Source organism: Pinus tabuliformis, chromosome 2_2 (genome assembly GCF_031772625.1).
Source record: "Pinus tabuliformis cultivar Carrire ecotype Pingquan chromosome 2_2, CPIR1, whole genome shotgun sequence".
Classification (NCBI taxonomy): domain Eukaryota; kingdom Viridiplantae; phylum Streptophyta; class Pinopsida; order Pinales; family Pinaceae; genus Pinus; species Pinus tabuliformis.
Window position 1 is genome coordinate 857,259,038 of NC_142300.1, and position 144,179 is coordinate 857,403,216.

Here is a 144,179-nt window from a genome sequence, read left to right on the forward strand (position 1 = left end):
AGCAACAATTACCGACTTTCAGAAGATGTTTGATTCATTGATTTGCCTTAGCATAATACAGATTTGCAACACTATCCAATCAATGTAAACTTTCAATTGCAATGATTGCGGGGACTGCCTCTGGGGCTGAGACGAGTGTACATAAAGTTTAACGGAACTTTTAGGTTAAGGTATTTGAAAGAAATTACAGTACCCGTAATGAATTGGATGTTACGCTTTATTTCAATAAAAAGCATGAATACGAGAGTTTGATTTTGTTGTACAATTTCTTTACTGTAGGGTGAATTTTGACAATGGGCACATTATCAGATGCACCAGTAACCTGGTGTTAAGATAATTTAATTCAAGTTCAAAAATCATCAATAAAGTTTTCCACAATGCAGTTCAATTTAATTCAAGTCACAAATCACCAGTAAAGTTTTTAATTATATCTGTGTTTATGAATGAAATTGACCAATGCACCAGTAACCTGATGTTAAGATAATTTAATTCAAGTTCAGAATCGTCAATAAAGTTTTCCATAATGCAGCTCAATTTAATTCAAAGTCACAAATCACCAGTAAAGGTTTTAATTTTATCTGTGTTTATGAATGAAATTGAGTAGCATAGCATTTTAATTTTATCTGTGTTTCTGAATGAAATTGAGTAGCAGAGCATTTTATGTGCATTTTATGTTTAAATGCTTCTGTATTTGTTTTGGGTGTTAAAATAGTTGTTTTATTACTAGGTATTTAACAATTTTACTGTGTTGATTGTGAGCTAATATATACTCTTTGTTTAAAAAATATATATATATTTAATAGCTGTTCTTCCTTTCTAAAGTTGATTGTGAGCTATATATAAGCTACTTGTCTATGAAAGAAATATATGCAATAGATTTCCTTCTTGTTCATGGATTCTTCAAAAGCAGTTGTTAGCCACAAATAGGATTTATGGCAGAAAAAACAAAAAACAAAAATACCCTTCATCAATACTCTTAAATCAATATAATGGTACACTAAGGTTACTATTCAATGATCTATGTGAAGATTGTCTTCATCAATACTCTTAAATCAATATAATGATACACTTAATGCTGCTATTCAATGATCTATGTGAAGATTGTTAATTGATCTAAAATACATGTTGTTGGTATTCACTCCACTTTGTGATTCATGAACCTTAGATTACATATCATACACTTCTCTGATTCATTTTTTGATTCATGAACTTTAGAGTACATATCACACATGCATTTTATGACAATAGCTAACCACTTTGAAAACATATCTATTCCTTATTGGTATTGGTTTTTCCAGAATATTGTGAAACGGTATTTACTTCTCCAATTCCCTCTCCAATTCATGAACCTTAGAGTACATATCAAACATGCATTTTATGACAATAGCTAACAACTGTCAAAACATATCGATTCCCTATTGGTTCTTCCAGAATATTGTGAAATTTTTGGTGGTTGGTCTAACCATCTTAGATGTGATTCACAACCACCGTTTAGACCTAATGGAAGTTTGTGTTCAATCTGTTATTTACCATGAATGCCCCATTTATTGTATAAGCATCTTAGAGTTCCCCAACCACTATATAAAGATTTACCATGAATGCCCCATTTATTGTATAAGCAACTTAGAGTTCCCCAACCACTATATAAATTTTCTTCTGAAGTGCTTAGATTTCCTTAACCACATAAGCAATTGTTTCTTGTAATATTAAAGACGACTGTGAAAACATATCTATTCCCTATTGGTATTGATTTTTCCATAATATTGTGAAATGGTATTTTCTCCGATTCATGAACCTCAGAGTACATATCACACATGCATTTTATGACAATAGCTAAAAATTGTCAAAACATATCAATTCCCTCTTGGTTCTTCCAAAATATTGTGAAATTTTTGGTGGTTGGTCTGACCATCTTAGATGTGATTCACAGCCACCGTTTAGACCTAAGGGAAGTTTGTGTTCAATCTGTTATTTACCATGAATGCCCCATTTATTATATAAGCATCTTAGAGTTCCCCAACTATATAAACTTTCTTGTAAAGTGCTTAGATTTCCTTAACCACATAAGCAATTGCTTCTTGTAATATTAAAGACGACCATACTTATTATTAATGGCACATAGAAAACTCAATCTTGACTCTGCAAAGGAAAAGTAAACTACAAAGGCAAAGAAAGCTATTGAGAGTTGAGAAATTTTCTTACTGTTAATGGCACTTAGAAAAATCAATCTTGACTCTGCAAAGAAAAAGTAAACTACACAGGCAAACAAAGCTATTGAGGGTTGAGAAATTGTCTTACTGTTAATGGCACTTAGAAAATTCAATCTTGACTCTGCAAAGGAAAAGTAAACTACAATTAGAAAATTCAATCTTGACTCTGCAAAGGAAAAGTAAACTACAAAGGCAAAGAAAGCTATTGAGAGTTGAGAAATTTTGTTAATGGCACTTAGAAAAATCAATCTTGACTCTGCAAAGAAAAAGTGAACTACAAAGGCAAAGAAAGCTATTGAGGGTTGAGAAATTTTCTTACTGTTAATGGCACTTAGAAAAATCAATCATGACTCTGCAAAGGAAAAGTAAACTACAAAGGCAAAGAAAGTTATTGAGGGTTGAAATTTTTTGTTAATGGCACTTAGAAAAATCAATCTTGACTTTGCAAAGAAAAAGTAAACTACAAAGGCAAAGAAAGTTGTTGAGGGTTGAAAATTTTTCTTATGTAACGTAAGTTTTTTAGGATATATTTGGGCACCAAAGCTGCATAGTTTTTTAGGATATATTTGGGCACCAAATTCGAATACAAGATCAGTAACACAATAACTATTTTTTTTGGTGCATTGGACACTTCTTTTGGACATTGTAAATCGGAATCATATGACAGTAACTATGATGTTCATATAAAATATGAGGAAGACAATCACAATTACTCTCATGCTATATGATTGGTCTAAAATGTATCCTTTTTGTTGACAACATTTTGGGTAGATGGGCCAGCAAATTACTTTTGAGATTTTTAATAAGTGATGGACCTTTAATCTGTTTATATGTGCATGGATTAGTTCATTTTTAATATAAATTTTTAGGGCATAACCATATATTAACTATTCCTTCAAAGTGTTTTTAAAAAGTCCAAGTAGTTGAAGATCATTTTAAGGGTGGTACCCTACACAAGTATTTCAATGTTGGCTATAAATAAAATATTTCAATGTCCTAGGTTGCATACAAGATCGTTTAACATGCAATAATTATTTTTTGTTTTTGTATTAGGGTGATGTATTGGACACTTATTTTCCTTCACATATTGTAAATCAAAATTATGTAATCATAAGGATGATGTTCGTATAAAATATAAATGAGGAACCCAACCACTAGTTAACTCTTCTATCAATATACTCATCTCGGTGAAAACTTGATCAATCTAAAACATCGACTCAAAAATTGGCTAATATTTTGTCTTCTTGATATCCAACAACAATCCTCTTACATGTATAAATAAAATTAAATTTATTATAAAGTTTTTATAATTGGCCAATGGTTGAAAAGTTTATGATAAAACAATGCTATGGTGGATTTGATTTTTTTTGTTGACAACATTTTGGGTAGATGAGTTAGCAAATTGAGGTAACTTTTTGGACCTTTAATAAGTAATGGCTCTTTAATCCACTTATACGTGCATGGATCAGATTATTTTTAACATAATTTTTACAGGCATAATCATTGACCATTCTTTTAAGTGTTCTTATGACTCAAGACAATGTCCAAGTAGTTGAAGATAATTTTGAGGGTAGTACCCTACATAGGTGTGTCAATGTCAACCACATTGAAATATTTCATTTGTTATTAATATAGTACTTTAAATGCCACATGTCCACTCCATTTTGAGCATGAAAGGAATTGCATCTCCCTCATGCTAGACTATAGAAAGTTGTTTTCAGCGAATGATACATCCTTAACCTTTTGTCTAAGCATTCCATTGATCTACCCGTTCTCTTTCAAACCCTAGCCCTAGAGCCCCTTGGTATTAGAGATCTTTAGAGTGAGGGTCCCCATTTCATTGAGTGTGGAAACATGTCTATCTTAAAAAATTCCATTCATTCCTTTTTCATAGCCCCAAGATATAATTAGTATCAATTCTTACATTCCTATGACTATCCACTTTCCGTCAATTGATTCCCAATTACTGGAAAGAACAAACTAGAGCTTTCCATTTAATTGAAACATATTTTATACATTTCCTTGTGCTTCTGATGTAGTCCTGTAATCCTTAAAGGACCTATGGCTTATACTTATGTTCTATGATTTTTCTCCATAGTGCTACTTTTGTGGGGACCTTGCAAAGGATTTGTGTTGCCAAATATGTGCCAAATAAGTGAATATACTTTAGACACACTCACCTTCATAAAGCTTTGGCCTTTCTATAAATTGCAACTTTACTAGTGGGGTTCTTTGATTCTCGCTTCTTGAGCAAATGATTTTAAGGCAACGATTTCTATTTTTCCTAGAATGTCTTTTGGGATGTAAGTTAAAGATTGCCAAAACATAGGAATGGATTCTAGAATAGACTTCGCCAAGGTCAACCTCCCCACTATAAACTATCATCAATTGCACCAACTACTTATTTCGCCTTCAAGTTTTTCTAACCATGGTCTCCAATCTTCCTTCATAGCCTAAAACCATTTCGATTTAGGAGAAAACCCAAATATTTAAGACAATCATGAAAATCTAAAAAATTAAATGCAAATATCCACATTAGCATCTATTCTACCTATTGGGCCAAAGAATTACATTGATAAACATTTAATGCTTGACCACACTTTAATTATCAACTTGGGGTTAATGTAAACTTATGAGATGTTTTGCACCATGTATGTAACTACATAGGTCTAATTGGAGACTAACATTATAAGAACTACAGAAATATGACGTTCAAATTTCACAAGTCATTACTCTATTACTTTATACCATCAAGTTCATGATTTTCCACCCTTAGTAATGTGGAAGGGTGGTCTTTATACCATCAAGTTCATGATTTTCCACCCTCTGTAATGTGGAAGGGTGGTCAAATGTCTAGAACCACTTGTGCTAAGATGAGGAACTTAGTTAACACATTGATATAACTTGGATCTTAGGGCTGATAACCACTAGTAATCATATGGTCACCATCAAACTGCTTCAAAGTATGAACCTAAAAAGGAAGCATGGTAACAAAGTATATGAAATAAGATATTGTATGTGCTATTTTGAAGTAGAAAACAAAACACAAAATGTTATAAATGACATCAATTAACTAGTGTTGTGTGCAATAATATGAAAATAGAATTGAAGGGAAATAAAGGAAAGCATGTAGGGTTTCTAGTCTTTTGATTGAGTGGGCCCTACTTAAGGATACTCCCGGAATTCTTGTTACGCAGTAAAATAATCTCTTCTTTATTCAAAATCTATCGTGAACATTAGGGTAGTAGCCTACCTTGTGCTACAATTCGAACACCGACAATACTGGAGAAATAATATGATGGGAAATAATCCTAACTAATCTAGCAAACTATTCTCCTCCTATTTATGCTTGAAGAGGAACATAATAAGCTTCCAATCAACCCCTTGATTAACGGGAATTATCTAATAATTCCCTAAAAATATCTATATTGTTATATAGGATCCTAAGCCTCCCTTCTACAACTCAAATTCTCTAGATCAACTAATTCAAATTATTGGAGGTCATTATACTACTCAAGTGATGGAATCTCTTGTAGATATAGAGACCAGAGATGGGATACACTAGGTTAGCCTTCATTCTTGGATGAATAGGATCGAAGAATTGTCTTGGTGGTGATATAGAGAACGAATCTCAGAGAGCTTACAGACCATCATAAGAAAAGCGAATTATTGTCACTAAATGATGTCATACGAACTTGAGATATTATATGGTGTGCCTCTATATGAAGATTATATAGCAATAATTCCTGGGATGCAAACCATCGATACAGACCATCAAAACCATCATATGATGCGAACCAAATTTTGCTAGTCGCTATATATCAAGGTTTCATAAAGTAGAAACTATGTTACTATGTGAAGGTATCTCATAATTGCGTGTCATTGTACATATATGAGCCAAAATCATAACTGAGCTTCAGAAGATTTAATTTAATTCCAAAGTTTATTGATGTTGGATTATCACACTATTCTAGAAAATGAACCACATGGGACCATGAGGGATAGGCTTTGAATTTCAGAATAAAATATTTCTTACATAGAATCTTCACATAAATTTGTCTTAATTATTCTCAGAAATCATCACAAAGGATCAACAAGCTTGTAATAATGTGAATCTTTGCTAGTATGAGTGGAAGAATGTGAATCTTTGTTAGTATGAGTGATCTTCCAGCCTCCTCTCCACAAACCTTAGCTCTGATACCATGTTGGAAAATCTGGAGACCTATGGTTTAATGTCATTTTCTTTTTCTTTGATAATTGCTTGTGAAATTAGTTGGATTCTTATTAATATGTGTTATGATATTTTCATCAAACAATTACCAAAATGTAAACATGAAGATCACAGAAGAAAAATGAACACAAGATATAGGCTTCAAGCCACGGAAAAACTTCTCCAATGGGAAAACCTAGAAAATTCTCTTCTTATAGAATCCGATCAAAGTGAGATATCCACGACACATGACTAATCCTCTAGAATTCAAGTCAAACCCTCCTAGGCTTGTAGCAATTCATCAACAACAAGAGACCAGCAACATGTACGGCATCAGAAATAATCTCCCAAAAAAAATGTATCAAGGCAAAACTTCCATAAGTCAAGCTTCAAGAAAAAGCCTTCTCTTCAATTTCAAATTCCAGTGCTCTTCTTCTTCTACGAAATTTCATATCAAACCCAATGAATTGTATTTTCAAATGAGTTCCATATTGCGCAGAAAGCGGAAACCCTAGGAGAGCGATGCGATGGAGAATGTGGGTTTCGAAGCCGGGACTAACTGCAGTAGTCGAGAGAGGGTCTCGAGATCCAAGAGATCACAACTTTTTTGTCTGGGGTGCTCATAGTTAAAGTAACGCTCTGCAGGGGTTTATTCTTTCCACAGTTTGCGGTATTAGTGACAATCGTTATTTGAAGGGTGTAGTCTACAATCCATTCTTCTTGGTTTCCTCTTGCCTCATACACTAACTACAGTTTCCACATTGCAACCAAGGGTGGACCCTGAGGTCACGCATTTTATGCTGAAAGCTTCGGGACTGTGGGTCAGTCTGGCAGGGGCATTAAAATATTTCTGTGGTTTTTTTTGTGTCGACAAAATATGTTTCCCGTAAGAAGGTTTGAAGCTAACCACAAGGGTGTTTTGCAAGGAACGACGGTCTCGGGCAAGTGTAACCCCAACAGAAAGATGCGGGGAGCGACGCACTATTTTTTTCTTGGGCAGCTGGTTCCCGAATGGATGAACAACTACTTGACAACACTTCTGACTCTCTAGCTGCTGACGATATTTGGGTCAACTTCTCCCGACCAGTTCCAACATTGACTATGCCGGTGATACCCAGTTCTCCGGTCACAGGGGTTGAGGCAGTTATAACTCAAATGGAAGATATGGAGGTCTCTTCTTAGACTCTAGAATTGACTCCACCCCCAATAGTCCTACCCATTCCTTCCCCGTCGGACCTGAACACATGGTCGCAGGACTTTTTGGCAGCAGCAAATACCCAAGGTGGTGTGAGTTTATCAGGAGAAGGACCAAGTAACTTGGGACTGCCCCATTCTATATAGCTTTCCAACCAGTGGGCTCTGCCCCTCCTTCAGGCTGCTTCATAGGCATCCCCGGATAGGACCAGGTTTCGGAAGGAAATAGTTATGATTCAGAAGACATTGGCTTAGAGGAAGGAGAGCAAGCAACTAAAGGGCGGCCAAAACAGCCAAAAAAAATCAAGGAATTTAAAAATCAAAGAAAGGGACAGGCGGTTAATCTTTGGAGAAGGAATCTCTATGGCACAAGCGGCCCTCACGGAGAGCACGGTGCTGGTTGGAAGGGTGACAGGCCGAAATTACTCTGATGCGCCTATGAAAATGGATAACGGAAATTTGGGGGAATATCCTCATTCATCTCCCAGGTATCCTTTCGCTTTCCAGGGGTTGGTTTGCTTTGATTTTCACACATCCGAACCAGGTAGACTGGGTCCTCACGTAGTATTGGCACATCGAGATGACACCAGTGCTATTGAAGCGATGGTCGCCAATGTTTGATCCAGAAAAGGAAAATCATGGAGCGGGGCCAATTTGGGTCTGATTGCCTGCTCTCCCGTTAAAATTTTGGGCAGACGAGATCTTAAAGGTAATAGGAGATGATTTGGGTGTCTACGTGGATCATGATAGAACCTACCAAGACACAGGCAGCCTAGCTTGCCACGTATTCTAGTGCAGCTAGATACCAAAGAAGGGCTGGTAGAGAGCTACTTGCTTCAAATGAGCGACATCACTCGAAGACAAATTCTAGATTATGAAGGCATTCCCTTCCGTTGCCGCAAATGTCACGAAGTGGGGCATTTATACAAAGACTATCCAAGAATTTCAGGGTAGATTCAGAACCCGATCAAAGTCTTGGTCTCAGCCTCTACACAAACTCTGGATTCAGATCTCAGTTCACAAGTGGACCTCCAAGGAAGTACTTTGCCCTCTATTCAGACTCCGCAGTAGGCCGTAGCTCACCAATATGCAAGGGCATCGGATCGACCCCCTGAAAAATCAAGAGCCCGGGACACGGCATTCACGGGTACTCCCTTCTCCACTCCTCTTTTTTCTCTTTCTATTGAAGATTCAGTAAATTTATCATCTTCATTGAACTGTGTAGTCCCTCAAGCAAAAGTAAATAAATTATGCTCATTGGTTTGTCATATTCCCGTTGTGCCTCCCTCACTGGCCTCCCCCATACCCCAACCCTCTATGGATAGGACCACATCCCTGCTCGATGAATGCCCGCTATCAAGTGGGCCTCACTGATATTTGCTTAGATCCCTTCCTGTTGCTCCCTCTTCAGTCTTAGGCTTGGACCAAGACCCCCTCCTTCAATTACTCTCAAACCTCTGCAAGGCCATCAATCAAAAATTTCTAAGGCTATTAAAAGGGCTTGTGCTGAAGTAGCCTCCGGGGTCAAACCCCCAATCAACTGGGTTCTTAGAGAAAAGAGAAACCCTTGCTCCTCTCCCCCATGATCTGTCTTTCCTTTAATTCTAGGGACCTAGCCAACCTTGACAAAAAGCTGGCTCTCAAGAGGATCTATTTGTCTGAAAATCTAGATGTTATTTTCCTTCAAGAAACCTTGGGGGAAGGTCATTAGATAAACAAATTCCTCTTAAGTTTTCTCCCATCCTGGGATTTTCATTTTTTGGATGTGAAAGGATGCTCTGGTGGCTGCGCCTTGGGGTTTAACACTTGTTCTACAAAAATCCTCAACATTTGGGGAGGAGAAGGTTTTCTTGGTGCAGATATCTTATCTATGGAGCTTGGCAGACCATTTAGGATTATCAACATCTATGGCCGTTGCCAGAACAGAGAATTCTTCTAGAACATAATCATGGAGGCTAATTTTATGAATCAAGTTAATATAAATATAGGTGGAGATTTAAATTTCTCCCTCGGTGTAGTGGAATCCTGGGGCTTCAGGGGTCAAAGTGATCATCTCACAGCATTTTTTGAAAATTTGTTGGATTCCCATAATTTTCTAAATATTGACCCTGTCAAACTCAAGCCAACTTGGAGGAATCGCAGATTAGGGGTAGATTCCCTTGCTAGAAGATTGGACCGATTCTTGATCAAAGCCCCTCTTATGGCAAGTCTAAATCTCTTCCATCAATGGGTGGGGAGTGGTGGGATCTCTGATCACTCTCCTATATTTCTGGAGCTCAAGGATAATCTTTCTAAACCCTCTTCACCTTTTAAATTTAACTCCTCTTGGTTGCTGGAGCCGAGTTTCAAGAATATGGTCTCGGCCTCTTGGATCCATTGCTCCTAGAATGAAACCTCCTCGCCAGGGGAGATCTTTGCAAAAAAATATAAGATTTCTAAATGGAAAAATAATAACCTGGGCCAAATTAAAACAAATTAAAGAAGATGAAGATCTTTAAAGAATTGAAAAGGCCCTATTTGCCTTCAAAGAACAAACTCCCATAGGATCAAACTCGGCAAAACAAAAACTGCAACGGATTCAGCTGGAAACTGACAGAATAAAGCTTCTTCACTTAAAAGAAGAAACCTGGAGGCTCAAGAGTAGAGAAATCTGGCTCAAGGCGGGTGATGAAAATTCAAAGTTCTTTCAACATTATGCAAGGGGCCGAAAATCCATTAACACAATCTGGGAATTACAAGACTCGAAAGGAAGGAAAGCAAGCAATTTTGAACAACTCGCTGACATGAGGAATAGAAATTACTCTAATATCTACAAAGCCCTCATTGGAATAACCCTTCCAAGCATCATTCGCATTGTTGAAGCTTTGCCCAGATTCGTCGAGTTGGACAAAATTGAAGATTTAAACACTCAGGTTACTAGAGAAGAGCCTGAAGCTGTGTTGAAGTGTTTTCATAAGGACAAGAGCTCGGGTCTTGATGGGTGGCTGGTTGAATTCTTCAATTCCTTTTTAGATTTAATTGGAGATGATCTCATCCAGACCATTGAAGAAAGCCGAAAGTCTGGAAGAATTTTGGAGGCCTTCAACTCAACTTTCCTGGCCCTTATCCCTAAAACTGATAACCCTTCATCCTTTGAAGATTACAGACTCATATCCCTCTGCAGTAGCATTTACAAAATCATATCCAAAACAATAGCCCTCCGTATTAAACCCTTTCTCTCCCAAATGATATCTAAGGAACAATTTGCCTTTCTCAGCCATCGCCGAATGCATGAAGCAATTGGTACTGCTCAGGAAGCTCTTCACTCGATTAAGAAGCTCCATAAAAAGTATGTCATCCTAAAAATTGATCTCTCCAAAGCCTTTGATCGTACCTGTTGGTCCCATCCCAGGATGACTCTCACTCACATCGGCTTCCCCTTTTCTTTCATCAATTGGATCATGGGTTGTCTGACTTCAGTCTCCTATGGTGTTCTCATCAATAGAGCGGCTTTTGGTTTCTTTCATGTAGAACGAGGCCTCCAGCAGGGATTCCCTCTCTCCCCACTGCTCTTTCTCCTCATCATGGAAGGTTTTAGTAGACTGATAACAAAAGGCAGATAGGAAGGCTCCTTGGCTGGAGTCAGGCTCTCGGATATGTCCTCTATAACCCACCTTCTATTTGTTGATGATGTTCTGATTTTTTTAAATGGATCTTTTCAAGACTTATATGCTTTTAAGGCTATTCTAGATCTTTTTTGTACAGCTACAGGCATGTAGCCAAATATTGCAAAATCAACAATTATCATAGTTTATTGTCAATTGAATCAAGCAAGATTAGCTAGCCAATTCTTTGAATATGAGCGTCAAGATCTGGATGATGGTCTTAAATATTTAGGTTTCAGATTGAAACCAAATGGTTATCGCATAGCAGATTGGACTTGGCTTATCGCCAAGATTGAAAGAAGAATCAATATTTAGCAACAGAGATGGCTTTCTAGAGCAGGCAGGCTAACCCTCCTCAAGTCGATCCTCCAAGCTATTTCGGTTTACTGGATGTCACTGGCCTAGATTCCCAAAGGCATTTTAAAAAGAATACAACAATTATGTTGTCGCTTCCTTTAGCGCGGACAAACTCTAGGGAGAACTTTTTCTTGGGTCCGTTGGGATAGCATTGTCAAACCCAAAAAACTGGGGGGTTGGGGCATAAAAAATTTGCATTTTTCTCTGAGGCTTTGGCTGCAAAAATGGGATGGCAACTTATAAATTCCATAAGTCTTTGGCAGGAAATCACTTATCATAAGTACATATATCCACTTTCAGTTCTGGAATGGTTCTGTATACCTTCATTTCCTATGGTTGGATCCTCTATAATATGGAAAGCTTTATCTCAATCTATCTCTCTGATCAAGCGTGGTCTGGCTTGGAAAGTTGGCAATGGAGTTCAAGTAAGGATTGGTTTAGATGCATGGAGTGGATGTGGGAATGGGCACATTATCCCCCGTCCTCTTTGCAACTTCCTTCAAAACTCAGGCATCACCCACTTATCACATATAGCAGATGATATTCAGGACAAGTGGCAAAATCAGACCTGGAAGGATCACAAGACGCTCAACATTCCAGAAATTTGGGTCGATGACTGCCAGAGATTCATAGGCTCTTTAGAGGAGGCCAATGTGCGTATAAACGACAATCAAGATGTTCTTATCTAGGCACTGGATCCCCAAGGAAGATACTCCCCTAAATCAAGCTATGATTATACAATGGCTGCTAGACACACTGGGGAATTCTCTTGATGATGGAGTCATATCTATAAATTAAAGGCCCCTCCCAAATCTAGACTTTTCTTGTGGTTCATTTTAACAGACAAGGTTCCCACTGAATTAATGTTGAGGTTTCGTGCAAACTATGGGCCTTGTAGATGTTATCAATGTAGGATGCATGAGGAAGACACTACTCATCTCTTCCTCACCTGTTCTGTCTTGAAAGCCTTCTGGCAAAGGATTCTCACTTCTCTAAAACTACATATTTATTGGTCGGGACGAGATATTGAAGAGGCTTGGCAAAGATGGTGGATAAAAACCAACTCACAAAAAATTCGATGCCTTCCACTGCTAATTTGCTGGGGAATCTAGCTTAACAGGAACAAATCCATTTTCATGAATGCCAAAATAGATTGGGAATCCTCCAGTACTTCGTTGTTGGCTTTAAGCAATTCACTACCGAAAGAACAGGACACCCGACCCCCTTGGATTATTACCCAGGAATCCATAAACATAAACTCCCCCTGGGGTTATTTTGATGGCTCGGCACAAGTTGAAGGTTGTGGTGGAGGGGCGGTGCTGCATATGGATAATATAGTGTCTTATAGAATCAAGGTCGGCCTTGGTAGAGGCACCAACAACTATGCTGAATTGAGAAGTCTTAAATATCTTCTCCTTTTTGCAAAAGAACAAAATTGTCAACAACTTTAGATATTCGGAGACTCGCAGCTCATAATTAACTGGACAAATGAAGTTAATCATCGTCACTTGCACACACTTAGAGATATTCTCACTGATATCCTTTCTCTAAAGACTCAATTTGATTCATTTGCATGCTCACATATATACAGGGAAAGGAATGAGACCGTTTATCATTTATCCAAAGAGGCAGCACAGCTGATCAGAGATTATTGGCAAATACAAGAATACAGTGGCGGAAGTTTCTATAGTTACTATCACCATCCTTTTATGGACATGTTTGGTTTCTATCAGAATCATCGCTAGATCATTCAGCAGATTTTCTTTTACTTTCCCCTTCTATGTATATATCTTACCAGTTTTCAGTATATTTTTTGACAAAACTCATATTTTCATAAACTTACTGGACTTCTCAGAAGTTTATTATCAGTAAGCATTATATTAGTTATTGTAAAGTTTTAATAGCTCAAAACAGTACTCCCTTTTTGCTGACAGCAGTACAAACTGCAGTATCATACATCATGTAATTTTATTATCTTCTTAATGAAAATTACACTTTTTCCAAGGAAAAAAATGAGTTCCATATTCCTTTTATTTATATTTGTGATGCAAGAGCATCCTACTCAGAAAACCATTGTATTTTAGTAAGCATAGGATCTTGTGTTTCAAAGGACCTAATTCCCTAAAGAGTGATTAATTATTTATTTTCCTATGTTTTTATGAGGGTTGTATAATAGTGAGGATATTGTAATGAAATCTTCTCATTAACAGAGATTTCAAGAATATTGTGTGAGTTAGAGGAACTAGGATTCAGTTCATGATTTTGTGGATTAGAGAGGATCCTTAGAGATAAGGAAGAGATTTTAGGATTTTGTTGATAAGGTTATGGATCTAAACCAGAAATTGGTTATAGACTCCTTTTCTATAAATGTAAGCCAAAAAGGCAGAAAAGGAGTTAGTCAAGATAGTTAGGTGGTTAGTCAGTCAGGTGTGAGTTAGAGGTTTGTTGTAAGCCTACGGGCAGTAGGAAAACAGAGGCCACTGATTAGAATATCAGGCTAGAGAGAGAGATAGAGAGACAGGGAGACTCTTATGTAAATATTTGTTTATTAATACGAACAACTCAAATTGAATTCATGTGTGTGTATTGAGTAATTGAGATATAGATTGTGTGATCTTGAGTTATTCTCTGTAACATAGGTTGCAGGTGTAGAATCAGAGGTGTAATATAGAGAAGAGTAACAGAGAGAGGTGTTATGGCTTTATACACACAGACAGTACAGGAGGAAGCCTTTAAGTTACAGTGAGGTGAAGGAGGCATAAAGGTGTGAGTGGTGTTAAGCTCAGGAGGAAGTTGTGATGCAGAACAACGAAAGTCCAGAAACTTGAAAAAACCTGAAACCACAATAAAACACTGAAGAAACGACGTAAAAATGAAGCAAGGATAAGAAACAAAAGAGAGTGTAGCAACGCATAGGAGCCATTGGATCTTGGAGATCAATGGACGAGATTGAAGGAGATAAGCGGCCAGGATTAAATTGTACAGCGTAAAGTCAAAGAAATGAATGGCAAAGATCAATTTAAGAGTTAGCAGATGAGGAATCCGGAGGAGCCGTCACAACCGTTGATGGTAGAAGATCTACGATCATCAACGTTAAATAGCTTGGGAGTTAATCAAAAAAGAAAAGTGGGTTTAGAAGCGAAAGCGAGTTATCGAACGGAGAATAAGTGGTAAGTGGTAATAGGGGGGAGTCACCCAATTCCACTTAGAAACTGAAAAATAGCACGTCGGAGGAGAGAGGAAACCGCTTTATCGGGCGGGTAATCCTCGTGTAAGTTGTCCGGTCGATATCGTTGTGAAGCATTGGATCAAATGAGGTTTTGATCTACGATGCAGGATCAGTGATTAGTTTCATTGATCAGGTGTAACATCAATCGTCGGATCGCATGGTAAGATCTACGGCAGAGATTGAAGCCGATAAGACTTGGGAAAGAGCGGACCCGAAATATTTATGGATGTGAGTTAATTGTATTTGAGTTCCGCAGGATGTATGGATATCACGTGACAGCCATTCATCTGATGAAGTGAAATCAATGGTGGAGAATTGATCTGATAAAGGTAAGCATCGGTAAATGTGCAAAGGCCAAGGATTGGTGAAAAGGTAAGTTCACGTGTGTTTGTGGTGTATTTCTATTATATAGGAGTTATAATAGAAATAAAGTAGATAAAGGTATTTTGGGTTTAAGTCGGGTTTTAAACCAAAGTCGGAGACCATGGTATGGGTTTGGTTATCATGTACGGGATTAATGAATTAAAAAACTAAAAAGCGGGGTATAGATTAATCAAAGAGTAATGAAGGTGGAGTTATAAAGTCCCGATGGAAAGGTTAATGAAGGTTTAGACTTTGGGTTAGTCAATTAAAATGTTTCTGCATGAGATTAAGTGAAGGGGCCTTAAACCTTAATTTATGAAGGTTTGACTAGGCAGGGTAATTGAAATTCCTGGGGAAAATGAGATTATGCATTTTATATGCATAATGTGGGTAAAGTCGGCTTAGGCTAGCATCAATTTGTCCATAGGGTTGTGAATAGACATTTCCATTGGGCAGGGCCTACATGACAAGTAGGGATGACTTGGCATCTAGAAGAGTTTTTACCCAAATTACATATTAATAATTATTGTTCCTTCTTCTTTACAATAGGTCCAAATAAGACTTTGACTCTTTGACTCAACAAAAACCTAGAAGCATGAAGAACATGCTTATCTAAATAAAATAATAATTCTTGAGCATGAAACCCATGCTTAAAAAATGATATTTGTTTTTCTTCTTTTTCATTTTACATAAAATATATAATGACATAAATATGATGACGATTAAGAAGACTAAACCTAGATATATTATCCAACAGAGATAATATGCATGGGAGAAACAAGCATAGAAATATCAAATGGGGGAATTTGGAAGATGACAATGAATGAAATGTTCTTGAATAGTCCCACACTAACATTCGAAGGGTACGAACATGTATCACCAAAAAATGGCATAGTAATTCTTGTAGCAATTGTCTTAGTCCTTGTGTAAAAGCAAGTTGATCAATTGTAACTATCTTTCCTTCATGAGAAATGTGAAGAATGTGAAAGACCAATGATATGAAAATTGTCATGGCATAAAACCAACTGCTTCCAAGGATCGGGTTATACTTGAGTAAGGCATTGATAACTTCAACATCAACAATGATAGTTTTTCCACAAATCTTAATGGACAATGTTGGGAGAACTCTCTCTAGTTGAAAATTATGGTCATCAAAGTCCTGAAGAGTAATGTTTAATTGTATGAGTGCTAGAGAACCTAAAGCTCTCCAAAATGCTTTGGCAATTATGCGAGAGGGCCCCTCATCCACATATCTCGGCCAAGCATGTGAACTTGGATATATAATGCAATCTGATGGGATAACAAATACCAACTTGCATCAACATCAAATATTAAAATTTGACTATGAGGGATCAAACGCTTTTATCGTAGTCAACAAGTCTTTACATTACAAGGGGTAGCTTTACAAACCCTATAAAGCATATATAACACACGATGCATAGTATAAATCCTCCACAATAAATTTTGGGAAGCTTGTGCAATGGATTATGCATTAATTGAGGGGAATACTTTTAGTTGGACGTGTCATAGTATCCAAACGTTTATCTATCAAGAGAGGTCCATTGGATGGAATGGGGAACATAGGTTCCTTAGAAGAAGAAACACTCTTAGGAGTCTCATGTTTTTTCACTTTCATGGTCAAATTCACTGCGTCATTTCACATGATAAAACTCACATGCAATGGACCTCCTTATTGATTTTGTCATGCCATGCCCCCCGATGGAGGAGTAGCATAATTTGCAACATTTTTTGTTCTTGTTGATCCAAGTGGATATTGGTGACCATCCGCCTATTCCAGTCGGACCCCCACCATTGTTTCTTTCATTTTTTTAGTTTCCTTAATTGTGGCACAGTTTTCTATTTTTGGAAATTTTTCAAGTCCTGAACTTTCGGAGCCATTTTGAGGCCTAAACGAAGTTTTTTTGGAAAATAGGAAAACATAATTGTTTGATAGATGTTTGCAGTTGAAAGTTGTAGTCCTCATATAGATATTTCTAACAAGGTATTGTGAGCATCAAACGGAGATTGTATGCCAAAATTACGACCCCAGGAAGTTGATGTACCAATTTATCCAAACAAGGCCCACAGTTTTGGCACTTCATCTCCTAGGGTTAGGTTTTTGGATGTTTAGGATTTTCCGTTGTTTCTCAATAATAAATAGGCCTTTGAGCCTAATTTTAACACAGTTCAGAGGCGTGTATCTGCCACATATCTTCTCATAGATAAGCTACCATCGCTTGAGCTAGTTTATTTCCATTATGTTTGTAAGCATATTTGAGTTCTTTAATATTAATGAAATGAAGGGTTATTTCTGTTGCATATTTTCATTTTTGTCTATATCTGTATTTTGTTGCATTCATGTTTAAGTTCGTAACAGTGGTATCAGAGCGGTCTTCTCTTTCTCTGTTTTTCTTTGCATGCCACCAACGAGGTCGGGGTATAAGGAGTTAGGGCTCGAACTAGTTGAACCCTTGCAATACCAACCTCATAAACCCGGACAACCTCATATGGTGAAAGAAAATAAATATGAGGGAACAGGATATCCTTTCGAAATATTGCTTGAAGAGCCCTCAAGTGACAAAGGAATGTGATGATGGACAAATTTGCCCAAATCCTTCGACGGCTACCCACAGACGACGCATCTTCTTCTGGCAGCCAATCTAGGAGCGCCACTCCCTTTAAGGTACAAGTTAAATTTGACATCCCCATATTTGAAGTTCAAATAAATGTGGATGTCATAGATATATGGATAAATCTGCTAGAAGGATATTTTTCAGTTCATGACCTTTCCAACCGGGAAAAGATTACTTTTGCACTCCTCAAAGCCACCCCCACGTCAAGAACCGGTGGGAAACCTACTACAAGAAGGGAGACGAGAGTGAACACTTACTATTCTCAACGTACCCACTTGGAATTATTTTTGAGACACCATCAAGTAGCAGTATTACCCTATCATGAGATATGAAGATAAATACATAAAGTGGACCACATTGCGGCAGGGGAGAGACCAAGATATGCCATAATTCACAAATATTTTTCATACCCTTTGCACAAAGTAGGGTATCAAGGATTCTAAGTGACATTTGGTACTCATGTTTCGCAATTGTCTACACAAGTACATCCAAGACAAGATGGAACTCTCATACATATCCTCGGTCGGTGTTGCCTATTGATACATTGTCAAGATTGAGTAGAAATTTAAACAGAAGAAGCGAGACTTTGGATCAGTGAATCTAAAGCAAGGGAAAGATGCCCCCAAGCCGCAGAATAAAGGAAAAATCCAAGGTGGGTGACCCAGGACAACCTGTTGAATCAACAAGGAAAGAAAAACACCATGAAGACAAAGAAGGACACGGGGAAATGGTGTGAGCTCCATAAGAGCCCCACTGACAACACAAGTGAGTTTCGATCCAAGCAGTCACTTGTGGCCGAGATGAAGACTTCTGAATCATATGCATGTTCTAAATCTAAGTCAGAACCCGATAAGGGGAATGAAAAAGGGAAGCATATTATTTACGTGGAACCCAGTGCCATCGTTGTCACCACCAAGATCCAAAAGAATGAGCCTGAAGATCCAGAGGAGGGGGAGCACCTATTCCACTCCCATATGTGAGTGAAGGGTTCTCCGTTGCATTCCATTATTGACAGTGGGAGCCAAAAGAACCTCATTTCAGAAGAGGTCATGAAGCGGTTGGGCCTATCGACCATAACACACCCACAATTGTACACCATCGAGTGGCTTCACTAAGGGCTTCACCAAGGGCAAACTCTCCGCGTCAACCAGCATTGTTGCTTCCCTACAACATCAAGCCCTTCGCAGATGAGGTATTGCGTGATGTTTCTCTTCTTGAATTTTGTGATGTATTATTGGGACAACCATACTTGTGGAAGAGACATGATATGTATGAGTCTAAGCTTCGCACTGTTATTATTATTTTGAGCAATAAGTTGTAGAGCATACCGGAGAAAGTGTCGCCTACCACCATCTCTTTGGTCACTGCAAAGCAATGCAGTAAGATCATTTCCCAGACTAGGAAATTTGTTTACCTTATGATTCGCCCTCAAGGTAAGAAGAAGATTGTGTCCACGGCCTTCAGATAGGGATCCTTCGCACGACAGTAGCAGAAGGACAAGGTCCTGGAGGAGTATAGGGACATCTTCACCTCACCCAAGGGGCACCTCTACCTTGTTAGCTCAAGTACTCCATTGATCTAACCCCACGTGCATTGCTACCCAATGGACCGATCTATCGACACTTTGTTCTGGAGAACGATGAAATCAAGAGGCAGATTCAAGAGTTGTTGCAAAAAGGGCATATCAGGCCAAGCACATCACCCCATTGGAGCTCAATGGTTTTGGTACAGAAGAAGGATGGGACATGGATACTTTTTATTTACTATCAGGCACTAAACAAGATCATTATCTGGAATAGGTATTGAATCCCACAGATTGATGACCTTCTAGCTCATCTCAAGGGGGGAAAATATTTCAGCAAGAATGACTTGAAGTCTGGGTATCACCAGGGACCAATCGAACCATCTGATATGTGGAAGATTGCCTTCAAATCCAAGAAGGGCCTTTTCAAATGGTTTTTCATGCCTTTCAGGTTGAAAAATGCCCCCATAACCTTCATGAGGTTGATGGACGACATATTGGGACCCTTCACCAACTCATTTGCGGTGGTGTATTTGGAATAAATCTTGATATTCAACCAAATATGGGAAGAGCACCTCCGCCATATTCGACAGGTCCTCCAAACTCTATGACAACACAAGTTGTGTGCCAATTTGGAGAAATGAACTTTTGGTATGACCCAGGTTCAATATCTGGGGTACATCAATGATGAGCGAGGTGTGCATGTGGACCCATTCAAGATATAATTCATTTGGGATTGGCCAGCTCCAACCACTCTTAATGGAGCTTTGCAGCTTCCTAGGTCTCTCCATTTTCTATTGTGTGTTTGTGTTGGGGTTATCTCATATCACTTATCCCTTGAGTCAAGTCACCAAGGGTGTAGCGAAAGAAAATTTCTTTTGGTTTGAATCCCAATAGAAGGTGTTTCTTTTCTTCACTAGTGCTCACATTACCAGACTTGCAACAATCATTTGAGATTGAGACAAATGCCTTTGAGTATGCCATTGGTGCAGTTCTTACTCAACAAGGCAATGCAGTGGCATATCACAGTAAGACACTTTCAGACATAGACTAAAAGTATCGCACCTATGACAAAGAGATGTATTCCATTGTGCAGGTTTGTGGATAATGGAAGCATTACTTTCTGGGGAAAGAAACGGTCATCCACACATAACACCAACCCTTGCAGTTCATACAAACACAAGGGAAGTTGCACAATAATCGCCATCAGAAATGGTCCACATACCTACAACAGTTCCATTTGAACATTAAGTACAAGAAGGGAATCACCAATAATGTTGTAGATTGCCTTAGCCAACCTCTAGTCATGGCGTTGACCACTGTTCTCGACTCTTTTGGGCACAAGACTTCGGGGTGGCTGCATATGTACAAGAGCAATCCATAATTCTTTAACACATACCAGACGTTCCTAGAAGGAAATCAAGATCCAAATTTTCAACTCCAGGATACATTGTTATGTCACCTGGGACACATATGTGTTCCTTCAAGTGAGTGTTCCAAGATGATTTGGGGGGAACACTATAGTCGAGTCGCAAGACACTTCAGCGTAGAGAAAATAGTGGCAGTGTTGTAGAAGTATTTTTATTGGTTGAACCTTTGACAGGATTTTGGTAAGTACATCATATCCTGCACTACCTGCACCATTTCCAAACCGACCATCAAGAAGAAAGACATATATACTCCTCTACCTACTCCTAGTCCACCTTGGGAGTCCATCTCCATGGATTACATGTTGGGCCCCCTTTCTACTAAGCATGGCAATGATTGTGTTTTCGTGGTCATCGATAAATTCTCTAAGATGGCCATTCTAGCAGCCTACAAGAAGAGTACCACAATAGAAGCCACTACTAAGCTCTTCTTTGAATGAGTATGGGTACACTTTGGTATCCCACAATCCACTATCTCAAATCGAGACAGCAAGTTCCTAAGTACATTTTGGTCAAGTCTCTGGTCGATGCTAGATACCAAGCTCACTAAGTCCATGACTTTCCACCCTAAAACTAATGGCCAAACATAGGTTGTCAACAGGATGATCGTACACATTATGCACATGTAAAACTCGAATCATCCACGCACATGGGACGAAAGCCTCCCCTATGTCCAGCACAGCTACAACAGAACTCTCCATAGCTCAACTAACCACAACCCCTTTCAAGTGGGGTTGGGATTCAAGCCACTATGTCCCATTGATGTGGCCATACCATTGCAACTACTTAGTCAGCTTCGGCCCATGTCCATTCTAAAGCTGACAGGGCTAAAAACTTCATTGAGCACATCAAACACATCTTCCAACAATTCCATGATATATTGGAGCAAGCCAATGCTCAGTACAAGTGGCATCATGATCAGCGTCGAGTGCCACACAAGTTCTAGGTGGGTGACAAAGTTTGGCTACATTTGTAGAAGGAGCGCCTTGCTGGGCCCCACCACAAGCTTCACCCACTCCGATATGGGCCTTACACCATCACTAAGTTTATAGGTGAAAATGCTTTCGAGCTCATTATTCTACCATTCCTAGACCTACACCCAGTGTGTACCGCCTTCGACCATACTTTCCACTATTACTGGACACATCAGACATTGCAGGATAGTTCACACCAACAGAGTTAAACCCAAACCGCATGGAACAGGCCAAAACTGAATGGATCATCGACACACAGATCAAGAATGCTCATCAGCACGGGTTGTCAAGGCTGTCCAACTCTTGCACAAGGGCAAGTGGCTCACCAAGGACCAAGTTCAGCAGAAGTTTCCCCATCTCATGGAAGCACTCAACGCAATGGGGATAATTTCTTCCTAAGGGGGGAGGGATGATACAGGTGGATATCGATGGCCACCCTCCTATTCCACTTGGACTCCCACCACTATTTCTTTTAGTTTTTCAGTTTCCTTAATTGTAGCATGGTTTACTGTTTTTGGCAGTTTTTCGGGTCCTAAATTTTCGAAGTCGTTTTGAGGCCCTAAACAATGCTTTTTGGGAAACAGAAAAACATGAGACTTTTTTTGTTTTCAATTTAAAGTTGTAATCCTCGGATAGATATTTCTAACGAGGTATTGTGCGCGTCAAACGGAGATGGCATGCCAAAGTTATGACCCCGGGAAGTTGATGTACCAATTTATCCAAATGGGGCCCACAATTTGGTGCTTCATCTCCTAGGGTTAGGTTTTTGGATGCTTAGGGTTTTTCCTTGTTTCTAAATAATAAATAGGATTTTCAGCCTCATTGTAACACAATTCAGAGGCATGTAGCCACCACATCTCTTCTCATATATAAGCTACCATTTCTCGAGCTAGTTTATTTCCATTTTGTTTGTAAGCATATTTCAGTTCTTTGATATTAATTAAATGAAGCGGTGTTTTTGCTGCATCTCTGCATTTGTGGTTATATATTTATTTTGTTTTGTTCCTATTTAAGTTCGGATCAGTTGCTCGGTGGGTAATGGATTTGTCAATGTAGTAGGTTTCAAGCTAGTTTATTACCATGCAAAGTAGTGATGGATCACATTCATCCATGGACACTCATGGGTAACATGGTCTCCTTGACAAATATTGCATGGAAACTTATTCTTCTATTTCTTTTCTATGGTACCCCCACCCATGGTAGTTTGGGTTTTGCATCTCGTTGAGAAATTTTGAAGTGATATTCTGTTTGCTTTTATTCTTTTTCCCACCAAGTACTAAGGATTCTTCAAATTCATGGATTGCATCGAATGCAACTCGTTAGTATGCTAAGGGGCCAAATATTTTTTAAAGCTAGGCATAGTAGTCAGGGTTTGCGATGAAACAATCTCGTGGCCCAATTGTGCAGCTAACTAGCTCATGATATTAGTGGATATGGACCGACCATGCCATTAGGAATAGACCCCCTTGGAATATTCCCTACAGATAATTGTTGCAAGCTCCAAAATGGTAGTTTAACTATGGGTATAATAGATCTAGGAAATAAGTACTCAACTCCAGGTTGTGAGCTTTATTATTTCCCTGCACCAAATACAAAGCTAGTGGGGGGAGGGGCACTAAGAGAATAGGAAGAGTAACCAGCGTTATTGACACAATCAATGGTATGGCCCAAAGAGAAAATGGTGATAAACTAGAAGTGGAAGGAGTTGTAACCATCACACTTATCAATAGTAATGAAGACATTATAGTATACATCCTTGAGACACTCGATGAAAAGGATATGATCTCCCCCATTGTTGAGGATCTACTCTCATCATCTATTTGATGACAAATGGTGAAAAAGGATTCATAAAGTTATCATCCACCCTAATGAGTAAAATTTCAAGAGGATTAATCAAAGGATGATTCACATTGGTTGGTGGATTTTCCTCTCTTCCTAGCAAGTGATATATACGATAGTGGACTTTCTCCACTCTTTAGTAATATTTAGCTTCATATTTTGATGCAATTGCAGAGTTGACTCTCCAATCATATTCCAAGGCCCTACACCCTAGTCTATTTTTGGTTTTCTATAAATGTAAAGATGTCTAGATTGACATTATTTAGTGCTTATTTTTATTAAATGGTTACTGTTACAAAAGGGTCTGGAGTGAAACTTTTATGGTGTTTGAGATTACTCTTAACCAATCCAAAATAGGGAAGAAAGTTCTCAAATCAATTAGCACTATGTAAGGAACTCAAAGAGAGGTATATTCCCTTTTATAAGAAATTTAGAGACCTCACACTGTCTGAATGATCACTATAATTCATTGAAGTATTTTCAGACAAATTTGATCTACAATTTGTTCGTTTAATCCAAGATTCCTAATGAATTTTAAAAGAAATGCACTCAAAAGAAAGAAACAAGATTTATATAAATGCAATGTGATGTTTTACCTATCTAACAAGGAAAATAAATACATGTAACTAACCAATAAATAAAGTTCAAGTTTGAAAAACAAAAAAAAAAAGTAGACAAGAAGTTATCGACCAATGTTACAATAAAGGAACACACCCAAACTAGAAACACAAGATCTAGCACAAAGACTTAATTTTTCAAATAATTTCTTGAATAAATAAGAAAAATGTACTAATCAGCAACTAGATCAAACTTCAAACCCTCAAGACCTTTTTTGGATCACCTATCACCAAACAACACATTCAAGCATCCAAAACAAATATGTAATTCAAGCAAGGTAAGGGAGACCCAAATCCAACAAAATTGACTATATTTGATGATGACAAGTGTTTATGAGTCTAATCCTAGAGAGATCAAGCCCTCCAAAACCTAGCAAATATAGAAAAGAAATCAAGTAGGAAAACAAACACCCAAATCTCACTCAAAAAGGCCTCCTACATGCATCATCATTTTATCACATGGCACATTGGGTGATGACAAAGGTATTATCACTCCATTTTAGAGATTTGGGTTTATGAAGGCGGGATTATTGCTTTGTCAACAAGGAGGCAAAGCGATAAAAAATTTTGAGAAATATTTCCCAAGAATCAAGCTTAGACCTTAAGTATTAAGAGTGGATATGACCCAAAAATGACATGAATGGCATGGCTAACACCATATAACACTCAAGAAACAATAAAAACCAAGAATAGTTAAGGGATTAAGGATAAATCAAGGGGATCTCACGCCAATGGAGTTTCCATTTATGTTTTCACAAAATTTCCCTATGGAAAACAACTTATGCTATGTCGATCTCACCCTTAAATCTATACATATTGAAAATGGTGAACCATTTGCAAGATCTTCCTAGATATACAATCTAATGTACTTTGCATAATGAATAGAGGAGAGTCATGATCCAACTCCTAGACATCCTGCTTGCATAGCTATCACATGTATCCTACATATATTTATACCAAATAGCTCGGATATACCCTTCCAAACAAATATTTATTAGAATATTTAGTACATCTAAAGATAATTCTCCAAATATATTCAAATTCAAAAGAAATTGTTTAACGCATGACAAGATTTGGGTAAAACATTATTGAAATCCACATGAAACAAATGAAACACTTATAATAATTTTACCTTGGATGTGCGATCTCCTTCTCAGTTATCCTGACCTTGTCTCCTCCTTGGCTTACATACTATGATTAGGTTCACAATGGTATGCAAAGAGGTCTCCATGAGAAATTTCATGAACATGTACTTACTATGTTCTTCTCCCTATGTCTCTTCCCAATAATGGTCTGCTTGTTGAGCACACTGTTATATTTAGGTTGGACAAGGAAGTAGAATCAACATAAATCAATTTTTAGAAATTTAAACAATCATGAACCATAAGAAAACAATCACATATGATATTTATTAGTTGAGGAACATGGAATACAATATTAACATGGAAACTTTTTCAGGATAAAACCACAAAACTTATTTTTATAATTATTTGTAGGAACCAACCTATTATTATAAATATTTGTAGCCACCAACTTACTAGAGACATGAATTACCACTAGTACAAACAAAAGTAGGAACTAACCTACTCTTCTAGATCTTTGTAGGAAATAATCTACTAGAGAGAACAATCCCCACTACTACAAATATTCATAGGCACCAACTTACTAACGACACCAATCACCACCACTACAAATATTTGTATGCACCGACCTACTTCACTTAGTTTTCTTACTACTTATACCTTCTCTAGGTCTACTATGTGCTTCTGCCTTCACAAGGTTTGTGTTGGAATATTCAGCAATAGTAAGAGGGGGGTGAATCAGTATTAACAATTTTTAACTTCAAAAACTTGTAAATCCATCCACATATATAAACAAACCACATAAAAAATAAAGAACACAAATAATTTTACGTGGAATCCAGAAGTGAGAGAAAAGTACATAATTCTTTTGTGAATATATATAAAGAGTACATTCAAATTTATCAGCACCAACTCCCTATTTTATCAGCATCAACTGAAAGGAAGCACCAACTCCCTGATTTATCAGTGCCAAAGCTTGTACAAGAGTCAATATTAGTTAAATAAATGTTTCCCTCTTGTCAACTGCTCCTCTATCCTTCACAGAAGCACTCAGTTTCCCAAACACATCCTTATTAGAAATAGAACTTCCTGTAGCAAATGATCCTTGAACTCAGCCTCCTTATCAGCATAAATTAGCCTCAATAGTGCCAAAATCAAGACTAAAACCTTCAAAAAGTGTTTCAAGGTTCCTTTCAAAATAAGCCTAAAATATTTCCAAAATAAGCCAAAACCCCTTCAAAAAATGCACCAAAGAACCTACCACACAAATTCGGTCCAAATCATCTCCTCTTCACTTTTGGTTCATGAGGTATGAACCTTATAATTCCTTCGTTTCTTCGTTTGATTGAACATATCTGAATCTGCTTGAGCGAATAACTTGAAATGATCCTTTTCGCGCCTATTTCTAGATCATTCTGTTGAAATTTGTAACTAGGTTTAGTCTTCATAATGTTTATTGTAATGATGATTTTATATATTCTATATTAAATAGAAAATAAATTTGTTATTGTCATTCTTGATGTATGGGTTTCATGCTAAATATAAATTTATTTATAGGTCAAGCACCTATTGAGTTCTTCTAGGTTTTTCATAGAGTTATGAAATCAAAAAAGTCATTATCATACATGTAAGACCCCTTTGGGAATGTTGTATCTTGTAAAGAATTTTTTTTGTAATGTCAAAAGTGTCATAAAGACCCTCTAAGACCTTGTCAAACAAGTTGGCCTACAAGAAAGATCAATTCGGCCTCATGGGCAGAAATTCGACCTCCTAAGAAGCCTATATATAAGGTAACCTCAACTTCACTTGGAGAGACATTATTTCAATCAAGAAAGTAGTTTGATCTCCTCAAGAAAGAAGTTGAAATACAAGGAAAAAGGATGAAATTCAAGGAAAAGAAGAACAGAAGCAAGATCGAAGTTTTGGACCTCTCTCTCTCATGTTAGAGTTTCTAGAGTAGTTGTTAGGCCGAAATTACAAAAGGAACTATTGGAAGTCAAACTTGTCGAAGAAATTGTTCGAAGTCAAAGTTTCTGAAGAAACTGTTGGCATTCAAAGTTGTCGAAGAAACTATTAAAAGTTGAAGTTGTAGAAGAAATTGTTGGGGAAGTCGAACTTGCAAAATAAACTGCTAGGAAAGTTGAAGTTGCAGAATAACTTATTGGGAAGGTCGAAGTTGCTAGGTCAAAGTTGTTGCAAGTTTCAAGGTCGAAGTTGTTGCAAGTTGTTAGGTTGAAGTTGCTAGAAATTTCTAGGTCGAAGTTGTTGGAAGCTACTAGGTCAAAGTTGTTGAAAGCTGCTAGGACGAAACTGCTTGAAAGGTTCATCAAGAAGGAGAAGTTTGACTTGGTCTTGGAGGGGAATTTATTAATGGTCCTAGGTCTTGGGATTCTTCATTGAACATTCTATAAGAAGAGAAGAATTCTTGTGGATTTTCCTCTCAAGAGGAGAGGCTTCGGCCCTAACTTGCAGCCTATATTTCGTGTCATATTTTCTCAATGACCTTTATTATTTGGTAGTTGTTTGATGATATAAAACACAATAATAATCAAGAGAAAGAATAAGTTAATCAATTTAAGTAAAAATACATCACAAGCAGTTATCAAAGTAAGAGAAATCACCTAATCTAGTTGCCCCTAGATTTCTCAACATGGTATCAGAGCTAAGGTGACATCAAAAAGGAAATCCAACTTGAAGATCATCAATTGAAGAAGGATACATAAGGTTTGAGCACTAGGAGATCATCAAGAAGGAATAATCCACACATCATCTTGAAGGAAGGAACTAAGGAACGTCAAAGAGGACTACCCATCTCATCACAAGGATCATACCATCTAGAAGAATAAACATTTTGTAAAATAAGAAGACTTCAAATACCCTACCTCATTCAAAGAAGGACTCTACACCTGAAGTATTCTTTGGAATCTTACACATTCTATAATCATATAACAAGGAATAAATAAAGAGAACTTCATCATCAAAGGTATCTCCCTATACTGAAGAAAGGATCAGATATCAATCATCTTTATAGAAGACATCAAGTCATCATCGTAAAGAACGCATCATCAATAATCAACATCATCAAGAAGGCATCAAGTTAATATCATCATCAAGGATAATCTTCACTTGACAAGTAAGTATCTTTATAATTTTGTAAGTATCTATCAACATGACTTCACTCTTCAAGGAACGCAACAAACTGGTTGGGTCATCAAATTTTCTTGCATGGAAAAAGAGGATACACATGATCCTCATAGAGAATGAAGTTATTGAATATGTTAAGGGTTCAATCTTTGAACCATCTCAAGGGAAATCTCAAGCTCTATCAAAGTACATGAAAGGGGAAGTAAGGGCTCAAAGAATCCTCATAGAATCAATCAAGGATTCATTCATCCCTTATGTAGCAAAGATGGAGACATCAAAATAAATCAATGAAAACTTGGTAGAATCGTTTTCTATAAGCACTAAATGAGCAGTTATATCATTGAGAACTAAACTATACAAGATGTGTTAAAAAATGTAGCAAGAAAAGCTCAATTTGACTTTATCCTTAGTCAAATTGAGTAAATCAATTTTTCACATCAACGGGACAACTTGGAGGCAGTTAACTAGTATGACGTACCTCTTGTCACTTAGTTAGCTCAGTAAATTCGAGTTAGTGGTCTTGGAGTTCAATCATGCATGTGTGATTCCTAAATTTTAGCAATCTAGTTCAAATATTTTCATTGTTATTCAGTTAACTAACCTCTAACTATTGATAGAGTCAATTTAAGATCAGTCGAGCAGTGGGATAATAGTCTAACTCAAATATTTTTCAGTTAACTAATCAATTAGCCCGAAATAGCTAGTGCATGAATGGAATTCAAATTTCTCAATTGGAGTGGAGGAGACAAGGCCAATGTAACATGAGTTGTATATTAGTTGAGTGTACAGTTGTTGCATGCAGTCAAGAGATCAATTCCTTGGGAATTGTGCAAGTAAATAGGGACTTCCCTATTTCTTAGGAGCTCGAATTTTCTCATATTTGTGCAAGGAAATAAGAAGATGGAGGAGCAGATAATTGGCTAAGTGTTGGCTATATTTTCTCATTCAGCAGAGAGAACAGTTATTCTTTTGCAAGTTGTGCTCAAAGTTGGAGCAATCAATTGTAATATTTTCTCTATTCAATTAATTAATGCAAAGAGGCTTCGGGGGTCTTTCCTAGTTGGGTTCCCCTAGAAATCATTGTGTACTTGTGGTTTTTCTTGTTGCATTTCTATGCATGTTGTTCTAAATTTTGATTTCCATTCTGCAAATTAGTAGAGTAGAATTGTATCTCTAGTTTTTCAATTTTAAATCTTGAGCAGTTGCAATTTCTATCAAATTTCTACATGGTATCAAAGCCATGAAATCACATTAGAGCTAGTATTTCAAATTTATCCCTTAGGAATTTCGAATTTTCATCTTCAGTGTAGCATTTTTTCCTCAAATTTTGGAGGATGTCTTTCAACGAACTGAGATTAGAGTATTCCCTGGAGGGTAGCTCGAATTTCATAGCTTGGAAGGATCGAATGGAAGTAGTGAATGATGATAATGGTTTGTTAGAATATGTTAAAACTGACATTGCAAAACCCCAGTGGTCTGATGCATAGCAATTATCCCAATGGAAAAAGGGCGTTGCAAAGGCCAAGAGAATTCTTTTCGAAGGTGTGAGAGACCATGTGGTCCAAAATCTCCATGGAAAAGAGATACAATTTTCTATGTGGAAGACACTGACTAAGCTATTCAAAACTAGAAGTGACCATACAAAATTGGCCTGAAAGACAAAATTCGAAACATTAGGATGTAGAAGAATGATACCATTCCCCAATATCTCTCTAGATTTACTCAAGTTCGTGATGAGATTGGAGGGGTTGGGGTGAATGTTGCATAAGATGACCTGGTGATCCTATCTCTTCTAGGCTTTCCAAAATCCTAGCATAGCTACCAAGACTCTGTGAATGGAAGGGAAAAATTACCGAATTGGGAAAGGTTGTGATATGATTTGGTTCAAGAAGAGTTTAGTAGAAATACCAGAGATGGAACTTCTTCCAGAGCAGAGGATGAAGAGAAATTTTCCTTGGTTTCAAAGAAGAAGGGAAAAGAAAAGAAGACCCAAAGCAAACCTGAATCCAACCAAAATAATTGCAAGAAAAAATACTTGAGCACGATAAAATGTTTCCACTTCCATGAATATGGGCACTATGCAACAAATTTTTTGCATAATAAGTCTAACAAGAAGCCTTCAAGAGCAGCAAGAGGTGAAGCATTAGCTTCAGAATTCAAATTGGACTTCACCCTAATAACATGCATGGCCAAAACTATTGTGGGGAGTGTGTGGTACATTGATTATGGTGCTTAGTTCCATATGGCAAGGTGAAAGGATTTTTTCAGTAGCCTAGAGGAGAAGGATCTCAAAACGCATATCAAAATGGGGGATGATGAGAGGTATAGTGCTACAGGAATTGGTATTGTCACCTTTGAGAGGGAGAAAGGCTCTCCTCTTCGCCTCAAAGATGTTATGTTTGTACTTGGGCTGAAAGAGAACCTGATCTCTGTAGTGGTATTGGAGGATAGAGACTATAATGTTGTTTTCAGTAAATGGAAAGCCTTTCTCAGATACATAGCTACTGGGAAAGTGAAGTAAATTAGAGTTCGAGTGAAGAACCTATACAAACTTCAGGTGGTAGATTGCACTACATTGAGAAACAAAGCTGAAAGGTGTAAATCTAAGATCTTGGAGAACATTGACATAGGAGATTGGGTCATCTACACCATGGTGCCTTAAAACTCATGCAGCAAATTACCACCAGTCTCCCTAAAGGCTCCTTTGACCAGCGGGATGTCTGCAAGGGATGCACATAAGGGAAATATATCAAATCCACTTTCCATGGTCGATATAGTAGAGTAGATGCAATCTTGGAGAGACTCCACTCTAATGTTTGTGGACCCTTTTGTATAGCCTCCATAACAAAACATAAGTATTATGTTATTTTATTAATGATTTCTCTAGAAAATGTTCGATCTTCTTCATGCAAAAGAAGGATGATTTTGCATATGGATAGCCCGGAATCGAAGTATTTTCAAAGAAAAAGCTACCTCGGCACAGGTAATTGCTATACAAAGCTCAGCCATCCTTACTAGCATACCTGAACCGGAAGGTCCTTCCTCCTCAAACCAGCAGAAAGAAATCCGGATTAGAGAAGGCATTCCCTGGGCTTTCTTTGACGGGGCAGCTCAAAACGACTATACCGGAGCCGGAATCATTATCCATCTCAGTCCTTCACATTCGCTTAAAGCCTCGGTGGGACTTGGGATGGGCTCAAATAACTTTGCCGAACTTTCAGCTTTAAAACTTCTCCTTTGCTGGCTCATTCACAGACAGGTCCTCACAGTTCAGATCTTTGGAGATTCCTCAAATGTTGTCAACTGGGTCAATGGAAAATTTAGATGTCGGAATTATATGTTGATGCCTCTGCTAGAAGAAATTCAAAATCTAAAATCTTCTTTCACTGTTTTTTCTCTTGAACATATTTACAGGGATAAAAATGATGAAGCAGACCGGTATTCTAAAGTAGGTCTACAACAGGTTGTGGGTTCGTGGAGGATAAAAGAGCAGCTTCAGGACCAGATCCGTGAGACGGATATGGCCCCTTACACAGTGTTTTTTGTTTTCATGCTGAATATGCTCCAGGATTAAACGGACGCATAGTTTTGTTTTTGGTGGCATATGTTACTGTGATCGATTATCACACGCTTATTTCTTTTTCATAGACTCGGAGAAGTTCATAAAAACTCTGTTTTTTATTTTTGTCAATATGCGGGTTGTTTTCCTGTTAATGGAGACCCGGTTTTTCTTAACAGTCGTTGTATCTTGTTATGGCTGCGACAGGCCGAGTTCAGCTGAACTTGGTGGTTTTGTTTTTCTGCATAAAACCTGCTCGATGACTTCATGGAGAAGGATGGTTTTTACCTCTCTGTCTCAGGCAGTTTCTCTGCTGAATGTTTAATCATCTGCTTGTAGCTTTTTTATACATATCAATAGAAAAGCTCGGTTTTTTTCCTCGAAAAAAAAAAAAAAAGGATGATTTTTTCTCAAAATTTGTTGAATTCAAAGCAATGTTGAGAATTAGATTGGGAAGAAGGTGACGACTCTTAGGAGAAAAAATGGAGGTGAATTTGTTTCGAATACATTCAATGATTTATGTGCCAAACAAGGTATTCGAATAGAACTGATAGTATCCCATAACCCACAGTAGAATGGGTAGCTGAAAGGAAGAATAGAAGCATAGTGGGACTAGCAAGAGCCATGTTGTTGTTAGAAAAATATTACATATGACAGAGAAGTGCAAGACATATAATATGCGGAAAAACACAAACACATAAAACCAGAGAGACACAGATACAGGTGGTTCACCTAGTTTGGGCTACGTCCACCCCGAACAGCCAGTCCTTCCTTTCTATTATCCAGCAAAATGAAGAGACACAACCTACAACAAATCTGTTGTAATATCCTTTGTTTTCTCTCACAGTCTCACCTCTATGTTTCTCGCTCTGAGAATACACATATATTCCACAGCCTCAATACAATACCCTCATACAAAGAGAGGGGTTGCCTTATAGGGAAAAAAACCCTAAACTAAACATAAATTCTACTGTCAGATCATCTGCCTAATAAACAGACCAGATTGACTAGAAATTTCTATACTTTTACAAAGCAATTTTACATCTGTTTTTACCTTCGGGGGCGCTGCCCCTGAAAGCCCCGTCGGGGGACCGCTGGCCCCCGGACCCCCCAACCGGGGGGGATGGGCCCCCAAACCCCCGCCGGGGGGACCAGTCCCCCTCGTACCCCTCCGCATGGAGGGGTGTACAATCTTCCTAGGCTATACATCCGGCTAAAACAAAGACCTCTAAATTAGGATGATAATCATGCTCCACACCCAATAATTGCAATATCAGGGGTTTCCATTACATCTACGGGCGGAAGAATTCAACACTGTAGTCTACTTGCAAAACTGGAGTCCTCATAGAATACTTGGTATGATCACACTGGAGAAATATTTCTCTGGGAGGAAGCCTGATGTGTCTCATTTCATAATTTTTGGAGCTTCAATTTATTGTCACATCTCCAAGGATTTGAGGAAGAAACTTGAGCCTACAATAGAGTTGGGAGTTTTTGTAGGATACATCGGAACTCCACATGATTACCAGGTGTATTTACCTTCACTAAGTGTAGAAATTATGATGTATATTTGCAATTTCTCATGAAGTTTTAATCTAAATCACAAGACACAAACCTACTCTACTACTCCGCAGAATTCAATCACAATTTAGAACATCAATCACAAACATGCAATGAGAAATAACACACATGCACACAATATTTTTCCAGCGGAAAGCAATCTGCTAAAAACCCCTTTGCTTTCTTTCATTAATATGATGAATAGATATGTATTACAATTGCTTTGCTCAACTCGGCACAACCTACAAGTGAATAACCTCTCTCTCTACTCACTTAGAATGTTTGACCCAAACTTAGTCAATTTCTGCCTCTGATTGAGCCCCTATTTCCTTGCGCAATTCATGAGGAAATTAGGCCCCTATTATTTAGGAATTTCCTCCAAAATTCTCACACAATTCCCAAGGTTGATCATCGGAATGCATGCAACACTTGTACACTCGAGACTAGTCTACAACTCATGTTACATTGCCTTGGAATCTCCACCACAAATGGGGAACTCGAATTCTCTACATGCACTAGATATTTTTGGTTGATTGATCAGTTAATTGGGTAATCAGTGAGTTAGATTGAATTCCCACTATACATCTGACCTTCCACTAGTTCCTCCAAGAGTTAAAACCAGTTTAACTGAAAACAACTTGAAATAACTGACCTTGATTGCTACAAATTAGAAATCACACATTCTCAACTAAAATCTAACAATTCTAACTTGAATTTATTGAGGTAAATGAGTGAAAAGAGCCATGTCACCTGAGTTAACTGCATACAAGTTGTTTGTTGATATGGAAATTCATTTTTTCTCAATTTGACCAAGGCAAAGTCAAATTGAGACTTTCTTGCTATAGTTTTCAACACTCCCTCTCAGTATGAAAGGGATTATCAACCACCCCTATCCTGCACCTATGGAATGTATTGTAGAAATGCTTCTCATTGTTATTGTTTCTGTTGCAACATATGCAACTGAGAAGTGTCCAAAAAAAACATTGAATCTATTGTGTGTGCAACTATCTACTAGGAAAATTGTGTTGTTGTTGACTTTGCTACTGAGCCTCCTGATCTGTTTTCAATACTCCTCTGTACTTCTTAGTATCTAACTAACATTGATCCTCCTGCTACTGAATATTGTGGGCCCCTGTAGCAAGGTAGTGATCCATGAGGAGAACACCTCAATGGACCCTACCCAAATCTCTGCAATTATGGGTTTAGGGATCTACATCTCTCCACCTCACTCCTGGAGGTATAGTTGCAATTGCTCCCTCTACCCACTTGGCTCGAACTCTCCCCTTAATGGAGGTTTCTTCTTTAGTAGATGTCTCCGCTTTTCTTCTTCTCTGCCTCTCCATTTTTGGTTGCTCCACAACTTCCTAAGGTTCCTCCTGAGTCTCCATTTTGAGAGGTCTATCCAGCTCCCTCTCAACCACCATATCTCTAATCTCTTTATTTCTCCTCAAGGTTGTACATACATCTTCTACCTCAAGTGAATATAGGTTCTTCACATGAACCCTGATCTGCTTCACATATCTAGTTGCTATGGGTCTCAGGAATGCTTTCCCTTTGCTGAATATCACACCATAACCACAATCTTCCAAAACTGCTACATAGATGATATTTTTCTTTAGGCCTAGAACAAACATGGCATCTTTGAGTCGAAGATGGGATCCTAACTCCATCTGAAAGGTGATTGGACCAATCCTGATCACGGTGTACCTTTTGTCACCCCCAAAATCAATATTCATCTGGAGATCTTTCTCCTCCATGTCACTAAAAAACTCTCTACACCCAGTCATTTGGAACGAGGCACCAGAGTCCAAGTACCACACGCTCCCCATCATTGTGTTGTCCATGCATGTGATAATGGTGAATTCAAGCTCAAACTGTTAAGCAAATGCTTCACTTGTTGCTCCTACTATAGGCTCCTTCTTGCTAGACTTTTTGTGTGGACACTTTGTAGCATAGTGGGTGAATTCATGACAATTGAAGTTTTTTATTTTGGACAAGTCTTTCTTCTTTCCCCTTGGATGGATTCGACCTCACCTTGGTACTTATTTCCCTTTGCCTTCAATCATTTTCTAACTAGAGGAAAGTCCTCTTCCACTATTGTGGATGTTACTCCATCTCTAGTACTTCCCCTGATTTCTTCTTATAGTAAATCGGACCATAAGTGTTCCCAATTCGATAATTTCTCCCTCTTGTTCACTGAGTCCTCATAGTTATGCCATCTTTTGGGAAGGCCTAGAAGATCTATTCTTACCAAACCATCTTCTGCAACATTTACACAAAGCTCATCACGAACTTGTGTAAATTTGCTCAGATACTGCAGAATAGTGTCATTCTTCTGCATCTTGATATTTCAAAGTTTATCCTTGAGCGCCAACTTCTTATGGTCACTACTATTCTCGAACAATTTTTTAAATGCTTTCCACATTGTGAAAGGATTTTCTTTCCCATGGAAATTTGAGACAATGTGGTCTCGTACTCCCTCCAAGATTATTCTCCTCGCCTTGGCTAATTTTTTCTTCCACTTAACTAGGTTCTTGGCATCAGCTAATCCTAGTTTTGGAATGTTTGTCTTGACATATTCCAACAATCCATTTTCATCCATGGCAGCCTCCATGTGATCCTTCCATACAATGAAATTAGAGTTTCCTTCCAAGGCATACTCTAGTCTTAGTTCGTTGAAACTCACATTCCTAACTCTGAAGAGATCTTGCTACACTTAACTGCAAGTTCGATCCTCCTGAGAAACAACTTTGAAATTTATGTTCTAATGTGAATCCTGCTCTAATACCATGTAGAAATTATGATGTATATTTGCAACTGCTTGTGAAATTTTAACTTAAATCACAAGATACTAACCTACTCTATTTCTCTGTGGAATTCAATTCATAATTTAGAACATCAATCACAAACATGCAATGAGAAATAACACACATGCACATAGTATTTTTTTAGGGGAAATAAATCTGCTAAAACCCCCTTTGTCTGCTTGCATTAATTTGATTATTAGATATGTATTACAATTTCTTTGCTCAATTGAGCACAACCTACAAGCAAATAACATATCTCTCTTCTCACTAAGAAGCTTTGACCTTGACTTAGTCAATTTACACCTCTGCTTGAGCCCCTACCTCCTTACACAATTCCTGAGAAAATTAAGCCACTATTATTTAGGAATTTCCTCCAAAATGCTTGCGCAATTCCCAAGGTTGATCATCTGACTGCATGCAACATTTGTACACTCAAGATTAGTCTACAAGTGATGTTACACTGCCTTGGAATATCCACCATGGGTAGGGAACTTGAATTCTCTGCATGCACTAGATATTTTTTGTTGATTGATTAGTTAACTATATTATCACTGAGTTAGACTAAAGCCCCACTACATAACTGACCTTCGACTAGTTCCTCCAACAGTTAGAACTAGTTTAACTGAAAACAACTTGAAATAACTGACCTTGATTGCTACAAATTAGCAATCACACATGCTCAACTGAAATCTAACTCCTCTAACTTGAATTTACTGAGCTAACTGAGTGACAAGAGCCATGTCACCTCAGTTAACTACATAAAAGTTGTCTGTTGATTTGGAAATTCAAATTTTCTCAATTTGACCAAGGCAAAGTCAAATTGAGACTTTCTTATTGCATTTTTCAACACTAAGGATGAAAATTGTGAGGAGAGATGTCAAGTTTGATTAGGAGAAGGCTATGACATGCTCTCTAGAATGAGATTTGAGTATCCCACCAGAGCAGGAGCTTCTAGCTCCAAAGTTGGAGCCTCAGGATGAGCTTCAAGAGTTTGTGGAGAAGCCACATGCAGTGGAGTAGACAGGAGGCAGAGTGGAGGCACACACTCAACCAAAATCTTCCAGAAAAGGGATAAAGAGAACCAGAGAAGTTGATATATTGTTGCAGGATTCTAGGGAGAATGTAAGAGCCCCTACATCAATACGCAGGCAAAGAGGGTTACATGAGAGTTACATTGGTTATATGGTTCTCAAGACATAGCTCATTGAGACAGAGCCTTCTTCTTTTGAGGAAGTAGTTTCTCAACTTGTTTGGTTTGATGTCATGGTGGAAGAATATGAATCCATCATGAAGAACGGTGTATGGGAGGTGGAGCCGAGACCATAAGGTAAATCAGTGGTTGGTTCCATATGGATCTACAAAGTGAAGCATGCAGCTGATGGGAGCATCGAGAAGTACAAGGCCAGATTTGTGACCAAGGGATTTTTTCAAGTCGAGGGATTGGACTATGAGGAAAATTTTGCACCAGTTGCAAGATATTCCTTAATCAAATCCATTCTAGCATTGGCTATGCAGATGGGGTGGAAAATCCACCAGATGGATGTGAAGACCGCCTTTCTCAATGGTGTTTTTGAGGAGGAAATTTACATAGAGCATCCAAAATAATTTGAGACTTATGATCAGGAGTCACATGTGTGCATACTCAAGAGAACATTGTATGGTCTCAAACAGGCGCCCTGAGCATGGTACACTTAGATCAACAGTTATCTCAGTGGATTGGGCTTCATCAAAAGTGAAGTAGATGTGAACCTCTATCACATTGTGGTATATGGTAAGTTGTTTATTCTTGTTTTATGTATGTTGATGATTTAATTTTTATAGGTGATGAGTAGATGATCCACTCTTGTAAAGAGGATCTTGCAAGGGAATTTCATATAAGGACATGGGCTTAATGCATTACTTCCCCATGCAGGAAGTATGGAAAGGTGATGGTGACTTTTTTGTGTTTTACGAGGAGTATGCCTCTAAAATACTTCAGAGATTTCACATGGAAATTTTTAATCCTATGGACACACCTCTAGCTACAAACTGGAGGAAGGAGAATGACACTTAGGGTGAGGAGGTTAATTCTACCATTTACAGGCAACTTGTGGGGTCTTTGATGTATCTTGTGAAAACAAGACCCGACATATGCTAAACCAGCTTAGTAAAGCTATGGTGAGGCCTACCAAGTTGTATTGGAAGGAAGCAAAGCATGTGTTACAGTACCTCAGAGGCACTACTAAGTATGGATTATGGTACAAAAGGATAGAGGGAGTGAAGCTCCAAGGCTTCACCAATGCAGATTGGGCAAGGTGTCCATCAGACAAGAAAAGTACTTCATTAGAGGAAATTACAACTTAAAAGTGCCCATGAAATTTTCATGTAATTTCCATGTCATAATATGTAAACTAATCAAAATTGTTTAAATTTAAAAAGATGTATATGTAAATATATTGGAGGGAAAAGGAGAAAATATGCTTTTTTAAATTGTATTTATGACTTATCTCCTTATATGTTTACTTAAATTTCAAGTGTAGAGACTCATTGTATGTGGAATTAAATTCCACATCCAACAAGTACCCATTATGCATACTTTTCAGAAGACCCACATTGATAAAAATTGAAGATACATTAAAAAGATGTGTTTCAACATTTTTTTAATGTATCTTACATTTTTATCAGTTTGGGTCTTCTCAAAAGTATGCATAATGGGTACTCATTGGATGTGGAATTTAATTCTGCATCCAACGAGTGTCTACACTTGAAATTTGAGTAAACCTATAAGGAGATAAGCCAAAAATACAATTAAAACAAAAAATAGTTTTCTTCCTTTCCCTCCAAAATTCATAACTCTTATTTTATTATTTTCAGTATTATTTTATTAATTTCCTTAGGGGGGCACTTTTAGGCTGAAATTTCCTCTAATGCAAATGTTATCTTCAGCGTTGGGTTTGTAGCTATTTCCTGGTATAGCAGGAAGCAGAGGTTTGTGGCACTCAGCTCAGCAGAGGTTGAATACATGGTTGCAAGTCAAGCAGCATGTGAGGCCATATGGATGAGGAAAATACTTGTGGGTCTTTTCAGTCAGGAGATGGATCCGATAGTGATATATTGTGATCATCAAAGTTGCATTGAGCTCTCTAAGAATCTGATATTTCATGACAGTTCCAAGCACATTGATATCTGGTATCATCATTTGCGGGACTATGTGCGGAGGAGAATTATGTTGCTACAGTACATTCTAACTAAGAAGCAATATGTTGACATCTTGACAAAGGCATTTTCAAGAGTTAAATTGAATTCCAAAGTTCTAGGATAGGGGTGGTGAAAAATCCCTTTTTGGCTAAGAGGGAGTGTTAAAAAATGTAGCAAGAAATCCTCAATTTGACTTTAGCCTTAATCAAATTGAGTAAATAGAAGTTCCACATCAGCATGATAACTTGGAGTTTTTTTAACTAGTGTGACATGGCTCTTGACATTTTGTTAGCTTAGTAAATTCAATTTAGTGGGCTTGGAGTTCATTCATGCATGTGTGATTACTAAATTTTAGAAATCGAGTTCAATTATTTTCAGTTGTATTCAGTAAATTGACCTCTAGCTATTGATAGAGCCAGTTGAGCAATGGGCCAACAATCTAACTCAGGGATATATTATTTAAATGATCAAACATCACAAAATAGATAATGCATGTATGGAATTCGAATTGCTCAGCTGGAGTGGAGACAAGGTCGGTGTAACATGAGTTGTATTCTAGTTGGGTGTACAATTGTTGCATGTAGTCAGGGGATCAATTCCTTGGGAGTTACTCATGGAAATATGGACTTTCCTATTGTTTAGGAGCTCGAATTTGATCATATTTGCATAAGGAAATAGGAGGCTAGATGAGCAGATAATTCGCTAAGTGTTGGCCAAAGTTTCGCATTCAACAGAGAGAACAATTATTCTTTTGCGGGTTGTGCGCAGAGCTAGAGCAAGAAATCATAATAGTTTATTTATTCAATTGATTAATGAAAATAGGCTTGAGGGGTTTTTCCCAGATGGGTTCCCCTAGAAATCAATGTGTACTTGTGGTTTTGTTTGTTGCATTTCTATGCATGTTGTTCTAAATTGTGATTTCTATTCCGCAGATCAGTAGAGTAGAATTATGTCTCTAGTTTTTCAGTTTGAAATCTTGAGCAGTTGCAATTTCTACAAGACGAAGGTATCAAAGGAAGAAGGGGTAGTCTCATACCTTATGAGGGTATCTCAAATAAGATATCAACTACAAGAACTAGGAGAAATAATGTCTGATAAAGAAATGACCATTGTTGTGCTCAATGCACTACCTGGTGAATGGGACAACTTTGTATCAAGTATTTATGGAAAGAAGGAAGCCACTCCATTCAGTGAACTATAGTCATTATGCAAGGTTGAAGAAACCAGAATAAAGGCAAAGAGCGATGTTGGATCAAGTGAACAAACTCACGCATGTGCATCCATGGCTAGAAAGAAAGGGAAATTTGGAAAGTTTGATCCTCAGAAAAAGGAGAAACTTGACATGTCAAAGATCCAATGTTATGAATGTAATGAATATGGGCACTTTAAAAGGAATTGTCCTAAACTCAAGAAGGACAACAAGAAAATAAAAGATAGAAATGAAGCTCGTGTCACCGAAGAAGTAGAACCCAACAAGAAGAAATCAAAGAAGGAGGAAGTGATAGACCTCCACTATTAGAAGGTCTATCACACATTTTCATGTACATAGAAGTTGACAAGTAAATGTAGGGATCATCAAGTATGATAGATGCATTAGAGCTGAAATAGAGATGACATCATCATAGAAGCATGGAAGGATAGTTGAAGTAGAAAGTTTGCATGGTTGTAGCAGTCATCATGATAGAAAGGAAGTAGCTCATGGCATCTCCCTTGGAAGCATATAAGGACAACTGAAGTAGTAGTATATATGGTTGAAATAAAGTCTTCTAGCAAGATAATAAATCATTGTACATCATCATATTTAAAAAGGAGCATTTGTAGAATGAAGATCATTAAGATCCTCCATTGGAATATTTGTTAGAATATTCACCTTTACTTAAGAAGAAGCAAGTGTCTCGCAAATTATCTACATTCCACCTTATGTGGGATCTATAGGTTAAAAGGATGATGGTATGATGACAAAGATATGCATCATGACGAGTTGGTTGAAGTACTTTCATCTTCAACAAGGAAAGTTAGTTGCCCAAAGGAAGTCTAGATGGCCACTTGAAGGAAGAGGTATGTATATATTTGATAGATAGATAAATTCATGTCATCATATGGTTGTAGATAGAATGGGTAGAATGCTTTATCTCATGAGCATGATAAAAGAAGAAGAAACTCTTCCTTTAGAAAGATACATGAAGGCATGTAGATAATATGACTTGAACTCTTCTACATATTGACATAATATGACCTCATGGAGAATATGAGGTGGTTGGAATTCATGGTTCCTATGATGAAGGAACTATGTATAGACAAACTTGTGGAAGAAATATGTGAAGAGGTGGTGGAACTTGAAGAGTTTGTGAAAGATGTATCTATAGTCACGTAAGATAAGACAAGTGATCAACACCCGATAAAAAGAAGGATTATCTATGACATCTCCATGAAGAAGGTATGAAGACCATGATATGTATGATGGAAAAGGAAAACATTGGTAATATGTGTCTTGGAGATGGATTCATACATATACAGGTTGTTGATGTTGCAAGAAGTTGATGTCATGATGAAAGGCCATCATAAAGAGGTAACTTTAATTTATTGTTCATTTTGATTTTTGAAAACATCTAGTTGGGTTGTTACAGGGCTACCAAAAGAAGGTTGTAAAATTCACCTACAACTAATACTCATGTGATTGGATGGAAGATCCTGAAAGAAACATGACTTGGAAGAGGTAGTTGTATGAAGAAAATATGGATGTGGACTAGAAGATCACTTTCCGATGAAGAGAATGATGCCATGACTATTAGTTCAACACTATGGTTCATTGAAAGGAAAGTGATGGAGAAGATGGTCAATGCCCTACGTAAAGTGATGATGAAGAATATGAAGTTCATGACAAGAGCCCTACAAGTAGTTGACAGTACCATGATCTCCACCAAAGAGCAGATAGTTGTTGTTGGAAACAAATCCCTAGTTGAGAGGGATCTTGGGCAAGTCCCTTGTTAAAAGGGAGCTTGGGAGTATTCCTTTTATAGGAATGTGTAGATCCTCCCTAGTTGAGAGGGAGAGATAGACACATCGTTCTTGTCTTCATGTTATGAAGAAATAATGGAGGATTAGGTAAGCATCTGAGATTGATTTCAATACTCTTTAAGGATGCAGTAGGGCATCCCATAGGCAAGAGTGATCGAAGAGGAAATTCCTTGAGGATGTGTTATTCCGAGACGAGAATGGTCTTGAAAGGACATACCTTGTGAACATACAGATGGGGTATCTACCTTGCGAGACAATGATGAAGGTGTCTATGAATCATTTGTATCCCTAGCATTATGCTCTAATCTTAAGGAGAAATAGATTTGTTAGTCAAGACCTTGCTATGTAACAATGTTGGTTGATATGTTTGAGATGCACTTATATAAGTTGAGAAGATAGCTTATGTGATGGCTTGCTAATCTGACTCTTCCTATGAGAATTATTCAGTATGAGAATCTCCAAGTACCATGTATGGATTATGAATACCTCCTTAGTTAAGAGGGAGTATTGAAATGTGTAACTAGGTTCGGTCTTCATAATGTCCATTGTAATCATGATTTTATATATTTGATAATAAAGAGAATAAATGTATTATTGACATTATTGATGCATGGGTTTCATGCTCAAGATAAATTTATTTATAGTTCAAGCACCCATTGAGTGATTTTAGGTTTTTCATAGAGTTATGAAGTCAAAAGATTCATTGTCATACATGTAAGACCCCTTTGGGAATGTTGTATCTTGTAAAGAAAAAATTTTGTAAAGTCAAAAGTGTCATAAAGACCTTCTCAAACAAATCAACCTACAAGAAGGATCAAGCCAACCTCATGGGCAACAATTCGACCTCCTAAGAAACCTATATATAAGGAAACCTCGATTTCACTTGGAGAGACATTCATTCAAGCAAGAAAGAAGTTAGGTCTCAAGAAAGAAGTTGGAAGACAAGGAAAAAGGACGAAATTCAAGGAAAAGAAGAAGAGGATCAAGATCAAAGTTTTGGACCCCTCTCTCTCTCGTGTTAGGGTTTCTAATGTAGCTGCTAGACCAAAATTACAGAAGAAACTATTGGATATCGAAGTTGCAGAAGAAATTGTTTGAGGTCAAAGTTGCAGAAGAAACAACTGGGGAATTTGAAGTTGTAGAAGAAATTGTTGGGAAATTCGAAGTTGCAAAAGAAGTTGTTGGGGAGGTCGAAGTTGTTGGAAGTTGCTAGGTCGAAGTTGTTTGAAATTGCTAGGTTCAAGTTGTTGAAAGATGCTAGATTGAAATTGTTGGAAAGGTTCATCAAGGAGAAGCTTGACTTGGTCTTGGAGGGGTCCTTGTCAAGGGTCTTAGGTCTTGGAATTCATCATATAAACATTCTATAAGAAGAGAAGAATTCTTTTGGTTTTTCCTCTCAAGAGGAGAGCTTTTGTGTAGGTTTTAACCCTGTACAGAAATTACCTGCAATGAATTCTAAAAACAAAAATAAACAACGAAGAGAATATAAAAGAAACTACACAAAAAATTTCCCCTGGATCCCAAAATCGAGACTACCAGATTGATTTTTCATTATGTTCCTTTCAATGTTACGATATATATGTATATATATACATGCCAAAGCATTCATAAACCCCAATCCATTAACCCTGGATTAGAACATAATTGTAGTTCCCTTGACCAATTCTACAAATTACCATGGGCAGAAAACCATCATGCACAAAACCATGTGCAAAACCCACCTAATATAGGGTTCAAAAAAAAAAATCTTTGGGTGTTGCCCTGGATTCCATGTAGGGGGGCTATCCCCCCCTAAAAACCCCCCTATTGCACTTGTCGCAACAAACAAGGCAGGCATGGACAGAATATAACACACACCCAACATTTCTTTCCCTAGCTTGCAGCCTATATTTTGTGTCCTCTCACTGATCTTCATTGTTTGGTAGTTGCTTGAAAGAAGAAGTTAATCAAGTTAAGTAAAAATACATCACAAACAGTTATAAAAGTAAGAGAAATCACCTAATCTAGTTTCCCTTATATTTCTCAACACATTCGGGGTCTAGACTGAACTGATTTGTCCACCAGTTGGGCCAACTAGTCCATTGGCTAGACTAGCTTGTGCAATTGGCAGAATGTATAGTGAATATTTGAAAAATTATTCTCCTAAACCATAAGGGGTTAGAAGGAATGCCATATATCAATGGAGATATATCATAATAAGATTTCCAACCATATATGTTATGCTTCCATTTGAGCTAGGTAAATGGAATAAAAATGCATTCAAAGATAGGGTATCCAAATGGGACATCAAAAATCCAAAAGATCATTTCTCCTCAACTGTGAGGAGTTAGAGTGTGTGTCATATACCATTAGAAAGGTCTCGAAATGAGCTTCCAACCATATATGTTATTCTTCCATTTGAGATATGTAAATGGAGTAAAAATGCATTCACATATAGCGTAGTCAAATGGGGCATCAAAAATCCAAAAACAATATTTCGAAATGTGTTATTTGAATATGTGACTTTCTCTTTCATATAGACAGACTTTGACATCAATGACAAGTTCTTTCAACAATATCCCTATTGAAGGTTGTATTATAGACTTGTTGGAGTTTGAGTTGTAGTCCCAGTTAGAGGTTGAGTTGTAGACCTTTTGGAGGCCAAGTCCTAGTTGGAGGCCACATCCTAGAGTAAGTTGTGAACAAGCCAGGGAAAATTTTAGCGGCTAAAATCCACAAGTGGGCTAATTTTCCATGCTTTTTCCAAAAAACAAGATTTTCCATTTTCCATTTTTTCTAAGAATTATTCACCCAAATTTATAGTATAAAATTATTTTACCCTAAAAAATGCCAAAAAAAAATTAGAGACTATATAAACTAATTAGAAATTTGAATATTTTTACAAAAACATCGCCAAACATTTTACAACTTGCATATTAATGACTAGTAAGATTCGCCAAGGTTTCTAAACTTTAAAATAAATTTTCATCCTTAAAATTCTTCGTGGTACATGTTGCCAAGAGGGTAGAGTTTCTTTGAACAAATTCCAAGCCTAGATGTTGTCTCTTGAACCATTGTAAGTTGTTGCTTATTGAGGATTGGTGTCCTCATCTTCTTAACAGCTTGGAGCTTGCAATTTTTGTATGTTGGTGCTTACAAAGGATTGGTGTCCTTACAAGTGATTGTAATAAGTTGAAGACTAGCTGACAAACATGCAAGTGTTTCTTCTTTCAAATTTAGATTTGCACTTTAATATCTATGATCATGCTTAGTGTTGATGATTGATTATGTGATGAGATTTCAAACTAACAAAAGTGAAAAATTGTTAAAAGTAACGATATATTGATTCACCCCCCTCTCAGTATTTCCAACAAATGAATGTTTGATTTCCCTAGTAACAACATAATTAATAGTAAATGTGAAAATTTTATGAATTTGAATGTTGAGAGTGTGCTAATAATGCACACATGAGATAAATTGTGTTTTTCATTATGTTGTTGTAAATGATAGTGTAAGAAGTTTTGAGGTTATATGTAGGCCACTAACAATGATGCAATAAAAAAAGTATATGTTGAATATCAACAAGTGCAACCATATAAATTAAATGGCTAGTAAACAATGATAGGCATCAAAACACTTACCTCATGATGTGTCTCATATTGCCAAGAATAAATTATTATGATTACCATTAATTATATGGGTGCGTGAGACTTAAACATATATGCATTAAAAGAAAATTATGTAACGGGATTCTTAACCATAGAGATTCACCCCCCACTTTACCATGGAAATTCTTAACTTCTAAATAGTATGTGTTACAATACCATGGCTTAGTAATACCACATGCCCAAAAAACCATAAGTCATGTTCATATAACATTTCTTTTAATAACCAACTTAATTAAAAGGGCAGAAATGGCTTAACCACTTTTGAGACAAATATCAACCTTTGATCTGTGACTATTACTAGGAATATTCTAGTATCCCGTGAATGTTAAATCCCTACCATCCACCTAATAATTATTGATTAAATAAAATTTTGGAAGCTCTATTATAAAATAGGCGCACCTATCAGTGTAACAACTGTTTGGTTTACTGTAGTGTCATATATTGTTCCAAGTGAACTAGTTTTAGCTATGGCAATGCTTTAGGACCAAAAGGAAGACCAACACCTACAATAGCAAAGGCAAAAATGTTGTAAAAGGGGAACCTCATGATGAGAAATCTAGGTCCCTTGATAAAATGTAGTGAAACATAAAATATGTATGATGGAAGTGTGTTAGTGATGCATGAATCGGTTGATGCATAATGCATAATTGCCATCAACACCCAATGGGTATGACAAAAGCAAGAAGTCATTGTCATTGATAGTAGGGTATTGACATTAATACCCAGTGAGATAGATTAGAACCCTTGTGATTCATTTGTGAGTTATTGTAGCAAGATTAAGTAATGACACCCATAATATGAGTTATAATGATGTGCAGGTTCAATGCATTGAATGGGTGGATACTTGCATGGGACAAGCATATGCATGATTTCATGTCATGAAAGGAAACAACTTCTAGAACTAAGAAACTATAAATCATTGAAATGAGTGGTGTGAATCCTACATCCCACAATACAAAGTGAAATTGATGATAGATGTAACCAGTTAAAAGAAAACCATTTGCCATTATTAATTTTGGCCTTCTGATTATTAGAATAAATGTTTGAATGGTATTTTGAGAAATGTGGAATGGTAGTAATGCATACAACTAATGCAATGATATTTCCTTCCAAGATATGTGATATGCAGTGAAAAATGATTGAATTGCTAATATGTGACAATCCTGAGATAATTTTAGGAACTATTGTAGATGATTATAATGAAAGGACTTGATGCATGTATGATAACAATTGTTTTGTTGATTGAAAGTTCAAATTGCATATGGAATGGCCTTGGATATGGAAATGAACATAATTCCAAAAAAGAAGGTTGGGTACTACCACCTACATGAGCCAAACATCATGATAAGGATCTCATGGTTAATAATAATATTTCTATATGAAGTGGGTTTGAGATAAAGGATTTATAATTGGAGTTATTATGACGATTTTGTTATGATTCTATGATATAGATGAGATGACATGTTGTCTAGAAAAATAGGTGATGGTTGTTGATCTAGAAAGCACATAAAAGAGGATATTGTTAGGACACGAGAACCTTATGATATGCCTGGGCTATAAGACTCCACATGTCTCCATAATATTTTTGTGCAAGGAAACATTGGCAAATTATGAATTGCCCAAGGGATTGTTTAACAAAAAAGGGGATGCCTAACCTTGGAGGGAAAGTGATTGTAAGGAAGAGGAGACGAGTAAATAACAAACTAGTTGGGATCATGAGCACATTGGGTATGATGTGGGTGTCAATCCACAATCATACAAATCAGTATCATGTTTGAATAAATATCATATCCTAATTGGGAAATGTTTATGCATGGAAAATGATTTTAATATACTTATTCACTAATAAACATTGTAGGCCTTTTTTGGAATGTTAGAAGTCTAAAGGTAGCCAAACAATGAAAGCAAAATGACAAAGGAAGAATAACTAAGAGGACCATGTTGTGTTGTTGGTGTAGCTAAAGAAGTATTGAGGAATGCTACAACCATAAAAGAGAACATTAATGATTGTGTTGTTGCAATCAAAAGAACACCAATGGTTGTTGTGAATATCGAGGGTAGTATTCCTTTGTGGGGGAGGGTATTGTAACACCCCATATTGACCCTTGGGTTAAATTATAATTAATTGGAAATGAATATGTTAGTGGTATTGTATCGCATATATTGGCATTTAAATGCCATCATTGCGACAAACCAAATTGAACAGTTAAAAATGATATGTATGTAAATATTTATCAAATAGTTAAAAATGTTGAGCAGCCAATTGGGAATGCAAGCGCTGATGTGAACTATGATACCACAATGTGGGGAATTGGCGAGGACTTACAGGAATTGCCTTGCCAAGAAATTTGAATTCAAATCTAAAACTTGTCCCTCTTTCCCATGATGTCATTAGTTGTGCATTACTTGGTAGTTGGAAATGTCACACTCATAAATATGGAAGTTTGAGTGGAAGCTAAAATAGTGCTCCAGAATTCAATGGAAGGAATGGACTGAGTACATTCCTTGGATTTCGAAGTTGACCACGGGTTGCCTAGAAACTAAGGCATCAGCATGTAGAACAACGAATTGCATTGATGATGGCAAATTTTGGAAGGGGGCATAAACCCACAAATTAGAAAAGGGTGTGAACACTCATTCATGCAGAGGGAGAAATCTAGATATTGTGAGTAGAGGTGTATGAATGCCTAGGAAACAAATTCATGAGTAGAATGTTGTCATTTCCAAGTGGTAAGATTGTTGGATTGTTCTGAGAGATTATACAGAGTTTTGGATGCACAGATATGCCTAGAAAAGTGATAATCATAGATTGGACCATTGCTAATGTATTTTGGGCTCTCTAAAAACGAATTTTGCATGCCCATTATTCACCAGAGAGTTATGGAACTTAGCTAAATAGTGGGGGTCACAAATTGATGTGTGTCAAGCCAATCATCAGAAGAGTTGGCTTCACCCACCTCAATTTTCTAATTGTTGACAGTTTCCCCTTGTGGTATGATGCCCAAGCTTGGGGTTGGCCAGTTGTAGACAACACAAGTATAATTAAGCCTATAGTTGAGTGAAAATGGCTCCTTCCAAGATCAGTTGCTAGCTAGAAACTTCAAACAAGTGTTGTCCATGTTCATAGATTATTGTTCTTTTGCTCCTTTAGTGATGTTAGTAAAGTAAAAAAATGTCTTCTATTGTATGGAACTTGAACTATGGTACATATGTTAAATGGTCATATATATCTTCGATTATTAAATTGATCGTTATGCTCAAGAACATTATCATGTTGAGGATTTTGACTCTATATATTGGGGTCCATTTGTGTGTGCATGTTAAAAGGATTGGCTTGTAGTCATGAGGTTGCATAATTATTATATTAGTTAAGTGTCAAGTAATTTTAAGATCATTTTAATCGTGACTATAGTGGTTGGATACAATTCCCTTAAGTGGGAGCTAACCTTAAGGTTCAATTTTTTCTAAACCATAGTTCTTACATGATTGAATCCTTAAACTTATGAGAAAGATGAAGTGTTCTAAGGCTTCCCAAAAGCATCGAAAGGCAAGAGATTATAGTCTTTGTTAATGAATGGTTGTTCTTGAAACATTAATATGTGCAAATCAACTTTGGACCCTTAGCTAATCTAACTATTATACAATATTTTGAGACCTTCCTAGCTGTAAATTCAAAGCTATTACATAATGGCATAATCAAATCCAATTGGTCTCAAAATATTGTCATATTTATATGGCATTGCAAGTCTCTTTGTTGAAAAAAAATTGGGCCAAGACTTGGGTTTTGAGTTTTAATTTGTAATGGGATTCCATGAAGCCTTAAGTTACCATATTGGGGTTAGAGTAATGAATCTCGCTTATAATGTGTAAACTAAGGATAAAGCTAACCTTATACCTTAACTAAATTCACTCATTGCAACCCTATTGTGGTGTTTTAAAGGTGTACAAGTATGTCACCTAATGCCTCTCTTTGTGTTGTTATAGGGGTAAGATCTAGGTCCAATCTAGCCAGGACCATTGAACTTGTATGAGTAAGCCCCATTGCTCATAAATATCAACAAAACCCATACAAGTATAAGTACATAGACAGAGTAAAGATATAATAATACATGATCCAAATATCTACTCATATACGAAGGTTGCTATAATTAATGGAAACATAGTAAATCTGAGAAATTTTGGTTATTACGAGGGGACGATGAAAGTTTGTAGCATTTTTTATATATATATATATGCTTGAGCTTAATATATCTCAGTAAGAATTTATAGTCATATTGTCAGAAGAAGATTTATTGGTCCAACGTTTTGGGTGGACACTCCACCCATCATTAGGGACCAAAAAGTAAACATATGGTAAGCATGAGAGTTGATCAAACCTATAAGTAATGAGAGGACAGAGACTTGAATAACGGTCACAAGGATAAAATATTAAATTAAGAACATCAACAGTTAAAAGATGAGGAAATTTTATAAAGAAAATGATTAAAATAAATAGTCAAAAATTTAATGAGTTAAAATGTAATTGAAGAAGTCAAAAAATAAAATGGAATATAATATTGAGTTTTTTATTTTATATAATAATATTAACATTTGATATCATTTTTGGAATTTAACTGCATTAAGTAAGTCGAATGAAAGGTAGTCGTAACTAACTAATTTCTCATGATTTTTGAATAGTCCACTTAGCACTCAGTGCATCAGGTGATGCTCACATGGGTGAAGAAGTGGGATTGAAACTAGTGAAATGAATCACATAGTGTCAATCATCACTTTCGAGGCTTGCACCCTGTAAACAAGACTTCCCAAGAGGTCACCCATCCCAAGTCGCCTATGGCTCAAACGCGCTTAAATGTGGAATTTTCCCCACAATCAATCCCACTTAGCTTGCTACCCCCATTTGCAAAACCTTAGCAAGTATTGTGCCCCATGAACCATTCAAGTAGAGCTTCCTTCACTCTTTTGTATTCAAGTTTTGAGGGGTTTCAACAATGCATTATATTAGATATCATTTTTTGGGACTTAACTGCGTTACGTAAGTCCCAAAAAATGATATCTAATATAATGCATTGTCAAAACCCCTCAATACTTAAATATTAATATTATTAAATAATTAATAATTTACAATTATTAAATTTTATTTTAAATTATATAAATGGAATTTGTATTATTATTATTAATTGGTTAATAATTTAGGATTGAAAATTTTAATCAAAGCTCAAGAATAATAATATATTTAATTGTTAATATATAATGTTATCTTTAATTGGTTAAAATTAATATTAATAAATGTTAATATTAATTGGTTATATTTTATATAGAATTAATATTAATATTATTAAATAGTTAATAATTTAGAGTTTTATATTTTAAAATTTTAATTTATAATTTATAAAAATAGAATTTGTATTATTCTTATTAAATGGTTAAACGTTTAGGATTATTAATCTGAGAGTTTTTTTGGGAGTAATCTTCTTGTGTATTCAATCGCAATGAATTGCATAAATTTTGGTGGATAGTGATCCCTAGTAAATATGATGATAGAGATTATCTAAAGTTAAATCTAAAGTTGTCTTGTGTTCATATATATATCAAGTAAAGGTTACTTAAACTAATCAATTTTTTAAACTTAATCAAATGTGTGGAAATTTACATAATGCATGAAGTATATGAGAATATTTATATACATATAATTACTTACATTCACGAATACATGAATAAGAGAATTTAGAAAAGAATTCCATCCAAATTGTGATCATTTAGAGCTCGATGCAAAGAATGTCCTTCATAATTTGATTAATTATCTCAATAGAGATAATTCTCTCTAATTTTTAATGCAAATTATCTTAGGTTTGATGCAGCACGTGCAAAACCTTCACTATCAGCAAATGTCCAAAGTTTTGAAAGGAAAACTCCTTGATTTTACCAACCATCAGCAATTAGTAATTAAGTCAAATATTTCACAATTAGGCAACTAGATGAATTTCACAGATGGCTAATGGAGTCAGTGACCAACAATTGACTCAAAGGTTGCACAATTGGGAACTTGATGAATTTTATCAATAACCAATGGGAACCATGGGCAAACAGCGGAAGGGTTAGTGGTTCTCAAATGGGCGAACAGCGGAAGGGCCAGTGGTTCTCAAATGACAACCTTTCTTATTTCAGCCAACCATCAACACACATGTGAATTCTATTCAAAGAGGTAAATTATAACTTATTATTAGTGTTAAATGTATTTACATTAACATGATTACATTAAGTTATTTAATTAATTTAATTAATCATAAAGTAATTAACCTTGGGCCAATGGAGGACATCAAAGGAACAAAGGGGCACAAAGGGGCCTTGTGCTAACATGTCACCACCCCAAAGTGACACCACCACCCCAAAGTGACGCATGGACTTAGGGTGCCACATCATTAGCCACATGGCAATTGCACAATGATGTTGACATACTACCAAGAGTAAAATTCTTCAATGTGACCCATCTCGACCATGTAGACTTGGATTTCAATAAAATTTATATGGTTGGGAAGCTCCTGATGAGCAAAAGGTGATGGCAAATTCACAAAAGTGTTTTGAGATGAGCAAAAAGTGATGACAAATTCACAAAAATGTTTTGAGTTGAATAAGAAAAGCAAAAATTTGGTATCCATATCCTTAATTAGGCATTAAGGGACTAGGTAGTGTTACATCCCCATCCTTGAAACTTGGTAGAACATAGAATATAGCCCTCACCAAGGTTCTCCTGTCATAGTAATATTTGCGCTTGCACTTGTGGATACAAGTTGAATGCATATAGACACGTGCAAAAGTAACTGAGACCAAGTGCAAGCCCCAAGCGATGACTTCAGTAGAATAGATACCCCGAACTTGTTGCTTCAGCGAAAAAACGGCCAGATTGAATTGACCTAATAATTCCCCGTAATACTAAATATAGGCATTCAATCACAATAAGAAAAAGTTTGTTCCAACCACTAAAAGACATTACTGTTGAAAAAACATACATAATTCAACCTCACTAATGTTGTTAGTGCAATAAAGAACATTACATCTATACCATTAAACTACATTTTAGTGAGTTCATAATTTTTGCGGCCTAGAAAAGAGCAACTCATAAGAAAATGTCGTTAATGTCGCTCTTATTTTCAGGAAGACAAGAACCCTGAAAAAAAGAGTGGCATAACCGGCAATATTATCTTTGAAATGAAAAACGAACGACGTTCACGTGATGCTAAAGCATTCATCATATCAATATTTCAACAAAACAAGTTCACTAAATTAACTTAAGAGCCTTGCTATAATCTAAGGTGCTGTAAACTAATAGCCATTTTGCACTAATTAAACAGATGGCAATGAAGTAGATCTGTCCCCATGAAATGAAATATAATCAGACTAGAAAAGAAAAGGAAAGTAACCAAAGCGCACAACGGAGATCCTCTTGAAAAAATAATATAAATTCATGGCTTTACTCTGAAAATTCATGGCTTTACAACAGTAAAACACATCTAGAATTCATACTATTGATAACAATAATTTGCAGATGACGTTTCAAGGAGTGTGGAATTTGAACAACACTCCATATACTAAAACTTTTTTAATCTAAATCAAACAACAGCCTGCGTGTTATTCTATATGTTTTGAAAATTAAGATTTTGATTTAATAAACAAAAAACAAACTAGTAGGACTTGGTAATAACAGCAACAGAACAAATGACTGCTGCAAAATGCAAACCTACTAGTAAATGTGCATTTAATACAAATTTGCAGTACTAAATCCCAGCAAGTGAACTACAAAATGCGTCCAGTAGCTCAACCTCCAATACATCTTTACTTGGATAGAAACGGTTGGAAGAAGTTAACTGTACCTGTAGCAAGAAGTTCTCATTCATTATACCACACCGGAAAAAGACTTCTATTATTGAACTTAAATAATATAAAGTTCAAATCTGGAATTTAAAAATAAAAATAAAAATATGAGAGCAAATCTGCACACGTTAGATAATGTGGTAAGAAGATTATGATATTTTACATTTCAAAGGACGAAAAGTACCAGTACAGAGTAGTTTTTTCCTAAGAAGTAGTTTTGTTTGTATTATTTAGGAGATTTCAAATGAATTTGGAAATTTATTTTTTAAAATATTTAAAAATTTAAGCATCAAAATACTTCATTATATATTTCACATTGCTAAAATTAAATATTAATAATAATAATAATAACCAACTAAATTATAACTTATTTTAGATTATTATTAATTTAAAAAAATGATATTTAAGTTAAACATGTATACATTAAAAAAACACAAAAAGATTCCAAACCATTGAAATTTACCCCTATTTTACCATGGAGCTTCTTAATCTGTAATTAGGCTTTGTTATAATATCATGGATTATCAATACCTCATGCCCAAAAACCGTCACTCACTTCACTTCAGATGACACTCATTCATATGATATTTTTTTAATTAATCAATTTAATTAAAAGAAAAGAAAAAGCATAACTGTGTTGAAGATAAATCTCAACCTTTAATTTGTGTATACTTTTATGAATATTCTAAAATATTCCAAAATATTCCATGAAAATTAAATCTCTGTCATCCACCTCAAATTATTGATAATTAAATTAAAATTCTAAAAACCTTATTCCAAAATAAAATACATCTCAACATAATTAATAAAAATTTTATTTTAATACCATTAATTAAAGCAACTGAAACATAATCGCTAATACCATTAAAGGCTGTAGTAGAAGTCATGACTACAGCACAGAATTGTATGAAATTTTTTGTTCCATAAACAATATATGTGCAGTGTAATACATATATAAATAGACATAAAGAAATAAATGTCATAATGGGCAAATATCTGTTGTGGTCACCATAAATGAACAGTTAAGAGCTTTGACTAATGTAGTCAGGACTCAGAATAGGTTGAGTCAAACCAACTTGGCCGATTCCAAGTCAGATTTGCCTAAAAACAAGTAGAGTTGGCAGCAAACTATCTGACGTGGCCAATTCCCAATCTGACTCGGCCAAGTCAGACAAGTTGTATAAGTAACAACATCCTTGTTAGGTATTAGACTCTAGATACATGAGCCATTTTCTGTGTTGCGGGAGTTTTTGGAGTGAGAGAATGTTGGAAGCGCAAGTATCGGTGTTAAGCGGGAGTTTTCGAAGCGAGAGAATGTTGGAAGCCCAAGTATGGTTGTTAAGCACAGCTAGAAGCATTGCCCAAAATTGCAAAACATAGCAGATTAGGAGTGAAAATAATACATATTAACCTTGACATGTACGTTTAAAAAATATTATTAAAAAAAATTATTAATTTAATACCATTCAGGCAACTAAGACATACTTGCAAATGGAGTAGTCTACCCAGGCGGAGGAATGGCCCGGTTTCCGTCGCTGCCCGGAAAAACCTCCAGCTCCGGCCGCCGGCAATTCCTCTTCCCTCCGCCACCCTCCGCGAGCTCCGCCCAGCTCCGCCACCCTCCGCATTAATGTCCACGACTGACAGATATCTGACAAACATTCCCATTTCCATCGCGTTTTGCCGCCAGGGAGTTAATTCACCATGGAATTTGAATTTCTCCGCCTGGGATTAACTTCAACTTCTCAGGTTAAGGTTCTTCAGAGATTCAAATGGAGAAACCATGTTGCAGGTCCTCTATCTTATGTCTTCTTACTATGTTTTTGATGCAATGTTCCGGGTTCGAATCCCGCTGCGCTCAGGAGATAACAGCTCCTGCTCCAATGCTTGAATCAGAAAAAGAAGCCCTGTTTTCAGTATTGGGTTCTCTGGTAGGAAGTGACTCGAATGTGAATGATGCCGCATTACTGCATCTTTTTTTTCAAAGCAGGGTTTTATTGAAGTACAGTCACCTTATTTAAGTGAGTGCAAGTATCTAGATCATAGAATTCAAGTAGGTAGGTAGATAATCTGAACGTTTTTGGGCCAGAGAGGCACTCCTTGTGTATGATATTAGGGATTCATTCTGTGATCGTCCTTGTATATAGTCTTAGCAATTTAATAAGAGCTCTTGTCAGATTCTGTTTGGGGCCAATACATTACCAAATAGCACATGCAAAAGCCTCACAATTTCATATAAATTGACCCTGCAGTTTGTAACAAGAACATGACTTCCTGAACCTTGCAAGGGAAGTAGGTAAGAGATCTCATCTTCTAATGTAACAGAACAGGATAATTGATGATTGTACAGGTTACATAGTGTTGAATTGTAAGTAGTACATGTGACAGTGACAACACAAAGTACAGTGTTCAACTATTTCCTAAAAGAAAATTGCTTTAACTTCATATACGAAGATTCTCATGTTTTTCATAAACATTTGTCACCACCATAGATCTGTTCGAGCCTTATATCTATTAAGTACCTGTGAATTAGAATTTGTAGTGTCATGAAATCCCCCATTTGTAAAATCTAATTAAAAATACATTTCTACGGTCTACCTACAGAATTTATGCACTCATCTCAACTCACTGTCACATGAAATCCCCCATCTGTAAAATCTAAATAAAAATACATTTGCAAAGTTTGTACATTGGACTCTTCCAACAAGTTGTTTCCATTATCTCATACGATGGAGAGCTTAATCTCCATTCAATTGGTTGCATTTGCTTCTTCCTTCTCAGAAAACATTTGAAGAAATGGTGCACTCATTAATCATCTTTGTCACAAATTTTTCAAAGTTTTCCAGACTTTCTTTCTCTTGGTGTAGGCCTTGTTTGATATCTTTCAAAGCCTCTTATCCAGACATAGACTGCTCTCTTTAAAAATTTGTATCCAGTAGAGTAGTGCACTGATTGTAGAGATTAGCAATGTCAATACTAGCAGGGGAAACACCCAAAAGTCCAAACATTTTATCCCACACTCGGAGAGCAATGGTCCAGTCGTTTGCTCACCTGCAAACTTTTGCTGGTTTGCAATCATATCTGTAATATGAAAACTTAGTACTGGTATCTCGATTGTCCTCTCCACCAATTCTATGAATCTGATTAGTATCGTTTCTGGGAACGTTTGCAGTTGTTGCACAGAACAAAACACTTCGTGCTTCTGTTAAATGGAAAACAAACCCATGATATCACAAATTCTCAGGCTGGTGAAACATGGGAATTATTAGACTATATATATGGGAAGAAGAAGTACCTTTCGGAATATATTTCCCCTAATGTGCCCCTTGGAAGAAACTAGTAGTAATATATATTTCTGGAATCTGAACCCTAAAGCCTTGGATATTGTTGGTCATAATGACCCACAACACAAAAAAACTCTCTTGGATGTGCAAGAATAAAGCCAGGTCTACTTTCTCAAAGTGTGCTCCATGAAAATATAAAAGCAGAGTTTGAATTATTTTGCAAGTCTGAAAAAAAATTCATTTGTAAATTAATCTGTCATTTGTAAAAAGATGATAGGCATACCAGTTAGCCTGTGCTTTCCTTGATGGCTCTACATGTTGACTTAGTCCTTCAGGTACCTTGAACAATATAATGGCCAAATATCAATGGCATGCATATTTTATATTGCAAAACTCGCTAATAAAATAAGCCAAAAAGAAAAAAGAGCCATGTTTACCATTATACTCTGTTTTTAGGCTTTTATGCAATAAACCATAAACAAATATGGAGTGAATTTGAAAACAAAAACCCACCAAATCAGAAAGCTCAAAAAGGAAAAATACCGAATTTTAAAACTCAATTAATTTTTGAAGAAAATTCCCAACTAACAAATCACAAATGTAGAATGCAAAATACCTCAAAAACAAAACAAAAAAATATAGCGAGGGACAAAAATTTACTACCTCAATCACAGAATCCAAGGAAAAGATGCCATGTACTCTCTTACCAGGGAGTAAAATTATCAATGAAACCAGCCAAACAGATTCACAAAATTAAAATGCAAATGTTATCTATGTAGTCCTTTATTGGGGAATAAGATTATGAACAAATCACAGACAAGCATAAAAGAAAATGCCAAGAATAGCATATCCTTGCCTCTGTGTTTACTGCAATAAAATTATGAATAGAAACTGACTCCCATTTGAGCCTCTTATCCAGATATAGACTGCTCTCTTGAAAAATTTGTATCCAGTAGAGTAGTGGACTGATTGTAGATGTCAATACTATCAGGGGAAACACCCAAAAGTCCAGTCGTTTGCTCACCTGCAAACTTTTGCTAGTTTGCAATCATATCTGTAATATGAAAACTTAGTACTGGTATCTCGATTGTTAAGGTACCAATGCAGACCCAGAGAATGTCTTCAGCATAATGGCCTGGGATAAGAGGGCTGAGCTGGGTTATCCTGGGGAAGCTTTCGTAACATCCAAGGCCAATGAATCCCTAGTACAGGCAAGAAACTGATGAATCACAATTGTTTCTTTCAAATTCTAACAATTTCAAATCCCATTGTGGCCGTTGGAAAGGTGACTGTATCATGAGGACACCATTACTCCCCCCTAGTTCAATCAAGAAATAATCAATGCCCCAAGTGTTGATTGGCAGATACTCCTCCCTCAACTTAATTCCCAGCTTTTGGACTCAATTAAGAGTTTCTTTAGAAGTCATAACTTTCACTTGCTCTCAAACAGTTCAGACCTAATACCAGAAGTCTTCAATCTTTCTACTTTGTCTGTTGTCCTGGGTTTCTTTATGCATTACTAATTGAAAAGGAAGACATTAAAATTGAAAAGGAAGGCACCTGGCCTCATTCCTTTTGACATGTCATTAGAATGGGGCAGACCACAGAAAGAATGGAGCTCGGTGGATGGCTCAATATTGTCAACCACACCAGTGAACCAAGGCCCTGCTAGAGTTTCTTTGACTTAGATGCCAAAATCTAGTCTGCCAAACTCACCTAGGAACTGCACCAGGCCTCATCTTATAAGAAGTCAATGCATACAATCCACTTCGAGGATAGAAACTCCTTTTACAATAAATACAATACAAGACAAGATATGATGGCCCTGAGACTAGGTACCCTTGGTATATATATTGGAGACAAAGGGTAGAGTAATAGCACTCAACCAATCTAGGGTAGACTCTGCAGCTATCTCTGGGTGATAAATGATAAATGTTTATGAAAGACATGAGGATCTTTCTATATGTCAGAATTACTGAGGTTGAAGAATTTTTCTTTTATGTGATAGCTGAACATAGCTCATTTATGTTGTCACCTGTACTGCTTACAATTCTACATTATGCAACCTGTACAATCATCTACTATACTGTTCAGAAATGGAATTTCTATTACATTAAAGGATGAGATCTCTTACCTACTTCCCGGGCATGATCTGGGAAGTCAAGTTCATGTTACAAATTGCAGTGCCAATTTATATGAAATCTTGAGGCTTTTGCATGTTAGGTTTGGTAATATATTGCCCCCAAACAAAATATGGCAAGAGCTCTCATTAAATTGCTATCACTATATGCATAAACTTGCTTCAAGGACAATCATAGAAGAAAATGTTCATAAACTTGCTTCTGGATTTTCATAAACTTGTTAATGGCATCTTCTATGTTATTGGTGGGCTTAAGTTTGGCAATATGAATGGACTCTATACACCCTTATGCTTATGTGAGTTCTATGGATTCTTTCGACCCAAAGACGAATACTTGGCTTAAGACCAAGGCGTTGCCTATGGGGGGTTGTGTGATTGCTTGTACAGTGGTTGGATCCTGTATCTATATGTTGTCGAGTCATGCAGTCAAGTTATCATTCTGGAAATATGTTACAGATACTGATTCTTGGACTAGGATTAAGCAGCCTCCCATTCCATCTCCTCTAAGGATGGACAATGTATTGAAATTCAGCTGTGTTACCATGGGGAGTTTGGTTTATATTATTCAAGTTGGAGGGTCTATTGATGATCTGTTGAGGAGTGGGAGGAATGCACGAGGATTGAAAGAGGGGTTGGTTCTCATTTATGATACCAAATTGCAGGAATGGCAGCGAGGGCCTGATTTACCTTATGTACAAAATGGAGCAGCTTGTGCTGTTGTAGAGTGCTGAAAGTAAAATTCGAATTGATATGACTATTTAGGTCTGCAGGACAGTGCTCACTGTCTGTTGTGGACCTCTTGAAAGCTTGTTGAGGTTAGCTACTATAATTCATTCTCTGAGCTCATCTATATTTATTAAAAAAGCAGAAAATAGTTTTCTCAATAGGTTCTAGTCTCAAGCATGACACTTTGAAGCAGCATGTCAAAGTTCAAACTGGAACTCAAAACGAGGTTCAGGTAAGTGCTCCTGTTGCTTCCTGCAATATATTACCATTGCAGACATGAACAATCCATTGAATACGTTTTCACTGGCTACAGATTTCAGCTATGAAACCAATTAGTAGAATGTTGCTATCCTTATGGATATTTTCCTTAACTACAGCAGCAAGAGAAGTGCAAAGTAATCAAAATGTATGTATGATTACTGGAATATCGATGTTTAATATCCATCATCTGCAGATCTGTATGCTTCATATGTGACCCATCAGAGGCACTATAAGATACAACTTTTAAGATTGCCATGGAACTTCTGTGTGCTCTTTTATTAAAAAATTATGTAATATTGCTAAGTTTTGCTCCTGTAACATTCTAATCCGGTTTCCATCCAGTCTACATGCAACAAAAGGTAAGTTTCTACTGCCTGTCTGATGATTGCTTGGACATATAAGTGGAGAAGTGGTTTTAATGCGTTGGTTGAATTTAAGAGTATTGTACACATATATGCTCTGATTAGAGATCTCTAATTTCAGCTTTTCATCTTAGTGTAGTTTTCATTAGTTTCTGTCTTGATGATTTGGGGAGAAACTAAACTCCACATGCCACAAATATCAGTCACTGAGCCATACAGAGTTACACGGCAAAAACCTTCTTCAAAATTTATGAGAATAAAAGTGCAAACAATGCCTCTATACACAAATTGGGAGCAAAATTCTGTCTTTGTGTTAATTTCAGAAGATTTGTGAATACAATAAACTTCACAGAAATAATATTCAACTCTGGATTCAATCACTATATTAACTCACACTGCAGAAAGTTCTACAGAATCTTTGCAACACAGAAAGATGTTTCATCAATCTCTCTCAGACCTCAGTGTCTACTCTCTGCTTCTCTGGTCCCCATAGCCTCTCTCAGCTATCTATACTCTGCAGCTATTCTATCACCACCCTTTTCTTCTCTCAGACAGCTAATCGTATCTCCGAAGACTGGACTCTTTAGGCCACAGTTTCGGCCATTTCCTGAATCTGAATTACCGTCCTTCATATGTTCTTCAATCTCCAACTTTTCCTGTTCATCCTTTTCCACTTATGTTGGCTATCATGGTTGTCATGAACCTCCATCTGCCTCTCTGATTTGATATAACAAATTCCTTCCATCTGCTGATTAGCTTTGTGTTTCCAGCAAAATTGTCATCAACCGTTAGGTGTCTCATATGTTAGCACAGACCCGAGTAGGCATTCAACTGGATTCCAATTGACTGAGATTTTACGGTCTCTGACGTAGCTCATCTGGCTTATTAGTGCAGATCAGAGTGCACACAGAGGGTTTGGAAGGGCTGGAATTAGGGCCGAACTCGAAATCCTCCTGGTCCGAACGTCCCGGGTTCGAATCCCACCGCTCTCCCAATCCAATATTGCCCCATTCACATGCTGCTTCTTCTACTCCCTGTGTAATCGGCAGGTCGCAAAAGGAGAGCGCCTCCACCTCCTCATCAGATACAGTGTTCGAATCCACATACTCATCTGTGACGGACCAAATTAGAGATTCTTCGAACCGATCTCCCAATGCCATAGGTATGCCGATTAGATGAAATTTAAGCAATACAAGTAGATATTTAAGACTGTCTACGATATTGCAGCCATGAATGCACGACCAAAGCACTAAAAGGGAAGGCCCTTTGTTATATTTCCTGATCCCATGGGTATTGGAAAACACGGAGATCTTAAAACCCTAAAATTTCTGCAAATAATCGACCTTCATTCCAAGAAAGGACGTTCAAAGAAAACATAAACGTAAAGATATAGACACAAAAGCAGATACTCAGAAAAATCTTTCATCCTAAGCGATCCGCATGAAGATCCCTGAATAGGTGTGGTACCACAAGGATCTGGATAAATCCCATTCACATTCGAGTCACTTCCTACCAGAGAACCCAATACTGAAAACAGGGCTTCTTTTTCTGATTCAAGCATTGGAGCAGGAGCTGTTATCTCCTGAGCGCAGCAGGATTCGAACCCGGAACATTGCATCAAAAACACAGTAAGAAGACACAAGACAGAGGACCTGCAACATGGTTTCTCCATTTGAATCTCTGAAGAACCTTAACCATAGAAGTTGAAGTTAATCCCAGGTGGAGAAATTCAAATTCCATGGTGAATTAACTCCCGGCGGCAAAACGCGATGGAAATGGGAATGTCTGTCAGATATCTATCAGTCGTGGACATTAATGCGGAGGGTGGCGAAGCTGGGCGGAGCTCGCGGAGGGTGGCGGAGGGTGGAGGAATTGCCGACGGCCGGAGCCAGAGGTTTTTCCGGGCGGCGATGGAAACCGGGCCATTCCTCCGCCTAGGTAGACTACTCCCTTGCAAATATCATAAAAGGCTGTAGCAGACGTCATGGTTACTACAGATAATTGTATGAAATTACTTGTTCCATAAACAACATAAACAATATATCTGTAGTATAATAAATATATAAGTAGACACGAAGATGGGCAAATATCTCTTGTTGTCACCACAAATGAACAGTTAAGAGTTTTGACCAATGCAGTCAGAATAGGCTGAGTCAGACCAACTTGGCCAATTCCAGCTCAGATTTCCCTAAATCCAAGTAGAGTTGGCAGCAAACAGTCTGACTTGCCGATTCACAATCTGACTCAGCCGAGTCAGACATCTTGCATACGTAACAACATCCTTATTAGGGATTAGACTTTACATACATGAGTCATTTTCTGTGTTCCAGGAGTTTTTGGAGTGTGAATGTTGGAAGGGCAAGTATGGGTGTGCAGAACAGCTAGAAGCATTGCCCAAATTTGTAAAAAACAGCAGATTAGGAGTGACAATAATATATATGAACCCTGGACATGTACCTTTAAAGGATATTTAAATTAAGGAATGTTGAAGAATGTAACTAGTGTCGGCCTTCATAATAATATTTGAATCATAATGTAATATATTTTTCAAAAGAAAGAAAAACAAATTTTATTGTAAAAGAAATTGACTTATAAAGCATGGGTTGCATATCTTCGTTGGCCCAAACATGAAGCTAGTTGCAGTGCACAGTTCTCTACATCTTGCACATAGGAAGATACCGGAGTATCGGAGGGGACCAGCAACACGATGGGATGTGGATCTAGAGGATAGTGAACAGATAGATGACGAGGATCCACCAGATGAGCTACAACATGGTTTAGTTGGATTTATGTTGGTTACTCACGAGAGTGACTCTGACTCAGATAGCAACATTCCCATTGATGGTCCTGATGACTTCATGCAGCAAATGGATGAAGAGGACCAATCATTGAGATTGAGTCCTTGATGTTGATTTTATTTTCAGTGTTCATTATCCATTTTTACTTTTGAGTTGTGACACTAGATATTGATGACCTCACACTGATTCTTGACTCCTCACTCTTAACAGTCTTAACTATTTTTGAGTAATATAAATTTTGAATTTAGTAATATTAGTATCACTATATACTCTATACTAGAACCCCTCTTAGGAACCCCTTTTAGGTCCCCTGTTGGTTTGAGTGGTAACAGGTCCTAGTTTGCTGGTTGATGCTTCCCCTTCATCCTTATCTAAAGGAATCTCAATGACAGGTTCCTTGTTGCTTCTTGTTTTGTAAGGGACCATGATAGCTCCTGTAATCCACCCATAGTAATAATAAACCATATTAAACCAGTTAGCAGATTCCAATAACAATAAAAGTGTATCATGATATGCCTTGTTAAAATTCTCATCTATGTATTCTTGATAATGTAGACATGGTCGTTAGCTAGCAAAGCGTTTAGGGCTCAAGCCCCAAAATCATTCCAGCAATAAAGCTCTAGCAGCACCAGGTTGATGCTCACTTATTGAACCTATAGGGACATATGCGAGAGAGGGAAAGTTCCTAAGGGAGCAAATATTCAAGCAAATTCTGGCTTGTTTAGTCGTTTCAATGCTAAGGCAATGTGATTACCACATGTTAAGACAAACAACTCCAGAAAAATCCCATGCCTTCTATTATAAGTGTCCTTTAACGCATGGTAAGCCGAGGGCTTATTTAGGCACAAAGGACTATTGAGATTCGAGAATTATCTCAGAAGTCTGTAAAAAATTAAAATTGTTTGCAGTGAAAAACATGGAAGATGAGAATAGACGTCAGAATCAACATAACGACAACTAAGTATAACCATTAGAAATCCTAAGGCTAGTTCAGAATCTCGGATTAGTGAAGCGATCTTGAATGTGGGGCAAGTGCTCTAGTTCAGCCGAGGCAAGTGTATCTATACTCTGATCAAAGGTGGGGTTGTTGATGTTGGCTTGTTCCCCTTCTCTAATACATACAAGCCTCACCACAAGAGTAAGAAAGCTAAACCAACAAGGCCAATGCCACCCACTATTGTAATTGTGGGAAATAAAAGGGGAGTGTCCCATCAAAATTCCTTAAACGAACAAAATTGAACTTGCTAAGATGGTGAAGGGCTTGCTTACCTATCCACAAGTGAGTGGTTGGCACTTGGCAAGTATACAAGTCAATGGTGACATAGCTATCACATGTGAGGTTGACAATTAGGGAACCGTGTGTCGGGCCTATTGGAGTAAGCACTTGCACAACTATGTGCAAATGGTGTTCAAAGAAAGTGAAAATTTGAGTTTATAACTCACGAACTAACTGTTAGCACGCATTTCAAAAGTTAAATGTCACATCACATTGGTGGGAAAATGGAGTGATGTATCAATGGCAAGGACAGATCTTTTCTAAGAAAAATATCTATAGAGCAAAATCTTCCACGGGACACATTATTGAAGAAAGAAGATCCTGCATTGGCATAGGAAAATGATATCCTGCAACACATCAACACAAAAAAGTTTTCCTTAGTGACACATCGGCAAGAGTTCAAGATTTCCAACAATGTGTGGTTGGAGAGAATCTTTCTTGTCACAAAAAGAACATCATTGAATAATGTTTCACTAAGGAAATTCCAGTGTTCCAAGAGGACGCATCCCCCAGGGTAGGGTGCACGCACCCCCCGCACCCGGGATGTCTAGGGGTGCATTTCCACACGCACCTTTTTTGGGGAGTCATGGAGAGACGCAGGAGGATGTGTTTCCCCAGTGTGGGGGGCACAACTTCCCATAAGGGGTGCTTCTAGGCATCCCCCCTCAAAAGGAATAGGCTTTCCTCTAAGAGCGCAGAGAAGCTAGTTGCAGTTCACAATTCTCTACATCTTGCACATAGGCAGACATCGGAGTATCGAAGGGGACCAGCGACACGATGGAATGTGGATCTAGAGGATAGTTGTTAGGTTATGGTATGTTCTATGCGTATAACAGTTTACTTCTTTTTCTTATTATATTCCACAGATTCGCAATGACATGTACATAAAGTATAGTACAGATAGAACATTAAACGATCAACAGAAAACAAGCCATGACAAGAGACACAAGATGTGGCGGCTAGCCAGGGACAAACCCCACAATGTGTGGGGAAACCCTTTGATCAAATCTTCTTTTCTCTTCAATAATTCAGCAGAGAGAAATAGTACAATAAATCTAATTTATATCAGCAGTAGCAAACCCTAGATCAGCAGCATTAGCATTAGCGGCTTCACCATCAAAACTAGGGCAGTCGATATCTCACAAACCGACCGTCGGATCGACTTGATTCCACCACCAAAAGTTGCAGCCTTTAGAGGAGGTTCAGATGAACCTACAGCGCAGTGCAGATGAGATCTTCTGGCCCACGCAGGTCAAACTTCACTTCTGCAGTTGCAGCTTCAGTTTCAGCAGCTTCCTTCAAACTAGGGCAGTGGATATCTCGCAAACCAACCGTCGGATCGGCTTGATTCCACCGCCAGAAGTTGCGGCTTTCAAAGGAGGTTCAGATGAACCTACAGCGCAGTTCAGATGAGGAGATCTTCTGGTCCACACAGGTCAAACTTTACTTCTGCAGTTGCAACTTCAGTTTCAGCAACTTCCTTCAAACTAGGGCAGTTGATATCTCGCAAACTGTCCGTCGGATCGACTTGATTCTATTAGGATATTCCGACACATAAGAAATAGTTAAGTACAACTTGGTCTAGTATAGAGTTAGGTAAAGTGTGTTTCTTTACCTTGTACATTTTGTAACTTACAATCTGACGGTCACGATATGTAGTGATCCGACGGTTCATTCTCTCCTCGGTATTACTGACACTTGATCCGTGGCTTGACACCCGATTGGTCCATGATTTCTATTTAAAGCGCATGGAGGGTCATTTGTAGGGTAATCCGTGCATGAGAGAAGCTTATGTAAATTTTCATTCTTTTATTAATAAATTGCCTGAAGTGGCCGCGTTGGCTCAGGTCGTGGACTGTTTCCCTCTTTGAGGGTTTTAACCACATCAAAAATACTGGTGTATTGATCTGTGATCTGGTTGTGAGTGGTGTCCTTTGGTGTTCTGTCTGAGGAACTTACCCTGTAAATTCCTACATGGTATCAGAGTTATTTGAGGGTCGCGTCTGTTGGTGATCCAAATCTGAAGCCGGTAGAACTGCATCCGACTGCCGTTTCCTAGATCTATTGTTTCTGACTGCTTTCGGGCCGAGAGGACTGCTCTGTTGTGTTGGGAGCATCTGTTCCAGTGAGGAACCCTTTTTGTTTCACGCGAAAAGGTTTCTGGTAGCCCTAGCTGCGTCATTTTTAAGATCTGGAAGTATACAGTGTTTATTTGCAGTTTACAGTTATTTTCTCTCTGTTTATTTCGGTTTCGGTTTATTTAGCTTTTTTTATTACCGGATCTATACCTTTCATTTCTGCGTATGCTCTTTGCCCTGCGACTCTGTGCGATCTGGGCAAATCAGAAACAGAAAGGAAGGATTTTTCTCATGTGTATGCTCTTTTCCCTGCGCCTTAGTGTGATCTCGGAAAATCAGAAACATTGAGGAAAATATTTAGTTTCCGGCTAAAGCTAACTTTGAGCCACAAGGTTCATTTTTGAAAATATTTAGTTTTTCGGCTAAAGCTAACTTCGAGCCGTAAGGTTCGTTTTCTTTGCATGTCTGTGTTGGGTTTTGTGTTTTTTTGTTTTGTAGGGAAAAAGAGCTTTCTCAAAGCAAGCACGCAACCCAAAGCATCACCCCCCTCTCTCTCTCTCTCAAATTTTTTGTATAGCTCAATTGGTTCAAAGCTATTTTAAGAGAGTAGAGGTCTTGGGTTCAAATCTCCATTTTTTGGGGGCGAATTTTTTCATTTCCGCACATTCCCGCACTTCGTCGGCGACTTCAACAACTTTTTTTCAAAAAGCCATAACTTCTTCATCTGGAAGCCGTTTTTAGAGCCGTTTTTTTAAACCAGCCTAATTTTTCGAGATCCATCCATTGGAACACTTAGTTTCAGCATCTTTAGCTTCAGTTTCCGTTGAAATGGAAAGTCAATACCAAGTTACCCTTGACAGCACCAACTACTTCCAATGGTTGTCCTACATTGAGGATTTACTTAGAAGTAAAGGTCTCTACAGAATAGCCTCAAGCCAAGAAAAGAAACCGAAGGATGAAGATAAGGCTGCTAAATGGGAAAATAGGCAAGATCAAGCACGTGGATTGATAGGGATGTCTATTTCTCCAGATCTTAGATTCCAAATTCCAGAACTTGATACTCCTGATGAAGCAATGAAACAAATCAATAAAGTTTTTGGGATTAAAAATGAACTTAGAGCCCATCAACTTGAAAATGAGTTGCTTACATTGGACCCTAATAATTTTTCTTGCATTGAAGATTTCTTGTCCAAGTTCAAGACCCTTAGATATCTCTTGGAAGGTGTTAAGGTTAAGAAAGAAGATAGTAACTTTATCTATTCCATTCTTACTAAGTTGGGACCAGCCTACTCAGTGTTTGTTTCCACCTTCCATTCTACAAGAGAAGCCTTCATTTCTCAAGGAACAGACTACAAGTCCCCTTCCTTTGACTCTTTTTGTGATTCTTTAATAAGAGAACAAGAAAAACTCTTACACCTTGGTCTTCTTAATCTTGGAAACTCTTCCAAGAAAGCGTTAGCCGCCCAGCAGCAACCAAATTCAAAGAATCCTAAGAAGTGATATCCTAAAAAGAATGGTCCTAAACCAAACAAGGGTCCTAAGCAATCTCAGCCTCAAAATGAAAAATCATTTCAACAAAATGATAAGACAAATAAAAACAAATGGAAGAAGACTGATAGACATTGCAACTTTTGTAATCGAGATGGCCACTTAGAATCCAAATGCTTTAAGAAGATGGAAGCCTTGGAAGCAGCGATGAAGAAACATAACATCCATTTGGAGCATTCTTCACCTTCAACTTCATCTTCAGGAATGGCACTTTCTGCATGTGGTTGTCAATCATCTCGGTCTGGTTATGCATTAAATGTATCTTCTTCTTCTCATTCTCATGAGTGGCTCATTGATTCTAGAGCTTCTTATCACATGGCCAAACACAAAGCCATGTTTTCTTCTTTAAATGATTGTAACACCAAAAATATATATGTTGGTGATGATAGATCTCTTAGTGTTGTAGGGACTGGAACTGTTCATCTAGACAATGGTCAGTTTATTGATGTATTATGTGTTCCAACCTTATCCTGCAACCTTCTATCTATATATCAGATAACTCATTCAGGTGAAGGTAAAATCGTTGAATTTTCACCTCATGATGTTGTAATCAAGGACTTAAGAGATCCTAAACAGATTTTGGCTACTGGCATTGCTGATCATTCTACAAGGTTGTATAAGTTTCACAACTTTGGGTCATCAAATCTTCCCTCAGTATTTGTTGCTCATAACGATGAAGTGAGCAAACTTTGGCATGAGCGATTTGGTCACTTAAACTATCGCTCCCTTCAGCATCTATGTAAAGAAAATATGGTGATAGGTCTTCCTATGGTATCTTGCAGAGATGGTGTTTGTTCCGGATGTGTAATCAGAAAACATCATCGGGACAGTTTTGAAAAACGTGCCTCTTGGCACGCCTCAGCCCCTTTACAGCTTGTGCATAGTGATTTATGTGGTCCACTTCCTGTTGTTTCATTCTCTGGCTGCAAGTATTTCTTAACTTTCATTGATGATTTCTCCAGACGCACTTGGGTATACTTCTTAAAACTCAAGAGTGAAGTATTTAACACATTTTTGGCCTTCAAAGCCTTTGTTGAAAAACAATCTGGACATCAAATTCTTAAGCTAAGATCTGATAATGGCGGAGAATATGTTAAAAACACATTCATCAACTTTTGCACTGAGAATGGAATTCAAATGCAACATATTGTTCCATATACTCCACAACAAAATGGTGTAGCTGAAAGGAAGAATCGCACCTTAAAGGAAATGGCTAATTGTATGCTACAATCTAAAGGACATGGTCTTAGTTTTTGGGCAGAAGCAATTAACTGTGCAAATTACATAATAAATCGCACTCCTACTAAGGCTTTAAAGAATATCACTCCAAAGAAGCATGGAGCTCAATCAAACCAGATGTAAGTCACTTTCGTGTTTTTGGAAGTGAAGCGTGGGCCCATATTCCAGATGAAAAGCATAAAGCTTTAGAACCTAAGAGTGAAAAATGTACTTTTGTTGGATATTCTGAAGATGTCAAACGCTATAGACTTATTCCATTTAAGTCCAAAAATGTTATCATTAGAAGAGATGTAAAATTTGATGAAAATATATCGGCATGCGAGCCTAGTCTGGCGGATGTGCCACCTCTCCCTATCTCTTCTACTTTTGAAAACATTTCTTCTTCAGATGATGAAAGTGAGGATGACAATCCTCCCCCACCATCTCAGGATCCTCCTTCAGCTCCTCAGCTTCCAAAATGGGTTCGTGCTACTCGAGATGCAGCAGGTGATCTTGTCGGTGATCCTACAAATCAGCGACGCACACGTTCTCAGTTTGACAGAGCCTCTTCTTTACTGCCTCAAGCTCCAATAAATTATGATCCTGACACCTTTGTAGAAGCTTCAGGCCATCCAGATTGGGAAGCAGCTATGAATGAAGAATATCATTCATTATTGGCAAATGATACATGGGATCTTGTTCCCCTACCAAAGGGACGAAAACTTGTTAGATGCAAATGGGTTTACAGAACCAAGTATGGACTAGATGGGAAAGTTGATAAACATAAAGCTCGACTTGTTGCTAAAGGTTTTTCACAGGTTGAAGGCATTGACTACACTGAAACCTTCTCCCTTGTTGCCAAAATGAACTCTATCCGCCTTGTTCTTTCCCTTGCTGCCTCGTTCAAATGGGAAGTCCATCAGTTGGATGTTAAATCTGCCTTCTTGCATGGGGACTTGCATGAAGAAATCTACATGGAACAACCCATTGGCTTCATAAAAACAGACTCCAGCCTTGTATGTTGACTTAAGAAATCCCTTTATGGTCTCAAGCAAGCTCCTCGAGCTTGGTATGCCAAAATGGATAGCTTTCTTTTAGACTCTGGCTTTTCTAGGTGTCATTCTGACAATATTGTTTACACCAAGAAAGTGGGCAAGTCTCTTATCATTCTTGTTCTTTATGTTGATGATCTTATCCTTACCGGTAGTGATCCCAACCTTATAAACCATGTGAAGTCCAGCCTTAAAAAGAAATTTGAAATGACAGACTTAGGACACTTACATTATTTTCTCGGTCTTCAAGTCTTGCAATCCAAGGAGGGTATTTCCCTTTCCCAGTCCAAGTATGCATGTGATATTCTACGCCATTTTCACATGGAAGATTATAAGCCAACCCCTTCTCCCTTCCAGTCTGGAGTCAAACTTTCAGTCACTTGTACTTCTCCTGAAGTTGATGCTACCTTATACCGTCAACTTGTAGGAAAACTTTTGTATCTAACCCATACTCGTCCTGACCTTTCCTTTGTTTTTGGCCTTGTTGCTCGGTTTATGCAAAACCCACGTGAAAGTCATTAGAAAGCAGCCAAAAGAATACTTCGTTATGTTCGAGGTACAGTTCAGTTTGGGATTCATTACAGTGCTGAAGCATCTCCTCTATTGGTTGGTTTCACTGATTTCGATTGGGCTGGTGACCCTGATGATCGGAAGTCTACTGCAGGTTATGTGTTCACTCTTGGTTCAGGACCTATTACATGGGCTTGCAAGAAACAAGGTGCCATTTCCCTTTCTTCAGCAGAAGCAGAATATCGTGGTGCCGTAGAAGCTAGTAAGGAAGCCTTGTGGCTTCATCAGATCCTGTCAGAGTTTGGCTTTCAGCAGCAGCATTCGACTACACTTTGGTGTGATAATCAAAGTGCCATTCAGCTATGCAAAGATCCATTCCAACATCGGCGCAGCAAACACATTGAATTGCACATGCACTTCATCAGAAAGCTCATTCATGACCATGTTCTTGAAGTGCAATATTGTTCAACAGATGATCAAGTTGCAGACATCTTTACAAAGGCTCTCACAGAGGCGAAGTTCACTAAACTTCGATTTATGGTTGGAGTTCAGGAAGTTGCCACTAAGGGAGGATAGGCTCTAGTGCCTCCTTCCTTCTCCTATTTGTGTCATATTTGTAAATCCTTCAATCCTATCCCAATTTGTTCTTAAGGGGGGATGTTAGGATATTCCGACACATAGGAAATAGTTAAGTACAACTTGGTCTAGTATAGAGTTAGTTATAGAGTTAGTTCAAGTGTGTTTCTTTACCTTGTACATTTTGTAACTTACAATCCGACGGTCACGATATGTAGTGATCCGACGGTTCATTCTCTCCTCGGTATTACAGACACTTGATCCGTGGCTTGACACCCGATTGGTCCATGATTTCTATTTAAAGCGCATGGAGGGTCATTTGTAGGGTAATCCGTGCATGAGAGAAGCTTATGTAAATTTTCATTCTTTTATTAATAAATTGCCTAAAGTGGCCACGTTGGCTCAGGCCGTGGACTGTTTCCCTCTTTGAGGGTTTTAACCACGTCAAAAATACTGGTGTATTGATCTGCGATCTAGTTGTGAGCGGTGTCCTTTGGTGTTCTGTCTGAGGAACTTACCCTGTAAATTCCTATAGATTCCACCACCAAAAGTTGCAGCCTTCAGAGAAGGTTCAGATGAACCTATAGTGCAGATCAGAAGAGGAGGTTTGATGGTCCATGCTAGTCAAAGTTTGGATCTGTAGTTGCAGCTTCAGTGTCAGCAGCTTTCGGCTTCACATGTGTGAGAGAGAGACCATTTTCTATGCAGTAGAGAAGAGACTCTTTTCTGCGCAGTAGAGAGAGAGAGGGATGTGATGAGATGAGTGAGTGAAAATGAGGAAAAGTCCTCCTGTGTTTATACACAACTGTTGATGTTTGAATAGATGCGACTGTTGGGCTTCAGAGCCTACATGAGTTGTAGGTCAGCTTGATAATAATTCCATAATCAAAATAAATTCATATCTCCATGAATACTTATCGGAATCAGATGATCTTTAGATCAATCCTACACCTTTCGATGAAAGGAATCTAATGTACATATTATCAGCCATGAATAAGATGACCCACATGAAGTTTGGCCCTAGTTGCCACTTTTAACACTCCCTCTCAACTAGGGAGAACTTCATCTGCAATCTGTCTGTTGGTCGCTACTATTCATCCATCAAATGCACTGCCCTGTACATCTTGACCCTTGACCTGCTCTGCTCTATTCTGCCTGTTTTGCTTTGTCTTGTTCTACCCTGCACTGATCTGTACGGCTCTGCTTTGTTATGCTCTGCTCTGCTTTGTTCTTTTCTGCTCTGCTTTAGTCTGAATTATGAAGAAGAAGAAATGATCAAGGATGTATCATACTGACTCAAAGTCAATCTCAGAGTATGTACCACTGGTCCCAGACCAGTCTCAACCAACTCGAAGTCAACGTCATAGTGAGTACAACTCCTACCACTGGTCCCAGACCAGTAACATCCTCCACTGACTCAAAATCAGTCTCAGAGTGCGTACCACTGGTCCCAGACCAATAACAACCGACCCAAAGTCGGTGTCATAGAATGTACCACTCCTACCACTGGTCCCAGACCAGTATCATTGATCCCAGACCAATGGAGGTCATCCTAGCGTAGGGAGTACGGTAAATACAACGATGCGTCCATCGGTACTACTATGGTCCCTAATTTCATTTCCCTGTTCATTGATCAGATGAGAGGTACTTGCCATGAGTCCTAGACTGCATGGGTAGGATGTCTCGACAGGAGAACTTAATCAATCCCGTTCTCACAGGAGAACACATCAATCCTGCTACAATCGCCATGGAGAACACATCAATCCAGGCCGCCATGGAGAACACATCAATCCAAGCCTCAGAGGAGAACACATCAATCCTTCTACAATCGCCATGGAGAACACATCAATCCAGGCCTCACGGGAGAACACATCAATCCTGCTACAATCGCCACGGAGAACACATCAATCCAGGCCTCACAGGAGAACTAATCATCCTGCTACACAGGAGAGCGAATCATCTTGTCCCACAAGAGAGCGAATCATCTTGTTCCAGTGCGCACCACTAGGGGAGGGTGAGTTACCTTGTGGTCATATGTTGCTCCAGTAAGAACCGCAAGCCCTTAGAGCTCCCGGAGCTCAATGTATGCAACATGCAGGACCCTTGTACAAGGGTTTCTTGACAACTCCAAGTCGTTTGGGAAAATCACAAATTAGATCTTTCCTCGAGGCTTTGACAAGGTGTATCGACCTGTACATCATCTTAATGCGATGTGAGCCTCCTTGCTCATCGACTTATCATATCACAGATGATGTCTATCTACTGGAGCAATCGATGAATACGATATTCCTCAATAATCAAATCCCACCTCTGCTTGTTACAGAGAATCACAGTGGCATGTGTTCAAACAGCTCACTGAAGAGCTTCCCCAACCAGGCAGCTTCATACGAGATCATACTCGTAGATATGTATCTGGTCTCGGCGGTGCTTATGGCAACCGACTTCTGCTTCTTGCTCATCCATTATATCGACGCAGAATCCAAAGAGAAACAACACTAAAAATGCTCCAGTGATCCTCCACACTACCTGCCTAATCAACATTCGAATAATTATGCAGTTTCATATTTCCAGCAATGTATCTCAATCCATGAGAGATTTTGTCTTGAAGACATCTCAAAAGATTCTTGGCACCAATCTAGTGAGGCTCAACCAAATATGATCTCATAATGCTAACTGCAAAACATATGTTCGGATGGAGTTTCACCAAGAACATTAACGCGAATGAGTTTTTGAAACTCAGAGGCATTTCCCAAATCTAGTCCAACATCACTACCATATAACTTCTGAAAGTTAAGATACTCGAGGTAATCACAGGCTTGCTATCCATCATACCAAATATCTTCAAAATCTTCACCACATATTTTCCTTGAGATAAGAAAATTTCCCTTGGCTTCTGTCACACTTCATGTCCTTGGTTCTTCATTTCAAATTCAGAAGCCAACTCCCTCTTACATTTGTGAATGAGAGGGTATGCACCTGTTAGAAAGAGGTCATCCACATACAACACCAGTATGAGAGGCTTGTCATCTTCAACCTTAAGGTAAAGGTTAGGATCGGCTTCACTCCTAGTGCATCCCAACTTCATCAAGTAGCTATCGATCCTCTCATACCATGCTCGGGATGCTTGCTACAGCCCATAGAGAGCCTTCTTCAACCTGCATACATGAGATTTTCAATCATAAATCTCAAATCCTTCGGGTTGCTCCACATAGACCTCTTCTTTAATCGAACGATGCAAAAACGCGGTCTTGACATCCATCTGATATAGGTTCCATCCTTGTGAAGCCACAAGGGCTATGATCAAGCGGATGGTCGTATATCTAGCAACAGGTGCAAATATCACATCATAGTCTATACCTTCCTTCTGGGAGAAACCACGAGCAACAAAACGAGCCTTATACTATTCCGAACTTCCATCTGCTGCAACTTTATCTTGTAAAGCCATTTGGAAGTAACAACTATCTTGTCCTGGGGTCTGGGAACTACTTCCCAAACATCATTCTCCATAATAAACTCATATTCTTTGGTCATAGCATCCTTCGATACTTGATGCTTGATGGCATCCAAGAATGATAAAGGCTCATTTTGTATGATCGTGCTCATGATGGTCAGGTATCCCTGATACCTATTAGGTTTCTTACTTTCACGGAAGGTTCCTCGGGGTGCAGCATGTCCTTCAACATCATCAAGTATCCCCCTAAGCCATGAAGTCCTCTTCCTAGAAGAGGAAGGCTCAGGTGGATAAATAGGATCCATGGGTTCCTCCACATCAGGCATTGTTATGTCATCTACCCATAGAGACAGCTTCCACAATCGTACGGTTCTTCCTTTCTGCCACACCATTCTGCTCAGGAGTATGTGGTGTAGTAGTCTCCCTCTTAATGCCAGCCTCAGATATGCCTGAGTGAACCAACTGTAATATATCGGAGGTCTTGCTTTGGCTTGAGGGGAATGGTCCCCTTTTGAGCTTTCCTTCGGCACATCCCGAACATACACCTTCTTTCTCTACTCAGAATTTGGGCATCCCTGTCACCATTTGTCTTACATCGGGTAGAGCTTTGTAATGAAGGTGGGCAAACCTCCGATGCCAAAGTTTGGACTGAAGAGTTGTGTCACAAGACATGACACCTAGCGGACTTCCATCGACCTGATATAAAGAATCAACTCGAAACCCAAGAGTGAAAGGCATCTTTAACATTATTTTTCCATATACGTACCTTGCCATTGCTGAAGGTTACATTGTAGCCTTTGTCTTCCATTGCCCAGATGGACACCAGGTTCTTTTTGAGGTCAGGTGCATTTAATACATCTTGGAATTTCTAGCCTTCTTGAATGGTTGTCCTCTTCCTTGATTCCCAGCTCTCCTCTTACCTTTGCTATTGAATTTGTCATTCCTTTGATTGCCATCAGAGGGATTTTGATCATCATCCCGGTGTGAGTCCTTGCTATAAGGGCACTCCCTAGCATAGTGACCTGTTTTATCGCAAATATAACATCATCTTTTTCTTCCACCCTTAGATCCAGCGTTTCTAGCAGGAGGACCTTTAGGTATGGGCATTTCTTGCTCTTCTACCCTTGTTTCTTCTTGAATGCATCTAGCCATTAATTCCTCGAAACCATGAATTATATTATTGTTCAGAAGAGTAGTCCTGAACACGTACCATTCAGATGGTAATCCTCCAAGAGTCGTGAGTGCCATTTCTCTGTCAGTAATAGTTTCCCCAATAGATAGGAGATCGTTCTTGATCTCAGGGATTCTTAAGAAATATGCTTACATGCTCTCATCTTTGCCCTTATGAATTTCCCTCAGTTTATTTCAAAGAGACAAAACTTGATTTGCATCATTAACTTTAAATATACTCACTAGTCTATCGTAGATTTCCTTGGAGGTGTCCAGTTCAGAGATGTAAGCCACCAAGTGCTTGTCGATAGAGTCCCGGATGATCTTCTTTATTTTGACTTCTCCGTTTTTCCATTTGTTCCAGGCAGCAGCCGATGCATTTGATGGAGGCTCAACAATATTGCCTCTTATATGGTTCAGCACTCCTTGATCTTCTAGGGTTAGATCGATAGACATCTTCCATCCGTGATAGTCAGCTTTCTCACAGAGCTTGTCTTCGACAAGAAAGAGTGTTAAGGACCCCATAGTTCTTTTAAGATAGCCTTGCCAATCTTCTCTTCAATGATTGCTCTTGCTCTTGCTCGGGCTTTGTCTTCACCTCAACTCTGATCCCATGTTAAGTTATGGTATGTTCTATGCTTATAACAGTTTACTTCTTTTTCTTATCATATTCCACAGCTTAGCAATCACATTTACATAAAGTAAAGAGCAGATAGAACATTAAACAATCGACAGAAAACAAGCCAAGACAAGAGACATAAGATGTGGCGGCTAGCCAGGGACAAACCCCACAATCTGTGGGGAAACCCTTTGATCAAATCTTCTTTTATCTTCAATAATTCAGCAGAGAGAAATAGTACAATAAATCTGATTTATATCAACAGTAACAAACTCTAGATCAGCAGCATCAGCATTAGCGGCTTCATCATCAAAACTAGGGCAGTCGATATCTCACAAACCGACCGTCGGATCGACTTGATTCCACCACCAAAAGTTGCAGCCTTCAGAGGAGGTTCAGATGAACCTACAGCACAGTGCAGATGAGGAGATTTTCTGGCCACGCAAGTCAAACTTCACTTTTGCAGTTGCAGCTTCAGTTTCAGCAGCTTCCTTCAAACTAGGGCAGTCGATATCTCGTAAACCGACCGTCGGACCGGCTTGATTCCACCACCAAAAGTTGCGGCTTTCAGAGGAGGTTCAGATAAACCTACAACGCAGTTCAGATGAGGAGATCTCCTAGTCAACGCAGGTCAAACTTTACTTCTACAGTTGCAGCTTCAGTTTTAGCAGCTTCCTTCAAACTAAGGCAGTTGATATCTCGCAAACCGTCCATCAGATCGACTTGATTCCACCACCAAAAGTTGCAACCTTCAAAGGAGGTTTAGATGAACCTACAGCGCAGATCAGAAGAAGAGGTTTGATGGTCCACGCTGGTCAAAGTTTGGATTTGTAGTTGCAGCATCAATTTCAGCAACTTTCGGCTTCACATGTGTGAGAGAGAAAACCTTTTCTGTGCAGTAGAGAAGAGACTCTTTTCTGCGCAATAGAGAGAGAGAGATGTGATGAGACGAGTGAGTGAAAATGAGGAAAAGTCCTCCTGTATTTATACACAACTATTGATGTTTGAATAGATGCCACTATTGGGCTTCTGAGCCTATACATGAGTTGTAAGTCGGCTTGATAATAATTCCATAATCAAAATAAATTCATATCTCCATGAATACTTATCGGAATCGGATGATCTTTAGATCAATCCTACACCTCTCGACGAGAGGAATCTAATGAACATATTATCAGCCATGAATAAGATGACCCACATGAAGTTTGGCCCTAGTTGCCAATTTTAACAATAATGAACAAATAGATAATGAGGATGGACCAGATGCGCTAAAACATGGTTTGGTTAGATTTATGTTGGTTACTCACGAGAGTGACTCTGACTTAGATAGTGACATTCCCATTGATGGTCCTAATGACTTCATGCCGCAAATGGATGTAGAGGACCAATCATTGAGATTGAGTCCTTGATGTTGATTTTATTTTCAGTGCTCATTATCCATTTTTACTTTTGAGTTGTGACACTAGATATTGATGACCTCAAACTGATTCTTGACTCCTCAGTGTTAAGTATTTTTGAGTTATATAAATTTTGCATTTAGTAATTTACTATTTTAGTGTTCAAACTTCAATGTCTAGTATATAGTATATAGTGATACTAATGCACTAAAGATAGAATCTCATGGTATGGATGAATGAAGAGTATGTCCTATGAATGATGTATGTATCAAAATGAATGATGAGGATGGATCAATGTATGTCCTTATTTAATTCAATTATGAATTTAAATTTTATGTGTGGATCAAATTTCAATGTATTACTATTAGTCTATTTTTGCTTTCATTATTGAATATGAACTTGAATTATATACCTCGACATTCCCTCGCACCCCAAAAATTTGAGAGTACTCCCACATGTCCCCCATGTGCGTCTCCCCACACTAGAGTCTTGGTGGAACATTGGGAAATTCTATTCTTGGGCGATGTCTCAAACGAGGAGATGAATCTTCAAAGAGATGTTTCGAAAAAGGATGAGATAAGAGAAAATTTAAGATAAATGGGGTGAATGAAAAGACCCTTATGTGAATCTGGAAGCCACACTACTATTGGAGAATAGGCAAGCTGAAAACTAGTAGTCATAATCGACTCTTGACTTCCTAAAACAATCTTGCTTACATAAAATGGAGTAGAGCCATCACATAGAAGTTGGAGGCAGTTGTTTTCCCAAAAATAACAATTGTTTGTATACCAATTCTCACAAACATCTTTTAAATCATAACAGCCATATCGTTCTTGGTTATACTCCTTATTCATAAAAGGATCTATTTTGTTAATGATACAACTCTCCTTAAATTCAAAAAATGTCAATTTAATTATCTCCTTTGTATCTTTTTGTTACTTGGAAAATATATTCATTCGATCCTGTTAATTTTAGGTATGTTCTATGCTGATGGAAAATTTACTTCAATTTTCCATATTTGCTCAATATCAATTCCAAATTAGCAATCACATTTAGCATGACAGTAAAATGCAAATAAAACATAAACATAAATCGCAGAAGACAAGAGGACACAAGATGTGGCGCCAGCTAGGGACAAACCCTGATGTGGGGAAACCCTTGATCAATTCTTCTTATGTTCTTCAATAGTTCAGCAAAGAGAGAGAGATAGTACATATACATCAGATGTCATCACTTTGACTTGTCAAAATAAGAGCAGAGATCTTCTCTAAGAAGATGTCACATGAAGTAGCTGATATGAACACAGGTGATTCCATTACCTTGTTGTACCTATCACTGTGCTGCACCATCATACCATATCCATCATCACTGTGTTGCACCATGTTGCACCATCACCATGTCCATCATCATTGTGTTGCACCATGTTGCACCATCATACCATGTCCATTATCACTGCATTCACCATCACCATGTCCATCATCACCATGTTGCACTGTCATACCATGTCCATCATCACTGTGTTGCACCATGCTGCACCATCACCATGTCCATCATCATTGTGTTGCACCATGCTACGCTATGCATCACTATTGCACTCTACCTCACTATGTTGCACCACTGTCACTATGCACTATGCTACACCATTCACTGTTGTACCCATCATTGTGCACTATGTTGCACTATGACTGATGTACTTCAATACGTTCATGTTGTTGTACACAACATGCTACTCTTCATCATCATGTTGTACACAACATGTTGCTCTTCATCATATCATATTGATGTACCCTATCACTATGTTGTCCCATCATATCATATTGTTGCACCCTATCACTATGATGTCAATGCTAAAGGATCAAGCGTGTAGTTAGTGCAGCTAGGGCTATGTATCTTCAGCAGAGAGTGGACCCCCTTTATAAGTGTCCCTTCTTGCTGCATGTTTTGCAGCTCGGAGACTAGATCCTCCATGACAGCATTTAGCATAAAGATGACAACATATAGTTTAGGCATCCCTTCCATGACAACGTATAGGATTTAGGCTTCCATAACAACGTATAGGAATTAGGCATCCCTTCCATGACAGCGTATAGGATTTAGGCTTCCATAACAGCGTATAGGAATTAGGCTCATTTCATGACAGCATATAGGATTTAGGTTCAATAACAACATATAGGAATTAGGCTCATTTCATGACAGCGTATAGGATTTAGGTTCCATAACTGCGTTTAGGAATTAGGCTCATTTCATGACAGCGTATAGGATTTAGGTTCCATAACAGCGTATAAGAATTAGGCTCATTTCATGACAGCGTATAGGATTCTTTATTAGGGCAGTGTAGATGCTTCTCCATGATCTTCCATAGACTGCGTTAGGGCTTTCATGTTAGGGCAACGTAGATGCTTAGTGCACTCATTCTATGGCAGCATATACTCTTAGTGACTCTTCCTTCCACTAAGACCCAAACGAGTGGAGAGGAAGAAATCACAAGAGAAAATGTAGGTTAATCAAATGACTAACAAGCCACCTTTTATACTAAAACGTTGACCACAAGTGGGGGCAATTTGGTTGTTGGCCGACCTTGACGAATTGTCCCATATCACAAATAAATTCATATCTCCATGAATACTTATTGGAATCGGATGATCTTTAGATCAATCCTACACCTCTCGATGAGAGGAATCCAAGAAAAATACTAGCTGCCATGAATAAAAAGACCCCCATGGAGTTTGGCCCTAGTTTCCAATTTTAACACTCTCTCTCAACTAGGGAGAACTCCATCTGCTAATCAATCTGCCAGATTATACTATCTCTGCCAGCAATGCCCTGCACTGCTCTGCTCTGTTGAACTATGAAGAAGAAGAAGTGATCGAGAATGTATCATACCATCCTCTACTGACCCGAAGTCAGTCCCATATAAAAGAGAGTGTCTCATACCACTCTTACTGACCTGTAGTCAGTTCCAATAAAGAGAGTTTGTCAAAACACTCTTACTGACCCAAAGTCAATTCCAAAAGAGAGTGAGTTATGTCACTCTTACTGATCCGAAATCAGTTCCAAAAGAGAGTGAGTTATATCACTCTTACTAACCCGAAGTCAGTTCCAATTGATCCCAGATCAATATCATCCTAGCATAGGGAGTACGATAGTAACACAATGTGTCCATCGGTACAACTATGGTCCCTATTCTCATTTCCCTACTCATTAGTCAGATGAGAGGTACTTCCCATGAGTCCCAGACTGCATGGGTAGGATGTCTCAGCAGGAGAAGGATGAACCACTCATCTTGCCCACATGTCGCCAAGGGTATCCCAGGGGAAGGCTAAACTACTCACCCTGTACACAACAAATCACTAGGGGAAGGTTGAACCACTCACCCTATGACTATGTCTCGGCAGGAGAAGGATGAACCACTCATCCTGCCAACATAGCAGATCACTAGGGGAAGGCTAAACCACTCACCCTATGGTTGCTCATCGCTCCACGATTTACCCCCAAGGTCCCTGGAGCTCCCAGAGCTCAATGTCCATATCATACAGGACCCTTAGGAGAGAGTCTCTCCACGACTCCTAGTCGTTCATGGAAAGTCAAGAATTTGAACTTTCCCAGGGGCTTCAACAGAATGTCGGCAGCCTGCATATCAGTCCCAATGCGATGAAGCCTTCTTCCTCCTCAATGTACCATATCGCAGATAAAGTGGTACCTGATGTCTATATGTTGGGAGCGATCATAGAACACGAGATTCCTCAACAATCGAATCCCCCTTTGCTTGTCACAGAAGACCACAGTGGTATCCAACATGTGTCCAAACAGCGCAATGAAGAGCTTCCTCAACCAGGCAGCGTCACACAAGGTCATACTCGTAACTATGTATTCGGTCTCAGCAGTCAAAGCAACCGACTTCTGCTTCCTTCTCATCTAAGATATCGAAGCAGAACCCAAAGAGAACTAGCACCTAGAAGTGCTCTTGTGACCCTCCACACTACCTGCCCAATCAGCATCAGAATAATCATGCAACTTCACATTTCCGACAGTGTATCTCAATCCATGAGAGATTTGTGCCCTAAAGATATCTCAAATGATTCTTGGCACCAATCCAGTGAGGCTCAACCATATATGAGTTCAGCATGCTAATTGCAAAACATATATCCATACAGTAGTTCACCAAGAACATCATTGCTAGTATGAGTCTATGAAACTCAGAGGCATTTCCCAAATCATGACTGACATCGCTACCGCATAACTTCTTAAAGTTAGGCTTCATTGAGGTAGTCACAGGATTGTAGTTCATCATTCCAAATCTAGAATCCAATTCCCTCTTACTTTTGCAAATGAAAGGGTTTGCACCTGTCAAAAAGAGGTCATCCACATAAAGTACCAGTATGAGAGGTTTATCATTTTTCAACCTTAAAGTAAAGGTTCAGATCGGCTCACTTCTAGTGAATCTCAGCTTCATCAAATAGCTATCAATCCTCTCGAGTCTCATATCAAGTTCGGGGAGTTTGCTCTAAGACATAGAGAGCTTTCTTCCACCTGCACACTTGAGATTCCCAATCATGAATCTCAAACCCCTCAAGTTGTTCCACATCTGAGGTCTTGCTACATGAGGGGAATGGTCCCCATGTAAGTTTTCTTTCGATACATCTCGGACATGTTCCTTCATGCTCTTCTTGAATTCAGGCATCCCTGTCACCATTTGACTCACATAGGGTAGGGTCTTACAATGAAGATGAGCAGCCCTCTGGTGCCATTGAAGAGATGTGTCACACAACATGGTCCCCAACGGACTTCCTGCAACTTGATACAAATTGCCAATCCCTGAACTCAAAAGCATCTTAAAATTACTTTTTCAAACACGTACCTTTCCATTGATGAATGCCACCTTGAAACCTTTCCATTGCCAAAATGGACACCAGGTTTTTCTTGAGATCAGGTTCATATACCCTGATCCAATTGAAGAGTAACATTCCCTACTCCCTTTACGGGATAGGTGGCATCGTGTCCAAGAATAATCTCCAAGTTGTTTCCTTCTCTCTCAGATTAGAGAGAACTTCCCTGTGTCCTGTGAAGTGCCTTGAAGCACCATTATCAATATACCACTTTTCCAAAGTGTCCGGAGGAGAGGTAGTGAAGAGGGCTGAACTCCTATTACTTATCCAAAACAACATTTGATTCTTCATACCTGGAGATCCTCACTTTCTTGAAGAGTCAGCCATTTCCTAGATGACCTGCATTCCTTTTTCCTTTGCCATTGTACCTGTCATTCCTACGATCATTGAAGATGCCCCTGAAATGATCGTTATCATTATCAAGTGATGTGTCCCTTCTAATTGGACACTCTTTCGCATAATGGCCAAACTTATTGTAAGCGAGGCATCTGCCTTTCCTACCACCCTTAGTGTACTTGTTCTTTGTAGTTGGTGCATTTTCTGAAGGCTCCGGGATTTCACCCTTCACGTAATCCAACTCTTCTTGCTCTTCCAATGTCAGATTCAGAGACATCTTCCATCGATGATAGACTTTTCATGGAGCCTGACTTCAGCCAAGAAGAGGGCTAAGGAACCCATTGAGCCTTTGACCTTGTCCAACTATCTTCGGTGATTGCTCTTTCACTCTTGCTTGGGCTTTGTCTTCGCCTCAGCTCTGATACCATGTTAATTTTAGGTATGTTATATGCTGATAGCAAATTTACTTCAATTTTCCATATTAGCTCAAAAACAATTCCACATTAGCAATCACATTTAGCATGATAGTAAAATGCAGATAGAACATAAACATAAATCACAGAAGACAAGCCAAGACAAGAGGACACAAGATGTGGAGCTAGCCAGGGACAAACCCCAATGTGCGGAAACCCTTGATCAATTCTTCTTATGTTCTTCAATATTTCAACAAAGAGAGAGAGATAGTACATATACATCAGAAATCAACAGTTTGACATGTCAAAATAAGAGCAAAGATCTTCTCTAAGAAGATGTCACATGAGGTAGTTGATCTGAACACAGGTGATTCCATTACCTTGTTGTACCTATCACTGTGCTGCACCATGTTGCACCATCATACCATGTCCATCATCACTGTGCTGCACCATGTTGCACCATCATACCATCATCATCACTGTGTTGTACCATGACCATGTCCATCACTGTGTTGCACCATGACCATGTCCATCATCATTGTGTTGCACCATGCTACACCATCACCATGTCCATCATCATTGTGTTGCATTATGCATCATGCTGCACTATGCATCACTGTGTTGCATAACTATCACTATGCACTATGTTGCACCATTCACTGTTGTACCCATCACTGTGCACTATGATTGTTGTACTTCAATACATTCATGTTGTTGTACCCAACATGTTGCTCTTCATCATCATGTTGTACCCAACATGCTGCTCTTCATCATGTTATATTGTTGCACCCTATCACTATGTTGTCCCATCATATCATGCTGTTGTTGCACCCTATCACTATGTTGTCAATATGTTGTCCCATCATATCATGTTGTTGTTGCACCCTATCACTATGTTGTCAATGCTACCGGATCAGGCATGTAGTTAGTACAGCTAGGGCTACGTATCTTCAGCTAAGAGTGGACATCCTTTATAAGTGTCCCTTCTTGTTGCGTGTACTGTGGCTAGGAGACTAGATCCTCCATGACAGCGTTTAGCATAAGGATGACAGTGTATAGTTTAAGCATCCCTTCCATGACAGCGTATAAGATTTAGGCTTCCATAACAGCGTATAGAAATTAGGCTCATTTCATGACAACATATAGGATTTAGGTTCCATAACAGCGTATAGGAATTAGGCTCATTTCATGACAGCGTATAGGATTTAGGTTCCATAACAATGTATAGGAATTAGGCTCATTTCATGACAGCGTACAGGATTCTCTATTAGGACAACGTAGATGCTTCCCCATGATCTTCCATAGACTGCATTAGGACTTTCATCTTAGGGCAGTGTAGATGCTTAGGGCACTCATTCTATGGCAGTGTATACTCTTAGTGACTCTTCCTTCCACTAAGCCCCAAACGAGTGGAGAGGAAGATTTCAGAAAAGAAAATGTATGTTACTCAAATGACTAACAATCCACCTCTTTTTATACTAAAACGTTGAGCACAAGTGGGGGCAATTTGGTCGTTGGCCGACCTTGAAAAATTGTCCCATAACACAAATAAATTCATATCTCCATGAATACTTATCGGAATCGGATGATCTTTAGATCAATCCTACACCTCTCGATGCGAGGAATCCAAGAAAAATATCAGCTTCCATCAATAAGAAAACCCACATGGAGTTTGGCCCTAGTTGCCAATTTTAACAGATCCTTTAAGATTCTAGCCTTTTCCTCCCATGTCATGTTCCTCAACATCACCATTCTTCAATTTTGTTGGGGTTTGGGGGGAACATGTGCAAGGGCTATAGTCGACTAGATATTGATCAAAAGCGTAACATATAGTATATCAAATCAAATCCCTAAAAACTATCCATCCAATGGTGGCATTAGTTTGGATGCAATCTAAGCACTATGTCAAAAAATATATGTTCTACAAGCCATACTACCATCATGGAAAACCCTAAAACAAATGATTTTAAATCAGCAATATCTTTACTTTCCAAACACAAGTTTCTAAATTAATTATCGTGGAAAGCTAGACCCCCAATCCTGGTCCAACTAAATGCAAGGACTATTAGTTGTCCATCCATCTTATTGGCCATTAATGTGGGTATCTTCCATATCAAATGGTTGACTTCTTAGGCTCATATACTTTGAGTAATCCTTTCTTCAAGTTACTTATTTTATTTGCTTCTACTAATTATTTAGTAACAATTGGACCATTTCACAAATTTCTTGTAATCATTTTTAGTTCTTAATGTTGTTAGCGAGGTGCTTCTTATACTAACCATCAACTAGACCCTCCAATGGTGGTAAAGTCTTAATCCTCTTATGAGAAAATTTATACATATGATATAAACTTGTCTCAAAAAAGCCTCTTATGAGAAAATTTTACTCAATAACTACTCTTAAAAGATTTATCAATAGGGTCCAATCATTCCTTCATGTCACTTATCAACCATGAAGTGCATCTTACATAACACTCTCATCTTTGAATCTCTCATTGTTTCCTATCAACATGAACCCATCCACCCTCAATGAAACTTGCACATCATCAACCAAGCAACACCGAATCAATATCCCATTGCTTGCTCAATAATCATTTTGATCTTTTGGTAGGCACAATAAATGTTTCACTGTAAGAGCACCACTTGAACCATGTAACCACGTACCAATATAATCCATTTCCAAGCTTTAATGATAGAATTCAAACGTATCACAACCAAATTACTTTCAAATCATATGATCCAAAGCTAAAAAAATCCACTGTGGATAGATATTATTTACATTTTATAGTTGAATGATATTTTGGAGAAATTTTTGAGAATCCAACCACCAAGAGATTTACCATATATAGCTTGTGAATTGCATTAGAAAGTACCCATCCTCGCACATTCATCTCATAGCATGTAGCTGCAAAAACGAGACAAGAGGTATCCTAGCAAGGTTAGCGAACCTACAAGAGAAGCAAGATGAGAATCTAGGACAACCTAAGACATACAAGGATAGTCGTATACCAAAACATACATGTGTTAGGTTTGAACACAACCCAATTTTTGTAATTAGGGCCCTTAGTGTTAGTTTTTGTAGCATCGGACAGGTGTTCTAGTCTCGATTTGTATCAAACAGGCTAAGAACACGAGATGTTCAAATGTCAAAAAAGGTTTCGCAAGGTAAGCTTGTGAAATGCCTTAATTAAAATAATTTACTACCATTTAAATTTTTCCTAAGTCTAACTTAGGAAAATTGATTAATTAATAGCAATTAGTTAAGGAAATGTGAGAATGCTCTAGAAACTCACACAGATTGAGTTTGAAATGATCTTAGTCGTTGATGAGGATCTAATCATGGTCATTGGTTCACCAATGAGAGATTATAAGAACAAGACGATGGGGATGGAGAAAGACATATTAAGAGAGTGAGTTCCTTGGCAGATTAAGCTCTCCAACGGCAGAAGTCGAGCAAGGAAGAAGAGGTCGAGCCGGAAGGAAAGCAAAAGTGAGAGGGAGCAAAGACAGTGATTTCCGATGGATGTCCAATGTCGGAGAGTCAACAGCAAGAGGGTCGCGTTATTGCTCAGTGAGGTTGTGCAGGGCCTATGCAGGCAGCATCAAAGGGCAGTTCGATTTAACTGAAGAGAAGGTGGATTCAATTGTTGGTGGCCGAGAAAATTCCAGAAGGCCAAGTGAATCATTTCTGGAGGTTGAGTTGGGCAGAACAACAGCATCAGAGCAGTTCCACAGGCAGTGCGAGTTTGGTTTGCACAAAAGCAATGCAGACTCTGATGCAAGAGCATTCGAGTGGCCCAGTTTGAGCCAGTTTCAGAGCTGGGATCATAGACGGGTGAGACAAATTGTCTCACTATTATTTTTGGCCATATTATTTTGCTGAGGATTGCCAGTTTGGGCATCCAGATATTGTACTTAGATTTTGTTGCTGAATATAATAAAATAAACCCTCATCTGTTTCACCAGCTTTCCTAGTTGGGGTTTTTCGGGGACTATTGTCCAAAAATATTTGTGTCATTTTTATTCTGTGTACATCTATTTTCTCAATTTCCAATTTATTTTCCGCAACGTTTTTATTGAGAAGAAATAGCAGTGTTATTTATTCATTATTTTATAGTAACAATCAATCAGAAGAATAAATTATAATTGTTGCATTTCAAGGAATTTGCACATGGTGTCAAAGCCAGGTTGATGAAATCGGAGGCCCAGTAGCGAGAAGGAAATTTGTGCAAGTCCAGAGGGAGTTTTGAGCACAACTTTCAAGATCTGTGCAGGTCAGCCAGGCAATTTGAATTGTTGGACAAGAAATTCAATTTCCAAAACCAAACAGCGGAAAAGTTCAATTTGCCCAATAGGCTAGTAGATTTCCAGCATGCAGTGGATTTCTCAAACAAAGGGTTCCGGTGAGAAAATCAGTGAGTTCGTAGAGCAGATCCGAGCGCAGATGGTTTGCATCTAGTCTAGCAGTAACAAAACAGCGTTGGGTGGAAGAGAGAAGGCACACAAGAAATATACCCGGGATGTCTTCAGTAGATTTCTCCAATATGGTTGTAGACAGACATGATATTCAGGAGGCAACAGATTTATCTTCTAGATTGGAGGACGAATTTTCTCAGATAGCTTGCCTCTCTAGCTCAACTTTACAGGGAGTCTGGTATATAGACAGTGGAGCGTTAGCTCATATGACAAGAGTTAGAGAGTACTTCTCCAACTACAAGGAGGAGCAAATGGACTTCTAGATCCAAATCGGAAACAAGAGTAAATGTACTCCAGTTGGAATAGGTACCATCGATATGCAAAGGGACTCAGGTGCAAGCACCAACGTTACAAATGTGTTGCATGTGTCAAGCTTGGGTATGAAACTTATTTCAATATCCCAATTGTAGGATAAGGGATATAATGTCCACTTTATAGGGAAGGTGTTCATTAAACACCAAAGTTGGTATAAGGTGAAGCAGAATGGAGTTCGAAGCAACAAGTTGTACAAGTTGTAGCACGATTCTCCAAAGGCACTAGTTGGCAGCAGTAGCAGTGGGACAGACCTAAATAAGCTATGGCACAAGATAATGGGACATCTACATCATGGACAACTTAGGATGCTCAAGGAGACAGTGGCAGGTGTTCCATAATTAGGCATGGAACATGATGACGTGTGCAGGGGGTGCATGCTTGGGAAGTATGCTAAACCAGCATTCCCAAGAAGTTACAGTAGATCAAATGGTGTGGTTCCGCTTATACACTCAGACATTTGTTGTCCTATCTCCACTAGATCTCAAGGAGGGTATGAAGATTTCGTTACCTTCATCGATGACCATCGAAGAAAATTTGGATCTATTTCTTGAAGACCAAGGATGAGGTCTTCAATCACTTCAAGGAGTTTAAGGCTCTAGTAGAGAGTGCGACATGGAAGAAGATTGAGGTATTTAACTCAAATAAAGGAGGAGAGTCTCAAAGTACACAGGTAGTGACTTCATAGGATTTTGTCTGAAAGAAGGCATTAGAAGAGAGTGGACAGCGCCATACAATCCACAAAAGAAAGGGGTAGTTGGGCGAAAAAAACAGGTCAATAGTTGGCGCTGCAAAGGCAATGTTATATGATCAGGATTTGCCCAAGTTTTTATGGGCAGAGGCATGTAACACAACAGTGTATATCCAGAGCAAGGTTCCTCACAGAGCATTGGGGAAGATAACACAAGAAGAAGTCTTCTCATGAATGAAGCTAGAAGTAATTCACTTCAGAACCTATGTCAGCATAGCTTACGGCCATGTCCTAGATGAAAAACACGCAAAGTTGGATCAAACTGCAGAGAAGGGGTTCTTCGTTGGGTATAGCGAAACCTCAAAGACATACAAGATCTACATTCCCAATAGCAAGAAGATTATCATGAGACGGGACGTAAAGTTCATGGAGGACAGAGCCTTTAATAGATCTCATGACTTGCCAACAGATGATCAGAATGAGCCAACGAGGCTCCATTGGTCCACCAACAGGGATAGTCGCACTAACAATCACAAGGATCTAGTACAGTCACCAGTACCATCATGATCTTAGGCACAAGAGATCTAGTGAGTTCACAACATACGAAGCAATAGAAGCAAGATGAGGAGTTCGTCGATCCTCCCACCACTAGTGGACATACCAGCAGAGAAGTTCGTCAAACGTTGAGGGACGCAGAGAAGTTCATAGGAACTCCTAGGACAACCAAGAGAGAACGCAAACAACCTGACAGATACCAAGCATTGGTGGCACGAATTTTAGAACCTTCTAGCTATCAGGAGGTCGCACAGCATCAGGTATGGATAAATGCCATGGCGGAAGAGTATAGCTCCATCATGACAAATGATGTTTGGGAGGTAGTGTCAAGGCCTAAGGGTAAGTTAGTTGTGGGCTCTCGATGGATCTATAAGATCAAGTACGCTACAAACAGCAAGGTGGAGAAGTACAAGGATAGGTTCATGGCAAAGGGGTATGCATAGAAGGAAGGGATATAATATGAGGAGAGCTTTGCCCCAGTTTCCAAATATACTTCTATTCGGTCAGTTATGTCTCTAACAGTGCAGATGGGATGGCAAATTCACCAGATGGATGTCAAGGCAACCTTCTTGGACGAGGTGATAGACGAGGAGGTGTATATAGAACAGCCAAAGGGCTTCGAGACACATGAGAGGGGCACGCAGGTCTGCAGAGTGAAGAAAGCTCTATATCGGCTCAAGCAGGCTCCCAGGGCATTGTATTGTCGGATTGACAACTACTTGTAGCAGATGGGATTTGTCAAGAGTGACACAAATCCTAACCTTTACTATTTGATGGTAGAGGATGAGCCACTCATCCTAGTGTTGTATGTTGATGACCTCTTCTCGGTTGGGTCATCAAGGCTCATAGAGGAATGCAAGAGGAACCTGGCAACAGAATTCGATATGAAGGATTTCGGGTTGATGCATTACTTCCTAGGCTTGGAAGTATAGCAAAAGGACAAGGAGATCTTCCTTGGTCGAGGGAGATATGTTATAGAGATCCTGAAGAGATTCAGGATGCATGATTGTAGACCAATGTCCACACCTATGATTACGAACTGAAGGAAGTGCATTACTTCCTAGGCTTGGAAGTATAGCAAAAGGACAAGGAGATCTTCCTTGGTCGAGGGACATATGTTATAGAGATCCTGAAGAGATTCAGGATGCATGATTGTAGACCAATGTCCACACCTATGATTACGAACTGAAGGAAGATCGATGCATCAGAGGACGAGGACGTTGACCCAACCTTGTATAGACAACTTATTGGTTTCCTCATGTATCTGGTCAATACTAGGCCATATATCTACTTCGTAGTCAACACTCTCAGTCAATTTATGGTGGAACCCAAGAGAGTGCATTGGACAACAGCGATGCACATTCTGAGGTATGTGTGTGGCACAATTATGGGTTGAGGTATACTAGAGGTGATGGTATCAGGTTATGTGGTTTCACAGATGCAAATTAGGCAAGCAGTTCAGTGGATCGAAAGCGCACATCACGATGTTGCTTTAATGTTGGATCAGGGGTTGTGTCTTAGTGCAGCAAGAAGCAAAAGTCTGTGGCATTGAGCTCCACATAAGCAAGGTATATGGCAGCTAGCATAGCCACGTGCAAAGCTATATGGCTTCGAAAATTGTTGGTGAGCTTGTTCAGTTAGAGGTTGGAGACAACCAATATCTACAGTGATAATCAAAATTGCTTTAGGCTCCCTGAAAATCTAATGTTCCATGGTAGGTCAAAACATATACATCAAATATCACTTCATCAGAGATTGTGTGCAATGTGGAGCAGTTTAGCTACAACATGTTCCCACAGAAGAGCAAGTTTCAAAGATACTCCCAAAATCTTTAGGGGGAGCTAAGTTCATCTATTTCATAGAACAGATGGGTATAGTGGAGAACTCGTTTCAATAGCAGCAGGTCTACTATCAGATGGCGCAGTCATATCTTGAGAGACAGTTGCAAAAACTAGTAGTAGTCAGTTATTGCGGGGCGCAAAACCAATCAAGGCGCAAACAGTTACTCAGTAGACATTGCAGATACTAGTTGCATTAAAAGACTAAGGAGACAGTTGTAGAGCCAGTACAGAGACATGGTGGATCCATAGTTTGGTTCTCAGTTGCAGTAGTTGCACCAGCAGCAACAGCATGAGATCATTTGCAGCACAGAGCAGTGTTGGCAACATTGCAAGATGGCACACTGCAGTGTGAGCAACAGTGCAAACGCAGGATGATTCAGCTACAAGGTTGGTAGATGAATCAGAGTATGCACAATAGCTTGGTGGGCAGTGACAAGTCGTCACAGATGTCAGACATCAGCAGCGTGGGGGAAGATGTTACAAGTGAAGACAGTAGAACACTTATTCGCTAAAAGGGAATGTTAGTTTTTATAGCATCGAACAAATGTTCTAGTCTCAATTTGTGTTAAAGAGGCTAAGAACACGAGATCTTCAAAACCCAAAAGAGGTTTCGCGAAATAAGCTTGTGAAACACCTTAATTAAATTAATTAACCATCATTTAAATTTCTCCTAAGTCTAACTAAGGAAAATTGGTTGATTAATAGGAATTAATTAAGGAAAGGTGAGAATGCTCTAAAAACACACACGGATTGAGTTTAAGATGATCTTAGTCGTTAATGAGGATCTAATCATGATCATTGGTTCACCAACGAAATATAATAAGAGCGGGACGATGGGGAAGGAGAAATACACATCAAGAGAGTGAGTTCCTTAATAGATCAAGTTATCCAGCTACAGAAGTCGAGCAAGGAAGAAGAGTTCAATTCAAAAGGAAAGCAAAAGTGAGTGGGTGCGGAGATAGTGATTTTCGGTGGATTTCTAATGTCGAAGAGCCAGCAAGAACAGGGTCGAGTTATTCATTAGTGAAGCTACGCAAGGCCTACGCAGGCAGCGTCAGAGGGCAGTTTGATTTAGTTGAAGAGGAGGTGGATTCAGTTGCTGGTGGTCAGGAAATTTTCTAGAAGGCCAAGCGAATCATTTCCGGAGGTTGAGTTGGGCAGACCGATAGCATCAAAGCAGTTCCATAGGCAGTGCGAGTTTAGCTTGCAGAGAAGCAGTGCAGAGGCTAACGCAAGGGCTTTCGAGTGGCCCAATATGAGCCAGTTTTGGAGCTAGGATTAGAGTTAGGTGAGACAAATTGTCTCACTATTTTTTTTGCCATATTATTTTGCTGAGGATTGCCAATTTGGGCATCCAGATATTGTACTCAGATTCGTTGTTGCATATAATAAAATAAACCTTCATCTGTTGCACTAGTTTACCCAGTTGGGTTTTCCCGGGGACTATTGTCCAAAAATATTGGTGTCATTTTTATTGTGTATGTGCATCTATTTTCTCAATTTCCAATGTATTTTCCACAACGTTTGTATTGTGAAGAAATTGAAGTGTGATTTATTTGATATTTTACCATAACAAAATAAATTGCATAATTGATCAGTTAGAAGAATAAATTCCAATCGTTGCATTAAAGAAATTTCAACCCCCACTCCGGTTATCAGTTTTCCTTATCACTCCATGCATTTAGTTTTAAATCCAAGCATGATAAAAATTCTAAAATCAAGAAATGATAATATTTTCTGAAAACACAAATTTAGTGATTTCACAACTGCTGAAATTGCAGAAATAAAACACAGCAAAATTATGACAGCCACACACAGAAAATAACTCAGTGATTTTTGGTCTATGTGACCCTAGAAAAACCCCCTACAACTCTGGGTTAAACCAGTTTGAGAGCTCTTCTTTATTTCTGAAAATGATTTTACGAAGAAACTGAAATACATAGTAAAAAATTCCAGCAACCACAAATTACAACTTATCTTGATTTCCGTGCTTGAACTCCACCTCGAAAATCGTGCCAACCAGTAAACAACCAAAACAGAAATTTTTATATCGACAAAACAACTTAAATGCTATATGGCTAGCCTCGAAAAATGTGCCCAAAACTTGTTGTCCCTCTTCCTCGATTTTTGTGCCTTTCTCTTGTTGTATGGTTTTTCCTTGAGATGCGAGCCAATAAATGTTGCTACCCAGATTTGCTAAAATGTCTTCTTGTTGCTCTCCTTCACTTCCTCATTGCTCAGAAATTCTCTCCTTGCTCTCTCTTCTCTTTCTCTCAAATGCTCATGAAAGAATGAATTGACCTTTTCCTCTTCTCTTCTCCTTTTATTCTCTAGATGACCTTTTGGGTTACCCTAAGATCTAATGGTTGAGATTCATTTAGATCTAGGGATAAGAATAAATGTGCATTTAATTCTCACTTTCTATTTTTAACTCACCCACTTAGCCGTTTATTTCCATAGTCACTTTTTCACTTTCTAATTCTTCATTCACTTTAATAAAGTCACCTTTAAAGTAGAATGTAACTTTACCACTTATAAAGTCACTTTTAAATTAGAATGTAACTTTACCACTTATAATGTCACTTTTAAATTAAATTGACTTTACCACTTATAAAATCACTTTAGGAGAAAAGTAAAAAATAAATTTGGACACTTTTCCCTAGGCCAAAGATCAAAGCCTTAGGGAACCACTTGTCCTCTGGTACCCAAATTTTAACATGCATTTCAAGGAATTTTCACACTTAGCATATCGAACAATACAATGTAATTAAATAGAGTAGGATCAATTATGACTTTATCAAACAAGCAAATTAAAAGGGGCACCTAGTCAAGGTTGACCTTCTCAAGCAACCCTTGGCAATAAGTATAGCGTGCAAAGTATAGGTTCGCTGCTCTTGACTAGGATCTACAATCACTGGGCGTGATAGGTAATTTATATTCATTTTTTGTGAAGAATATACTAAGCTTTGTTTTCAGCCATAGGTTTCGTCTCAATCACTCAAGTTGTTTTCCATAAATAAGGTGTGAATTTGACATGTGCTACTCATGGATTGGTTTACTGGTTGATTGATCTAAATAGTTCATATGACTTATATTCATGAATGTTGTTAGTTACCATTAATTCTATTTCGAATATATTTCAATATGCCTCTTATTAGAACTTCTATTAGTTTTGTTTAAGCATTCTAACTCACTTGGTTCGAAGGGTATAGTGTTATCGAATTCTACAAGTTAAGTCTATTGAATACCCAATAGCACACCATCTACAATAAAAACTAGTTAAAGAGAAGAACAGTCCTCTTATTGGAGAAAGTCTCCTAGTTCCAGTTGAAGCAATGCTAATTTTAGGCAACAATGGTATGTTCTATACTTTAGAGCAATTTTACTTCAATTTCTTTATTTGCCCAATATCAATATCTAGATTAGCAATCACATCAACATGATAGCAAAATGCAAATAGAACATAAACATAAACAGTAGAAGACAGGCCAAGACAAGAGGACACAAGATGTGGCATTAGCCATGGACAAACCCCAATGTGGGGAAACCCTTGATCAATTCTTCTTATATTCTTCAATAGTTCAGCAGAGAGAGAGATAGTACAATGTACAAATCTGATAATTTATCACAAGAGCAAAAAAAACCCTAACCAGAAAAGTCAACAATAGTCAACACGGCAGATCCCTTCCTCAATTCAACTTGGTCAAACCCAGTCAACTTCGGCCTCCAACAGCGAGTCTAATCAGCCAAAAATAGTCTGAAAAAGTCCAATCAAAATTGGTCAACGAAATTCAACTCTACCCTAGAACAATCAACGATGGTCAAAGGAGAGGTCAAATTGCCTTGATTTTAAGGCCCAGATCTGCGACCTGCTAGGACCGAGATACCTCACCCAAACCGAAGTGAAAACAGGTCAACGCTTCAAGCCAACATAGTCAAAAAACCTCCCTGCAACTTGGTCAACGTTGGTCAACACAGACAGTAGAAATTTGTCCTCCTTTCCTTCACACGTGTGAGAGAGAAGAATGCCCAGAAACATGTACCCAATCACAAGAGGAGAGAGAGATGTGAGATGAGATAATGGTGAAATGACTTGAGGTCTCCTTTTATATGCAACATTGAGGATGAGTTGGGGGTTTGAATCCTTGTTTTGCTTGCTTGCCGACCTTGACAATTTGTCCATAATATAAATAAATTCATATCTTCATTTGTACATGTCAAAATTGGATGATCTTTAGATCAATCCTACACCTCTCGGAGAGAGGAATCCAAGAAAAATACTAGTTGTCATTAATAAGATGACCCATGTGGAGTTTGGCCCTAGTTGCCAATTTTAACACTCCCTCTCAACTAGGGAGAACTCCATCTGCCAATATGTACTATTTCTGCCATCAATGCGCTGCTTTACACTACTCTGCTTTGCTTTGCCAAACTATGAAAAAGAATAAGTGATTGAGAATGTATCATACCATTCTCTACTGACCCGAAGTTAGTTCCAAATAAAAGAGTGCCTCATACCACTCTTATGACCCAAAGTCAGTTCCAATCAAAAGAGTGTCTCATACCACTCATACTGACCCGAAGTTAGTTCCAATTGATCCCAGATCAATATCGGTCATCCTAGCATAGGGAGTACGGTAGTAGACGATGCATCCATTGGTAGTAATATGGTCCTTATCCTCATTTCCCTACTCATTGGCCAGACGAGAGGTACTCCCCATGAGTACTTGTTAATTTATGGTATGTTCTATGTTTAATGCAGTTTACTTCGATTTCTTCTTATTAGCCACTGTTTAGCAATCACATAAACATAAAGTAGAATGTTGATAGAACATTAATAGATCGACAGAAAACAAGCCAAGACAAGAGACACAAGATGTGGTGGTTAGCCAGGGACAAACCCCAATGCGAGCAAACCCTTTGATCAATTCTTCTTTAATCTTCAATAGTTCAGCAGAGAGAAATAGTACAAATTCAGAAATTTGTAATTTTATGATAGCAACAGCAAACCCTAAATCAGCAAAGTCAAATCTAGTTAAACAGCCCCGGATTGACCTCTAGTCAACCTTGAAGAACTCGGTCTTCAACAGCAAACTTCGGTAGCCCAAAACAGCCCTTGGTCAATGGTCAAAACAACAGTCAAAGATCAGCAGTCTACGGTCAGCCCTAACCAGTTAACACTGGTCAACACTTTTGGTCAACGCAGCACCCAAACAGCATGTGCAGGTCAGCCCTTGGTCAACGCTTCATTTAGCAGCCCAGCACTTGGTCAACGCAGCCCTAAAAAAGTCAATTCTGCCCTAAAATCAGTCAACACTGCCCTAAACAGAAAATGTGTCCTTCCTCTTGCACGTGTGAGAGAAGCTGCTCCTTCGTTGGCCCAATTTTGTTGAGGAGAGAGAAGATGAGTGAGATGAGACAAGTGAATAATGACTCAACCTCACTTGTATTTATATGATGTGCTGGGCATGTGTGCCACACATTTAGCTCCTGGCCGACCTTGACAATTTGTCAAGTAAATACAAATAAATTCATATCTCCATAAATACTTGTCAGAATCAGATGATCGTTAGATTAATCCTACACCTCTCAACAAGAGGAATCAAGGAAAAATATCAACTACCATAAATAAGATGACCCACATGAAGTTTGGCCCTAGTTGCCAATTTTAACACTCCCTCTCAATTAGGAAGAACTCCATCTGCGAATCCGTCTGATCGTCCGTACTATCTCTGCCATCAAATGCACTGTCCTGCACCACTCGGCTCTACTCTGCTCTATTTTACTCTGCTCTGCTGAACTATGAAGAAGAAGAAATGATCGAGGATGTGTCATAACATCCTCCACTGACCCGAAGTCAATCTCAAAGAGTGTGTCACACCACTCTCACTGATCCCATATCAGTATCATTGATCCCAGATCAATGGAGGTCATCTTAGCATAGGGAGTGCGGTAGATACAACTATGCGTCCATTGATAGTACTACTATGGTCCCTAACCCCATTTCCCTACTCATTGATCAGATGAGAGGTACTTCCCATGAGTCCCAAACTGCATGGGTAGGATGCCTCGACAAGAGAACTAATCATCCTGTCCCTAAGTCGCCATGGTGTATCACAGGGAAAGGTTGAACCTTTCACCCTGTACATAGCGCACCAGTAAGGGAAGGTGAGTTGCCTAATGGTCGCATGTTGCTCCAAGAAGTACCCCAAGCCCCTCGGAGCTCCCAAAGCTCAATGTATGCATCATACACGACCTTCATAAGAGGGTCTCTCAACGACACCAAGTGGTTCTTGGAAAGTCAAGAATTTGACCTTTCCCAGGGGCTTCGTCAAAATGTCGGCGACCTGCTAATCTGTACCGATATGTTGGAGCCTTATTGCTCCCCACTACACCATATCCCGAATATAGTGGTACCTGATATCGATATGTTGGAGTGTTCATGAAATACGAGATTCCCTGATAAATGAATCCTGCTCTGGTTGTCACACAGGATCACGATAGTATCCAGTGTAAATCCAAACTGCTCACTAAAGAGCTTCCGCAATTAGACTGCCTCACAAGAGGCCATACTCACAGCAATGTACTCTGCCTCAGCGATGCTTAAGGCCACCGAGCTTCTTGCTCATCCAGGATATCGAAGCAAATCCTAAAGAGAGACAACACCCGGAAGTGCTCTTTCAGTCCACCACACTACCCACCCAATCAGCATCTATAAATCCATGTAGTATCACATCTTCGGCAGTGTATCTCAACCCATGAGTGATTGTGCCACGAAGGTATCTCAACGGATTCTTGGCACCAATCCACTGTGTGTGGTGAGGCTCAACCATATGTTGACTCAATGTGTTGACTACAAAGCATATATCCGGACAAGAGTTCACCAAGAACATCAATGCTTCGATGAGTTGACGATACTCGGTAGCATTTTGTAAAACAAGTCAGGCAGCACTACCGCTTGACTTCTTGAAGTCAAGCTCCATCAGGGTAGTCACGAGCTTGCAGTCCACCATACCGAATCTCTCCAATATCTTCACCACACATTTTCCTTGAAATGGGATCTCTGTTGGCTTCTGCTAGACTTCCAGTCCTTGGAAATAGTGCATCAGTCCTAGGTCCTTCATCTCAAACTCGGAAGCCAACTCCCTCTTACATTTGTGAATGAGAGGGTCTACACCTGTCAGAAAGAGGTCGTCAACGTACAGCGCCAATATGAGAGGTTTGTCATCTTCAACCTTAACGTAAAGGTTAGGGTTGGCTTCACTCCTAGTGAATCCCAGCTTCATCAAGTAGCCATCGATCCTCTCATACTACGCTCGGGATGCTTGCTTCAGCCCATAGAGGGCTTTCTTCAACCTGCACATGTGAGATTCCCGATCATGAATCTCAAATCCTTCGGGTTGTTCCACATAGACTTCCTCTTTGATTGAACCATGCAAGAACGCGGTCTTGACATCCATTTGATGTAGGTTCCATCCTTGCGAAGCAGCAAAGGCTATGATCAAGCGGATGGTGGTATATCGGGCAACAGGTGCAAATATCTCGTCATAGTCTATACCTTCCTTCTGAGAGAAGCCACGAGCGACAAAACAAGCCTTATACTTTTCAGCACTTCCATCAGCTCCATGCTTTATCTTGTAAAGCCATTTCGAAGTGAAAACTGCTTTGTCCTGGGGTCTAAAGACCACATCCCAGACATCGTTCTTCACGATGGACTCATATTCCTCAGTCATAGCATCCTTCCATACTTGATGCTTGACAGTTTTTGCGAATAATGAAGGCTCATTTTGAATGATCGTGCTCATGATGGTCAAGTATCCCTGATATCTGGCCGACTTCTTACTTTCCCAGAAAGTCCCTTTGGGTGCAATGTGTCCTTCGGCATCATCAAGTGTCCCCCTCAGCCATGAAAGCCTCTTCCTAGAAGAGGAAGGCTCTTGTGGAGGGGGATAAATAGGATCCATAGGTTCTTCCACATTGGGCATCGTCTCATCTTCATTTTCCTCCGGTTTCCTGGTGTCAGCTTCTCCAGATTTCCCCAGTATAGGAAGATTGTCAATTTTGCTAAGAGCCATATCTTAGTCAAAGGTGACATCATGGCTAATCTCAACTTCCCTTTGACCAGCCACATCGATTCTATAGCCCTTAGTGTTTTCGCTATGGCCCACGAAGATTCCTTTCTTTCCAAATGCACCCAATTTATTCCTTTTCTCTTTTGGCACATGAAAATATACAGGACTTCTAAAAATTCTAAAATGAGATACGCCAGGGTTCTTACTAGTGAAAAATCTCTTCGGGGGTCTTGGAACCCAATGCTTGATGAGGGCATCGATTTTGAACATATACGACGGTATTCGCAGCGTCGGCCCATAGAAACTTCGGAAGCCTTTGATCATGAAGCATAGCATAGACAACTTCCACAATCGTAGGATTCTTCCTTTCCGCCACACCATTTTGCTCAGGAGTATATGGTGTTGTAGTCTCCCTCTTAATGCCAGCCTCTTTGCAAAAGTCATGGAACTCATTGGATTCATACTCAGTCCTTAAGATACTAATCTTCTTTTCGGTTTGATTCTCAAGAAGTATATCCAAGTCTTGCGAAAATAATCATCTGTAAAAGTCAGGTAATATAAATATCCTCCCAAGGAGTTCACAGACATCGTACTAGATATGTCTGAGTGAACTAACTGCAATATATTAGAGGTCTTGCTATGGTGTGAAGGGAATGGTCCCCTTTTGAGCTTTCCTTCGGCACATCCAAGACATACACCTTCTTGCTCTAATTTGAACTCGGGCATCCCAGTCACCATTTGTCTCACATCGGGTAGAGCTTTACAATGAAGGTCGGCAAAACTCTGGTGCCATAGTTCGGACCTAAGTCACCGGATTCGTCCTAAACCCCCTGTGAATCCCGAATCTGGCGAATCCGACACGATTCGGTCCGGATTCGTGTCCAAATCGCAGGACGCGTCGTGTCCGAGGGCATGTCGCAATTTTCAGGGGCGTGTCCGGTTTCCAGGACTCGCTAAGCTCAGCGCGGGAATGAAAAGGGTGTGTTTGTTCACAAAAATTGTCATTTGGCAAGTGATTTGTGCTGTTGGCAAGTGATTTGTGTTGTTGGAGCAAGGAGTAAAGCATTCAGCAAGGAGAATCGACCAGGTAAGTTCTAATCTCACTGTTCAAACTTCAGTGTTTATGGTTTACGTTGAGCAGCTCCATTACCAGTCAAGCCCTTTGACAATCCTCGGTCTCAGTCTCTAGCTCCATTACCACTCCAATCACACTATTATTCAATGGTCAACCACTCCAATCGCAGCAAAGAAGGGTTATAAACTTATAAGTTGTGACTCGTGAGTTATATTGTTATCTATCAGCCGCTCAGCGTCTTCTAACTCATATGATAATAACAGTAGTGTCATGATCTTGATGGTCGAGTAACATTGTCAATAATAGAGACCGGTTATGGCAGTGAAATATTAAATATATGATGGTGTGAAGTGTCTTTATAAGACAAGTAGTAATCTACTTAACAATGAGACTGTTTTGTAACTAGATGACATTGCAGAACAGTGATCCTGATTGACATTCCTCTACAGAAATGGCATAGAGACTAACTTCTAATTTATGAGTTGTCGCCTGTCATGAGACGTATAGAAGTATTTTGGAAGACTTGATAGTATAAAATTTAAATAAAACAGTGAGGTATGGTCCAGCAAATAAAATTTTGTGTCGAACACCTACGGCAAAGTTATAACGAAACTTCCAAAGTTCCAAGTTGTATGATTGCTGTAACTTGAAGGTAATCGACTAAGGTACAGTTCATTACCATCTGATTTAACATTGCTTTTGAATCCCCTATCACAATCTGCGTTTGTATGTGAGAGTTGTTAACTATATTCAAACCATAAAATACAAAGTTTGTTTAATGACTTACCAAATTTCCCATACATAAGATGATTCAATCGTTCTTTTAAGACACACAATAACCCATTCTGCACCTGCCAGCCCATACCTGACTTTTTATTATATATCAAATTTATTTTACTTTTAATTTTATATAATTAAGAATGTCATATTCAATGTACAATACTAAGTTCTAGCCTATGAGATAAATATTACAATCTCACCTGTAAAATACAGCTACCATCTCATAATTATAATTTACAGTGTTGTTCAGTGTTGGATTGATGGAACATTGGAAACCTTGCATTGTAAACATTTTGATCACAGAGCTGAGAGAATCGATGTTTCAAATCTTGAATGTTGTGAGCCTGTGACACTTAAAATTGATTAATGCACAGTCAGTGACCAGATTAACATTGTGTTAGGTGGTGTAATGTCCTGAGGGGATTATTTTTCCCTTAGGGTTTAAGAAAATAAGAGAATATTGCAACAAAATTCCAGCACTTTTTCAACTATCTTTAATGACCATAAAGATACAGTAATAGGCAGATAAATAACATCAACAGTCCCTTAATTTATATTTCTCACAGTCCCTCCATTTTTTTGCATTTTTTACAGCAGTTTGTATATGATTTTCATTTTTTATTTACAAATTTGTGCATGCTTTGTAAGTTTGTTCATTTTTTTTTACAGGTAACAGTGTTCATGGCTCAATCAAAGGCAGCAGCAGTTAGGGGGCAAAGGAAGGGCAAGAATGTCATGGGTAGAGATGCCCTTCCTCCCCCAATATCATCAGAGTCTGCTGCAAGTAATGTTGAGGGAAGAGAACTTAAAGACAATGATAAATATCCATTGTGGAAATATGTCACAAGAGAGGATGGGCCAGACAACAAGGGAAAGGGAGGAGGCAATGTGCAATGGAAATGCAATTTTTGTAACATTTCTTTCAAAAGCACATATTACCGTGTGAAATCACATTTGTTGGCTTTACCTGGTTGTGGGATTGGATCTTGTAGAGCTATTACTTCACAAAAGAGAAAAGAATTGCAAAAGGAGGCCAATGTTGGTATGGAACATGTGGCACTGGCTTCAAAATCAAAAATAGCCAAGAATGAAGACCCCCTTCCATTTTTTAGGAAAGCCAACACCAAATTTCCATTTGAGAGTTCTACTTCTACTGGGGGACAAGCATCAAAAAGATCACTTGGTCCAATGGACAAGATTTTCCAAAAAGAGAGACAGGAAGAGCTTGATCTCACCATTGCCTTCTTCTTCTATCAAAACTTCATATCATTTAATGTTGCACGTTCACCTTTATTTGTTGAGATGTGCCGAGCTCTAACTCAAGGGGCTCCAACAGGGTATGTGCCTCCTGGGTCAGAGGAGTTGAGAACCACATTGTTGACGAAGGCAAAAAAAGAGGTGCAAAAAATGCTTGAGCCTATTGTGGCAACATGGCCAACATCTGGGGTTAGCATTGTTTCTGATGGATGGACAGATCCAGCACGACACCCAATCATCAACTTCATGGTGTCTTCCTTGAATGGTCCAATTTTCATGAAAGCGGTGGATACACTTGGCGAATACAAGGATGCACAATTTATGGTTGAGTTATTTATTGAAGTTGTTGAAGATGTAGGTGTTGAATCTTGTGTGCAAATCATTACAGATAATGCACCTGTTTGCAAGGTCGCTGGCATGATTGTGGAAGCTAAATATCCACAAGTGTTTTGGACAACTTGCATTGTCCATTCATTGAACTTAGCACTGAAATCCATTGCTTCTGATGTGCTTTGGATTGGAAGCATTATTGAGGATGCAAGACATATCCGTAACTTTGTGCAAAATCATACAAATGCCCTCACTATCTACACGGAGTACAGCAATCTATCATTGTTGAAGATTGTTGATACACGGTTTGCATCTTCATTCATGATGTTGAAGAGGTTGAGGGGGGTCAAGACCGCCCTTGGGTACATGGTTATTTCTGAGTTTTGGTCTTTTTGGAGAAAGACAGATCAGGCAGCCTCTAAAAGAGTGAAGGACACAGTGCTAGATGATGCTTGGTGGGAGAGGGTAGATCTAATTATTTGGATCATGGACCCTATCATTTCTTTGCTTCGAGTTGCAGATACAGACAAACCCATCCTAGGAGAGGTTTATGAGGGATGGGATTCCATGATTGAGTCTGTGAGGAGCATTATTCTACAGAGTGAGTGCCCCGAGTATGAGACATCAGCCTCTGCCTTCTGTGATACCATACAGGATATTCTTGTCAGCAGATGGGACAAGAATTGTACACCTTTACATTGTTTGGCTCACTCATTGAACCCCAAATACTACAGCCATGAGTGGTTGAATGGTGGACCTTCCCGCAGATTCCCTCCTCACATGGATGGTGAAATCTCACAGGGGAGGAAAGAGGCATTCAGGCGGATTTATCAGGATAGTGCATTGCTTGCTGAGGTGGAGGATGCCTTTGCAGAGTTTTCCACTGGCAGTGGTCGATTTGGAGGTTATGATGTGATTAGAGACAGGGGGTTAAGAAGCCCTATTCTTGGTGGGCAAATCATGGGGCAACAAGCCCTCCTCTTCAGCAGTTAGCCATGAGGCTCCTCTCTCAGGTGACTTCATCCTCTTGTTGCGAGAGGAATTGGAGCACATATGGGAATTTGCATAATGTGAAGAAGAGCAGGCTTGAGCAGTCCAGGGCAGAGACAATGGTGTATGTGCACACCAACCTTCGTCTTATTTACAGGCAGAGGGAAGAGTGGTTGAGGGGAAAGACAAAGATGTGGGATGTCTTTCCTGATGATATGGGTCTGGACACCACTGTTGAGTTGGCATTGGCCAACATGGATCTCAGTGATCCAGTGCTAGACCCTGTTAGTTTTGATGACTTAGAGGGGTCAACCTCCATACCAGCAAATGCAGAGGCGATTATGGATACACGGGAGGAGGATGCAAAGGAGAGCAGTGGGGACCATGATGATGGGGACAGTGATGCTGATTCTGATGTTGATTGATGCCTTGAGGCTTGTATACCTGTAGGCTGTAGTTGTTTTATATTTTCTATTTCTATTTGTCATTGGCATTGCACCAACACTACCTATGTAACAAATTTTGATTTGATGACTTAATGAGAAAACTACAATTATCAGTGTGTTTATCTTACTATCTTGTAGTTGTAAGTTGTCTTTCAGTTACGAATTATGAATCATGATTTAAATTTTTAATAGATTTATCATTTATGTGACCAGTACCACTGACATTTATTTGAATTTTGTATGTACTATGCATGCTAATAGCTATAGATGAAGATCTATGTTTGAAATCAATAAATTTGTATCATTAATTAAAATTTGTGTAAGAAATATGATAATATCTAATTTTTAATATATATATATATATATATATATATATATATATATATATATATATATATATAGGTATGTATTTTAATAAAATAATATATAATGTGTCCTGTTCCGAGGGGTCAGCGTGTCCGAATCCGACACCACGAATCCCGAATCCTACGTGTCCCGAATCCCCGTGTCAGGTGACTTAGGTTCAGACTGAAGAGATGTGTCACAAGTCATGACACCCAGTGGACTTCCTCCAACCTGATATAGTGAATCAACTCGAAACCCAAGAGAAAAAGCATCTTTAGAATTCTTTTTCCATACACGTACCTTGCTATCGATGAAGACCACTTTGTAGCCTTTGTCTTCCATTGCCGAAATGGATACCAGGTTCTTTTTAAGATCAGGTACATATAGGACTTCTTGCAAATGAATTGTATTGCCCTGATTCAATTGTAGAGTAACATTTCCTACACCTTTCACTAGATATTTGGAGTTGTCCCCAAGAACAATTTCCAGGTTGGTCTCCTTCTCTATCAAATTAGAGAGAGCTCCTTTGTAACCAGTGAAGTGCCTTGAGGCACCACTATCAATAAGCCAATTTCCTAGCGAGTCTGGGGGAGCAGTAGTAGAGAGGGCCGCTGGTAGATAATATTCATCTTGCTTATTGTTAACAACGTTAGATTCATACCTGGAGTTTCTTGCCTTCTTGGAGGGTTGACCACTTCCTTGATTTCCGGCATTCCTCTTTCCTTTGCCATTGAACCTGCCATTCCTTTGATTGCCTCGGGAGTGATTTTGATCGTCGTCATGATGTGTGTCCTTTCTATCAGGGCACTCCCTTGCATAGTGGCCCATTTTGTTGCAACTGTAACATCTTCCTTGTCTTCCACCCTCGATCCGGCCTTTCCTTTAAATTTAGACCCGGAATAGTTTCTCCTTTTAGCATGAGAGGAGAAAGCAGAGGGATTGCCTCTAAGTGCAGGCATTTCCTGCTCATCCATCCTTGTCTCTTTTTGAATGCATCTCGTCATCAATTCCTCAAATCCAGGAATCACATTATTGTTGAGAAGAGTAATTCTGAATATATATCGTTCAGAAGGGAGTCCCCCGAGAGTTGTGATGGTCAGTTCCCTGTCAGGAATGACTTCCCCAATTGATAGGAGATCATTCTTGATCTCGGTGATCCTTAAGAAGTATGCTTGCATACTCTCATATTTGCCCTTTTTAATTTCCTTCAGCTTATTCTTAAGGAACAAAACTTGATTTGCATCATTAACTTTAAATAAGCTTACCAGTTTATCGTAGATTTCCTTGGAGGTGGTCAGCTTGAAAACATAGGCCACTAGACGCTTGTCGATAGAGTCCCGGATAATCTTCTTTGCTTTGACTTCTCCCCTAGTCCACTTGTTCCTAGCAGCAGCAGATGCATTTGATGGAGGCTCAACAATTTTGCCTCGCACATGATCCAACACTTCTTGCTCTTCTAATGTCAGATCGAGAGACATCTTCCATCCATGATAGTCAAACTTCTCACGGAGTTTGTCTTCAGTGGGGAAGTGTGATGAGGACCCCATGAAGTCTTAGAGATTGCTTCAACAGCCTTCGGTGATTGCTCTTGCTCTTGCTCTTGCTTGGGCTTTGTCTTCACCTCAGCTTTGATACCATGTTAATTTATGGTATGTTCTAGGCTTAGTGCAGTTTACTTTTATTAGCCAATGTTTACCAATCACATAAACATAAAGTAAAATGCTGATAGAACATTAATAGATCGACAGAAAACAAGCCAAGACAAGAGACACAAGATGTGGTGACTAGCCAGGGACAAACCCCAATGCGGGGAAACCCTTTGATCAATTCTTCTTTAATCTTCAATAGTTCAACAGAGAGAAACAGTACAAATTCAGATATCTATAATTTTATAACAGCAGTAGCAAACCCTAAATCAGCAAAGTTAAATCTAGTCAGACAGCCCCGGATTGACCTCTAGTCAACCTTGAAGAACTCGTCTTCAGCAGCAAACTTCAGCAGCCCAAAACAGCCCTAGGTCAACACTCAAAACAGCAGTCAAAGATCAGCAGTTTGCAGTCAGCCCTAACCAGTCAACGTTGGTCAACACTTTTGGTCAACGCAACACCCAAACAACATGCGCAGGTCAGCCCTTGGTCAACGCTTCATTTAGCAGCCCAGAACTTGGTCAACGCTACCCTAAAATCAGTCAACGCCACCCTAAACAGAAAATGCGTCCTTCCTCTTGCACGTGTGAGAGAAGTTGCTCCTTTCCTGGCCCAATTTTGTTGAGAGAAAAGATGATTGAGATGAGATGAGTGAATAATGACTCAACCTCACTTGTATATATATGATGTGTTGGGCATGTGTGCCACACATTTAGCTGATGGCCAACCTTGACAATTTGTCAAGTAAATATAAATAAATTCATATCTCCATAAATATTTGTTGGAATCAGATGATTGTTAGATCAATCCTACACCTCTCGATGAGAGGAATCAAGGAAAAATATCAGCTGCCATAAATAAGATGACCCACATGGAGTTTGGCCCTAGTTGCCAATTTTAACAATCCTAGACTGCATGGGCATGATGTCTCAGCAGGAGAAGGATGAACCACTCATCCTGCCTACATGTCGCCACGTGGTATCACAGGGAAGGCTGAACCACTAACCCTGTACACAGCGAACCATTAGGGGAAGCTGAACCACTCACCCTATGGTTGCTCGTCGCTCCAACAAGTACCTCAAGCCCCCCGAAGCTCCAAAATCTCAATGTCCATATCATACAAGACCCTCATAAGTGGGTCTCTCCACGACTCCAAGTCGTTCTCGGAAGGCCAGGAACTTGACTTTCCCCAAGGGCTTTGTCAGAATATCGGCGACCTGCTCATCAGTCCCAATGTGATGGAGCCTTATTACTCCCCGTTGTACCATATCCTGGATAAAGTGGTACCTGATATCTATATGCTTGGAGCCATCATGAAATACGGGATTCTCTGATAATTGAATCCCACTCTAGTTGTCACAAAGGATCACGGTGGTATCCAACACATGTCCAAACAACTCACTAAAGAGCTTTCTCAACCAGATAGCTTCACAGGAGGCCATACTAGCAGCTATGTATTCGGCCTTACCGATGCTCAAGGCAACCGATTTCTGCTTCCTACTCATCCAGGATATCAAAGCAGAACCCAAAGAAAAACAACATCCATAAGTGCTCTTGCGATCCACCACACTGCCAGCCCAATGCAGCCTCACATCTCCAACAGTGTATCTCAGTCCATGAGTGATTATGCCCCGAAGATATCTCAGAAGATACTTGGCACCAATCCCATGTATGTGATGAGGCTCAACCATACACTGGCTCAGTGTGTTAACTGCAAAACATATCTCTGGACGAGAGTTCACCAAGAACATCAGTGCTCCTATGAGTTGACGCTACTCAGAAGCATTTCCCAATTCAGGTCTGGTAGCACTACCACATAAATTTTTAAAGTTAAGTTCCATAGGGGTAGTCACATGCTTGCAGTCTACCATCCCAAATCTTTCCAATATCTTCACAACATATTTTCCTTGAGATAGGAAAATTTCACCTGGCTTTTGCCAGACCTCCAACCCTAGGAAGTAGTGCATCGGTCTTAGGTCCTTCATCTCAAATTCAAAAGCCAACTCCCTCTTACATTTGTGAATGAGAGGGTCTGCACCTATCAGGAAGAGGTCGTCCACATAAAGTACCAGAATGAGAGGTTTATCATTTTCAACCTTAAAGTAAAGGTTAGGATCAACTTCACTTCTAGTGAATCTCAGCTTCATCAGATAGTTATCGATCCTCTTGTACCAAGCCCAGGGTGCTTGCTTCAAACCATAGAGAGCTTTCTTCAACCTGCATACATGAGATTCCCGGTCATGAACCTTAAACCTCAAACCCCTCGAGTTGTTCCACATAGACTTCCTCTCTGATCGAACCATGCAAGAAAGCGATTTTGACATCTATCTGATGTAGGTTCCGTCCTTGCAAGGCAGCAAGGGCTATGATCGAGCGGAGGGTGGTGTATCGGGCAACAGGTGCAAATATCTCATCGTAATCTACACCTTCATTTTGAGAGAAGCCTCGAGCAACAAAGTGAGCCTTGAACTTTTCTGCACTTCCATCAGCGCCATGCTTGATTTTGTAGAGCCACTTAGAGATGACAACCAATTGTCCTGGGGTCTAGGGGCCACATCCCAGAGATCATTTTTCATAATTGACTCGTATTCTTCATTCATAGCATCCTTCCATACTTGTTGCTTCACGACTTCTTCAAATGATGAAGGCTCATTTTGAATGATAGTGCTCATGACGGTCAAGTATCCTTGATACCTGTTCAACTTCTTGCTTTCACGGAAAGTCCCCCTTGGTGCAATATGTCTCTCGGCATCTTCGAGAGTCTCCCTAAGCCATGAGGGTCTCCTCTTGGAGGAGGAGGGCTCTTGAGGAGGAGGATCAATAGGATCCATATGTTCATCAATATCCGACATTTTTCATCTTCTTTTGCACCCTATTTTCCGGTGTCCACTTCTTTGTCCTTCCTTGGGATAGGAAAGTTGTTGATCTTTCTGAGGGCTATATCTTTGTCGATGGTGACATCATGACTTATCTCAACTTCCCTTTGACCAGCCCTAGATAACCGGATTCGTCCTAGAGGCCCCTCGAATCCCGAATCCAGCGTGTCCGACACGATTCTGCCCTGATTCGTGTCCAAATCCAATGACACGTCGTGTCCTATTTTGACACGTTGAATCCGACTGCGTGTCACGATTTTGGCAGCGTGTCCTGTTTTCCAGGACTCGTTAGACAGCAAAAGTGACCTGCGCGGGTATGAAAATGCCGCATTTGTTCATGATAGCCACAAATATTTTCATTTGGCAAGCATTTTGGCAGCTTAATGATCAAGTCTAGGCCCTAGTATTGATATGCTATTCATGGTAATGTTAAATTCTTAAAGTAAAAGTGACATTCTCCTTAATCTTCATTTTCATCCTTTTACTTAAATTTTTAACATTACCATGAAATGACTCAGGATGTTTGAGAGTGGTTCTAGCCTCATTAGATTTCATATGGAGAAAGTAGAATTTTAGATTTCATTCAAAATCCAACAGACTTATCAGTTTTTCAGGATTTTAGGATTGGGGGATTGCAATGTTTCCATTGAATTTTGTCGTGTATTAGGGTATGGAACTCGTATTTAATCAAGAGCACCAAACTAGGAGCTTCTGAAAATGTCGCTCCCGCTCCGTTTTCGCTCCCGCTCCCCGCTTTTGCTCCCGCTCCCAAGTAACACTGTTCCTAATGATATGGGTCTGGACACCAGTGTTGAGTTGGCATTGGCCAACATGGATCTCAATTATCCAGTGCTAGAGCCTATTAGATTTGATGACTTAGAGGGGTCATCCTCCACACCAGCAGATGCAGAGGCGACTATGGATATAGGGGAGGAGGAGGATGTAGAGGAGAGCAGTGGGGACCATGATGATGAGGACATTGATGCTGAATCCTGATTGATACCTTGAGGCTTGTATACCTGTAGTTGTTTTATATTTTCTATTTCTATTTGCCATTGGCATTGCACCAGCACTACCTATGTAACACATTTTGATTTGATGACTTAATGAGAAAACTACAGTTGTCAACCTATGTAACACATTTTAATTTGATGACTTAATGAGAAAACTACAATTGTCAATGTGTTTATCTTACTATCTTGTAATTGTAAGTTGTCTTTCAGTTATGAATTATGAATCATGATTTAAATTTTTAATAGATTTATCATTTGTGTGACCAGTACCACTGACATTTATTTGAATTTTGTATGTACTATGCATGCTAATAGCTATAGATGAAGATCTATGTTTGAAATCAATAAATTTGTATCATTAATTAAAATTTGTGTAAGAAATATCTAATTTTTAATATATATATATATATATATATATATATATATATATATATATATTTATTTATTTAATAAAATAATATATAACGAATCCTAACGTGTCTTGTTCCGGGGGATCAGCGTGTCCGAATCCGACACCACGAATCTCGAATCCTACGTGTCCCGAATCCCCGTGTCAGGTGACTTAGGACCAGCCACATAAATTCTATAACCCTTAGAATTTTCACTATAGCCCACAAAGACTCCTTTATTTCCAGATACACCCAATTTGCTTCTTTTCTCTTTCGGCACGTGAAAATATACAGGACTTCCGAAAATTCTAAAATGAGAAACATCAGGTTTCTTACCAGTGAACATTTCTTCAGGGGTCTTGGAGTCCAATGCTTGATGAGGGCATCGGTTTTGAACATAAACGGTTGTATTTGCAGCTTCAGACCATAGGAACTTTGGAAGCCCTTGATCATAAAGCATGGCACAAACAACTTCTACAATAGTGTAATTCTTCTTTTTAGCCACACCATTTTGCTCGAGGGTGTATGGCGTTATAGTCTCCCTCTTAGTGCCAACCTCTCTGCAATAATCATGGAATTCATTGGATTCGTACTCAATCCCATTATCAGTCCTTAATATCTTGATTCTCTTCTCAGATTGGTTTTCGATCAAAACTTTGAAGTGACAGAACCAAGTGAACACTTCATCCTTCTTTTTCAAGAAGTAGATCCAGGTCTTGCAAGAATAATCATCCGTAAAGGTGAGATAATATAAATATCCTCCCAAAGAGTTTGCGGGCATCATAGCAGATATGTCGGAGTGGATCAATTGCAATATATTTGTGGTCTTGCTATTACTTGAGGAGAATGGTCCCCTTGTAAGCTTTCCTTCGGCACATCCCGGACATACAACTTCATGCTCTACTTTAAACTCGGGCATATTTGTCACCATCTGTCTCACATCAGGTAGGGCCTTATAGTGAAGATGGGCAAACCTCCGGTGACATAGTTCAGATTGTAGAGATGTGTCGCAAGACATGGCTCCCAATGGACTTCCTCCAACTTGATACAAAGTGTCAACCCTGAACCCAAGAGTAAAAGCATCTTTAAAATTTCTTTTCCAAACACGTACCTTTCCATCGATGAATTCCACCTTGTATCCTTTGTCTTCCATTGCTAAAATGGACACCAGGTTCTTCTTGAGATCGGGTACATATAGTACTTCTTGTAAATGAATAGTGTTACCTTGGTTCAATTGAAGGGTAACATTCCCTACTCCCTTCACGAGATAAGTGGAATCGTCTCCAAGGATGATCTCCAAGTTTGTCTCCTTCTCTATCAGATTAGAGAGAGCTTCCTTGTATCCGGTGAAGTGCCTTGAGGCACCACTATCAATTAGCTAATTCCCCAAAGTGTCCGGTGGAGAGGTAGTGGAGAGGGTCGATATAAGATAGTATTCCTTTTGCTTATTGTTAACAACATTTGATTCTTCATACCTGGAGTTCCTTGCTTTCTTGGAGGGTCGACCATTTCCTTGATGTCCCGCATTCCTTTTTCCCTTGCCATTGGACCTGCCATTCCTTTGATCGTTGTTGTTGAAGTTGCCCCTAGAATGATTGTGATCATCATCATGTGATGTGTCCCTTCTATTTGGACACTCCCTTGCATAGTGGCCAAACTTATTGCAAACAAAGCACCTGCCCTTCCTTCCTCCCTTAGATTCAGGCTTTCAATTGAAATGCCCTTTGGACCCTACATTATTTCTCCTATTGGCATGAGTGGAGAATGCAGTGAGGTTGCTTCTATTAGAAGGCATTTCTTGCTCCACCATTCTTGTTTCTTCTTGAATGCATCTAGACATCAATTCTTCAAACCCTGGAATTCAATCATTATTGAAAATAGCGGTTCTAAATATATACCACTCGGGTGAGAGTCCTCCAAGAGTAGTGATAGTAAGTTCCCTGTCAGGAATGACCTCTCCGATCGAAAGTAGATCATTCTTGATCTCAGTGATCCTTAAGAAGTAGGATTGAATATCCTTGTCCTTGCCCTTCTTAATATCCTTCAACTTATTTTTGAAAAATAAAATTTGATTAGCATCACTAACCTTGAACATGTTGATCAACCTGTCGTCGATCTCCTTGGAGGTCTTCCAGAGATGTAGGCCACTAGACGCTTGTCAATGGAATTTTTGCCTTCTTTGCTTTGACTTCAGCCCTATTGTACTTGGTCTTCGCAGCAACCAGTGCATTTGAAAGAGGCTCAGGGATTTTACCCTTCACATAATGCAACACTTCTTGTTCTTCCAAGGTCAAATCAAGAGACATCTTCCATCCATGATAGTCAGATTTTTCACGGAGCTTGTCTTTAGCCGAGAAGTGGGATGAGGAACTCATTGAGCCTTTTGTCCTTGTCCAAGTGTCTTTGGTGATTGCTCTTTCACTCTTGCTTGAGCTTTGTCTTTGCCTCAGCTCTGATACCATGTTAATTTTAGGCAACAATATTATGTTTTATGCTTTAGAGCAATTTTACTTCAATTTCTTTATTAGCCCAAATTCCCAATATCAATATCCAGATTAGCAATCACATCAACATGATAGTAAAATGCAGATAGAACTTAAATATAAACAGTAGAAGACAGGCCAAGACAAGAGGACACAAGATGTGGCACCAACCAGAGACAAACCCCAATGTGGGGAAACCCTTGATCAATTCTTCTTATATTCTTCAATAGTTCAGCAGAGAGAGAGATAATACAATTTAAAAATCTGATCATTTATGACAGCAACAAAAAAAGCCCTAACAAGAAAAGTCAACGTTGGTCAACAAAGCAGATTCATTCCTCAATTCAACTTGGTCAAACCCAATCAACTTCGGCCTCCAACAGCAAGTCTCAACAGCCCAAAACAGTCTGAAAACATCCAGTCAAAATTGATCAATGAAAGTCAACTCTGCCCTAGTACAGTCAACGCTGGTCAAAGGAGAGGTCAGATTGCCTCGGTTTTAGTGCCTAAATCTATGGCCTGCTAGGACAGAGATACCTCACCCAAACCGAAGTCAAAACAGGTCAACGCTTTAAGTCAACACAGTCAACAGAAATCTGTCCTCCTTTCCTTCGCACGTGTGAGAGAGAAGAATGCCCAGAAATGTGTACCAAATCACAAGAGGAGAGAAAGAGAGATGTGAGATGAGACGATGGTGAAAATGACTTCAGGACTCCTTTTATATGCAACATTGAGGATGAGTTGGGGGTTTGAATGCCTGTTTTGCTCGCTGGCCGACCTTGACAATTTGTCCATAATATAAATAAATTCATATCTTCATTTGTACATGTCGGAATCAGATGATGTTTAGATCAATCTTACACCTCTCAGATAAAAGAATCCAAGAAAAATACAGCTGTCATAGATAAGATGACCCATGTGGAGTTTGGCCCTAGTTGCCAATTTTAACAAGAAGAGAGTCTGCCAAATAACAAAAACAAACTCAAAATAACAAGACTTAACAAGTTCACATTTTCATGTCATCCTATGACTCTAGACCTCTGGAGTGATTTTCTCTTTTTGGACAGATCCAATATCTTTCTTGTATAATTGATATCTAGAAAGGAGATGTTCATTCTCTATTTGAAAGCATTAGAAAGCAACTTTGATAAAGGCAGCAAGCAATGCTGAAACTAGAATTTTCTTTGGCATGATTATGCTTTGGGCCAAGAAGACCATCGTTTGCATCTAATCTTTGTTAGTTAACAGTTCAAAATCTGTATACACAATAAATCAGAACAAAACATACTCTGTTCTGTCTGAATTTTTCTTAAATTTCCAAAAGAAGAAGAAAGAAAGAGAAATCACATTCATTGATTGTGTATATATCACTACAAAATTCCATTCTCTTCTTCATCTAATTTTGGTGGTAGGAGGGTGTATCCATCACTTGATCTGTGATCTACACATATCTCACCACTCCACTTTTGTGGGCATCCACCCTAATGCTTTTCTTGCAGATGAACCATCCTCTATCTCAACTCTTGATTAGTGCAACAACCACTATATTGTGGAATCCCTATTCAATCTAGAGGAACAATTGAATAGTAATTGAGTATATAATTCCAATGGATGAAAATCTAGATGCACCAAATCAAGAGGATTCTATGTGCTTTCAATATTGGTGTAAGAAGGAATTTGTCATCAAAGCCAAACCATGAACATCAACAATTGTAAAATCAATCAAAAGGCAAGGAACACAATCCAAACAAGTGTTGATGATATGTTGTTCACCAGTTTTGAATAGTTACCTTAATTAAATAATAAGATACGATATTTTTATTAATGTTCATAAATGACCACAATTAGGTCAATGGGACTAGAGAATATAAACGGTGGACATCAAATCATGGGAGTTTCTAGATCATTCCTAAATGCTAAAGTACTAACAAAATAAAGGATCTAAATGACAACATGCAGAAAGAAATGAGCATGATAAAAGCTGAACCGCAATGAAAAACCCTAGGAGGATGGAAATCACTATTCAGTATCAATGCCACAAATGGAAATAGGTGCAGACGAGGAAGAAGAAGCTTCCCTGTCATTAACTATCATTGTTAAGAAGCCAATGCAAACCCTGATGATGTCCTTAAGAACATCATGAGACAATCTCACACCTGAACAGTTCACAATTGACCATGACTAAACTACGACAACAAATTGTTGTCATCGTCGCATATTTTTATTCCAAGACAATTGCATCACAATAACATATTAAGTCAATTACAACGCAAGTATACTGATTCCTACTATCGACATCCTACACCAGATATGTCCTAATGCCATCACTCCCAAGATAGTCTAGGCCCATAAAGTCAACTCATCATCGCTACTTTTACTCCACTGCTTTATATGTTTTTCTTTTATGGATGCCTTTTGTCAACATGAGCACAAGCATCCAGAAATGTGAAAGCAAACCTTTCGCTAAGTTTCACAATTGGGGATATCTTTTCCACCAAATTCACCTTGGACTTGCATGTAGCCCTAATCATTATTGTGAGTATCAGTATACAACAAACATGAGCACAAACACTACCATATCCTTAATGAAAAATGAACGAGTACAAGCAAGAGCATCTCCTCGGTAAAACTTGAACCCATATGAGGAACTGACAGTGCCCCGCGTTCACAATGCTTTATATGTCGACTTTAAATGCCATATTATCCGATTTTCAATGGATGATATAATATTCTCACCATTTCCGGAGGCAACTAACACACTACAAATGCTTGATATTTTGTTACTGCCAATGCAGTTGCAACTATACTCTGTTCACAAATGGTCTATTGTATGTAGTTTAACATTAGTAATTACATATTTAACAAACTATCATTTCCCCTTTAATATTTTGAGAGTTCTACTGTATAAAAATTTATGCCTTGAACAAAGTTGAAAGAAAATAGATAGACTCAAAGCCATAGATTGCGCCAAACATGGCAGAATAGCAAATTTAGTAAACCTACTTTGCAAATCCAAGGTTCTCCAAAAACCTAATATAATGGACCAAAATACACAAATGACTAAACTTAAAGTCCATCTCTTCCTCCTATAAATTACCATTTGCACGAAATGCATTTGAATGTGTGTGAAGTATTATTATATTAGTTTCAACCAAAAATGTTCTACAGGTTACCTTGGGTCAGAGTCATATATATTAACATAGTTTTGAGAAACAGTGAATCAAAGGAAGTTTTAAAGTTACATGTTATTTCATGAGAACAAGTTTTGTAATTAGATTAAACTCACATATTTAACTGATTCAAACCTTTATTAAACCTAAGTATCAGTGATGTACAAAAGCAGTACAATTTATATGCATCACAACCTCTAGTATATAAATGATGTCGTGTACATACCAGTTCCATCAATAAGATTGTCTCCTGGAACTCTTTGGCTTCTTAACAAAACTCAACCTGAGCCTCTTCAGTCTCAGATTCTTCTTCTTTTTTATCATTGATAATGTCAATCTTTTGGGCTTCTCCTTTTTAACATCCGCGGGCTGTTTAACTTTGCTTTGCTCTAATATATCTTGTCTACTGCTAGGCATCAATCTTTCTGCGACAGCTTGACGAAACAGTCGCTTAGCTTTGCCAGTATGCCCAATTTCACAGAGCTTGGGGACGAGCAGCTCAAAAGTCTCTTTCCCAGGACGGCAACCATGTCTTATCATTGTACTGAAGACCTTATGAGCATGCTCGACTCGTTGAATTCCACATAGAACTTTGATAAAGCTAAAATAAGCTTTTACATTTGCCTCAAAGCCAGCTTTCTTCATCTGATCCAGCATTTCATGGCCATCAGCCACTCTAGCTGCCTGGAACAAACTCCTGATGAGAACAACATAAGTGGTCAAGTTTGGTGAGCACCCATATTGTTCCATTTTCAAGAAGAACTGGTAAGCATCCTCGGTTTTACGGATTTTGCATAAATGGGTAATGAGAATATTAAAGGTCGATTCGTTACGAGGCACACCTGCTGCCTCCATTTCAACAAGGATCTTATTGGCTTCAGGCAAGAGCCGAAACGGGTCCTTCTCTCTGCACAACTTGCAAATGCAATCGAGCAAAGCATTGTAAGCCGTCACCCCCATGGCAATTTGTCCAACTGACATCTCATTCACCATTCTCTTGGCTTCATTCAATTTCCCCGCAACGCACCACCCTTTGACGAGTGTATTACAGATCTCTTCATCTGGATAATACGTATCTGCCAAACTTTTCACTAAATTCTCTGCATAACTTGCAAACCCTCTCTCGCAAAGCCATTGGACGACGATCTTCTGAGCCTCCTCATTCTGCTTAAACCCGTACTCCTCCATTTTATTGAAGAAAACAACAGCCTGCTTCTCTCTGCCTGCCTTGACAAGCCTTTCCACAACAATCTCAAAGGTCTTCAGACCAATTTCTCCACCAACATCGCAGCTGCCAGAGGCCGCATTTTCTTTGAGCAACGTCTCCACTGCCTTGAAATCTTTCCTTCTTCCCAAAAAGTCTATTACAGCATTGAAAATCTCTAAATTGGAATCGCATCCAGGCTGTTCTATTGACCATTTATAGAACCTTGAAACCTTTCTCCCCGCGTCCTTTGAAACCTTCGCCATCACTTGTTTCAACAAAATGGGATTCATTTCAATTCCAGTTTCTTCTAATTTCTCCACCAAATCTTCCAAATTTACATCTCCATTTAGGATTAGGCAAATCTTTTCAGAGTCTGAGAGCTCCAGGGTTTTATCTTTAGCTTTCGCCCTCTTTTCTCTGGCTTCCTTAGCCCCATTGCCCGTCTTTTTTTCAGTTTTCGGTTCATTGGCAACCTTTGTGGAATAATTGCGGTTCCACGGGGCTGTGGGGAACAATGCAGGACTGCTTTGAAACGATTCGTATCCATTTCGTGCATCAGAAGCGGCAAAGGAATGATCGAAATGTTCAGATGAATATTCTGCACCTTGTAAATTAGAGATCGAACCGATATTCCCCGCCCTCGCAGCAGAAATCGTACCGGATCGCAGCAGTTTCGTCGAGGATGCCTCGATAATCTTTCGCGTTGTAAACATGAGAAAAGGTTTCGCCATTGTTACAGCATTCCAAAGTTCAGTGCTTGATTTGTTCAAAGGGCTTTGTGGGGTTTAAGCCATGGCAAAAACTTTGGTTGAATATCCCGATTCCCCACAGGCACACTTAGGAGATATCGAAGTCGAATAAGTGGAAAACCAAATTACGGCATATTATCTTTCTCCTTTTAACCTTTTTAAAATAAAATGGCTCTCTTTTTTAAAATAAAAAAGGCTTTGGAAAAGGGTAATGTTCACTTATAGATATTTCTAACATTATATTATATAATTTTGGTTGATTTTAATTTTAATTTAAAATTTTGATGGGATATTACTCTACATTTATTAAGCAATTATTTTATTTTTGAATTTTTCACGTATCTTTTTTAATTGAATTTATAAAGATTGAGAGGGTCAAATTTCTCAAAGTACTGATAAAAAGATTTTATTTTTTTATAAAAATTTACATTCTTTATAAGTTGATATATTTAACTTAAAATTTTTAATATACACTCTTAAATTATATGATAGTCAATTAGCTTCATGGGTAATTTAGACCACCCTAAAAAGATATTAATTCTTAAACAAAACATTATGATTATTTATAAACAAAACATTATGATTATTTACTTTTAAAGAAAAAAATACAAATTTATTTTAAATTAGTCTTCTTATTCCCAAATCTAGATTGTTAGACCTCCTTTTTAGCAAAGAACAATAAATTTATGCTATTTTTTAGATCATTCTAACGAGCTTCAATCGAATTGATTCCACTTGCATTAGGTCACAAAAACATTCTAGTTCATAACAAAAATTACCCCACTACTTTTGTACTTGATTGGTTAGGCATTTTTTAGATTTACTAGCTCACTAATTCTCGAATTTCTATATTTTCGACTAGTAATGTTTTTTTTTTGTTGCATGGGTTCACAGAGGTTTTTTTTTTTAGTGATTCCACTTGGAATAGGGACCTAAGACATCCTAGTTAATCAAAAAATTTGTCCCATCCAATTTGGATTTGATTTTCTTGGTCATTAAACCCTCACCAATTTCATCATTTCACAAGGAAACTTCTCCAATTTTTTTGAGCAAATCCATCGATCTCCCAACTTTGGTTGAGTTATGAGTGATCCTAGGCATTTTATCGCTCCATTCCACCCATCTACCACCTTCACTAAGCCTTCCATCACCTCCAACACCTCACATTTTTCTCTCGGCTGTATCCAATAGGTTTACTGTAATTCCTACAGGATCATCCTGTAGGTTTCTAGTACATCCTGTAGGTTTTTATGAGATAGTCAGTTTTGAGGCCGAATTGATGGAAAACCTCTAGGAAGTCACCAAAATCCTTTCAAGGGTCTCCCACACCATCCAACCATCTCCTAACCCTTCCATCCAACCTCCAACATCCTTAATTCACTTGCCACATCACCAAAAGAAATTAGTTTGCATACTTGATTTTACATGAAAAGACAAAAAGACAAATAGATTTATTCCATTCCCTTTACTTGCACATTAGTGCTGTTTGATGCTTCTTACTTCCATGTAGCATTTGGTTCATGATAATTTAACATTATTTCAAAGCATAGTTTTTTGGCAGTTAATTAGGAAATGGTGTGATTTAGCATTGAATTTTCATCTCTTTCCTTGTACTTTCTTTCTTGCAATAGGTTAAGGTTCCATTTCGAACATTTCATTTTCTGCAATTAGTTTAGGATTTGACTTCAGTACATGCACTCAATTACATCATGACATCAAAAGAATGACACATTGTATGCCGCACATATAGTGCCGACACCTCTTAAGTTTGTACGAACCTCGGGTTGATAATTAAAATCGGTAGCTTTGGGAGTTGCAGTTTTCTTGTTGCAATACCGAGGATCATCAATTTTTAATCATAGAGATTCACCTCACTCTGCCATTAAATATATATATATATAAAATTTATAATTTAATTATTTTTATGAATATTTAATCTCATCCATGTGAGATATCTCATTTATTATGTTTGGTCATGGATTGATGTCTATAGACATTTATGATCCATTTAATTTATATAACTAAGTTAATACTAAATCTCAAAAACATTAAATTATTAAACTAACTCACTATTCAATGTTAGGATATTCCGACACATAGGAAATAGTTAAGTATAACTTGATCTAGTATAGAGTTAGGTAAAGTGTGTTTCTTTACTATGTACATTTTTGTAACTTACGATCCGACCGTCACGATATGTAGTGATCTGACAGTTCATTCTCTCCTCGATATTACCGACACTTGATCCGTGGCTTAACACCCGATTGGTCCATGATCTCTATTTAAAGAGCATGGAGGGTCATTTGTAGGTTAACCATCCATGAGAGAAGCTTATGTAAATTTTCATTCTTTTATTAATAAATTGTCTGAAGTGGCCGTGTTGGCTCAGGCCGTGGACTGTTTCCCTCTTTGAGGGTTTTAACCACGTCAAAAGTACTGGTGTATTGATCTATGATCTATTTGTGAGCGGTGTCCTTTGGTGTTCTGTTTGAGGAACTTACCTTGTATATTCCTACATGGTATCAGAGCTATTTGAGGGTCGCATTCGTTGGTGATCCAAATTTGAAGCCGGTAGAACTGCATCCGACTACCGTTTCCTAGATCTACTGTTTCTGACTGCTTTCGGGCCGAGAGGACTGCTCTGTCGTGCTGGGAGCATCTGTTCGAGTGAGGAATCCCTTTCGTTTCATGCGAAAAGGTTTCCTGTAGCCCTAGCTATGTCAATTTTAAGATCTGGAGGTATACAGTGTTTATTTGCAGTTTACCGTTATTTTCTCTCTATTTATTTCGGTTTTGGTTTATTTAGCCTTTCTTACCGGATCTATACCTTTCATTTCTGCGTATGCTCTTTGCCCCGCGACTCTGTGCGATCTGGGCAAATCAGAAACAGAAAGGAAGGATTTTTCTCATGCGTATGCTCTTTTCCGCTGCGCCTTAGTGTGATCTCGGAAAATCAGAAACATTGAGGAAAATATTTAGTTTCCGGCTAAAGCTAATTTCGAGCCACAAGGTTCGTTTTTTTTTGTATGTATGTGTTGGGTTTTTTGTTTTTTGTTTTGTAGGGAAAAAGAGCTTTCTCAAAGCAAGCATGCAACCCAAAGCTTCAACCCCCCTCTCTCTCTCTCTCTCAAAATTTTTGTATAGCTCACTTGGTCCAAAGCTAATTTATGAGAGTAGAGGTCTTGAGTTCAAGTCTCCTTTTTGTGGGGGCGGATTTTTCATTTCCACACATTCTCGCACTTTGTCGACATCTTCATCAAATTTTCTTCAAAAAACCATAACTTCTTTATCTGGAAGCCGTTTTCAGAACCGTTTTTTTTTAAACAACCTAATTTTTCGAGATCTTTCCATTGCAACACTTAGTTTCAGTATCTATAGCTTCAGTTTCTGTTAAAATTGAAATTACATGCCAAGTTATTCTTGACAGCACCAACTACTTCCAATGGTGGTCCTACATTGTGGATTTACTTAGAAGTAAAGGTCTCTACAGAATAGCCTCAGGCCAAGAAACCAAACTGAAAGATGAAGATAAGGCAGCTAAATGGGAAAATAGGCAAGATCAAGCATGTGGGTTGATAGGGATGTCTATTTCTCTAGATCTTAGATTCCATATTGCAGAACTTGATACTCCTGATGAAGCATTGAAACAGATTACTAAAGTTTTTGGAATAAAAAATGAACGTAGAGCCCATCAACTTGAAAATGAGTTGCTTACATTGGACCCCAATAATTTTTCTTGCATTGAAGATTTTTTGTCCAAGTTCAAGACCCTTAGACTTCTCTTGGAAGGTGTTAAGGTTAAGAAAGAAGATAGTAACCTTATCTATTCCATTCTTACTAAGTTGGGACCAACCTACTCTGTGTTTGTTTCCACCTTCCATTCTACAAGAGAAGCCTTCATTTCTCAAGGACAAGACTACAAGTCCACTTCCTTTGATTCTTTAATAAGAGAACAAGAAAAACTCTTACACCTTGGTCTTCTTAATCTTGGAAACTCTTCTAAGAAAGCGTTAGCCGCCCAACGGCAAACAAATCCAAAGAATCCTAAGAAGTTGTATCCTAAAAGGAATGGCCCTAAACCAAACAAGGGTCCTAAGCAATTTCAACCTAAAAATGAAAAATCATTTCAACAAAATGATAAGACAAATAAAAACAAAGGGAAGAAGACTGATAGACATTGCAACTTTTGTAATCGAGATGGCCACTTAGAATCCAAATGCTTTAAGAAGATGGAAGCATTGGAAGCAGCAATGAAGAAGCATAACATCCATTTGGAGCACTCTTCAACTTCAACTTCATCTTCAGGAATGGAACTTTCTGCATGTGGTTGTCAAGCATCTCGGTCTGGCTATGCACTAAATGTATCTTCTTCTTCTCATTCTCATGAGTGGCTCATTGATTCTGGAGCTTCTTTTCACATGGCCAAAAACAAAGCCATGTTTTCTTCTTTAAATGATTGTAACACCAAAAATATATATGTTGGTGATGATAGATCTCTTAGTGTTGTAGGGACTGGAACTGTTCATCTAGACAATGGTCAGTTTAATGATGTATTATGTGTTCCAACCTTATCCTGCAACCTTCTATCTGTATATCAGATAACTCATTCAGGTGAAGGTAAAATCGTTGAATTTTCACCTCATGATGTTGTAATTAAGGACCTAAGAGATCTTAGACAGATTTTAGCTACTAGCATTGCTGATGATTCTACAAGGTTTTATAAGTTTCACAACTTTGGGTCATCAAATCTTCCCTCAGTATTTGTTGTTCATAATGATGAAGTGAGCAAACTTTGGCATGAGCGATTTGGTCACTTAAACTATCGCTCTCTTCAAAATCTATGTAAAGAAAATATGGTGAGAGGTCTTCCAATGGTATCTTGCAGAGATGGTGTTTGTTCCGGATGTGTACTCGGAAAACATCATCGGGACAGTTTTGAAAAACGTGCCTCTTGGCACGCCTCAACCCCTTTACAACTCGTGCATAGTGATTTATGTGGTCCAATTCCAGTTGTTTCATTCTCTGGCTACAAGTATTTCTTAACTTTCATTGATGATTTCTCCAGACACACTTGGGTATACTTCTTAAAACTCAAGAGTGAAGTATTTAGCATGTTCTTGGCCTTTAAGGCCTTTGTTGAAAAACAATCTGGACATCAAATTCTTAAGCTAAGATCTGATAATGGCGGAGAATATGTTAACAACAAATTCATCAACTTTTGCACTGAGAATGGAATTCAAATGCAACATACTGTTCCATATACTCCACAACAAAATGGTGTAGCTGAAAGGAAGAATCGCACCTTAAAGGAAATGGCTAATTGTATGCTTCAATCTAAAGGACTTAGTCTTAATTATTGGGCAGAAGCAATTAACTGTGCAAATTACATAATAAATCGCACTCCTACTAAGGTTTTAAATAATATCACTCCAGAAGAAGCATGGAGCTCAATTAAACCAGATGTAAGTCACTTTCGTGTTTTTGGAAGTGAAGCATGGGCCCATATTCCAGATGAGAAACATAAAGCTTTAGAACCTAAGAGTGCAAAATGTATTTTTGTTGGATATTCTGAGGATTTCAAAGGATATAGACTTATTCCACTTAAGTCCAAAAATGTTATCATTAGAAGAGATGTAAAGTTTGCTGAAAATATATCGGCCTACGAGCCTAGTTCGGCGGATGTGCCACCTCTCCCTATCTCTTCTACTTTTGAAAATATTTCTTCTTCAGATGATGAAAGCGAGGATGAAAATCCTCCCACACCTTCTCAGGATCCTCCTTCAGCTCCTTAGCTTCCAAAATGGGTCTGCGCTACTCAGGATGCAGCAGGTGATCTTGCCGGTGATCCTACAGATCAGCGACGTACACGTTCTCAGTTTGATAGAGCCTCTTCTTTATTGGCTCAAGCTTCAGTGAATTATGATCCTGACACCTTTGCAGAAGCTTTAGGCCATCCAGATTGGGAAGCAGCTATGAATGAAGAATATCATTCATTATTGGCAAATGATACATGGGATCTTGTTCCTCTACCAAAGGGGCGAAAACTTGTTAGATGCAAATGGGTTTACAGAACCAAGTATGGACCAGATGGGAAAGTTGATAAACATAAAGCTCCTCTTGTTGCTAAGGGTTTTTCACAAGTTGAAGGCATTGACTATATTGAAACCTTCTCCCCCGTTGCCAAAATGAACTATATCCACCTTGTTCTTTCCCTTGCTGCCTCTTTCAAATGGGAAGTCCATTAGATGGATGTTAAATCCGCCTTCTTGCATGGGGACTTGCATGAAGAAATCTATATGGAACAACATATTGGCTTTATACAAACAGACTCCAGCCTTGTATGTCGGCTTAAGAAATCCCTTTATGGTCTCAAGCAAGCTCCTCGAGCTTGGTATGCCAAAATGGATAACTTTCTTTTAGAAATGGCTTTTCTAGGTGTCATTCTGACAATACTGTCTACACCAAGAAAGTGGGCAAGTCTCTTATCATTCTTGTTCTTTATGTTGATGATCTTATCCTGACTGGTAATGATCCCAACCTTATAAACCATGTGAAGACTAGCCTTAAAAGGAAGTTTGAAATGATAAACTTAGGAAACTTACATTATTTTCTTAGTATTCAAGTCTTGCAATCCAAGGAAGGTATTTCCCTTTCCCAGTCCAAGTATGCCTGTGATATTCTACGCCATTTTCACATGGAAGACTGTAAGCCAGCCCCTTCTCCCTTTCAGTCTGGAGTCAAATTTTCAGCCACTTGTACTTCTCCTGAAGTTGATGCTACCTTATACCGTCAACTTGTAGGAAAACTTTTGTATCTAACCCATACTCGTCCTGACCTTTCCTTTGATGTTGGCCTTGTTGCTCGGTTTATGCAAAACCCACGTGAAAGTCATTAGAAAGCAGCTAAAAGAATACTTCGTTATGTTCGAGGCACAGTTCAGTTTGGGATTCATTATAGTGCCGAAGCATCTCCTCTATTGGTTGGTTTCACTGATTCCGATTGGGCTGGTGACCCTGATGATCGGAAGTCTACTGCAGGTTATGTGTTCACTCTTGGTTCAGGACCTATTACATGGGCTTGCAAGAAACAAGGTGACATTTCTCTTTCTTCAGCAGAAGCAGAGTATCGTGGTGCCGTAGAAGCTAGTAAGGAAGCCTTGTGGCTTCGTCATATCCTGTCAGAGTTTGTCTTTTAGCAGCAACATCCGACTACACTTTGGTGTGATAATCAAAGTGCCATTCAACTATGCAAAGATCCAGTCCAACATCAGCGCAACAAACACATTGAACTGCACATGCACTTCATCGGAAAGCTCATTCACGACCATGTTCTTGAAGTGCAATATTGTTCAACAGATGATCAAGTTGCAGACATCTTTACAAAGGGTCTCACAGAGGCAAAGTTCACTAAACTTCGAATTATGGTTGGAGTTCAGGAAGTTGTCAATAAGGGGGGATAGGCTCTAGTGCCTCCTTCCTTCTCCTATTGTGTCATATTTGTAAATCCTTCAATCCTATCCCAAGTTGTTCTTAAGGGGGGATGTTAGGATATTCAGACACATATGAAATAGTTAAGTATAACTTGGTCTAGTATAGAGTTAGGTAAAGTGTGTTTCTTTACTATGTACATTTTTGTAACTTACAATCCGGCGGTCACGATATGTAGTGATCCGGCGGTTCATTCTCACCTCGGTATTACCGACACTTGATTCGTGGCTTAACACCCGATTGGTCCATGATATCTATTTAAAGAGCATGGAGGGTCATTTGTAGGTTAACCGTCCATGAGAGAAGCTTATGTAAATTTTCATTCTTTTATTAATAAATTGTCTGAAGTGGCCGCGTTGGCTCAGGCCGTGGACTGTTTCCCTCTTTGAGGGTTTTAACCACGTCAAAAGTACTGGTGTATTGATCTGTGATATGTTTGTGAGCGGTGTCCTTTGTTGTTTTGTCTGAGGAACTTACCTTGTATATTCCTACATTAAATTTATTAATTTAAAAAATAAAATAAAATAATTAATTATATTTATTAATAATTTTAAAAAATAAACTAGTAAATTAATTTTTAATTTTAATTTTAATTTTTAAAAAATAACTAATATGGAAAATATTGATAAAATTATAATGTTTTTTTTTACAAGAACGGTTATGGGATTTCATTAACTGATTGGCTAAAAGCCACACATTCGGTTACAAAAGGAGGAACAGATTTCAGCATGCCTTTCCAACAAGAGGAAAATGGCGCCTACTCTTATCAACTTCCTCTTCTTACAATTGTTAAAGTGCACTTCTGCTGCTAATTTTCCGAGCTGAAAGATACAAATGAACTGGTGCAGGAGAATGCAGTAAAACATGACTCTTTAAGGAATTGGTTCCCAAAGAATTTCCTTATCTTTGAGAATGGTACCGACATCTAAGTGGACTGCCTTGTTTGCCTCAATGTCTGCTGCTTTATTATTTGTTCTCAAAACATGAAAATAATTCAGATTTAGGGACTTTGTCATGCTTTTGATCCTTGTGATTAGCCTTGCTAGTTGTAGATCCGCTGGATTGGAGTTGGTCGCCACTGCTTTTATGATTACTTGGGAGTCTCCAAAGACATTTGCCTCCTCAATTCCCAGCTCTTTGAGATATTTGATACCTTGAAAGAGGGCCAACGCCTCAGCTTGTATGCTAGAGGAATGGCCTATTCCCCAAGCAAAGTTGTGCGGGGATGTGTCATCTGGATTAATGATGTGTCCTCCAGCTCCAGCCTTTCCTGGATTCCCTTTTGCTGCCCCATCAAAGAAGAGAGAGGGAAGTGGTTGGTTGGACAGCCAGGCCTGAAAGTCTTCTTCGGTTTTCCTAATTTGCCATTCTTTGTAGGTTGGAGGAGGACTTCTTGATTTTTGAAAATTAAAATTGAGGACAGATCCCAAGTCTCTATCCTGCTGAGTTAGATTTGAGTCATCTCCTTTGTCTTCCAGCCACTCGACTAGCTGGCTTTTCACTGAGTTGGCAACAATTCTGTAGTCCTGTTCCTTGCTCCGGAATATCCTCCTGTTCCTTTCCAACCAGACTTGCCAACTGATGAATTTAGGCAGTGCACTCCACGCTGTCCTGATTGTTTTATTTTTTGGGAGTGTGCCTGGATATCTGGCCATCCAGCCTGCGAACAGATCCGAAACTGAGGTAGGGAAGTTGAACTTATATTTCCAGGAAACAAGAAGCTCCTGCCAAATAGAGGTTGCGAACTTGCACTCGATCATGAGGTGGAGGGCAGATTCTGAGTTTTCTTTGCACAACATGCATCTAGAAGGCCCGTAGATGCCTCTTTTCTGGAGCCTGTCATCTGTGAGAATTTTTTGGTGGCAGAGAAGCCAACAAAAGTGGTCTACTTTAGGAATTGAGGGGAATTTCCATATGCCTACCCAGGGGGCAGGGTTGGGAGGCACGTGGGGTCTTTCAAGACACTTAGTGTATCCCTGAGAAACTGTGTAGCCTATCCGATTTTTGCCCCATCCTCTCACGTCCTGCCTGCGCGCGTGTATAGGAGCCAGCCCGTGCAAATAATCGCTGAGCGTTGCCATCTCTGTCTGCAAGGCGGAAGGAACAGGGAGCTGTTTCCAACCCGCCCATGCATCCTCCTTCCAAGTCGAGAGGTCCCACAGAGTGTTGATGTTTGCTTCAGACATCCAACGCTTTAGCTCAGTGAAGTCCCTCGATTCTGCCAGCGGAGGTCGATCCAGGATTCTGTCGTTCCACAGCTGAATTCGTTTGCCATTCCCTGGAATCCAATAAGAGTGATCTCTTATCAGAGAGCCAATTCTGTTAATGAACATGCTGAAAGGAGTTCTGAGTTGATTTTTGGGCTGGTCCAGGCATCTGAGCCTCATTCCTCTGAAGTATTTCCTCCACAATGCTACCTGTACCCAACTTGGATTAGGAGCAATGATTTTCCAAATTAATTTGGCTCCCATGGCTAGATTTTGAGCTCTGAGTTCTTTGAAGTTCAATCCTCCCTCAAAAATTGGTTTGGTGACTATTTCCCAATTGACTAGGGGAATTCTCTTATCGTTTTGTTTGCCTCCTTTCCAGAAGAACTGCCTGATTAATTCCTCCATCTTTTTGATGATTCCCACAGGTGCCAGGAGGACAGAGAATTTGAATATCGGAAGACTGCTGAGCACTGCCTTAATAAGCACTGATTTGCCGGCAATATTGAGCCAAGAGGATCCCCAGGCTTGCATTTTTGCTTTGAATTTGTCTAGCTGAGGGAACCAGTCTTTGCTCAATGCCCTCTTGTGGAAGATTGGCAGACCAAGATATTTAAAAGAGGACCAAGTAATGGAGGCTGCAAATCCGAGGCATCTGGCTATGGAGTTTGCAGTTGAAGCAGGGATATTCCAACAGTAAATCTGACATTTGCCCTTGTTTAACACGCTGCCTGAAACCTTACAGTAGTCGTCCAGAACTTCTTTGAATTTAAGAGCTGAATGCAGAGAAGCAGCCCCCAACAGTAATGTATCATCAGCGAAGAGGGCGTGGTTGATGCATTTAACCCCTCTTGCAATGCACAGGCCAGCAATGTCTTGTTCTTGCTGCTTTTTGTTTAGATAAAAGCTGAGGACAGAAGCCTGGAGGACGAATAGGAGGGGTGAAAGGGGACACCCCTGCCTCAGTCCTCTAGAGGCTTTGAAGAAATCAGCTGCCCTACCATTCACCAGGGGAGCAATCCAAGGCTCCGAAATGCATGCTTTGATCCACTTTATGTAGTTTTTCCCAAACCCCAGTTTATGCAACACATCAAACAAGAACCTATGTCTAACACGATCAAAGGCATTTGCTAGATCTAATTTAATAACCATACCTTTTTCCTTTCGGTGTAGGCTGGAATGGATCGCCTCTTGAACCAGCACGAAATTGTCCACCAGCTGCCTGCCTTGAATGAATCCACCTTGATTGTCCGGAATGATTTTAGGGAGAATTCTTTTCAACCTGTTAGCTATCACTTTTGTTATCACTTTGTACCCAATATTACATAAGGAAATTGGGCGAAATCTGCTGAAAGAATTTGCACCTTTCTCCTTGGGAATGAGGGCGAGAAATGCTGAGTTTGTGCAGCCTCCAATCTTCTGACAGTCCTGGGATTTCTGGATCATTTTGAGGAGCTCCTTCTCAACTATCTGCCAACAGGTTTGTAGAAATCTAGGCGTGAAACCATCCGGTCCCGGAGCTTTATCAGGATCCATTGCGAAAAGGGCCTCCTTGACTTCCTTTTGCGTGATTTTGCTTTCAAGAACCTGGTTCATCTTGGAGGTGATGAGGCTAGGGACAGCATCCAGTAGGCTGTCATTTTGCTCAGCTTCTAGTTCTTCCCTGTACAGCTTCTCGAAATGATCTGAAGCTGCCTTTTTTATGCTTGCAAAGTCCTTCAGGACGCAGTTTTCTTCTTTTATTTCGGTGATGGAATTACGTCCTTTTCTAGCTTGTGCTTGTTTATGAAAGAAAGAGGAGTTTCTATCACCAGATTTGAGCCAAAGGCTTCTAGACTTGAGCCTCCAATACTCTTCTTCTGCCAGGCAGGCCTTGTGGAGACTTTGCTGGAGCTTGGCCTCCTTTTCCAATTCTTCTTTTGTGATTTCAGCCGTTTCAAGGTGGAGATGCTGGCTTTCTAGATCGCTTTGAATTTTTTTCCTTTCCGCAGCAGGGTTGGGCAGGGTCTTAGCCCAGTTTTTTAGCATGGCTTTAACTCTTCTGAGTTTTTCCTCCCAAACAAAGAAGGCAGATCCCTTGACTGGATCTTTCCAGCAGTCTCTGACCTTATCCATAAAGTCTGTCTCTTTGATCCAGAGAGAGCTGAATCTGAATGGGATAGGCCCCAGATCCTTGGGAGTCAGCAGTTCCAGGCTAATAGGCTTGTGATCTGATATGTTGCTGTGGAGAATGCGCGATCTGGCTTCTAGACCAAGGAGCAGAAAAGAGCTTTGCACCAAGAATCTGTCCAGTCTTGCCGCTATGTGACCCGGGCCAACTCTCTTGTTTGACCACGTGTACTTGCCAATAGTCGGCTTAATGTCTATCAGATCCCAATCTTGCATGAGATCTTCCACTGTTTCTCTTGTCGGATCCCTGACAATACTGCCTCCTCTTTTTTCTGATGAGAGGAGGGTGAGGTTGAGGTCTCCGGCTATGATTATGTTCTCCAAATTTTCTAGATCTGCCAAGTTTTTGATGGAGTCCCAACATAGGTTTTTCTCACCTGCATTGTTAGGAGCATATACATTGACCAGACAAATAATTTCCTTAGATTCTAAGTGCTGCAATTTTAACAAAATCCAATGAGTGTTTAGGGACTCAGAGATTAAAGAAAACTTATTTGGATTCCAGAGCGACCCAAGTCCTCCCGATGCTCCACGGGCAGAGGTTGCTTGCGCTCCGTCTTTCTTCCAAAATTTTCTGCTTGCTTGGAGGAAGGTTGAATCCTCCAATTTAGTCTCCTGGATGAGGAGAATGTCCGGGGCTTCCAGTCTTATTAAACTATTCATTGCTTCTTCCTTGGCTTTGGAGCCCATTCCCCTACAATTCTAGGAGACTATCTTCATCATTTACTTTTGCTGTGATGAGCTCCTTTGGAGCTCTGGGTTTGGATCCTCTTCATCTTCGGGGTTTTTGCTAGGAGTTTCTCTAGCGTTGGTTGGCTACCCTGAAGCTTGTCTTTGTATGTTTCTTGGTCTCTTTTTTCCTTTGTTGACATTCGCCCTCTTGTAGATCTTCTGGGGGTAGACTGTGATTCACCTATTTCCCCTTCTTCTTCCGATTCCTCGGACTCTTGGGTTTCCTCTTCTTCTTCTGACATCTTCCCTTTGGATCTCTCTGGTACGCTTTTGGATTTAGCTGGAGAGATCTCCTTCGGAATTTCTGTCTCCTGCGTATTCATGATTTCAGATCCAAGGATCTCAAATTTATTCCCTTGGCTTTCCATGGGTGGTTTCTGAGCAGATCCCGCTTGGGGAGCTCTAGCATTAGCATTTGCATTCTTCCTAAGTGAAGTTTTGGGTCTTTTTGCCTGATTCCATCCTTCTTCCTTCCCTTTTTCTTCTACCCCTTTGGACGGGCAGTCTCTGGCGAAATGTCCGTAGACGTGACACTTCCGGCATTTGAACGACAACTGTTCATAGTCCAATTTATGAACATGCATCCAAGGACCTACCCTTATTTTGATGGCTTATGGTAGTTTGACCTCCAGATCTACCTCCACACAAATTCTAGTGTAGTCGTATTGATCTTTGTTGTTGGCCTTATCTATGAATTTCCCAAGAGTGTTTCCTATATGTTTCAAGGAGTCCCAATTCCAGCAGTGAACAGGGAGGTTGGGGAGCCTTACCCACACCGGGACCGCTGAAGGCACATCCACCGCCGGATCGAAGTCTGGTGTCCATTTATTTAAATACATCCCTTGAGGGCCCATGAAGTAGGGGCCATTCCTGAAAATGAGATCCTTGTCCTCTTTTTCTGAAAATTCAAATAAGAAGTATCCTCTTCCGAGGAAGTAAGAGGTTACCTTGTTCTTTATCAACGGAGCCCAGTTCCTAGCGACCCAGTTCTCTGTTGTTTTCGGGGAAGGCCAGAGACCTGTAAACTGACTGACCAGAGCACGGTCTGCCAGAGATAATGCTACCTGAATCAGACCTTCAGGAGGAAGGGCGATCTCGGGGATATCTTCTAGCTTTTTCACGAACTTGGCAGCTTCCACAAATTTCTTCTTGGGCAGTGAGGCCAGCAAGGATCTGAAGGCCTCAACGGCGAAAGGCGGAGGAGGGGAGGAAGACCCCTGGGGAGGAGTCGGCTCCTCCATGGAGGGCTAGCAGATCAAACCCTAATCGACCGCAGCTAGAAGCGAAAGCCCTCGGCGGACCCGCCTGCAGGGATCGGTGTTCGCAGAGCGCGGGCGCGTGCGCAGGCTTCAAATCCCGCGGACTGCGGATCTCGCAGGTTGCAGAGCGGGAGCCGAAGCTTCAATCCTCTCATAGATAAAATTATAATGTTACTATTGAAATACGTTTTTTTATATTTAATTTGTTTTACTTATAAATTTTTGATAATTTTCTTTTGTCTCCCTTTATATTTACTAAATTATGATATTGTCACCTCTAATTAATATATATATATATATAGTTACATTTTTTTTTCTAATTTTTTTTTTACAATTTTAATTAAATTATTATTTATTTATTAATTAAATTATAGCATTTAGTGAATCATTTTATTTATTTAATTTATTTATTTATTTTCAGAAGAAAAAGCTGCATATTTTCATATTATGATAATTCATCATGTACAGTATGGAGATATTGACAATATTTCCAGCCTAATTACAAAAAGGGACCATATGCATCTACAGAATCATGACTGCATTTGTTGATAGATCTAATATGTTGACTAATAGAAAGATTAGATTCTAATACAGAGAAATAGAGAGCCAAATACATAATACCTGAGCATAAGACAGTGATTAAAATATGGGATCATGATACATACCATGATAGATAAGATTTCTATATACCCGGCATGGAGAATGGATGAATTTGGTATGTGATGGATCCCACAGTGATGCTCAGATGCCAAACGCCGCATTGAGTCTGCAAGCCCCTCTTCGATAGCGCGTCAGCCATCATATTCTGTGAGCACTTTACATGTGAAATGGAAAAAAGTGAAGACTTCCATATTGATGAAATCCTACGCAACCATCCAGACAGATTGGTGTTTTTTATTGAATGCTTTCCATTCAGATGTTCGATGATGATTTTGGAGTCCCCGAAAATTTGAATTGGGTCAGAATTCAAAAAAGAGCAAAAGATAAGGAGATCGTATAATGCCATGGCCTCTACTTTGTTGTTAGTCCTTGGGCCACCATTCCAGTGGATTGAATAATGCTGGTCTTTGACAATACTGATGAAAATTCCACATGCACATAGAACGTCTTTTGCAGCTCCATCAAAGTGAGCCCACCGGTAAATAAACTGAGGAAGGGCATCTGCATTAGATTGTACTTTCATAGGTTGAGGAATATATGGGAGGATAGAGAGATAATAGGGGATAATCTTGTCATATGTGTTCATGAAATCCTCTTTGCTATTTTGAAAAATCTTTCTATTCCGCCATTTCCAAACAAACCAACACACAATAAGGGGAATAGGCCGCCAAATTATTTTCTGGGAGCCCCACCATTCATAAGCGTCCATAATGGATGAATGTGTTATGACAGTAAAACCAAAGTGTGAAGCCAGCTTCTTCCAAAGGTCCTGTGTGAGGGGGCAGTTAAGAAATATGTGCATATTGTCCTCTGTCTCAGATAGACAGATTGAGCAGATAGCTGGGCCGTGCCAATTCCTTTTTTGTAGATTAGTCCATGTAAGGTTTTTGTTATGAAATACAAGCCACGAGAAAAGTATAATTTTTAATGGGCATCCAGATTTCCAGAAAGTATTTGGAAATATTTTCCGAGAATTATCATGATGTTCTTCAATTAAGGAGAGATATATATCTCTGACCAAAACATTGGTCCTGCCTCTCATACCCTGCCAAACTATGCTGTCTTTATCCTTTGTCCTGATTATCCCACCATTCTTCATATCCCAGATAACCTTATCCCATTGGGCAACCATTTGATCATTAAGGCCCAGATCAATAGCAGATTTCCATCTAGGAATTGCACCCTGCCATTCTTGAATGACCTGTGCCCAGAAAAATATACCTTTTTGCTGTAGGAACAGTAGAAGTTGATGTGGGATAGGGAAACCCACCTCTACACCCATGATAGAATCAAGGCCGATGAGAATGTTGTTGCCAGATTGAAATTTCCAGACCAGATTCTTGAAAAAAAAATGTAGAACCTTTTGGAAGCTCCTCCATATTGCCGATCCATGAGTGGGACCCAATGATCTGTTCCTGTACCAATATGTAAAATCTCTATTCCCCAAATATTTAATCCTAATAGCACAGCTCCATAAGCTATCTCCTAGTACCGCTCTCCATAGTGATTTACATAAAAGGGCCAATCTGAAACAGCGAAGGTTCATAATGCCCCAACCCCCCATCTTTTTAGGGAGGGAAATATTTGTAAATTTAGTAAGATGGAATTTTCTCTTTTCCTTACAGCCCCCCCATATGAAGATTGCCATTAAACTATTTAATTTTTTAATGATGCTTGAAGGAATGTAAAAAAGGTGTGCCCAATAGACAATAAGTTGTGCAAGCACTGATTGAGTGAGAATCATCCTACCAGCCAAAGATAGGCATTTGAATTCCCAACTTGATATCCTTTTGTAAAATCTATTGAGGATCCAAGACCAGTCGGATATGGAATAGCCCGAAGGCTTCAAATGATAGCCCAAATATTTCATGCCCTCTTTGATTGATATTGCTTGAATCTTGAAGAGTTGAGAAATATATTCCATATCTTCCATATTTACCTCTCCATAGTGAAAAGATGATTTGCCTTCATTGATACACAAACCAGTCGCCCTTTGAAAGGATCTTAAAATTTCATGCAAAATTTGCCAAGACTGTCTACAGAGCATAGCAAAAAGTAATATGTCATCTACGAAAAGATTATGCGAGAAGTTGTTACCCCTGTTTATGGAAAGTGGACAGAAATTTCCCATAGAAACAACTCTTTTTATATGTAGGCTGAGAGTATCCATTACAAGAATAAATAGAAGGGGCGAAAGGGAGCAACCTTGTCAGAGGCCCCTGGCAGCCATGAAAAATGTAGTGGGGATTCCATTTATGAGAATGGCGTAATTGACCTTCTCCACGCATGCCATAATCCAGTTTGTGCATTGTCCATTTAGCCCAATTTTAATGAGGAGACACCTCAGATAGCTCCAGTCAAGGAAATCATAGGCTTTTTTGAGATCTATTTTGAGAATGGCTGCTCCAAATTTTTTTATACGCATTGAATGTAAACATTCCTGTGCAATCGCCACTGCCTCCAATATATTTCTACCATTTAAGAAACCATGTTGTTCCTTAGTAAGAAAATGAGAGAGAGTGCCATGGATCCTTTCTGCAATAATTTTAGAAATGATTTTATAAATAGTATTGCATAGGGATATAGGTCTGAAATCTGAAAAGGAAAGGGAATCCCTTTTTTTTGGAATCAGGGCAATGTAGGTAGAGGTAATGATATGACTAATTTTACCCCCCATTCTGGATTCCTCAATCATCCCCAAAATATCATTTTTCATCATCTCAAAGAAATGGATGAAAATGTCGATAGTCCATCCATCAGGTCCCGACATTTATCTTTTTTAAAAGATTTCATAACAGATAGTAATTCTTCCTCCGTAACAGCAGCAAATAAGCGGTCATTTTGTTCTTCATCAAACATGCTTGGGAAAGGTTCGATGCCCCACATAATATCATTTATCTCAATGTGATTGTCCCGATTGTATGCCTTCTGAAAGAAATTAACAGCTTCTTTGGAGATCTCCTCTTGCGAGTGTAGAAACCTGCCTTCTTCATTCCTGATTTTCCATATAGAATTTGCTTCACGTCTTTTGTTTGCAAAGCGATGGAAGAATTTTGTGTTCTTATCGCCCTCCTTTAACCAAGTAGCTCGATTTTTAAGTCTCCTTGTATCTTTTTTTTTTTTTTTTACAAAAACGGTTATGGATTATATTAACTGATTGGTCTAAATGCCAGATTTCAGATTACAATGGGAGGGAGCAGAGCCCAAATAGTTTCAACAACCAAAAGTGCTCTGGAGCTTATGGTCAACTTCCAGCTCTTTTTGGCTACAGCTATGGAATCGATTTATGTGATTTTCCCAAGCTTAAAAGTACAAACGAACTATTTCAATAGTAAACAGTAAAACAGATCAGCTGACTGATTATGGAATTTGTTATGAAACCAGCTCATGAAAATATAGAAAAGATAGATCAATGCCTTAGAATTCAGCCTCTTCGAGGGGGCAACCTCCTTTACATTACATAAATGAACAATTCTTCGATGATACAAATGAAAAGACCTCCTTTCTATATATAGGAGTCTAAGGGGTTATAACATAATCAGAGCCGACATAACAATAATAATGTAAGGGCACAATAATAACAATAGTGGGCTTCTATGGGGCACAATAGTAACAATATGGGAACTACATGTGTACATCAATATAATAAGTGGGTTATACTAATAACAATAAGGGGTTACACTAGTAGTATAGGGGCCTAACATGCCCCTCTCCTTCAAAAAGTGTTGTCCTCAACGCTTGAGTAGTTCTTGATGCTTCTGTATAAAATTCTTGTCCTCCCATGTGGAATATTCAGCGGGTAAGTTCTTCCACTTGATGAGATACTCTGAAATTGATCGATTTCGTAGCTGTCGGGTTCTTGTTTATGTGACTACTCCAGGTTCCAATACGATTTTTCCTTCCTCTTCAATTTCTGGAAATATTGCTTGAATTGGGTTGCAACTTTTGAATAAGTGGCCATACTTCTTCGTTCTTCTTCCATTCATCCCTTGCTTCGTTTATCCAATTTGGTTGGATAATATAAATAGCACAAAACAATGCTTCCACATCCTCATCCTTGAAGAGTCTTCCCATTCGGTAAGGTCGCCATTTTTTAAGTGCATGTAGTATTGCCAACATTTCCTTCTCATAAATAGCTTGCTTGAGATGTAGCAGTAAAAATACCCTATCACCTACATCAAAACATTTTTCACTACGATGTTGATCTACCTGTTATTTCATTTGATTTTGCACCGAAGTGGCGTTATCCTTTAAAAGTTGGAGAACTTGCTGTTGATGCTCGATGTGATCTTTCTCTGCTTGAACCTTTTTCTTCTTGATATGTCCTTCTATCTTTTTAGGAGTGGTAATTTCTTCCAGTCGTTTACAAGATATGGTCAGATTCATTTCTTGATGCTCGATGTGATCTTTCACTTCTTGAACATTTTTCTTCTTGATGTGTCCTTCTATCTTGATAGTTTGAGGAGTGGTAATTTCGTCCATTGAATTACAAGATATGGTTGGATTCATTTCTTCTTTCTCGATGTGATCTTTCACTTCTTGCACCTTTTTATTCTTGATATGTCCTTCTATCTTGAGAGTTTGAGGAGTGGTAATTCTTGCCAATGCTTTACAAGATATGGTCTGATTCATTTCTTCTTTCTCTGGGGTGGTGTCCTGGCGTATATCCTCTTCTTTTGATGTTTCTTGATCCTTTTCTTCCTCCTCTTCATATTCTATGTAAAATAATTTCTTCTCAGCACACCTATGACCTTTAGTGCATTTGCTATCACAATTGTAACAAAGCCCTTTTTCTCTTTTTTCTTCCAATTGTTGTGGTGTAACCCTTGTAAGTTGTGGAAGGTTGGGAGAAACAACACTTCCATCTTTATAGTTGTGAGGGGTATGCTTCATGGTTTCCATAATTTTGCTTTCCATTATGTCACAAAGCCCTTTTACTCTTTCCAATTGTTGTGGTGTTGCTCTAAAGAAGGTGTTGCTCTTTGTATCCTCATAATGTGCTATCATTTCCTCCGTGAAAATTGACCACGTAACAAGTTTTTTACGAGAACAAAGCCCTTCATACCATAAAAATTGATCTGGTTCTAAATATGAAGATACAATACATACCTTTTGTAACAATTGTACAGCATGTAGATCAAAATATTGCTCCATCTGAAGTATCCAATTTACCGGATCCTTGCCATCAAACTTCCTCATCTTGCTTTTTCTTGATTTTAGGAGCTCGACCTTGAAACGACTGTAACTCTGTACTTTCAGATCTTTAAGTTCTAAAATTGTGAACTATAGTAGCCCTCTATGTCCTCTTTCCAATGCCACCAGTCTAATCCAAATTGGATTCTCTAAGAACGAGTTATGCACAATCTCCCAAGATGACCTAATTATAGACCTTTCCAGAAGAGCGAAATTGTATGAAGTGCCAGGTGTCACTGTTTCAACCTTTGGATCTGAAAAATTCATACAAGAAACTACATTCCGTCCTCTTTCTGTAAATTTTACGAAATTTCAATTCGATCCCCAGAGAGAAAGTTATGACGATTTTCCCCAGGTCACCTGTTTTGAATGTAATTCAGGAGTCTGCAAAAAGACCAACTTCCTCAGATCATATCTCCGCAAATATCGTGTGAAAAGCTCTGAAATTCGGACCCAAGGTTCAACGCGATTTCTTCTCAAATGGGTTTTTTTTGCGACTTCTGAAATGTCACAGAAAAAAGTTATAGCGAAAATGTCACGATGACCTGTTTGGAGCAGTGAAACCCTAGAATCCAAAGCTCTGATACCAAATGTTATGGAACCAGCTCATGAAAAGATAGATCAACGCCTTAGAATTCAGCCTCTTCGAGGGGGAAACCTCCTTTACATTACATAAATGAACAATTCTTCGATGATACAAATGAAAAGACCTCCTTTCTATATATAGGAGTCTAAGGGGTTATAACATAATCAGAGCCGACATAACAATAATAATGTAAGGGCACAATAATAACAATAGTGGGCTTCTATGGGACACAATAGTAACAATATGGGAACTACATGGGTACATCAATATAATAAGTGGGTTATACTAATAACAATAAGGGGTTACACTAGTAGTATAGGAGCCTAACATAATTGGATCGCATGTTTCGTCCCCGTCTCTTATCATTGCCCCAACAGAGAGAAGGGCAGCTTTATTAGCTTCAAGATCTGCTTCTTTGTTGTTGTCTCTCAATACGTGGAAGTATTTCAGGTTTTGGAACAATTTCCCCAAACTTCTGATTCTAGATATCAATCTTGCCAATCTTAAGTCCCGAGGGGATGAGTTGGTCACCATGATTTTTATTATCACTTGAGAATCCCCAAAAATGTTTGCCTCCTTGATTTACAAATTCAAGAGCAACTTAAGACCTCGGAAGAGGGCCAAAGTCTCAGCTTGATTGTTGGAGTTGATCCCTAGACCCCAAGCAAAGTTATGGGTCGATATGCCTTCAGTTTTTTTTTACAATTCCTACTGCCCCAGCCTTGCCAGGATTTCCCTTTGATGCCCCGTCAAAGAAGAGAGAGTGCACCTTTTGATTAGAGATCCAGTCTTGAAAATCTTCATTATTTTTCCCCCTTATTTGCCAGTCTTTAGAAGGGGAGATATTTCTGGTAGCTTGATGAAATTGCAGGTTTAGGGAGGCACCCCAAATAGTATCTAACTGATTTAGATTTGAAGCGTCTTTTTGATCTCCCAAGCATTCTTTTAACTGGAATTTTATCTTAGCCGCTACCACCTTGACATCATGCTGTGTGTTTCTAAAAATTCTGTTGTTTCTCTCTAGCTAGATCTACCAACAGTAGATTTTAGGAAGGGAAGACCAAGCTGCTTTAATCACTTTGTTTTTGGGAGGAGGGTCGAGATAAATGTTCTGCCAATTTTCAAAAAGATCAATTATGGAGATGGGAAGAACAAAATTTGGGTTCCAATAATCCATCAGCTCACTCCAAACCTGCACAGCGAATTTACAATTTAATATGAGATGTGTGGCACATTCCACATTCTCTCTGCATAGGGGACACTTGGACGGGCCATGAAATCCACATTTCTGCAATTTATCATCAGTGAGGATTTTCCTGTGGCATAAAAGCCAACAGAACATGTCAATTTTGGGCAGAGAGGAGAGGCGCCATACGACATTCCAAGGAGCAGGGTCAGGAGGGACATGTGGTCTCAAAGAGAGTTTTGCGTAGCCTTGAGCTACAGTATAACCTGCTGATAGTGAACCCCAGCCACACGAGTCCCTTCTGCGCACATGCGTGGGAGCAATACCGTTCAACATAGCACGAAGGTAGCTACATTCCTGAAGAATCTTAGGAGGCAAATCTATAAATTTCCAACCTGCCCAGCGCATCCCAGCCCACGTGGATATATCCCACAGAGTGGAATTTACTGAAGCGGTCAACCAACAACGCAACGCATTCAAGGAGGAGCATTCACCAATCGGATCTCGGTCCATGATGCGATCAATACAAATATTTATATTCCTCCCATTTCTAGGAATCCAGTAAGCATTGGGGCGGATCAGGGGGGAGGCTTTGGAGCAAAGCCTTACAAAGGGAGAGACACCTTGGGGGAGAGGCCCATCTAGGCATCTAACTCTCTTGCCTTTGAAATATTTCCTCCATAGCGCTAATTGGGCCCAGCCAGGCTTGGGCGCAATAATTTTCCAGAGAAGTTTGGCTCCCATGGCAATGTTCTGAAGGGAAAGGTTCTTGAAGTTTAAACCCCCCTCCATTAGAGGCTTGGAGACAGTCTCCCAATTAACAAGAGGGATTTTCCTCTCATTTTGTTTGCCTCCCTTCCAAAAGAAATTGCGTATGTGCTGGTCCATTTTTTGAAGAATGCTAATTGGAGAAAGGAGTACTGAGAACTGAAATAAGGGGAGACTGTAGAGCACAGCTTTGATGAAAACTGACTTGCCCGCAATATTGAGCTAGGTGAATCCCCATGCATGGAGTTTGTTCTTGAATTTTTCCACTTGGGGGAGCCAATCCTTGCTGTAGGCCCGCTTGAGGAAGATAGGGAGCCCAAGATATTTAAAAGAAGTCCAAGCCGAAGAGGCTGCAAATCCAAAACATCTAGAAATGAAACTAAGCAAGTTGGGCGCAGTATTCCAACAGTAAATGTGGCATTTCCCCTTGTTGAGACTACTTCCTGATGCCATACAAAACTCATCAAGAGCTTCTTTAAATCTGTTGGCTGAGTGGATCGATGCAACCCCCAACAACAAAGTATCGTCTACAAAAAGGGCATGATTGATGCTTTTGACTCCTCTTGCAATGCAAAGCACTGAGATCTCCTGCTCTTGCATTTTCTTGTTTAGATGGAAACTGAGAACAGAGACTTGGAGGACAAACAGAAGAGGAGAAAGAGGACAACCCTGCCTTAGTCCTCTTGAGGCTTTGAAAAAACTAGCAGCTTTGCCATTTACAATGGGAGAAATCCATGGCTCCGAGATGTAGGCCCGGATCCAGTTTATAAAATTCTCCCCAAATCCAAAATTTTGCAGAAAATTCAAGAGAAAACTGTGCCTAACACGATCAAAAGCATTTGCTAAGTCCAGTTTGATAGCCATACCTTTTTCCTTGCGCTGCTGGCTTGAAAGGATTGCCTCTTGAACTAATATGAAGTTGTCCACTAGCTGTCTACTGTGAATAAAGCCCCCTTGATTCTCTGGAATGATTTTGGGAAGAAGACATTTCAGCCTGTTAGCTATTACTTTGGTGATCAACTTGTAACCAGTGTTGCAAAGAGAGATGGGATGAAATTTGTTGAAGGAGCCGGCGACTTTCTCCTTAGGGATGAGTGCAAGGAACGCAGAGTTTGTACTACCTCCAATTTTTTGACAGGCTTGGGATTTTTGGACCATTTTATAGAGATCTTTTTCCACAATATGCCAACAAGATTGAAGAAATATGGCGAAGAATCCATCTGGTCCTAGGGCTTTGTCTGGGTCCATGGAAAAGAGAGCATTCTTGACGTCAGCCTTGGTGACTTTAGCTTCTAGCTGGTGGTTCATCTCAGCAAATATTGAAGGGGGAACCCAGTCCAGAAGACAAGAATTCTGAACGAGATTCACATCCTCACTATACAAATTTTTGAAAAGTAGAAATTCTGCTCGTTTGATGCTTGCAAAGTCCTTGTGATTGGTAGTATCTCCCTTGATTTCAGCAATGGAATTGAAGCATTTTCTAGCTTGAGCTTGCTTGTGAAATAAAGAAGAATTTCTGTCTCCCGCTTTGAGCCAAAGGCAGTGAGACTTAATCCTCCAAAATTCTTCTTTAGCCAGGCAGGTTTTATGAAAGTGCTGTTGGAGTTGGACCTCCTTTTCGAGGATTTCTCTGGTTACATATCCCTCTTCCGAAAGCAAATGACGTGCATCTAGCTAATTTTGGAGATGTTTCCTTTCAGTTGCTGGATTAGGAAGGGTTTTGGCCCAACACTTTAGAGTAGATTTTGTTCTTCTGAGCTTTTCTTCCCACACATAGAATGGTGATCCATTGACTGGCTGAGACCAACTTTCCTTGACTATCTGCAAAAAATTGGGTTCCTTGACCTAGAGGGGGCTAAATCTAAAGGGGATGGGGCCAAGATCGGGATGGGCCCGGAGTTCAAGCTTGATGGGATTGTGATCAGATATGCTGCAAGAAAGGATTTGCATACTAGTGTCTAATCCAAGAAAAAGAAAGGAACTTTGGACAAAGAATCTATCCAGCCTTGCTGCAATGTGTCTGGGGCCTACTCTTTTATTTGACCAAGTATACTTACCAGAAGAGGGCTTGATGTCTAGCAGGTCCCAATCTTGCAGGAGATCCTCTGCCCATTCCCTTGCCGGATCTTGCACAATGCAACCTCCTCACTTTTCTGAGGTGTGCAACGTGAGATTTAGATCACCTACAATAATGATGTTGTCTAGGTTCCCAAGGTCTGCTTGGCTTCTTATTGAGTCCCAACATGCCTTTTTTTCTCCAGCATTGACCGACACATAAACATTGAAGAGACAAAAAGATTCTTTAGTAACGAGATGCTGCATTTTTAGCAGCAGCCAGTGAGTATTTGAAGTCTCAGATACTAACGAAAACTTACTATCATTCCAAAGAGTGCCCAACCCTCTAGAGGCTCCTCAGGCTGAGACAACTTTTGCTTTACTTTTACTCCAGAGTTTTTGCTTGTTTGGAGAAAGTTTGAGTCCTCCATCTTGGTCTCCTGGATAAGGAATATTTTCAGGGCTTCTATTCTTATTAAGTTTCTTATGGCCTCTTCCTTGATTTTGTTCCCCATACCCCTACAATTCCAGGAGACTATTTTCATTATTTACTTTTGTTCTGATGGGCTCCCTTGGAGCCTTGACACTGGTTTCTTGCTATCTTCGGCTTTTTTGCTAACAACTTCTCCAGAGTTGGTTGGCTGCCCTGTAACTTATCCTTGTAGGTTTCTTGCTCTCTTTTCTCCTGATCTGTTTTGCGGCCTCTTGTGGATCTCCTTACAAAGGCTTCGGAGTCACCTATTTCTCCTTCCTTCTCTGAGTCTTCTGACTCTTGGTCCTCTTCCTCGACTTCGACAGGGATTCCTTTTGAGCTTTCTGCAACACTTGCATCCTTGGAAAAGATAGATAGGTTACCTTTATCTGGAGACACTGCCTTTTGGTCCACGACCTCCTGGGTGTCCTCTAGTTGCGAGCTTAGAGGATCAAACTTATTTTCTGGAATAGGCTTGGGCGGGATCTGCTGAGCAGAGGCCTGGTGAGGACCTTTGCCA

The 144,179-nt window shown here is 39.0% G+C and overlaps 3 protein-coding genes and 1 pseudogene across 4 annotated transcripts in view; 2 read left to right on the plus strand and 2 right to left on the minus strand.

Annotated features, from left to right (window-relative positions):
* LOC149195679 (uncharacterized) overlaps positions 1–105 on the plus strand; it is a 2,812-nt gene extending 2,707 nt beyond the window's left edge. The window contains exon 5 of the mRNA XM_089408696.1: positions 1–105. This exon is cut by the window's left edge and continues 269 nt beyond it. The gene's annotated coding sequence lies outside the window, so the exon portion shown is untranslated.
* Positions 106–53,654: 53,549 nt separating this feature from the next.
* On the minus strand, positions 53,655–119,015 carry LOC149195680 (uncharacterized). Of its 2 annotated transcripts, XR_016254611.1 has the most exons (3): positions 117,156–119,015; positions 57,650–57,705; positions 53,655–54,081 (listed from the first exon to the last, which is right to left on the minus strand). XR_016254611.1 is itself a non-coding variant. In XM_089405403.1 (2 exons), the coding sequence occupies exon 1, from the start codon at positions 118,865–118,867 to the stop codon at positions 117,164–117,166; it is 1,704 nt and encodes a 567-aa protein (XP_089261529.1). In that variant the 5' UTR covers positions 118,868–119,015; the 3' UTR covers positions 53,655–54,081; positions 117,156–117,163. The 2 variants fall into 2 exon arrangements, 1 of the variants encoding a protein (XP_089261529.1); XM_089405403.1 differs by lacking the exon at positions 57,650–57,705.
* LOC149195681 (F-box/kelch-repeat protein At5g26960 pseudogene) lies at positions 59,776–60,237 on the plus strand (annotated as a pseudogene).
* An 8,229-nt stretch (positions 119,016–127,244) lies between the features above and the next one.
* Positions 127,245–132,721, minus strand: LOC149195682 (uncharacterized). Its single transcript, XM_089407993.1, has 3 exons — positions 132,499–132,721; positions 129,729–130,942; positions 127,245–129,500 (listed from the first exon to the last, which is right to left on the minus strand). Exons 1-3 carry the CDS (start codon positions 132,719–132,721, stop codon positions 127,245–127,247), a joined length of 3,693 nt encoding a protein of 1,230 aa, XP_089264119.1.
* Between the last annotated feature and the right edge of the window lie 11,458 nt (positions 132,722–144,179).

What these genes read in the sequence shown, in the direction of transcription:
- LOC149195680 (XM_089405403.1), bottom strand. Translation starts at nt 118,867, where the DNA reads ATGGCGAAACCTTTTCTCATGTTTACAACGCGAAAGATTATCGAGGCA.
- LOC149195682 (XM_089407993.1), bottom strand. Translation starts at nt 132,721, where the DNA reads ATGGAGGAGCCGACTCCTCCCCAGGGGTCTTCCTCCCCTCCTCCGCCT. An exon ending in TCTGGTCAGTCAGTTTACAG is followed by an intron (nt 130,943 to 132,498) that starts GTCTCTGGCCTT and finishes GGGATCTGATAG; the next exon opens with ACATTAAGCCGACTATTGGC. An exon ending in ACCGAAAGGAAAAAGGTATG is followed by an intron (nt 129,501 to 129,728) that starts GTTATTAAATTA and finishes TTCGTCCTCCAG; the next exon opens with GCTTCTGTCCTCAGCTTTTA.